The sequence below is a fragment of the Patiria miniata genome, unplaced genomic scaffold, assembly GCF_015706575.1.
Source record: "Patiria miniata isolate m_02_andy unplaced genomic scaffold, ASM1570657v1 HiC_scaffold_1, whole genome shotgun sequence".
In the NCBI taxonomy this organism is placed as follows: Eukaryota; Metazoa; Echinodermata; class Asteroidea; order Valvatida; family Asterinidae; genus Patiria; species Patiria miniata.
This window is the reverse complement of record NW_024037047.1, coordinates 20544582-20688760: the sequence shown is the minus strand read 5'-3', so window position 1 is coordinate 20688760 and position 144179 is coordinate 20544582. Positions and strand designations below refer to the sequence as shown.

Here is a 144179-nt window from a genome sequence, read left to right as displayed (position 1 = left end):
TCATGGTCTCAAGACGTATCCTCGTCGTTTGGAATGCATTGCGCAACCAATGTGTCTATGTCGTTTGGAAAATTGCACAACGAACAAAATGTCCAGCCTTCGCAAAACGTCGCAATAAAGGCAGGCAATGAGTACACCACCATCTTTTCCTAAAAAAAAACATTGGTTAAAGTGGTCAGAAATTGCCTCAGATCGCACCACAGAGCATCTAGAATCCAAAAAATTTCGGGGCCCTTAAGCGGGCCCCGAACCCTACGCCGTAATTTTTTTGACCCACTTTTTTGGGGGACCAAATTTTTTTTTCCCCCCCCAAAAAAGTTGTCTTTTGGATCCGCCCTTGCCTTCGTTTCAGGTAGATTGCAAAATCAGAAAACGTTTCTTTTCTTTTGATTAAATTGCGCAGGAAAAAGAGGGGAAACAAAATAATTCCTTACCATATAAGGCTATATGTGGTTGATATTAAAACAAAAATGGTTCTATGAGTGTTGAACGAAGCTTCTCCTACTTTCTAAGGAATGTTTGCATTAATTGTTTTGTAGTTATTTTTCTGGCCTAATTGAATTTTAAAAAAATAAGGCTTTACCCCTTGTATTTTTTTTTATTGAGGATAAAACACAAAATCTAAATTGCTTCAAAGTTGCTGGAAAGCGGCTGCAGGCAAAGGGATCCCGGAATACATTCTAATTTAATGCAACATATATTTCTTCAGTTATCTTTTGGAAACCGAGTGTGTTGTTTTTGTCTCGTGAAAGTTAACTAAAAATTGCCAGTTATTTTTGGCGTTAAACACACTACGTTTTCTGGATGGGTATATTAATTTTATTGTTTGATGCTTCCTGATTCCTCTTCACATTCGAAAGGGTTGTGTTATCTATCACGACCTATCAAGAGAGATAATTTAAATATTTCTTGAGTTATTTTCTCCACAAACAGGGTATTGTTTATGATTTATGAACATTGACTTAAATTTGTCTGGTATTTTTCGTGCTTAACACATAAATTTGTTTTGTTGTTATATTATTTCTATTGGCAAGCAATACCTCTTCATATTCAACAGATTGTTGTTATCTTTCTTATTTATTTAATATACGACATTTCAATTCAATGCAACAGTTATTTCTTGAGTTTTCGTTTGGAAACCGAGTGCGATTTTTTTTTGTGTCATGAAAGTTGACTTCAGTAAATTCTTCACCATCATGTTATCGTGTAACATTATGTGTGATTGTGTTTCTGTTTAATAGTAAGGACGATTTAAGGACACCGTGACTTCAATTGGGAATGCAGTTTTGTCGGTGTTACAAAAAACTATATTGGCGCCTATAATCTCTATTTTGTCTGTCAGTATTTAACAGGCTTGCGGTGCCAGTCATGCTTAACGTACAACTATATAGTATTGAGTAAAAAGTGATTTGTACAAAATTCATAGAACAAGAAAGAAAATGAGATCGAAACAATTTAATGTTTTAAAGGTGAAAAATATTATCCAAATTAAGCAACGTTCATGGCAAAAAAGTCACAACTCCTTTTCGAGAAGAAAAGAAATTCCCAAGAGGTTCCGTTGTTTCCTCTTTTTCAAGGGCATTATCCAAACTCTTTCCAACTACTCTTCGCTTTCTGATTGTCTCGCACAGAGACAGCTGTACCCAGCGGTTTAATCTTTCAATAGAGGGCGCACCACATGCACAGTGGTCGCGACTGCTAACACGCACAGTCAACACGAACTGGTACTGAGTAAAAAGAAGACACTTATGGTTCGGGCAATATCTCATGTAATACTAAACGTATCAACTCAGTATTTCTTTGAGTAATTGTTCATAATGTGTTACGATCGCCAATACAATTTCAAGTGAATTCGTCAAAGAACAAAAATAATGTGAGCGAAACAACTTAGTGTGTTAAACCTGAAAAATACATTCGAATGAACATCATCGTAAATGACAGAAAATACTATATGGTTCGGTTGATAAGTCACAATTTACAAATTGTTTCTAGTGAAATTCCGACCAATAATTCGTCATAATGTATCACATTCAGGAGTTTTTTTATGGGAATTCGTTGAACCAGATCGAAACAAGATAGTGGGCTGAAGTCGGTGCGCGGTGAGCGGTGTTTGATTAGCGCGCCCTCTTTTGGAAGAAATTGATGCATGACGATAAAAAAAAACACGAAGTGTCCACAATGCAATTTCCTTCAATTGTTTTACATTCATTCGTTGGAGGTTCCTCTTCTGACTTGATTCTCACTTGATTTTTGTCTTCTAACTTGATTTTGCTCTTCTGACTTGATTCGTACTTGATTTTCCTCTTTTAAAACGGCCTCCTTTTTAAACTTAATGTTCCTCTTGGAAAGTGATTTTCCTCTTCTAACTTGATTTTCCTCTTCTGACTTGAGCTTCCTCTTCTCACTTGATTTTCCTCTTCTAACTTGATTTTCCTCTTCTGACTTAATTCGTGCTTGATTTTCCTCTTTTAAAACGGACTCCAATCTCCCCTTACAGCCGTTCCTTACCACCAATTGTTGTAACTTGATTTCATCTTAATACTTGATCTTCTTCTTGAAACTTAATCTTCCTCTTGGGGCTTGATTTTCCTCTTGTAACCTGATTTTCCTCGTCTGACTTGATTTTTTACTTGTAACTAAATGTTCCTCTTGGAAAGTGATTTTCCTCTTCCAACTTGATTTTCCTCTTCTGACTTGATCTTCCTCTTCTCACTTGATTTTCCTCTTCTAACTTGATTTTCCTCTTCTGACTTGATCTTCCTCTTCTCACTTGATTTTCCTCTTCTCACTCGATTTTCCTCTTCTCACTTGATTCGTGCTTAAATTTCCACTTTTAAAACGGCTTCTCATCTCCCATTACAGCCGTACCTTACCACCACTTGTTAACCCTAACCCTAACACTAACTTGATTTCCTCTTCTTACTCTGATGTGATTTTCCACTTCTTACTTGATCTTCCTCTTCTAACTTGATTTTACTCATCTAACTTGATTGTACTCTTCTGAGTTGATTCGTCCTTGACTTTCCTCTTCTGAAACGGCTTCCCATCTCCCCTTACAGCCGTCCCTTACCACCAGTTGTTGTAACTTGATTTCATCTTCTCACTTGATCTTCCTCTTGAAACTTAATTTTCCTCTTTGGGCTTGATCTTCCTCTTCTAACTTGATTTTTCTCTTCTAACTTGATTGTACTCTTCTGACTTGATTCGTGCTTGACTTTCCTCTTCTGAAACGGTCTCCCATCTCCCCTTACAGCCGTCCCTTACCACCAATTGTTGTAACTTGATTTCATCTTCTTACTTGATCTTCCTCTTGAAACTTAAACTTACTCTTGGGGCTTGATTTTCCTCTTGTAACTTGATTTTCCTCGTTCTGACTTGATTCGTGCTTGATTTAACTAGTCTGAAACGGCCTCCCATCTCCCCTAACAGCCGTCCCTTACCACCAATAGTTGCAACTTGATTTCATCTTCTTACTTGATCTTCCTCTTGAAACATAATCATTCTCTTTGGGCTTGATCTTCCTCTTCTAACTTGATTTTTCTCTTCTAACTTGATTGCAGTCTTCTGACTTGATTTGTGCTTGGTTTTCCTCTTTTAAAACGGCCTCCCATCTCCCCTTACAGCCGTCCCTTACCACCAATTGTTGTAACTTAATTTCATCTTCTTACTTGATCTTCCTCTTGAAACGGAATCTTCCTCTTGGGGCTTGATTTTCCTCTTGTAACTTGATTTTCCTCGTCTGACTTGATTTTTCACTTGTAACTTAATGTTCCTCTTGGAAAGTGATTGTCCTCTTCTCACTTGATTTTCCTCTTCTGTCTTCTTCTTCCTCTTTTCACTTGATTTTCTTCTTCTAACTTGATTTTCCTCTTCTGACTTGATTCGTGCTTGATTTTCCTTTTCTAAAACGGCGTCCCCTCTCCCCTGACAGCCGTACATTACCACCACTTGTTTTAACTTGATTTCCTCTTCTTACTCTGACGTGATTTTCCACTTCTTACTTGATCTTCCACTTCTCACTTGATTTTTCTCTTTTAACTTGATTGTACTCTTCTGACTTGATTCGTGCTTGACTTTCCTCTTCTGAAACGGCCTCCCAACTCCCTTTACAGCGGTCCCTTACCACCAATTGTTGCAACTTGATTTCATCTTCTTACTTGATCTTCCTCTTGAAACTTAATCTTCCTCTTGGGACTTGAACTTCCTCTTGTAACTTGATTTTTCTCTTATAACTCGATTGCACTCTTCTGACTTGGTTCGTGCCTGACTTTCCTCCTCTGAAACGGCCTCCCATATCCGCTTACAGCAGTCCATTACCACCAGTTGTTGTAACTTGATTTCATCTTCTTACTTGATCTTCCTCTTGAAACTTAAACTTACTCTTGGGGCTTGATTTTCCTCTTGTAACTTGATTTTCCTCGTTCTGACTTGATTCGTGCTTGATTTAACTAGTCTGAAACGGCCTCCCATCTCCCCTAACAGCCGTCCCTTACCACCAATAGTTGCAACTTGATTTCATCTTCTTACTTGATCTTCCTCTTGAAACATAATCATTCTCTTTGGGCTTGATCTTCCTCTTCTAACTTGATTTTTCTCTTCTAACTTGATTGCAGTCTTCTGACTTGATTTGTGCTTGGTTTTCCTCTTTTAAAACGGCCTCCCATCTCCCCTTACAGCCGTCCCTTACCACCAATTGTTGTAACTTAATTTCATCTTCTTACTTGATCTTCCTCTTGAAACGGAATCTTCCTCTTGGGGCTTGATTTTCCTCTTGTAACTTGATTTTCCTCGTCTGACTTGATTTTTCACTTGTAACTTAATGTTCCTCTTGGAAAGTGATTGTCCTCTTCTCACTTGATTTTCCTCTTCTGTCTTCTTCTTCCTCTTTTCACTTGATTTTCTTCTTCTAACTTGATTTTCCTCTTCTGACTTGATTCGTGCTTGATTTTCCTTTTCTAAAACGGCGTCCCCTCTCCCCTGACAGCCGTACATTACCACCACTTGTTTTAACTTGATTTCCTCTTCTTACTCTGACGTGATTTTCCACTTCTTACTTGATCTTCCACTTCTCACTTGATTTTTCTCTTTTAACTTGATTGTACTCTTCTGACTTGATTCGTGCTTGACTTTCCTCTTCTGAAACGGCCTCCCAACTCCCTTTACAGCGGTCCCTTACCACCAATTGTTGCAACTTGATTTCATCTTCTTACTTGATCTTCCTCTTGAAACTTAATCTTCCTCTTGGGACTTGAACTTCCTCTTGTAACTTGATTTTTCTCTTATAACTCGATTGCACTCTTCTGACTTGGTTCGTGCCTGACTTTCCTCCTCTGAAACGGCCTCCCATATCCGCTTACAGCAGTCCATTACCACCAGTTGTTGTAACTTGATTTCATCTTCTTACTTGATCTTCCTCTTGAAACTTAAACTTACTCTTGGGGCTTGATTTTCCTCTTGTAACTTGATTTTCCTCGTTCTGACTTGATTCGTGCTTGATTTAACTAGTCTGAAACGGCCTCCCATCTCCCCTAACAGCCGTCCCTTACCACCAATAGTTGCAACTTGATTTCATCTTCTTACTTGATCTTCCTCTTGAAACATAATCATTCTCTTTGGGCTTGATCTTCCTCTTCTAACTTGATTTTTCTCTTCTAACTTGATTGCAGTCTTCTGACTTGATTTGTGCTTGGTTTTCCTCTTTTAAAACGGCCTCCCATCTCCCCTTACAGCCGTCCCTTACCACCAATTGTTGTAACTTAATTTCATCTTCTTACTTGATCTTCCTCTTGAAACGGAATCTTCCTCTTGGGGCTTGATTTTCCTCTTGTAACTTGATTTTCCTCGTCTGACTTGATTTTTCACTTGTAACTTAATGTTCCTCTTGGAAAGTGATTGTCCTCTTCTCACTTGATTTTCCTCTTCTGTCTTCTTCTTCCTCTTTTCACTTGATTTTCTTCTTCTAACTTGATTTTCCTCTTCTGACTTGATTCGTGCTTGATTTTCCTTTTCTAAAACGGCGTCCCCTCTCCCCTGACAGCCGTACATTACCACCACTTGTTTTAACTTGATTTCCTCTTCTTACTCTGACGTGATTTTCCACTTCTTACTTGATCTTCCACTTCTCACTTGATTTTTCTCTTTTAACTAGATTGTACTCTTCTGACTTGATTCGTGCTTGACTTTCCTCTTCTGAAACGGCCTCCCAACTCCCTTTACAGCGGTCCCTTACCACCAATTGTTGCAACTTGATTTCATCTTCTTACTTGATCTTCCTCTTGAAACTTAATCTTCCTCTTGGGACTTGAACTTCCTCTTGTAACTTGATTTTTCTCTTATAACTCGATTGCACTCTTCTGACTTGGTTCGTGCCTGACTTTCCTCCTCTGAAACGGCCTCCCATATCCGCTTACAGCAGTCCATTACCACCAGTTGTTGTAACTTGATTTCATCTTCTTACTTGATCTTCCTCTTGAAACTTAAACTTACTCTTGGGGCTTGATTTTCCTCTTGTAACTTGATTTTCCTCGTTCTGACTTGATTCGTGCTTGATTTAACTAGTCTGAAACGGCCTCCCATCTCCCCTAACAGCCGTCCCTTACCACCAATAGTTGCAACTTGATTTCATCTTCTTACTTGATCTTCCTCTTGAAACATAATCATTCTCTTTGGGCTTGATCTTCCTCTTCTAACTTGATTTTTCTCTTCTAACTTGATTGCAGTCTTCTGACTTGATTTGTGCTTGGTTTTCCTCTTTTAAAACGGCCTCCCATCTCCCCTTACAGCCGTCCCTTACCACCAATTGTTGTAACTTAATTTCATCTTCTTACTTGATCTTCCTCTTGAAACGGAATCTTCCTCTTGGGGCTTGATTTTCCTCTTGTAACTTGATTTTCCTCGTCTGACTTGATTTTTCACTTGTAACTTAATGTTCCTCTTGGAAAGTGATTGTCCTCTTCTCACTTGATTTTCCTCTTCTGTCTTCTTCTTCCTCTTTTCACTTGATTTTCTTCTTCTAACTTGATTTTCCTCTTCTGACTTGATTCGTGCTTGATTTTCCTTTTCTAAAACGGCGTCCCCTCTCCCCTGACAGCCGTACATTACCACCACTTGTTTTAACTTGATTTCCTCTTCTTACTCTGACGTGATTTTCCACTTCTTACTTGATCTTCCACTTCTCACTTGATTTTTCTCTTTTAACTTGATTGTACTCTTCTGACTTGATTCGTGCTTGACTTTCCTCTTCTGAAACGGCCTCCCAACTCCCTTTACAGCGGTCCCTTACCACCAATTGTTGCAACTTGATTTCATCTTCTTACTTGATCTTCCTCTTGAAACTTAATCTTCCTCTTGGGACTTGAACTTCCTCTTGTAACTTGATTTTTCTCTTATAACTCGATTGCACTCTTCTGACTTGGTTCGTGCCTGACTTTCCTCCTCTGAAACGGCCTCCCATATCCGCTTACAGCAGTCCATTACCACCAGTTGTTGTAACTTGATTTCATCTTCTTACTTGATCTTCCTCTTGAAACTTAAACTTACTCTTGGGGCTTGATTTTCCTCTTGTAACTTGATTTTCCTCGTTCTGACTTGATTCGTGCTTGATTTAACTAGTCTGAAACGGCCTCCCATCTCCCCTAACAGCCGTCCCTTACCACCAATAGTTGCAACTTGATTTCATCTTCTTACTTGATCTTCCTCTTGAAACATAATCATTCTCTTTGGGCTTGATCTTCCTCTTCTAACTTGATTTTTCTCTTCTAACTTGATTGCAGTCTTCTGACTTGATTTGTGCTTGGTTTTCCTCTTTTAAAACGGCCTCCCATCTCCCCTTACAGCCGTCCCTTACCACCAATTGTTGTAACTTAATTTCATCTTCTTACTTGATCTTCCTCTTGAAACGGAATCTTCCTCTTGGGGCTTGATTTTCCTCTTGTAACTTGATTTTCCTCGTCTGACTTGATTTTTCACTTGTAACTTAATGTTCCTCTTGGAAAGTGATTGTCCTCTTCTCACTTGATTTTCCTCTTCTGTCTTCTTCTTCCTCTTTTCACTTGATTTTCTTCTTCTAACTTGATTTTCCTCTTCTGACTTGATTCGTGCTTGATTTTCCTTTTCTAAAACGGCGTCCCCTGTCCCCTGACAGCCGTACATTACCACCACTTGTTTTAACTTGATTTCCTCTTCTTACTCTGACGTGATTTTCCACTTCTTACTTGATCTTCCACTTCTCACTTGATTTTTCTCTTTTAACTTGATTGTACTCTTCTGACTTGATTCGTGCTTGACTTTCCTCTTCTGAAACGGCCTCCCAACTCCCTTTACAGCGGTCCCTTACCACCAATTGTTGCAACTTGATTTCATCTTCTTACTTGATCTTCCTCTTGAAACTTAATCTTCCTCTTGGGACTTGAACTTCCTCTTGTAACTTGATTTTTCTCTTATAACTCGATTGCACTCTTCTGACTTGGTTCGTGCCTGACTTTCCTCCTCTGAAACGGCCTCCCATATCCGCTTACAGCAGTCCATTACCACCAGTTGTTGTAACTTGATTTCATCTTCTTACTTGATCTTCCTCTTGAAACTTAAACTTACTCTTGGGGCTTGATTTTCCTCTTGTAACTTGATTTTCCTCGTTCTGACTTGATTCGTGCTTGATTTAACTAGTCTGAAACGGCCTCCCATCTCCCCTAACAGCCGTCCCTTACCACCAATAGTTGCAACTTGATTTCATCTTCTTACTTGATCTTCCTCTTGAAACATAATCATTCTCTTTGGGCTTGATCTTCCTCTTCTAACTTGATTTTTCTCTTCTAACTTGATTGCAGTCTTCTGACTTGATTTGTGCTTGGTTTTCCTCTTTTAAAACGGCCTCCCATCTCCCCTTACAGCCGTCCCTTACCACCAATTGTTGTAACTTAATTTCATCTTCTTACTTGATCTTCCTCTTGAAACGGAATCTTCCTCTTGGGGCTTGATTTTCCTCTTGTAACTTGATTTTCCTCGTCTGACTTGATTTTTCACTTGTAACTTAATGTTCCTCTTGGAAAGTGATTTTCCTCTTCTCACTTGATTTTCCTCTTCTGTCTTCTTCTTCCTCTTTTCACTTGATTTTCTTCTTCTAACTTGATTTTCCTCTTCTGACTTGATTCGTGCTTGATTTTCCTTTTCTAAAACGGCGTCCCCTCTCCCCTGACAGCCGTACATTACCACCACTTGTTTTAACTTGATTTCCTCTTCTTACTCTGACGTGATTTTCCACTTCTTACTTGATCTTCCACTTCTCACTTGATTTTTCTCTTTTAACTTGATTGTACTCTTCTGACTTGATTCGTGCTTGACTTTCCTCTTCTGAAACGGCCTCCCAACTCCCTTTACAGCGGTCCCTTACCACCAATTGTTGCAACTTGATTTCATCTTCTTACTTGATCTTCCTCTTGAAACTTAATCTTCCTCTTGGGACTTGAACTTCCTCTTGTAACTTGATTTTTCTCTTATAACTCGATTGCACTCTTCTGACTTGGTTCGTGCCTGACTTTCCTCCTCTGAAACGGCCTCCCATCTCCGCTTACAGCAGTCCATTACCACCAGTTGTTGTAACTTGATTTCATCTTCTTACTTGATCTTCCTCTTGAAACTTAAACTTACTCTTGGGGCTTGATTTTCCTCTTGTAACTTGATTTTCCTCGTTCTGACTTGATTCGTGCTTGATTTAACTAGTCTGAAACGGCCTCCCATCTCCCCTAACAGCCGTCCCTTACCACCAATAGTTGCAACTTGATTTCATCTTCTTACTTGATCTTCCTCTTGAAACATAATCATTCTCTTTGGGCTTGATCTTCCTCTTCTAACTTGATTTTTCTCTTCTAACTTGATTGCAGTCTTCTGACTTGATTTGTGCTTGGTTTTCCTCTTTTAAAACGGCCTCCCATCTCCCCTTACAGCCGTCCCTTACCACCAATTGTTGTAACTTAATTTCATCTTCTTACTTGATCTTCCTCTTGAAACGGAATCTTCCTCTTGGGGCTTGATTTTCCTCTTGTAACTTGATTTTCCTCGTCTGACTTGATTTTTCACTTGTAACTTAATGTTCCTCTTGGAAAGTGATTGTCCTCTTCTCACTTGATTTTCCTCTTCTGTCTTCTTCTTCCTCTTTTCACTTGATTTTCTTCTTCTAACTTGATTTTCCTCTTCTGACTTGATTCGTGCTTGATTTTCCTTTTCTAAAACGGCGTCCCCTCTCCCCTGACAGCCGTACATTACCACCACTTGTTTTAACTTGATTTCCTCTTCTTACTCTGACGTGATTTTCCACTTCTTACTTGATCTTCCACTTCTCACTTGATTTTTCTCTTTTAACTTGATTGTACTCTTCTGACTTGATTCGTGCTTGACTTTCCTCTTCTGAAACGGCCTCCCAACTCCCTTTACAGCGGTCCCTTACCACCAATTGTTGCAACTTGATTTCATCTTCTTACTTGATCTTCCTCTTGAAACTTAATCTTCCTCTTGGGACTTGAACTTCCTCTTGTAACTTGATTTTTCTCTTATAACTCGATTGCACTCTTCTGACTTGGTTCGTGCCTGACTTTCCTCCTCTGAAACGGCCTCCCATATCCGCTTACAGCAGTCCATTACCACCAGTTGTTGTAACTTGATTTCATCTTCTTACTTGATCTTCCTCTTGAAACTTAAACTTACTCTTGGGGCTTGATTTTCCTCTTGTAACTTGATTTTCCTCGTTCTGACTTGATTCGTGCTTGATTTAACTAGTCTGAAACGGCCTCCCATCTCCCCTAACAGCCGTCCCTTACCACCAATAGTTGCAACTTGATTTCATCTTCTTACTTGATCTTCCTCTTGAAACATAATCATTCTCTTTGGGCTTGATCTTCCTCTTCTAACTTGATTTTTCTCTTCTAACTTGATTGCAGTCTTCTGACTTGATTTGTGCTTGGTTTTCCTCTTTTAAAACGGCCTCCCATCTCCCCTTACAGCCGTCCCTTACCACCAATTGTTGTAACTTAATTTCATCTTCTTACTTGATCTTCCTCTTGAAACGGAATCTTCCTCTTGGGGCTTGATTTTCCTCTTGTAACTTGATTTTCCTCGTCTGACTTGATTTTTCACTTGTGACTTAATGTTCCTCTTGGAAAGTGATTGTCCTCTTCTCACTTGATTTTCCTCTTCTGTCTTCTTCTTCCTCTTTTCACTTGATTTTCTTCTTCTAACTTGATTTTCCTCTTCTGACTTGATTCGTGCTTGATTTTCCTTTTCTAAAACGGCGTCCCCTCTCCCCTGACAGCCGTACATTACCACCACTTGTTTTAACTTGATTTCCTCTTCTTACTCTGACGTGATTTTCCACTTCTTACTTGATCTTCCACTTCTCACTTGATTTTTCTCTTTTAACTTGATTGTACTCTTCTGACTTGATTCGTGCTTGACTTTCCTCTTCTGAAACGGCCTCCCAACTCCCTTTACAGCGGTCCCTTACCACCAATTGTTGCAACTTGATTTCATCTTCTTACTTGATCTTCCTCTTGAAACTTAATCTTCCTCTTGGGACTTGAACTTCCTCTTGTAACTTGATTTTTCTCTTATAACTCGATTGCACTCTTCTGACTTGGTTCGTGCCTGACTTTCCTCCTCTGAAACGGCCTCCCATATCCGCTTACAGCAGTCCATTACCACCAGTTGTTGTAACTTGATTTCATCTTCTTACTTGATCTTCCTCTTGAAACTTAAACTTACTCTTGGGGCTTGATTTTCCTCTTGTAACTTGATTTTCCTCGTTCTGACTTGATTCGTGCTTGATTTAACTAGTCTGAAACGGCCTCCCATCTCCCCTAACAGCCGTCCCTTACCACCAATAGTTGCAACTTGATTTCATCTTCTTACTTGATCTTCCTCTTGAAACATAATCATTCTCTTTGGGCTTGATCTTCCTCTTCTAACTTGATTTTTCTCTTCTAACTTGATTGCAGTCTTCTGACTTGATTTGTGCTTGGTTTTCCTCTTTTAAAACGGCCTCCCATCTCCCCTTACAGCCGTCCCTTACCACCAATTGTTGTAACTTAATTTCATCTTCTTACTTGATCTTCCTCTTGAAACGGAATCTTCCTCTTGGGGCTTGATTTTCCTCTTGTAACTTGATTTTCCTCGTCTGACTTGATTTTTCACTTGTAACTTAATGTTCCTCTTGGAAAGTGATTGTCCTCTTCTCACTTGATTTTCCTCTTCTGTCTTCTTCTTCCTCTTTTCACTTGATTTTCTTCTTCTAACTTGATTTTCCTCTTCTGACTTGATTCGTGCTTGATTTTCCTTTTCTAAAACGGCGTCCCCTCTCCCCTGACAGCCGTACATTACCACCACTTGTTTTAACTTGATTTCCTCTTCTTACTCTGACGTGATTTTCCACTTCTTACTTGATCTTCCACTTCTCACTTGATTTTTCTCTTTTAACTTGATTGTACTCTTCTGACTTGATTCGTGCTTGACTTTCCTCTTCTGAAACGGCCTCCCAACTCCCTTTACAGCGGTCCCTTACCACCAATTGTTGCAACTTGATTTCATCTTCTTACTTGATCTTCCTCTTGAAACTTAATCTTCCTCTTGGGACTTGAACTTCCTCTTGTAACTTGATTTTTCTCTTATAACTCGATTGCACTCTTCTGACTTGGTTCGTGCCTGACTTTCCTCCTCTGAAACGGCCTCCCATATCCGCTTACAGCAGTCCATTACCACCAGTTGTTGTAACTTGATTTCATCTTCTTACTTGATCTTCCTCTTGAAACTTAAACTTACTCTTGGGGCTTGATTTTCCTCTTGTAACTTGATTTTCCTCGTTCTGACTTGATTCGTGCTTGATTTAACTAGTCTGAAACGGCCTCCCATCTCCCCTAACAGCCGTCCCTTACCACCAATAGTTGCAACTTGATTTCATCTTCTTACTTGATCTTCCTCTTGAAACATAATCATTCTCTTTGGGCTTGATCTTCCTCTTCTAACTTGATTTTTCTCTTCTAACTTGATTGCAGTCTTCTGACTTGATTTGTGCTTGGTTTTCCTCTTTTAAAACGGCCTCCCATCTCCCCTTACAGCCGTCCCTTACCACCAATTGTTGTAACTTAATTTCATCTTCTTACTTGATCTTCCTCTTGAAACGGAATCTTCCTCTTGGGGCTTGATTTTCCTCTTGTAACTTGATTTTCCTCGTCTGACTTGATTTTTCACTTGTAACTTAATGTTCCTCTTGGAAAGTGATTGTCCTCTTCTCACTTGATTTTCCTCTTCTGTCTTCTTCTTCCTCTTTTCACTTGATTTTCTTCTTCTAACTTGATTTTCCTCTTCTGACTTGATTCGTGCTTGATTTTCCTTTTCTAAAACGGCGTCCCCTCTCCCCTGACAGCCGTACATTACCACCACTTGTTTTAACTTGATTTCCTCTTCTTACTCTGACGTGATTTTCCACTTCTTACTTGATCTTCCACTTCTCACTTGATTTTTCTCTTTTAACTTGATTGTACTCTTCTGACTTGATTCGTGCTTGACTTTCCTCTTCTGAAACGGCCTCCCAACTCCCTTTACAGCGGTCCCTTACCACCAATTGTTGCAACTTGATTTCATCTTCTTACTTGATCTTCCTCTTGAAACTTAATCTTCCTCTTGGGACTTGAACTTCCTCTTGTAACTTGATTTTTCTCTTATAACTCGATTGCACTCTTCTGACTTGGTTCGTGCCTGACTTTCCTCCTCTGAAACGGCCTCCCATATCCGCTTACAGCAGTCCATTACCACCAGTTGTTGTAACTTGATTTCATCTTCTTACTTGATCTTCCTCTTGAAACTTAAACTTACTCTTGGGGCTTGATTTTCCTCTTGTAACTTGATTTTCCTCGTTCTGACTTGATTCGTGCTTGATTTAACTAGTCTGAAACGGCCTCCCATCTCCCCTAACAGCCGTCCCTTACCACCAATAGTTGCAACTTGATTTCATCTTCTTACTTGATCTTCCTCTTGAAACATAATCATTCTCTTTGGGCTTGATCTTCCTCTTCTAACTTGATTTTTCTCTTCTAACTTGATTGCAGTCTTCTGACTTGATTTGTGCTTGGTTTTCCTCTTTTAAAACGGCCTCCCATCTCCCCTTACAGCCGTCCCTTACCACCAATTGTTGTAACTTAATTTCATCTTCTTACTTGATCTTCCTCTTGAAACGGAATCTTCCTCTTGGGGCTTGATTTTCCTCTTGTAACTTGATTTTCCTCGTCTGACTTGATTTTTCACTTGTAACTTAATGTTCCTCTTGGAAAGTGATTGTCCTCTTCTCACTTGATTTTCCTCTTCTGTCTTCTTCTTCCTCTTTTCACTTGATTTTCTTCTTCTAACTTGATTTTCCTCTTCTGACTTGATTCGTGCTTGATTTTCCTTTTCTAAAACGGCGTCCCCTCTCCCCTGACAGCCGTACATTACCACCACTTGTTTTAACTTGATTTCCTCTTCTTACTCTGACGTGATTTTCCACTTCTTACTTGATCTTCCACTTCTCACTTGATTTTTCTCTTTTAACTTGATTGTACTCTTCTGACTTGATTCGTGCTTGACTTTCCTCTTCTGAAACGGCCTCCCAACTCCCTTTACAGCGGTCCCTTACCACCAATTGTTGCAACTTGATTTCATCTTCTTACTTGATCTTCCTCTTGAAACTTAATCTTCCTCTTGGGACTTGAACTTCCTCTTGTAACTTGATTTTTCTCTTATAACTCGATTGCACTCTTCTGACTTGGTTCGTGCCTGACTTTCCTCCTCTGAAACGGCCTCCCATATCCGCTTACAGCAGTCCATTACCACCAGTTGTTGTAACTTGATTTCATCTTCTTACTTGATCTTCCTCTTGAAACTTAAACTTACTCTTGGGGCTTGATTTTCCTCTTGTAACTTGATTTTCCTCGTTCTGACTTGATTCGTGCTTGATTTAACTAGTCTGAAACGGCCTCCCATCTCCCCTAACAGCCGTCCCTTACCACCAATAGTTGCAACTTGATTTCATCTTCTTACTTGATCTTCCTCTTGAAACATAATCATTCTCTTTGGGCTTGATCTTCCTCTTCTAACTTGATTTTTCTCTTCTAACTTGATTGCAGTCTTCTGACTTGATTTGTGCTTGGTTTTCCTCTTTTAAAACGGCCTCCCATCTCCCCTTACAGCCGTCCCTTACCACCAATTGTTGTAACTTAATTTCATCTTCTTACTTGATCTTCCTCTTGAAACGGAATCTTCCTCTTGGGGCTTGATTTTCCTCTTGTAACTTGATTTTCCTCGTCTGACTTGATTTTTCACTTGTAACTTAATGTTCCTCTTGGAAAGTGATTGTCCTCTTCTCACTTGATTTTCCTCTTCTGTCTTCTTCTTCCTCTTTTCACTTGATTTTCTTCTTCTAACTTGATTTTCCTCTTCTGACTTGATTCGTGCTTGATTTTCCTTTTCTAAAACGGCGTCCCCTCTCCCCTGACAGCCGTACATTACCACCACTTGTTTTAACTTGATTTCCTCTTCTTACTCTGACGTGATTTTCCACTTCTTACTTGATCTTCCACTTCTCACTTGATTTTTCTCTTTTAACTTGATTGTACTCTTCTGACTTGATTCGTGCTTGACTTTCCTCTTCTGAAACGGCCTCCCAACTCCCTTTACAGCGGTCCCTTACCACCAATTGTTGCAACTTGATTTCATCTTCTTACTTGATCTTCCTCTTGAAACTTAATCTTCCTCTTGGGACTTGAACTTCCTCTTGTAACTTGATTTTTCTCTTATAACTCGATTGCACTCTTCTGACTTGGTTCGTGCCTGACTTTCCTCCTCTGAAACGGCCTCCCATATCCGCTTACAGCAGTCCATTACCACCAGTTGTTGTAACTTGATTTCATCTTCTTACTTGATCTTCCTCTTGAAACTTAAACTTACTCTTGGGGCTTGATTTTCCTCTTGTAACTTGATTTTCCTCGTTCTGACTTGATTCGTGCTTGATTTAACTAGTCTGAAACGGCCTCCCATCTCCCCTAACAGCCGTCCCTTACCACCAATAGTTGCAACTTGATTTCATCTTCTTACTTGATCTTCCTCTTGAAACATAATCATTCTCTTTGGGCTTGATCTTCCTCTTCTAACTTGATTTTTCTCTTCTAACTTGATTGCAGTCTTCTGACTTGATTTGTGCTTGGTTTTCCTCTTTTAAAACGGCCTCCCATCTCCCCTTACAGCCGTCCCTTACCACCAATTGTTGTAACTTAATTTCATCTTCTTACTTGATCTTCCTCTTGAAACGGAATCTTCCTCTTGGGGCTTGATTTTCCTCTTGTAACTTGATTTTCCTCGTCTGACTTGATTTTTCACTTGTAACTTAATGTTCCTCTTGGAAAGTGATTTTCCTCTTCTCACTTGATTTTCCTCTTCTGTCTTCTTCTTCCTCTTTTCACTTGATTTTCTTCTTCTAACTTGATTTTCCTCTTCTGACTTGATTCGTGCTTGATTTTCCTTTTCTAAAACGGCGTCCCCTCTCCCCTGACAGCCGTACATTACCACCACTTGTTTTAACTTGATTTCCTCTTCTTACTCTGACGTGATTTTCCACTTCTTACTTGATCTTCCACTTCTCACTTGATTTTTCTCTTTTAACTTGATTGTACTCTTCTGACTTGATTCGTGCTTGACTTTCCTCTTCTGAAACGGCCTCCCAACTCCCTTTACAGCGGTCCCTTACCACCAATTGTTGCAACTTGATTTCATCTTCTTACTTGATCTTCCTCTTGAAACTTAATCTTCCTCTTGGGACTTGAACTTCCTCTTGTAACTTGATTTTTCTCTTATAACTCGATTGCACTCTTCTGACTTGGTTCGTGCCTGACTTTCCTCCTCTGAAACGGCCTCCCATATCCGCTTACAGCAGTCCATTACCACCAGTTGTTGTAACTTGATTTCATCTTCTTACTTGATCTTCCTCTTGAAACTGAATCTTCCTCTTGGGCTTGATTTTCCTCTTGTAACTTGATTTTCCTCATCTGACTTGATTTTTCTCTTGTTACTTAATGTTCCTCTTGGAAAGTGATTTCCTCTTTTAACTTAATTTTCCTCTAAGTTTTGACTTGATCTTCCTCTTCTCACTTGATTTTCCTCTTCTAACTTGATTTTCCTCTTCTGACTTGATCTTCCTCTTCTCACTCGATTTTCTTCTTCTAACTTGATTTTCCTTTTCTGACTTGATTCGTGCTTGATTTTCCTCTTCTAGAACGGCGTCCCATCTCCCCTTACAGCTGTCCCTTACCACCAATTGTTGTAACTTGATTTCCTATTCTTACTTGATCTTCCTCTTATAACTTAATCTTCCTCTTGGGACTTGATCTTCCTCTTCTAACTTTATTTTTCTCTTTTAACTTGATTGTACTCTTCTGACTTGATTCGTGCTTGACTTTCCTCTCCTGAAACGGCCTCCCATCTCCCCTTACAGCCGTCCCTTACCACCAATTGTTGTAACTTGATTTCATCTTCTTACTTGATCTTCCTCTTGCAACTTAATCTTCTTCTTGGGGCTTGAGCTTCCTCTTGTAACTTGATTTTTCTCTTCTAACTTGATCGTCCTCTTCTTACTTGATTTTTCTCTTTTAACTTGATTTTCCTCGTTCTGACTTGATTCGTGCTTGACTTTCCTCTTCTGAAACGGCCTCCCATCTCCCCTTACAGCCGTCCCTTACCACCAATTGTTGCAACTTGATTTCATCGTCTTACTTGATCTTCCTCTTGAAACTGAATCTTTCTCTTTAGGCTTGATCTTCCTCTTCTAACTTGATTTTCCTCATCTGACTTGATTTTTCACTTGTTACTTAATGTTCCTCTTGGAAAGTGATTTTCCTCTTCTAACTTGATTTTCCTCTAAGTTCTGACTTGATCTTCCTCTTTTCACTTGATTTTCCTCTTCTAACTTGATTTTCCTCTTCTGACTTGATCTTCCTCTTTTCACTTATTTTCCTCTTCTAACTTGATTTTCCTCTTCTGATTTGATCTTCCTCTTTTCACCTGAATGTCCTCTTTTCACTTGATTGTCCTCTTCTGACTTGATTCGTGCTTGATTTTCCTCTCCTAAAACGCCGTCCCATCTCCCCGTATAGCCGTACCTTACCACCACTTGTTGTAATTTTAAAACCACTTCTTACTCTTTCGTGATTTTCACCTCTTACTTGATCTTCCTCTTCTAACTTGATTTTTCTCTTTTTACTTGATTGTACTCTTCTGACTTGATTCGTGCTTGACTTTCCTCTCCTGAAACGGCCTCCCATCTCCCCTTACAGCCGTCCCTTACCACCAATTGTTGTAACTTGATTTCATCTTCTTACTTGATCTTCCTCTTGAATTTTAATCTTCCTCTTGGGGCTTGATCTTCCTCTTCTAACTTGATTTTTCTCTTCTAACTTGATTGTACTCTTCTGACTTGATTCGTGCTTGACTTTCCTCCTCTGAAACGGCCTCCCATCTCCCCTTACAGCCGTCCCTTACCACCAATTGTTGCAACTTGATTTCCTCTTTTTACTCTTCGTGATTTTACCCTCTTACTTGATCTTCCTCTTCTAACTTGATTTTCCTCATCTGACTTGATTTTTCACTTGTTACTTAATGTTCCTCGTGGAAAGTGATTTTCCTCTTCTAACTTGATTTTCCTCTAAGTTCTGACTTGATCTTTCTCTTCTAACTTGATTTTCCTCTTCTGACTTGATCTTCCTCTTTTCACTTGATTTTCCTCTTCTAACTTGATTTTCCTCTTCTGATTTGATCTTGCTCTTTTCACCTGAATGTCCTCTTTTCAATTGATTTTCCTCGTTCTGACTTGTTTCGTGCTTGACTTTCCTCTTCTGAAACGGCCTCCCATCTCCCCTTACAGCCGTCCCTTACCACCAATTGTTGCAACTTGATTTCATCGTCTTACTTGATCTTCCTCTTGAAACTGAATCTTTCTCTTTGGGCTTGATCTTCCTCTTCTAACTTGATTTTCCTCATCTGACTTGATTTTTCACTTGTTACTTAATGTTCCTCTTTGAAAGTGATTTTCCTCTTCTAACTTGATTTTCCTCTAAGTTCTGACTTGATCTTCCTCTTTTCACTTGATTTTCCTCTTCTAACTTGATTTTCCTCTTCTGACTTGATCTTCCTCTTTTCACTTGATTTTCCTCTTCTAACTTGATTTTCCTCTTCTGATTTGATCTTCCTCTTTTCACCTGAATGTCCTCTTTTCACTTGATTGTCCTCTTCTGACTTGATTCGTGCTTGAATTTCCTCTCCTAAAACGCCGTCCCATCTCCCCGTATAGCCGTACCTTACCACCACTTGTTGTAATTTTAAAACCACTTCTTACTCTTTCGTGATTTTCACCTCTTACTTGATCTTCCTCTTCTAACTTGATTTTTCTCTTTTTACTTGATTGTACTCTTCTGACTTGATTCGTGCTTGACTTTCCTCTCCTGAAACGGCCTCCCATCTCCCCTTACAGCCGTCCCTTACCACCAATTGTTGTAACTTGATTTCATCTTCTTACTTGATCTTCCTCTTGAATTTTAATCTTCCTCTTGGGGCTTGATCTTCCTCTTCTAACTTGATTTTTCTCTTCTAACTTGATTGTACTCTTCTGACTTGATTCGTGCTTGACTTTCCTCCTCTGAAACGGCCTCCCATCTCCCCTTACAGCCGTCCCTTACCACCAATTGTTGCAACTTGATTTCCTCTTTTTACTCTTTCGTGATTTTAACCTCTTACTTGATCTTCCTCTTCTAACTTGATTTTCCTCATCTGACTTGATTTTTCACTTGTTACTTAATGTTCCTCGTGGAAAGTGATTTTCCTCTTCTAACTTGATTTTCCTCTTCTGACTTGATCTTCCTCTTTTCACTTGATTTTCCTCTTCTAACTTGATTTTCCTCTTCTGATTTGATCTTCCTCTTTTCACCTGAATGTCCTCTTTTCACTTGATTGTCCTCTTCTGACTTGATTCGTGCTTGATTTTCCTCTCCTAAAACGCCGTCCCATCTTCCCGTATAGCCGTACCTTACCACCACTTGTTGTAATTTTAAAACCACTTCTTACTCTTTCGTGATTTTCACCTCTTACTTGATCTTCCTCTTCTAACTTGATTTTTCTCTTTTTACTTGATTGTACTCTTCTGACTTGATTCGTGCTTGACTTTCCTCTCCTGAAACGGCCTCCCATCTCCCCTTACAGCCGTCCCTTACCACCAATTGTTGTAACTTGATTTCATCTTCTTACTTGATCTTCCTCTTGAATTTTAATCTTCCTCTTGGGGCTTGATCTTCCTCTTCTAACTTGATTTTTCTATTCTAACTTGATTTTCCTCGTTCTGACTTGATTCGTGCTTGACTTTCCTCTTCTGAAACGGTCTCCCATCTCCCCTTACAGCCGTACCTTACGACCACTTGTTGTAACTTGATTTCATCTTCTTACTCTAACGTGATTTTCCACTTCTTACTTTATCTTCCTCTTCTAACTTGATTTTTCTCTTCTAACTTGATTGTACTCTTCTGACTTGATTCGTGCTTGACTTTCCTCTTCTGAAACGGCCTCCCATCTCCCCTTACAGCAGTCCCTTACCACCAATTGTTGTAACTTGATTTCGTCTTCTTACTTGATCTTCCTCTTGCAACTTAATCTTCCTCTTGGGACTTGATCTTTCTCTTCTAACTTGATTTTTCTTTTTTAACTTGATTGCACTCTTCTGACTTGATTCGTGCTTGACTTTCCTCTTCTGAAACGGTCTCCCATCTCCCCTTACAGCCGTCCCTTACCACCAATTGTTGTAACTTGATTTCCTATTCTTACTTGATCTTCCTCTTGCAACTTAATCTTCGTCTTGGGGCTTGATCTTTCTCTTCTAACTTGATTTTTCTCTTTTAACTTGATTGTACTCTTCTGACTTGATTCGTGCTTGACTTTCCTCTTCTGAAACGGTCTCCCATCTCCCCTTACAGCCGTCCCTTACCACCAATTGTTGTAACTTGATTTCCTATTCTTACTTGATCTTCCTCTTGCAACTTAATCTTCGTCTTGGGGCTTGATCTTCCTCTTCTAACTTGATTTTTCTCTTCTAACTTGATTGTACTCTTCTGACTTGATTCGTGCTTGACTTTCCTCTTCTGAAACGGTCTCCAATCTCCCCTTACAGCCGTCCCTTACCACCAGTTGTTGTAACTTGATTTCATATTCTTACTTGATCTTCCTCTTGAAACTTAAACTTACTCTTCGGGCTTGATTTTCCTCTTGTAACTTGATTTTCCTAGTTCTGACTTGTTTCGTGCTTGACTTTCCTCGTCTGAAACGGCCTCCCATCTCCCCTTAAATCCGTCCCTTACCACCAATTGTTGCAACTTGATTTCATCTTCTTACTTGATCTTCCTCTTGAAACTTAATCTTCCTCTTTGGGCTTGATCTTCCTCTTCTAACTTGATTTTTTTTCTTCTAACTTGATTGCAGTCTTCTGACTTGATTCATGCTTGACTTTCCTCTTCTGAAACGGCCTCCATCTCCCCTTACATCCGTCCCTTACCACCAGTTGTTGTAACTTGATTTCATCTTCTAAATTGATCTTCCTCTTAAAACTGAATCTTCCTCTTGGGGCTTGATTTTCCTCTTGTAACTTGATTTTCCTCATCTGACTTGATTTTTCACTTGTAACTTAATGTTCCTCTTGGAAAGTGATTTTCCTCTTCTAACTTGATTTTCCTCTAAGTTCTGACTTGATCTTCCTCTTCTCACTTGAATTTCCTCTTCTGACTTGATCTTCCTCTTCTCACTTGATTTTCCTCTTCTCACTTGATTTTCCTCTTTTCACTTGATTTTCCTCTTCTGACTTGATTCGTGCTTGATTTTCCTCTTCTAAAACGGCCTCCCATCTCCCCTTACAGCCGTCCCTTACCACCAATTGTTTTAACTTGATTTCCTCTCCTTACTTGACCTTCCTCTTTGAACTTAAACTTCCTCTTGGGGCTTGATTTTCCTCTTCTGACTTGATTCGTGCTTGATTTTCCTCTTTTAAAACGGCCTCCCATCTCCCCTCACAGACTAACTTGATTGTACTCTTCTGACTTGATTCGTGCTTGACTTTCCTCTTGGAAAGTGATTTTCCTCTTCTAACTTGATTTTCCTCTAAGTTCTGACTTGCTCTTCCTCTTTTCACTTGATTTTCCTCTTCTAACTTGATTTTCCTCTTCTGACTTGATCTTCCTCTTTTCACTTGATTTTCCTCTTCTAACTTGATTTTCCTCTTCTGATTTGATCTTCCTCTTTTCACCTGAATGTCCTCTTTTCACTTGATTGTCCTCTTCTGACTTGATTCGTGCTTGAATTTCCTCTCCTAAAACGCCGTCCCATCTCCCCGTATAGCCGTACCTTACCACCACTTGTTGTAATTTTAAAACCACTTCTTACTCTTTCGTGATTTTCACCTCTTACTTGATCTTCCTCTTCTAACTTGATTTTTCTCTTTTTACTTGATTGTACTCTTCTGACTTGATTCGTGCTTGACTTTCCTCTCCTGAAACGGCCTCCCATCTCCCCTTACAGCCGTCCCTTACCACCAATTGTTGTAACTTGATTTCATCTTCTTACTTGATCTTCCTCTTGAATTTTAATCTTCCTCTTGGGGCTTGATCTTCCTCTTCTAACTTGATTTTTCTCTTCTAACTTGATTGTACTCTTCTGACTTGATTCGTGCTTGACTTTCCTCCTCTGAAACGGCCTCCCATCTCCCCTGACAGCCGTCCCTTACCACCAATTGTTGCAACTTGATTTCCTCTTTTTACTCTTTCGTGATTTTAACCTCTTACTTGATCTTCCTCTTCTAACTTGATTTTCCTCATCTGACTTGATTTTTCACTTGTTACTTAATGTTCCTCGTGGAAAGTGATTTTCCTCTTCTAACTTGATTTTCCTCTTCTGACTTGATCTTCCTCTTTTCACTTGATTTTCCTCTTCTAACTTGATTTTCCTCTTCTGATTTGATCTTCCTCTTTTCACCTGAATGTCCTCTTTTCACTTGATTGTCCTCTTCTGACTTGATTCGTGATTGATTTTCCTCTCCTAAAACGCCGTCCCATCTTCCCGTATAGCCGTACCTTACCACCACTTGTTGTAATTTTAAAACCACTTCTTACTCTTTCGTGATTTTCACCTCTTACTTGATCTTCCTCTTCTAACTTGATTTTTCTCTTTTAACTTGATTGTACTCTTCTGACTTGATTCGTGCTTGACTTTCCTCTCCTGAAACGGCCTCCCATCTCCCCTTACAGCCGTCCCTTACCACCAATTGTTGTAACTTGATTTCATCTTCTTACTTGATCTTCCTCTTGAATTTTAATCTTCCTCTTGGGGCTTGATCTTCCTCTTCTAACTTGATTTTTCTATTCTAACTTGATTTTCCTCGTTCTGACTTGATTCGTGCTTGACTTTCCTCTTCTGAAACGGTCTCCCATCTCCCCTTACAGCCGTACCTTACGACCACTTGTTGTAACTTGATTTCATCTTCTTACTCTAACGTGATTTTCCACTTCTTACTTTATCTTCCTCTTCTAACTTGATTTTTCTCTTTTAACTTGATTGTACTCTTCTGACTTGATTCGTGCTTGACTTTCCTCTTCTGAAACGGTCTCCCATCTCCCCTTACAGCCGTCCCTTACCACCAATTGTTGTAACTTGATTTCCTATTCTTACTTGATCTTCCTCTTGCAACTTAATCTTCGTCTTGGGGCTTGATCTTCCTCTTCTAACTTGATTTTTCTCTTCTAACTTGATTGTACTCTTCTGACTTGATTCGTGCTTGACTTTCCTCTTCTGAAACGGTCTCCCATCTCCCCTTACAGCCGTCCCTTACCACCAGTTGTTGTAACTTGATTTCATATTCTTACTTGATCTTCCTCTTGAAACTTAAACTTACTCTTCGGGCTTGATTTTCCTCTTGTAACTTGATTTTCCTAGTTCTGACTTGTTTCGTGCTTGACTTTCCTCGTCTGAAACGGCCTCCCATCTCCCCTTAAATCCGTCCCTTACCACCAATTGTTGCAACTTGATTTCATCTTCTTACTTGATCTTCCTCTTGAAACTTAATCTTCCTCTTTGGGCTTGATCTTCCTCTTCTAACTTGATTTTTTTTCTTCTAACTTGATTGCAGTCTTCTGACTTGATTCATGCTTGACTTTCCTCTTCTGAAACGGCCTCCCATCTCCCCTTACAGCCGTCCCTTACCACCAATTGTTGTAACTTGATTTCATCTTCTTACTTGATCTTCCTCTTGAAACTTAATCTTCCTCTTGGGGCTTGATCTTCCTCTTGTAACTTGATTTTTCTCTTCTAACTTGATCGTCCTCTTCTAACTTGATTTTTCTCTTTTAACTTGATTGTACTCTTCTGACTTGATTCGTGCTTGACTTTCCTCTTCTGAAACGGCCTCCCATCTCACCTTACAGCCGTCCCTTACCACCAATTGTTGTAACTTGATTTCATCTTCTTACTTGATCTTCCTCTTGAAACTTAATCTTCCTGAATTGGGTCTTGATCTTCCTCTTCTAACTTGATTTTTCTCTGCTAACTTGATTGTACTCTTCTGACTTGATTCGTGCTTGACTTTCCTCTTCTGAAACGGCCTCCCATCTCCCCTTACAGCCGTCCCTTACCACCAATTGTTGTAACTTAATTTCATCTTCTTACTTGATCTTCCTCTTGAAACTTAATCTTCCTCTTGGGGCTCGATTTTCCTCTTGTAACTTGATTTTCCCCGTCTGACTTGATTTTTCACTTGTAACTTAGTGATCCTCTAGGAAAATGATTTTCCTCTTCTAACTTGATTTTCATCTTCTGACTTGTTCTTCCTCTTCTCACTTCATTTTCTTCTTTTAACTTGATTGTCTTCTTCTGACTTGATTCGCGCTCGATTTTCCTCTTCAGGAACGGCGTCCCATCTCCCCTTACAGCCGTACCCTACCACCAATTGTTGTAACTTGATTTCCTCTTCTTACTTGATCTTCCTCTTGAAACTTAATCTTCCTCTTGGGACTTGATCTTCCTCTTCTAACTTGATTTTTCTCTTCTAAATTGATTGTACTCTTCTGACTGAAACAGCTTCCCATCTCCCCTTACAGCCGTCCCTTACCACCAATTGTTGCAACTTGATTTCATCTTCTTACTTGATCTTCCTCTTGAAACTTAATCTTCCTCTTTGGGCTTGCTCTTCCTCTTCTAACTTGATTTTCCTCTTCTGACTTGATTTTATGCTTGATTTTCCTCTTCTAAAACGGCCTCCCATCTCCCCTTACAGCCGTCCCTTACCACCAATTGTGGTAACTTGATTTCATCTTCTTACTTGATCTTCCTCTTGCAACTTAATCTTCCTCTTGGGGCTTGATCTTCCTCTTGTAACTTGATTTTTCTCTTCTAACTTGATCGTCCTCTTCTAACTTGATTTTTCTCTTTTAACTTGATTGTACTCTTCTGACTTGATTCGTGCTTGACTTTCCTCTTCTGAAACGGCTTCACATCTCCCCTTACAGCCATCCCTTACCACCAATTGTTGCAACTTGATTTCATCTTCTTACTTGATCTTCCTCTTGAAACTTAATCTTCCTCTTGGGACTTGATCTTCCTCTTCTAACTTGATTTTTCTCTTCTAACTTGATTGCATTCTTCTTACTTGGTTCGTGCTTGACTTTCCTCCTCTGAAACGGCCTCCCATCTCCCCTTACAGCCGTCCATTACCACCAGTTTTTGAAACTTGATTTCATCTTCTTACTTGATCTTCTTCTTGAAACTGAATCTTCCTCTTGGGGCTTGATTTTCCTCTGGTAACTTAATTTTCCTCATCTGACTTGATTTTTCACTTGTTACTTAATGTTCCTCTTGGAAAGTGATTTTCCTCTTCTAACTTGATTTTCCTCTTAGTTCTGACTTGATCTTCCTCTTCTCACTTGATTTTCCTCTTCTAACTTGATTTTCCTCTTCTGACTTGATTTTCCTCTTCTCACTTGATTTTCCTCTTTTCACTTGATTTTCCTCTTCTGACTTGATTCGTGCTTGATTTTCCTCTTCTGAAACGGCCTCACATCTCCCCTTACCGCCGTCCCTTACCACCAATTGTTGTAACTTGATTTCATCTTCTAACTTGATCTTCCTCTTGCAACTTAATCTTCGTCTTGGGGCTTGATCTTCCTCTTCTAACTTGATTTTTCTCTTTTAACTTGATTGTACTCTTCTGACTTGATTCGTGCTTGACTTTCCTCTTCTGAAACGGTCTCCCATCTCCCCTTACAGCCGTCCCTTACCACCAATTGTTGTAACTTGATTTCATATTCTTACTTGATCTTCCTCTTAAAACTTAAACTTACTATTAGGGCTTGATTTTCCTCTTGTAACTCGATTTTTCTCTTCTAACTTGATCGTCCTCTTCTTACTTGATTTTTCTCTTTTAACTTGATTTTCCTCGTTCTGACTTGTTTCGTGCTTGACTTTCCTCTTCTGAAACGGCCTCCCATCTCCCCTTACAGCCGTCCCTTACCACCAATTGTGGCAACTTGATTTCATCGTCTTACTTGATCTTCCTCTTGAAACTGAATCTTTCTCTTTGGGCTTGATCTTCCTCTTCTAACTTGATTTTCCTCATCTGACTTGATTTTTCACTTGTTACTTAATGTTCCTCTTGGAAAGTGATTTTCCTCTTCTAACTTGATTTTCCTCTAAGTTCTGACTTGATCTTCCTCTTTTCACTTGATTTTCCTCTTCTAACTTGATTTTCCTCTTCTGACTTGATCTTCCTCTTTTCACTTGATTTTCCTCTTCTAACTTGATTTTCCTCTTCTGATTTGATTTTATGCTTGACTTTCCTCCTCTAAAACGGCCTCCCATTTCCCCTTACAGCCGTCCATTACCACCAGTTGTTGCAACTTGATTTCATCTTCTTACTTGATCTTCCTCTTGAAACTGAATCTTCCTCTTGGGGCTTGATTTTCCTCTGGTAACTTGATTTTCCTCTTCTGACTTGATTTTTCACTTGTTACTTAATGTTCCTCTTGGAAAGTGATTTTCCTCTTCTAACTTGATTTTCCTCTAAGTTCTGACTTGATCTTCCTCTTCTCACTTGATTTTCCTCTTCTAACCTGATTTTCCTCTTCTGACTTGATCTTCCTCTGCTCACTTGATTTTCTTCTTCTAACTTGGTTTTCCTCTTCTGACTTGATTTTATGCTTGATTTTCCTCTTCTAAAACGGCCTCCCATCTCCCCTTACAGCCGTCCCTTACCACCAATTGTGGTAACTTGATTTCATCTTCTTACTTGATCTTCCTCTTGCAACTTAATCTTCCTCTTGGGGCTTGATCTTCCTCTTGTAACTTGATTTTTCTCTTCTAACTTGATCGTCCTCTTCTAACTTGATTTTTCTCTTTTAACTTGATTGTACTCTTCTGACTTGATTCGTGCTTGACTTTCCTCTTCTGAAACGGCTTCACATCTCCCCTTACAGCCATCCCTTACCACCAATTGTTGCAACTTGATTTCATCTTCTTACTTGATCTTCCTCTTGAAACTTAATCTTCCTCTTGGGACTTGATCTTCCTCTTCTAACTTGATTTTTCTCTTCTAACTTGATTGCATTCTTCTTACTTGGTTCGTGCTTGACTTTCCTCCTCTGAAACGGCCTCCCATCTCCCCTTACAGCCGTCCATTACCACCAGTTTTTGAAACTTGATTTCATCTTCTTACTTGATCTTCTTCTTGAAACTGAATCTTCCTCTTGGGGCTTGATTTTCCTCTGGTAACTTAATTTTCCTCATCTGACTTGATTTTTCACTTGTTACTTAATGTTCCTCTTGGAAAGTGATTTTCCTCTTCTAACTTGATTTTCCTCTAAGTTCTGACTTGATCTTCCTCTTCAAACTGAATCTTCCTCTTGGGTCTTGATTTTTCACTTGTAACTTAATGTTCCTCTTGGAAAGTGATTTTCCTCTTCTAACTTGATTTTCCTCTAAGTTCTGACTTGATCTTCCTCTTCTCACTTGATTTTCCTCTTCTCACTTGATTTTCCTCTTTTCACTTGATTTTCCTCTTCTGACTTGATTCGTGCTTGATTTTCCTCTTCTGAAACGGCCTCACATCTCCCCTTACCGCCGTCCCTTACCACCAATTGTTGTAACTTGATTTCATCTTCTAACTTGATCTTCCTCTTGGGGCTTGATCTTCCTCTTCTAACTTGATTTTTCTCTTTTAACTTGATTGTACTCTTCTGACTTGATTCGTGCTTGACTTTCCTCTTCTGAAACGGTCTCCCATCTCCCCTTACAGCCGTCCCTTACCACCAATTGTTGTAACTTGATTTCATATTCTTACTTGATCTTCCTCTTGAAACTTAAACTTACTCTTAGGGCTTGATTTTCCTCTTGTAACTTGATTTTCCTCGTTCTGACTTGTTTCGTGCTTGATTTTCCTCTTCTGAAACGGCCTCACATCTCCCCTTACCGCCGTCCCTTACCACCAATTGTTGTAACTTGATTTCATCTTCTTACTTGATCTTCCTCTTGCAACTTAATCTTCGTCTTGGGGCTTGATCTTCCTCTTCTAACTTGATTTTTCTCTTTTAACTTGATTGTACTCTTCTGACTTGATTCGTGCTTGACTTTCCTCTTCTGAAACGGCCTCCCATCTCCCCTTACAACCGTCCCTTACCACCAATTGTTGCAACTTGATTTCATCTTCTTACTTGATTTTCCTCTTGAAACTTAATCTTCCTCTTTGGGCTTGATCTTCCTCTTCTAACTTGATTTTTTTTCTTCTAACTTGATTGCAGTCTTCTGACTTGATTCATGCTTGACTTTCCTCTTCTGAAACGGCCTCCCATCTCCCCTTACAGCCGTCCCTTACCACCAGTTGTTGTAACTTGATTTCATCTTCTAAATTGATCTTCCTCTTAAAACTGAATCTTCCTCTTGGGGCTTGATTTTCCTCTTGTAACTTGATTTTCCTCATCTGACTTGATTTTTCACTTGTAACTTAATGTTCCTCTTGGAAAGTGATTTTCCTCTTCTAACTTGATTTTCCTCTAAGTTCTGACTTGATCTTCCTCTTCTCACTTGAATTTCCTCTTCTGACTTGATCTTCCTCTTCTCACTTGATTTTCCTCTTCTAACTTGATTTTCCTCTTCTGACTTGATTTTCCTCTTCTCACTTGATTTTCCTCTTTTCACTTGATTTTCCTCTTCTGACTTGATTCGTGCTTGATTTTCCTCTTCTAAAACGGCCTCCCATCTCCCCTTACAGCCGTACCTTACCACCACTTGTTGTAACTTGATTTCCTCTTCTTACTCTTACGTGATTTTCTACCTATAACTTGATCGTCCTCTTCTAACTTGATTTTTCTCTTTTAACTTTATTGTACTCTTCTGACTTGATTTTCCTCTTCTCACTTGATTTTCCTCTTCTCACTTGATTTTCCTCTTCTGACTTGATTCGTGCTTGATTTTCCTCTTCTGAAACGGCCTCACATCTCCCCTTACCGCCGTCCCTTACCACCAATTGTTGTAACTTGATTTCATCTTCTTACTTGATCTTCCTCTTGCAACTTAATCTTCGTCTTGGGGCTTGATCTTCCTCTTCTAACTTGATTTTTCTCTTTTAACTTGATTGTACTCTTCTGACTTGATTCGTGCTTGACTTTCCTCTTCTGAAACGGCCTCCCATCTCCCCTTACATCCGTCCCTTACCACCAATTGTTGCAACTTGATTTCATCTTCTTACTTGATCTTCCTCTTGAAACTTAATCTTCCTCTTTGGGCTTGATCTTCCTCTTCTAACTTGATTTTTTTTCTTCTAACTTGATTGCAGTCTTCTGACTTGATTCATGCTTGACTTTCCTCTTCTGAAACGGCCTCCCATCTCCCCTTACAGCCGTCCCTTACCACCAGTTGTTGTAACTTGATTTCATCTTCTAAATTGATCTTCCTCTTAAAACTGAATCTTCCTCTTGGGGCTTGATTTTCCTCTTGTAACTTGATTTTCCTCATCTGACTTGATTTTTCACTTGTAACTTAATGTTCCTCTTGGAAAGTGATTTTCCTCTTCTAACTTGAATTTCCTCTAAGTTCTGACTTGATCTTCCTCTTCTCACTTGAATTTCCTCTTCTCACTTGATTTTCCTCTTTTCACTTGATTTTCCTCTTCTGACTTGATTCGTGCTTGATTTTCCTCTTCTAAAACGGCCTCCCATTTCCCCTTACAGCCGTCCCTTACCACCAATTGTTTTAACATGATTCCCTCTCCTTACTTGACCTTCCTCTTTGAACTTAAACTTCCTCTTGGGGCTTGGTTTTCCTCTTCTGACTTGATTCGTGCTTGATTTTCCTCTTTTAAAACGGCCTCCCATCTCCCCTCACAGCCTAACTTGATTGTACTCTTCTGACTTGATTCGTGCTTGACTTTCCTCTTCTGAAACGGCCTCCCATCTCACCTTACAGCCGTCCCTTACCACAAATTGTTGTAACTTGATTTCATCTTCTTACTTGATCTTCCTCTTGAAACTTAATCTTCCTCATTTGGGTCTTGATCTTCCTCTTCTAACTTGATTTTTCTCTTCTAACTTGATTGTACTCTTCTGACTTGATTCGTGCTTGACTTTCCTCTTCTGAAACGGCCTCCCGTCTCCCCTTACAGCCGTCCCTTACCACCAATTGTTGTAACTTAATTTCATCTTCTTACTTGATCTTCCTCTTGAAACTTAATCTTCCTCTTGGGGCTTGATTTTCCTCTTGTAACTTGATTTTCCTCGTCTGACTTGATTTTTCACTTGTAACTTAGTGTTCCTCTTGGAAAGTGGTTTTCTTCTTCTAACTTGATTTTCATCTTCTGACTTGTTCTTCCTCTTCTCACTTGATTTTCTTCGTCTAACTTGATTTTCCTCTTCTGACTTGATTCGTGCTTGATTTTCCTCTTCTAAAACGGCGTCCCATCTCCCCTTACAGCCGTACCCTACCACCACTTGTAACTTGATTTCCTCTTCTTACTCTGACGTGATTTTTCACTTCTTACTTGATCTTCCTCTTCTAACTTGATTTTTCTCTTCTAACTTGATTGTACTCTTCTGACTTGATTCGTGCTTGACTTTCCTCTTCTGAAACGGCCTCCCATCTCACCTTACAGCCGTCCCTTACCACCAATTGTTGTAACTTGATTTCATCTTCTTACTTGATCTTCCTCTTGAAACTTAATCTTCCTCAATTGGGGCTTGATGGGAGGGGGGGCGCGACGGATTTTTTTATGGGGGGGCGTAAGGGGCTGCACGCAGCTGCAGACTGCCTAACACCTTATTTACCAAAGACAGTAAAAATACTAACAGAGACAACATCATACCATTGCCATTGCACTCTGTACTCTTATCATGATGTGACAATCTTGTAACTTAAGAACAAGCAGAAGCTGGAGTTTCATATCACTGATGCAATTAAAAATAGCTTGATAGAGCGTGTGAAGCCGCATTTCTGTCAGGATATTTAATGATCTACCGTCGGTAGCTGTGTAATGATTGGCTTGTTTCGTTGAAATAATTGCTTAATTCGTTGAAATAATTAATCTACTTTTGGCTATGTTAGAGAAAATAGACATAATTGTGGCTATGTTAGAGAAAATACACATAATTGTGGACCAAACATTTAGCAAATCGATCTAATATGTCAAAGAATAACTGCGTCATCTGTACTTCATTCCTATTGAAATTAAGGCCTATATGAGATGGAATCCGCACGACTCCTATCCCTTTGGTCTTGTGACCATGGAGTTTCAATTGGACTCACGTCTAATAGCTCCACGTTCCAATTAATGGCAACAGACCAAGGACAGACGTGTAGACGGTGCAGTCAATGACATTGATTTGTAACTAGTTCCAGTCAACTAAACTTCATTTCAATTACCAGCCTCAAACGTGCCTACAATTAATGGTAGGGAGTTAGGAAAATTGGACGCAATATTAAAATAATATATTTAGGGTATTTTATGGTGATGCTTGAACACGATTTTGAGCATGTGACCAGAAGCAACCAATCACTCGTTCCCACGTCCATTGGCAAGAGCGTACGATCGTGGTATCTACTCATCACTACAGTAATAAGAACACTTCAGTGTTGCGCATCAATTGGACTCCTAGACTACTGAAAATCAATCGCTTTTGCGGAAAAATCGCAGTCTTGACAGGGGCATCTTCAGCAATACTCTCTGTATACTCGCACACCATGTGGTTTTCTGCAAGGTGTTTAAATTTCCAGTAACCCACTACTACGCCTAGTTACATCTGTTGAACAGAAACATAATTTTGCGATGGAACCTTCATGTCTCTATGACCTTGGCAGAGAGATTCTCAAGATAAGTTTAGTAATCATGACAGTTCTAGTTCTGGTCAATGGATTCCAAGGAGATCACTGTGGAAACCGCAAACACATTTTTATTGCTGCAAAAAATCGTGCACTTCAGACTTCTACATTTAGAGAGGAACAGGTCAAGTCTGCTGTCCGTTGTGTTAGCTACTGTCATGCTGATAACAACTGCCGATCTGTGAATTATCTTGAAACAGATCAACTTTGTCAAATGAACAATCTGACAAGGATGCAAAATCCTGCTGATTTCTTTACACACTACGGCAGTGTGTACTTTGATGATGATGTAGACACATCTCTCTTCTCTGTGCCTCAGTTCAGAAGTTGTGATGAGGTCCTTCAAGCTGGTCATATTGTGAGTGGTATCTACACGATATTCCCAGCTGGATTCAATGATGGGCTACAGGTCTACTGTGACATGGAGACTGATGGAGGGGGATGGATCGTCATTCAGAGGCGTCTAGATGGCAACGTTGACTTTTACCGCAACTGGGCTGACTACCAGGTTGGATTTGGTAGCTTGTCTGGTGAGTTCTGGCTTGGGAATGACAACCTACGCAGACTGACTGAGACTGAAGGTAAGTGGCAACTACGAATTGACTTAGAGGACTGGGAGGATAACACGGACTGGGAGAATAACACGGCCTGGGCTGAATATGACGACTTTCAGATTCATGGAGATAACTACACACTCCAAGTCAACTCATACAATACCCGCAGCACTGCAGGAGACTCACTACAAACTCACAATGGAAGGATGTTTTCAACAAAAGACAAGGACAATGATATAATCGTAAAATCTTGTGCCATAACGCGCACAGGAGCGTGGTGGTATGACAATTGTTATCGATCTAATTTGAATGGAAGATTTGGGCAAGGAAATGGTGTGCGTGGTATAGTATGGAAATCTTGGAGACAGGATCACTATAATCTCAAACGCTGTTCTTTGAAAATTAAACATTAAGAACAACAGCCAAACTGTTGCTCAAAGGCGCGGAATTGGATTTAACTAATCACAACGTTTTCATCCAGATTTTCTTTGGAAAAGGGAAGAATGATATTTGGTGATTATTATGATGCCTTTTGGATTCATTTGATAAAAAGCAAATTTGGGGGATTTCGTTTAAAGGAAAGGGGCCAGGATTCCATTTTAAGATGGAAAATTACATAAAAGTAATGGCAGGAAAATGGCAGAAAAAGAATGGCCACTTTCGTTACATATAATTGGATCCGTTTATGAAATAGTATTTCAAGTATTAATTTTAACGTTTAGGAAAACATAAATATAATAATATGATAAATACGAATGATGTGTTGGCAAACACAAATGCCTTGCTGAGCCCATTTAAATCTTTTGACTTAGCTACACAACTTGATTTGGCAACTGTTTCTGAATTTATGATTGGAAATCATTTGAACCATCATGATCTTGACGTTTGACCTTAAGGTTCCGTTACAAAATTAATGGGCTACTTGGGACACTAAGATCAACCCACATACCAAATTTGAAGTTGACAATGCATGAAATTGTTGTAGACATATTCTGCAGAAACTTGTCTATAATTTTAACCATAATGACCTTGAACGTTTACCTATGGGTAAAAAACAATAGGCTTCTAGGGCACTACAAGACCAACCTACATACCAAGTCAACTCTTACAATAGACCATGTGCCCTGTGACGTCATACCAACAGGCAACTGAAGGGCAACCGACTGGTAACCCTAACATTTTCCCACATTAAACACTTGATGACAACACTTTTACACCAAGCACATTTCAAGGATCCAAATGCAGCGCAGAAGAGAACATTTTGCTGAAAGTCAAATCAAATCAAATCAATTCGACAGATATTTTCACATTGACATGATGATATACAAGAAAATGATGATATACAAAACCTTATTCGCAGAACACATGTTAAATTTCAGTCACAGTCCTACTGGACGTTTTCAACATCTTTTTTGGTCCAAGTAATCAGATTACTACCCAAAATCAAAAGTAAACGTACTTAGATCACAATATCATTTCTCAGAGAAGACTGCTCTATGCCGTTGTGCGGTGACAGTGTTTGCAATAATAAAAACAGTTAGTTTTGCAGCTGCATTAAATGATACCCTTATCACTACATCGGTATCAAAAAAAAAGGGTGAGCAGCAGCAGCCCACTATGTAAACATACCTGTATAAATTTAAATTAAAAATGTAGAGCTTTGTACAGGATACAAACAAATACAAAATGTAATTTGATTTTCTTTTGCAGTCACTTGTCAAACGTTTTCCTTTTTTGCAGGAATGACTTTTAGAAATTTGTGACAAATGATCTACATGCAAGGTGTTTAAATTAGTAAACGTTTTGTACATAGCTTGTTATATGTTATTTGTTTGCAGGTTGTTGTCATAACTGAAGTTTAAATAGGAAATTCACCTTAACTTTGCAGTTACTGAAGTGATTCTCTTTTCAAGTTAACCATTTCGAGGATAAAATTTTGTGTGAATTGTAGCAAATCCAATGTAGATTGACTGAATTATTAAAATGAGTGAACATGTACTGTTATACCAGACACTGTATATACTTGTATATAAACTAAACATCAATGATCGATCCAGGCTCTTGAAAGGAAATGTAGAATTATTTGTTTGTATAATCTAACTTTAAAAGTACTTTTTTTCAGTATAAATCATTTTAAAATATAGAAAGGTTTAAAAGACATATTACTTGAAGTGAATGACAAAGTATAGTAATGCATGTCTGGATCTATCAGTGGTTAGTGGATATACACAATTAATTAGAATCTGTAAGAGTTTAATAATTACACCCTTTTTTTACATGCACTGAAATATCTAAATAATGACAATAATTTTCACTGCACAAAATAAAATAAATTACCGGCCAGAATGTTATTTTGATCTGTGTTGCACCAAACGTTTGGTACTATGCTGCTAAAATTAGTGAGGCAAGCTATGTTAGGTGAAATATGGGGTACACTGTTGTTAAAATTGTTGTTTAAATTTGTTGCAAATAAAATATGGTATTGTGTTAGCAAAGTTAGTGAAAGCAGCGATCTTGGCTGAAATTACTGGTACCATGCTAGTAAAATTATAGTGTTAGATATATTAGATGAAAATGTTTGGAACTTAAAAATCAGTACGCATAGACCTTATGCGTTAGGGCGGAGTCAGAAGGCAAAGGTTTCGTATCGTGGGCATAGGCATGAGCAAACACTTTGTGCATTGTTGTAAATACATTAATATAACAATGAACAACCTCTGAAATACATGCAACGCAAAAGGTCTATTCTTCGTCTGACTTGATTTTTCACTTGTAACTTAATGTTCCTCTTGGAAAGTGATTTTCCTCTTCTAACTTGATTTTCCTCTTCGGACTGGATCTTCCTCTTTTGTAACTTGATTTTCCTCTTCTGACTTGATTCGTGCTTGATTTTCCTCTTCTGAAACGGCCTCCCATCACCCCTTACAGCCGTCCCTAACCACCTCTTGTAACTTGATTTTCCTCTTCTGACTTGATTTTGCACTTCTATTTTGATCTTCCTCTTGCGACTTGATTTTCCTCTTTTAACTTGATCTTCCAGTTCTGACTTGATCTTTCTCTTCTGACTGCATTTTCCTCTTCTAACTTGATCTTTCTCTTTGGGCTTGATTTTCCTCTTCTGAAACGGTCTCCCATCTTCCCTTACAGCCGTCCCTTACCACCAATTGTTGTAATTTGATTTTCCTCTTTTAACTTAATTTTCCTTGTCTAACTTGATTGATAACCTATTGATGTTTGATTTTACTCTTCGGATTTGATTTTCCTCTTCTAACTTTATTTTCCTCCCCTGGCTTGATTTTCCTTTTTTTAACCTAATCTTCCTATTGGGGCTTGATTTTCCCCTTCGTACTTAATTTTTCTCTTCTAACTTAATCTTTTTTGGGCTTGATTTTCCTCTTCTGTGACGGCCTCCCATCTCCCCTTACAGCCTCCCTTACCACCACTTGATGTAACTTGATTTTCCTCTTCTGACTTGATTTTCCCCTTCTAACTTGATATTTCTCTTGGGGCTTGATTTTCCTCTTCCGACTTGAGTAACCTTTTCTAACTTGATCTTTCTCTTGCAACTTGATATTCCTCTTCTGAAACGGCCTCATATCTCCCCTTACAGCCGTCCCTTACCACCACTTGTTGGAACTTGAATTTCCTCTTCTAACTTGATCTTTCCCTCCCAACTTAATCTTCATGTGAAAAACTTGATCTTCCTCTTCTGACAGGATTTTGCTCTTCTGATTTGATTTTCCTCTTCTAACTTGATCTTCCTCTTGGGGCTTGATTTTCCTCTTCTGACTTCATTTTCCTTCTGTAACTTGAACTTCCTCTCGGGGCTTGCTTTTCCTCTTCATTGACTAAACAACAGACAAGAGCAGGCAAGTGGTAGGCACAGCTGGTTTATCAATCACCCACAGTCAAAGCATAGCTGTATATAAATACATAAACAGTCACAGCCAACCAATCCCGTTTAATCCTGCGTGAACAACTTTGCACGGACTGCATGTTGGCAAAGGAGGGTTTTAATATAATCAACAATAATGTTATCCGATTACCATTACTTAACCAAATTACCCTTTCACCTTTTTATTCGCTATTTGTTACTGCAAAGCCTTGAACACAAATTCTACCGATTCAATTTGAGTAAGTTTCTGATACTAGGTCACTAAAGAGTGACAGGCATCTCAAAATATTGAGTACAAAAAAACAGTAATTTTTTCTGTGTTTATTTTAATCTATGATATGTTTAGGAAGCAACTTAAAAGTAAAGAGATAATTTCTCAACCCAAAGTACAGTTTTCATAGTTAATTATTTTCTGAAATTCAAATCTAACGTTCTAACATGGTGTCCTGTTTGTGCTATAAACAACATTTATGAGGTTAATAACTTGTGATATGTGGTATGTGTTGGCATTAGTCAGGGAGCCCAACACTTGAAATATCCACCTACATTGTATTTGGACCAGGACTTTGGATTATAGAGAAATGACCAATTGATTAATGGGGGTCCGCTCATAAGTCCGACGCCTCATAGGTCCGACGCCTCATAAGTCCGACGCCTCATAAGTCCGACGCCTCATAGCTCCGACGCCTCGTAAGTCCGACAAATTAAATGCCTCGTTTTTCCGTTGTCGGACAAAATCGCATCCCCTAACCAAATAAAGGCCCATAAGTCCGACGCCCCATAAGTCCGACGCCTCATAGGTCCGACGCCTCATAAGTCCGACGCCTCATAGCTCCGACGCCTCGTAAGTCCGACAAATTAAATGCCTCGTTTTTCCGTTGTCGGACTTTTGAGGCGTCGGACTTATGAGGCGTCGGACCTATGAGGCGGAATAAATAAATGTTATGCCTCACAAGTCCGACGCCTCATAAGTCCGAAATTTCGGACTTATGAGGCGTCGGACCTATGAGGCGTCGGACTTATGATACGGCCCCGATTAATGTACTGAAAGACGCCGTTACATACGTTATATAAAATGTACAGAAAACACTTCAAATTTTGCTGTTGGTTAATTTTAGTTACTAAATGTTATAGTTATTACAATCAATTTGTCATTTGAAGTACAAAAATGTGCTATAATATTGTACATACCATGTTGGGAGATCTTTATTAGACATTATCCCTCCTACTATTTAAGAGGTCACAAACGGTCAAAATTAACTTCCTCACCTCTTGGCATACTGTGTACAAACCAATGGGGGTCTTGACCAATATTGACCAAAGTAATAACAAGGCTCACAATGCATGTTTTCATAGGAGGGTTCTTAATGTCGAAATATCTAATGTATCAAACAAAAGACATCACCATCCACAAAAAATGTAAAATTCTCTTAAACCACAGTGACTTATGGAAAAGACTAACAATAAACCTAATCAAAATATGATGTAAAATGTAGCCTATTTGAATAATAGTAACATGTATCAATTGTGTGGACACCAAAGTTCTACCATGCACCAATTTTCTTCATTTAGCCTATATTTGAATGTTATGAATTGAGAATAGTATACAAATATTGAATGCTTCGAGTGGTGTAGTAAAACTAGCCTCCCGAGGTGCTCCATGGACCATTCTATTTTCCCAAGGCGAAGCCGAGGGAAAATAGAATGGTCCATGGATCACCGAGGGAGGCTAGTTTTACTTCACCACGAGATAAAGCATTCAATAATTGTTTTATAACACTTCACCCACAGATTCTGCGTGAGTTTAATATTTTAAATTATTTAAATCTGAACACAGTTGAAATGAACTTCAATTTCAATACAAAATTGGTGGAAAATGTATTTCTCTCTTAAAAACTACCCCTTCACGAAATGTTTTAACCCAAGTCTGCGGCGCGCTCTCTTTGGAATAATACGCGCTACGCACAACGCGCAACGCGCACACCAGCATGCATTTGTACACAAATACCGCGCCGTGGAAATAGTACTTTGGTTGCTAATGGTATAGTACTTTGGTTGCTATGCGCATAGTACTTTTGGCTGTGCACAGAAAGATAGCAAAATTAGAAAGTAACATGTGACTCGCTCTCGGCCAATCAAGACACAGAATCTGTGGGTGAGGTGTTTTAATACAAAATGTATGTATGCATGGGTGGCGTCATTTCAAATATAGTTTAAAGCGTATTGTTTCGCTTTGCTTCACTCTATGTAGGAGGAAAAATGAAATCTTTCGTATGTAACAGTTGGACACCAAAGTAATTTGTGTTCTTGGCATGATTTTTTTTGGACATGGAAAGCACATGGAGACAATAACAAGTTTTTACAATATCTCATAACTGCTGCTGGTTCACACTTACTCCACCTTCAATCAGGACGTGTCTGTTTTTAATTCTTGTCATGCCCATTTTATGTTGTAACATGTTGGACACCAAATGTTACATTCGTTAGTTTTCACATTTCCTCATTTTTTCCCAGAAATTTCAAGTATTTTCCGAAGGAACTTTTGGTATATATAAGAAGAACCTTTTATGGAAAAAAATCAGTTGTCAAAAAGAAATAAAATTAAAATAACAGTTTATCAGGAAATAGAAGAGTTCTAACCCCTTATGTTGCAAGTCACGTTTTGGTGTCCAATTTTGTGCCCTATTTTCACGCAAAATAACTGATAAAATTTAATGCCCATGTCCAGTGGTCATAAAGTTATCTCCTTTAAAAGCAAAATACAACATTTGCAAACATCAAAAATATAAAACTACCCAATCATTTTGAAATACCTTGCTGGACTGTTAGTGAATGACAGTGTCAAGCATCCTGTAAAAATCATGGCACCTGGTATACTGTCATTTTCAAGAAAAGTGCTATTTTTGTATCAATTTCCAACGCTGGTTGGCCGACCAGCGTTGGAAAACACTGGCTTTTTTTCAAATACTGGCCCCAATTGACCATCGCACTTGTTTGCAATCGATTACACACCTATGAACGGTACAAGCCAGCTAGACTGGTTCCCTGACCTTACAATTTTCCAATGTATGTAAACTGCTCTGTTTTTTTTGTTCTTATATAGAGTCAGGGAACCAGACTACAGGAAAATGATTGTTATTCTTGGTTTTTATAGCATTTTCGAACCCAAAACCTCAAAAAAGTCAGTGTAACTATATTTGCTATATATTTCCAACCCCCCAATTCCATCTTTTTCTGAAAATTACAGCAAAAGCAAATGATGTATATTCCCTTTAAATCTCTTACTATGTACACACATGAGAAAACAATAAAAAAATATATATATATAATAAAGGTAACAAGAAGGTTATTCAACCTGGATCCAATTTTCTGACCCCAAAATCTCTCCAGTTTTGTACATTTACACGACATTCATTTCCAGTGATATTCGTTATAAGCCAGTCATGACTGCTCACTCAATTACTTTATTGCTACAATAATGACATTCATAAAGATCGACCAGCAAACTCAACAATGTCTACAATTTAGTACTCTTGTAACATGTTGATTGCAACTCAGACTCAACCCAATACTTTCCTCTTGATACTGAACCATTCGATATCGGTAACTCATCGATAATTGTTTATTTGAATCCCTCGTAACGTATCGCTTTGCAACTCAACCATTAGTGATCGATCAGTGAAACCTTTACGGATACCTCGTCACCAATCGACAACCTGAATTGTTCTATAAGATTTGAGGCTTTGCATGGTGGGGTATCGGTATCGTTTCGGTTTGCGGTAACACCATGTGGTAATAACTACTGCTTAGAAGATATTAGTTCTGAACAGAACTTGTCCTGCTTATTATCAACTTTGCTAAGTAGGTTTTTTGTTCTGATAAGAACAGTCCTGCTGTAAGTTCTAAACGAACTTGTCTTTGGTCTCAACGTTTCGACTAGCCTGCTCTAGTCATCGTCAGGAGACTGTTCTTATCAGAACAAAAAAACTACTTAGCAAAGTTGATAACAAGCAGGACAAGTTCTTTTCAGAACTAATATCTTCTAAGCAGAAGTTATTACCACATGGTGTTACCGCAAACCGAAACGATACTGAATTGTTCTACATTGATCACTCCCATGAAACCCTTCCGATATTTTAGAGTTTCAAAAACTACACTGCACAAAAGGGGTGCTTACATTAACTTTTTAACACTTTTCTTGTGTCCACTTTTTTCCCACAAGTTTAGTTTGAAACATGTTTATTAGGATTTTGCACAGTATGAAAGCCTCATAGTTTCATAAATAACAACTGATAAAAAAAAAATCTAATTATATTTTAATGTTCGTTTTTCGTAGACAGATAATAATGAAAGTGTGATAAAAGTGTGCATTTAGCCTATCATTTGACTTCAATTTACTTTAACAATTTGTACTAGATGGTACTAATCGGCTTTCGTACATGCCTAAATATGTCACCGACATCTATGAACCTAAGCATGTCGTGTGTGTAACCATGTTTAAAGAGTGGGTACAAGAAACTGTTAAAAAATGTGTTTAAACACCAAACAATGTTTTTACTGTGTAACATTTCCATGAAACAATACTGCATATCATTCAGTTTACACGAAAACACATGGGCCCTCCTATAATCAGTTACATTGCAATAAAAAAAGAAGAAAATATAACATTACATGATTATCTTCAAGAAAGCTACGATTGTCTCCTATCATCAAGTAGATATACTTACAAATTTGTAGTTTTATAATGTACAACTTAAAACTCTTATTTTACTTTTTTTTTCATACGGCTCTATATTCCACAGTGCACTTCCTTTTGTACTATTTTTTTTCAAAATAAATTTAAAAATAATAAGAATATACATGGTCTGCTGGCTGATACAGTGTGCTTGACCATGTAGCAGATCATTTAGGGGGGACTTATGGGCTACAGTAAACAAACAGGGGACACACAACTAGGAAAGTGAAGGGCCGTCTTACTTCAACTAAACTCGTTTTCTTCTTCTAAGGGGAGCTACTCCTATTAAATACACTTGTAAAAATACATGAACATTTACAATGTAAACTTGTCTCTGCCACACTTGCACTTTTCACCTTCATCATCTATTCCACTCATTGTTTTTGCAATTTGTGGCTCCCGAGAATGAAGATTTTAGAGGTTCATTCGAAGAAGTAAAATCCCCATGTTGAATTACATTTCAGACAATTTTATTTCTGCTGCTGAGGGTCGACATCAAGAAAGGTACCGGTAAGATGTTTGCCAGTCCTGCGGTCAAGTCGCACTGACTTCAACATTCTCTTGCAAGATAAAATAAAGATCCCATTTTCTTGAGGAGAAACATAAAACACTGTCTCTAATATCACCTAACTTTTTGGGACATTTTTGGGTGTTGTTTTCTTTCACAGAAGGACGTAAAGGGAATCTCTACTAAAATACCGACTGGTTAATCAAATTAGGTTTTGCCCTTCACCGACGTATAAACACTGTATACTCAGTGTGTTACCTCCCGAGTGAAAGTTGGAAAAATCACTCGGGGGGGGGGGGGGGGGGGCTCCAACCCACGACCTCCAATTGTGCTTGCAGTATGGGCCCTATCTTGACAATAGCAGAAACAGCCTCCTATGAAGATTCAAAAAGTTTGCAAGCAAACTGAAAAAATATACAATATGTGCGATTCCATAAATGTGGGGGCCAATTAATTTGCTGTCCCTGTTTATATTGTGATATTTGTTTTGCTGGTATTACCAATATAGTGAACAATGATTTTAGTTGATCAAATAATAGTACTTGTAACTTAATATCTGGTAGTAAAGGACACGTAAAGTCACATCTAGCAAATTTCCTTGGAACAATTTCAGTATAATTGGAAATGGTATTTTATGATATTCGACTACATAATCACAAATTGTGGTAATTTGTTTACATGTTTACATTTAATCATAGAATAATTTTCTAGAATTCTGGTTTCGCGAGTAAATACAACCCCCCCCCCCCCCTTACGCAATCATGAAAAGAAATGTTTTCTTTTTAGTCTTAGCAAGTTATTTTCACAATACACATGGATGTGTTATTCAAGGTCATTTAAAAAAAACACATTTAAAAAATAAAAACCCCACATTGAGTATGAATTATCACCCCCCCCCCCAAAAAAAAATAGCTTAACATTTATTTGGAGTCCCCTTTACACGAGAAACTGTGAATGGGTTTTGACATGGTATTTTGGCATTTGGAGTAGCGTCAGATTATTGCTACAATTAATGAGAAATGTCAATATCTGTAAGTCCGACTGAGTTGGTACATGATGTAACCCACATACAGACCCACTTACTGACTACCATTAACAAGCTGTAGTAGAAATACTATGCCCTTTGACGAAACTATAACAATTATAACCTTTCAAACCAACCTCGTTTGGGGTCAAAGGGTCACACCATCTACCACCTACGCCGGGCTCAGGAGCCAATTAGACTACATTGTTCACTTTTCAAAGAAAAGAATGTATTATACAGGTGGTCTTTTGAATCACAACCTAACCCCGACGATTCATTATACAGACAATACCACAGGCCGAAAAAAATCAATACATTTTGGCACACATTACACATACAAAGTAGACTAATTATTAGGGCAATTAGACATAGTTATCCAGTTTAGAGAGTATAAATTTGAGGTGTATTTTTAACTAATTTATGGTCATATGTGGATACAATTATACAATAATAGTTATGCCCTAAAAATGTCCAGATATTGTTTTCAAATCTTGGCCGCCAAAAAAGGATATTAGCCTATGATAATAGGGGATGAAATATTATATCATGAATAAAAGAGCTGGCAGTGACAATAATACAAGTCTTCACCTATAAAATTGTTTCCTCTAAGATTACTTTTAAAGAAGTTATAGCCTACTCACCTCGGAACTTGTTTCCCATTTACCGGAGTTCACTCGTGTCAAAGCACAACCTGAAGATGGCCCCTCGGCTGATTCAGCAAAGACATCAGCCAAACTTCAACACAGGTAGTTCATTAAATCCACGGCACAACAGTTGAGGTCCGAGATGTTTCAGTTCACAATTCCCTTCGTGTATATTCCACAGTAAATGTCAATTCAGTTCAAGTATCCATTGATCTTCTCCAGAGCAGATCTAACTAGGCTAATGTATTATGTTCAGAGTTCCTTTGAGTTTTTGACAGCGCCACAAAATGTGGCTCAAATACCGGACTTCCTCCGTATAGTGCAGTGAGCCACACAGCGATATGTACACTATTTTGTGGGCAAAAGTTAATTTTGAAGAAATCTTCTTCTTTTTTGGACAAACTCACTGCAATTTTTGCATGACAATTACAGGATAACCAACCACCTAACGAGACAGAGTTACATTTTTCCTGGCAACTAAACAGGTAAGTATCCTCCATGGGGAATATCAAGTGAAACAAAAAACAGTTCCCGGATGTCGATTTCCTCAAAAATCAACTTTTCCCCACAAATAGTGCACACCGCTGTGTGGCTCACTATACGGAGATAGTCCAGTATTTGAGCCATATTTGAATCGAAAATACTTCACGGCAGGCTGGTTTATATTGCACAAAGTTTGGGAAAAGTTCAATTTATAGTTTCGATTCCATAACTTTATTTCACTCACGACAATTCTACAAACCGAAGGCGGCGAACTGAGAAGTCGGTCAGGGAAGACCTCGGATGGAAGCTCGGAGTAAAATGGAGTCCAAGTTGCATTCCAAGGGTCGCCCGTAGTCGAAGTTTTGCTTGTGGCCGTTCGTCCAGTTGAACGATATTGAGGCACCCATTTTGTGGCCCGCTTATCTCAAATAAAACTCCTCAGCAGTGCGACTAGGTCTAATTCATGTACTGAAATGAAAGTCGTATTGTCCTTATCCAGTTGGGGTACATATCATTTCTGAAGAGTAAAACAATCCGCTGAAAATATGCCCATTTTTGTGGGGAATAAGTTATGGCACATTTTCACAGAAAGCTGCCAACACGTGAGTATCACGGCCTGGCATATGCCTTTTTACGCTGAGGTCACGGGCTTTGTTGATGTGCCCCTACGCGGTCAGATTACACTATCCAGTTCAACCAAAACTAAATGCGGGACGTCTGACTATACATTCGCTAGCCTTTTATAACATTTGTCAAAAAAGTCAACTTTTTTTCCTTTGACAACGATATTTGATTTGTATTTCGACAAAAAAGCGCACCCTATTTTCTTCAGCGCGGAGAGATATCAACAATCGAGTGGCCGAGTTGGCTGTGCGCGCTTAAGAGTGGCTGGCTGGCTGCCTATTGGTTGGAAGTGGAAAGACAGGTGTGGAACCATTATGTGCTTGTTTACGTAGTTTAGGTGTTTCCAAACTGCAGCTTCGCCTTAGGATTCGGCTGAAGGAAATTTCAGGTTTCTTTTAATCAAGCTGTGAATGGGGATGTAAGAGTTGTCGGAATCCAATATTCCAGTATTTTATTTATACACTTTTTTTTAAGATAGGTGAATAATATTAGCAACATGGAACAATGGCGACATTAATTTTTGTAGGTCAGATTAAACAGTGGATTGTTTTCAAATCGTATTTCAGAAACTGGTTTTGAGTTTCTTTGTGAATACATTCAGGGACCCCGATTGTCATGGTATTTGTAAGGCTATTCCAGAAATCGATGCGGCGTTGTAATGTTCCATTTTTATACAAAGTGGTTCGATTTATGGGTTTGATACAGATTACTTCGAGATGAATTTCTCGTCGAAGAATGTACACTCTTTGTAGATCATGGAAACTCATTGGACTAAAAGGGACAATGCAATCAATGCTTGTTTACTTTCAATTTTTTGGTTTGAAGAAAAAATCTACAGAGCACTAATTTTCATAGACAGGGCTCACAAAAGGGCCAGATTCTGGCATTTTTTGTTGTAGGGCGCCCTCTCCAACAAATGCTCGCCTGTAATTTCGTTTTCGTGAGTGCTTGTCTGGTTCCCTGACCTAATGATTCTGACTACATGGACTATAGACGCTGTTGAATCGGGCTGATGTCAGACAGGTAACTGCGATCTTCTATATCAACAAGAATCACGCCATACCCCACAAAAGACCGAATAATGAGTGGGTCGAATCTGCTCAGAATATAACAACAAAGCCCTTATCTCTGAGCGTCATTCATGATTTGATTACATGGGACTGTAGTAATCTATTTTGGGTATTGCAGTCGCCAAGTCCAAGGCTGACGATTTGTATTTTTTTTGCGGATCAGTGTTGATGACTTGATGAGCGAGTGTTGAGCCGAACTTGTGTAACTTTTCTGTCATTCACTTCAAGACAACGTCGTCAGCATGAGCAGTAACTGAATCTGAAATAGTCAGGACTCGTGTGGTTTTGGTTATGTAGCTTTGGAAGCGTTTCAGAAAAAAAAGTCATCTGAACGGATGGTAAGTATTGACTATTGTTTGTTGATCGGACATGTTGCATTCGGATAATTTATCAAATAAAAAGATTAGATTTTGGGTAATTCTTTTCAGTTTTAGACGTAGACCCATGCCCATGAACGTGGCTTGTGTATACTCCTAGAACTATGAGGCTTCACGTAGTGGAGCCTCATAGGTTCAGAAGCCCGCAAAATTGTTGTCAGCACAAAACACTAATTAAGTACAAAAACGTCCATCCCAAGCAGGCCGTTTTCCACAGAACCGCTGCACAGTTTGCCCCTAAACTCCATACAATACCTCATGACATACTCACGTTATGTGCACCCAACAAACATCGGTGGATTCTGTCTGTTTTTCGGCAAAAATGATGAAAAATATGCCCTTTCCGCACTGAGCCAACCTAACACTTGAAACGAGCACGCGTGCAGAATGATCGCAGTCATTTTCGGTTCGATCGCTCGGAGCGCGCCGCGGGGGGTACGTACTTGCACTTGTACGCATGTGCATACTATCGTTCCGCTCTACACCATACCCCCCGCGGCGCGCTCCGAGCGATCGAACCGAAAATGACTGCGATCATTCTGCACGCGTGCTCGTTTCAAGTGTTAGGTTGGCTCAGTGCGGAAAGGGCATATTTTTCATCATTTTTGCCGAAAAACAGACAGAATCCACCGATGTTTGTTGGGTGCACATAACGTGAGTATGTCATGAGGTATTGTATGGAGTTTAGGGGCAAACTGTGCAGCGGTTCTGTGGAAAACGGCCTGCTTGGGATGGACGTTTTTGTACTTAATTAGTGTTTTGTGCTGACAACAATTTTGCGGGCTTCTGAACCTATGAGGCTCCACTACGTGGAGCCTCATAGTTCTAGGAGTAGCTTGTGTAAACTACACCACGCTCTTGTTCATCATGTACATGTTCGAACCAAGCGAAATCGTCTTTCCGTGACAAAGACTGAACATTGCCTTACTAGTTACTGTGTGATAAGTATTCACATATCAATAATCAAGCTTTTTTGAACATGTTGAAATCTGCTTTTACGCCAAATCTGGCATTTAAACGATATTCGAGGTAAAATCTGGCAAGATCTTGACGTCCTGCAACCTCCTCCGATCATGCATGTGATTTACCACGTGATAAATGCTGCAGATAATTTGGTATCGCACTGACGCTCCGGGCACTCCTGATGTCCGGATCATAAGTGCGATTCCAAATTATTAGCTGCGTTTATCACGAGGTCTCGTTATTGGCCAATCAGACGCCGCCTATCATATGCGCCACATGAAGCAGACGGGTAGCTCGGAGGGCTCCGATAATTTTGCACGCAAATGACCCTGGGTACTCGTCCAGGGTCATTTGTCAGGGTCACTTGTCAGGTTAAAATCTAATTTCTACACATTCGTATGGGTCTTCATTGATGGCAAATTTCGTCGAAATGACACATCCTGAACACGCGGACAGGCAAATTTAGATTTCTAGGTGAGTACTCAACATCCATACGAAATTATGTATGGCGGATCAATTTCGCTAGGTTCGAAAGTACACAACAGCGTGGCGTTGTATACAATGCCACGTTCACGGGTCTAGTAATCCTTATGATTATCTTTAGGACACCTCTATTTTTTACGAGTTCTGTTCAAAACTGACTTTAGCAGATGACTGTCCCGTACCAAAGTGACTTTTGCAGGCTAAAGCAGTCTTTTTTCTTCATATAAACTCATGTTAGCTGTAATTTTGAAAGCGCTTTCAAAGGAAATGTGACTTTCCTACCTTTTTTTGCAGTCAGGTGCATGTTGTAGTTCTCACAACACGAGTGAAAGCCCTACATAATGAAAGCTTGATGCTGATTGGCTGCTAAAAAAATTAATAAGATGTTTATTTTTTTATCAGCCAATCAGCATCGAGCTTTCATTGCGTCAAGCTTTCATGTTTGCCATCTTGGTTTTTGAGTCCGTTTTCTGGTTGTCATCGTTGTCTTTTACCCCTGAATTTCCCTCATAAATCAAAGCCCTGCCCTCTTTTCACAAAATTAAACCTGCTGATATTCAAGAAGGTGTCACTGCCAATTGTTCAGATGTGCCAAGAAATATCAGAATGTCAATTTTGAGTGTCATTTAGTCAACTGTTTTGGTGAGTCTTTCCCTTTCTTTAAATAAAGGAACGGGGTCCTAAAAGTAAGGATTACCAGATTTTGTCCAAATAACTTGGACCCAACCATGCCAACAAGCATGTCGAACTTGTTATCGCCTTTTAAAGTTACATTCGGACTAGGCCTAGTCAGATATGGAAATCTTACTTGAATTCATGCCAATCAGGGAAGATTATCAAGCATCAATGAATGCACCTGAGCCTGGCATTACCCACTGGCAAACCCAACACTTCCAGGTCAAAGTAATGAATATCATTAACAGTTATGGATAACAATCATACAGATGAGGCAGTACAAAACAATACACGAGTACATGTAGGTCAGTCAGTGCAGTGAATAAGAATCTGATGTTTACACGATTAAAATTTTAAACGAAAAAGAAGCTTAAAGGGAATATATATACGACATTTGCAAACATCGAAAAATAAAACTACCAAGTTTTTACGAAATACCTTACTAGGATGTTGGTAAATGACAGTCTAAAGCATCCTGTAAAAATTATGGCACCTGGTGTGAAGTAATTTTCAATAAAATGGTGTTTTTGTATACATTTCCAACAATGGTCGGCCGACCACCGTTGGAAAAACCTAACTATTTTTCAACTACTGCTCCAAATTTACAATTTTTGTCAGTCCCAATTTTGTTTGCTATTGGTTACATGTTCATGAACGGGTGCAGGCCAGCTACAACTGGTTCCCTTATCTTACAATTTTCCGGCATCGATAAATTGATCCATTTCATCTTTAGAGGAGTCAGGGAACCAGACTACTTGAACATTTTTGTTTTTCTTGGTTTTTCCAGCATTTTCAAACACAAAACTTCCGGCTCGGGTAATTATCAGCACCCAGACTCTAAGCGGTCTTAAACAGAGTGATAAAAACCTCCGGAGCACACATTTATTCCCTTATTCGAAATTTTCACTGCTCACAATTGGTTTTGTTTGAAAAATATTGTGTACTGTATGATACCGGATACACCTTCATGTCTTTAACCCTTACTCTCTGAGGGTAGTTTACTGCATGTCAGTTGGTTATGCCAATGCCCTCCAGCTGCAGTTTATCGGAGGATACTTTGATGTAGCAGTGAAGGCTCCAATTGGCAGGAGTTGGAGGCCCTGGAGGGTGCCTGATACTGACCAGCTGGGGGCACTTGATTGTTATCAGAGGACTCTCATTGTTCTCTGTGGCATGTATTGGAATGCCTGTCCAGTTACCCTTGAAATGACATGGCAGATATTGGAGGGCCATGCAAAAAACATAGGAGATTTTCTTGAGGCACAATTGGCATGCGTTGGAGGGTCTAGTAGGGTAAGGGTTAAGGGATGTCAATACATGAACCTGGATTAACCCTTACCCTACTAGACCCTCCAACGCATGCCAATTGTGCCTCAAGAAAATCTCCTATGTTTTTTGCATGGCCCTCCAATATCTGCCATATCATTTCAAGGGTAACTGGACAGGCATTCCAATACATGCCACAGAGAACAATGAGAGTCCTCTGATAACAATCAAGTGCCCCCAGCTGGTCAGTATCAGGCACCCTCCAGGGCCTCCAACTCCTGCCAATTGGAGCCTTCACTGCTACATCAAAGTATCCTCCGATAAACTGCAGCTGGAGGGCATTGGCATAACCAACTGACATGCAGTAAACTACCCTCAGAGAGTAAGGGTTAATGCCTCAATGCCATAAAAATCCAATTGACCTGCCATAACTGTACAAGTTTGTCTATGTATGGCTTTACATGTTAAATTTCCGTGAAATGAATACAATGGAATTTGAAGGCCATGGTATCATGTGCACCTGTGTACATGTACCACACCTGTTGCAAGGGCCCCTCGGCCAATCACAGTGGCCGGTTTGCCTCTCTAATTGGATCACACCCGAGAATGGGATATTAATGTGTTGATGAAATTACATGTACAGTGGGCTCAGCCTAATCCGGTGTGCTAATGAATGGACAATGAAGACTTTTGTTCCGTTATCTTGTGAGTGTGATGAGAACCACTTTTTGGATTAATTAATTTAGCTAAAGTGAGAACAATGCTTTTAAAGGGAAGATCACATTTGCAAACATCAAAAAACGAACTGATCAAATTATCACAAAATACCTCACTGGATTGTAAGGGAATGACAGTCTAAAGCATCCTGTAAAATTGTGGCTCCTTGTGTGCTTACATTTTCAAGAAAAACAGTATTTTTCCAACGCTGGTCGGCCGACCAGCGTTGGAAAGAACTGACTTTTTTTCAAAAACTGCTCCTACTTGTTCATATTTAGTTATTCCACATTTTCTTTGCAATTGATTACACACCTGTGAAGGGGTCAAGCCTGCTACATACAGAGTGATTCTCTGACCTTACAATTCCAAAAAGTCTTTACATTTCTCTGTTTCATCTTTAGTGGGGTCGGAGAACCAGACTACAAGAACATGATTGGTTTTCTTGGTTTTTCCAACATATACCGAACAAGCCCAAAACGTGACACAAGTCAGTTTAACAATATATGCTATATAACAAACATGTAATAATCCTCCAAATCCATTTATTTCTGAAAATTGCAGCAAAAGCATTTATGTTGTATGCCTTTAATGTATGTGGGGATATGAGCATCCTACCCATACGTACCGGGGTATGCCTTATGTGTACATCTATAGTGTACGTAAATTTACTCATGATGATTAGAGCTTTCTTGCGTATTGTGTGACAACTAATGAATTCAGGAAATCTTCAGTCTTGCCTTGGTCAGAGTACAGGGTGTGTCCTCACTTCTTGGCCTGCATACACGCAGGGAAAACAAGACAAGGGGAAATGATTAATCTTGCTGGGTTAATATTTACAAATTATCCAATCAATTATTTCCAGCAGGTGGAATAAAATTGGCAGTTGGCCGTGAGGGATAATCTTAAGGAGTGGTTGGCATTAAACACAAGGGATCAATTGATCAGTCAGTGACAGACCTGTGATTAAGAATTTTATGAATCGTGCAGTCTTTTAATCGTGTTTGTTTACTGGAACTGGTTTAGAATTGGTTGCTGGTAGTGTGATGAGTGGTGCCTTAATGCAGGAAAGGTGATATGATGCCCCTTCAAATGCATAACGTCTATTGCACCACAGACAATTTACAGTGACACATTGCACTTATTTACAACTATGAACGTGTATTGTGGGATCATTCAGATGGTTGCAGACCAGTAAATCGGTCCGAAATTGCCCACGCCGGCCAAATCACGATTTGCATGCCCTCAAAATCTTCAGTATTTGAGCATGCTGTGGGCCATGAACTTTAGGGTTTGTAAAAAATATGGGTGGAAGCCGTGCACAGAACTGTGAGCTTGTAGTTCCGTTCAATTTGGATGAAATTGGGGCCCTTAAAGCGCTCTATTTTGCAATGGAGTGTAGGCATCGTTTTTCAAAATGGCGATGGGCTTCAGGACCATTTTCAGGGGTGATCATCTTCGGATGGAAATATCTCCTAAAAGTCACCAGTTGACCCCCCAAAAATTGAAAAGAAAATGAAAGATGATGGAATAAGCTTTAGTTTGATGTGTGTCTCGAACACCTTGGAGAGTTTGTGAGTATTTTTCCCGAATTTCTGAAGTGGGAGCATTTACCATTGGGGTCTATGGATGTTTATTTACTGGTCTGCTACCAGATGGGGGCCATCTCCGGAGATAGCTCCATAGCTATGTGACCAGCTAGCTACATCCAAAATGGTTGTCATTTAGACGCAACTTATAATTCCGCCTCTGGAGATAGCTCTGGAGCTACAAATGTATTCTAGCCGCAAAAATTTGTGGGGCTAAGGGCTTCATTTCCAGCTCAGCGGGGCTTCTTTTTACGACCTACGTGTAGGCAGCTCCACCATCATTACATGTATTTGTTGTTTGGAAGCAATTGACCTACATGTAGCTCTCCATTTGGTCCTTGTTTGTCTGACCATTAGGTAACTTGCATAAAAAAATTATATTTGGTGACCTTTTAGCTCCATGCACTGCGTTTGTTTATGGTGTAAATCGAGGACACACGTGTGCAACACCATCGGTCAATCAAGGACAAGAACCAAATCGAGGACGACCTCGATTAGAAAACATGTACAAAATCATTTGACAGCTGAATTGCAAAAAAGTTAAAAGTACCGGTACAAACACAGGAAAAGGGAAATGGAACAAAAGAAAATTCTTGATTTACACCTTAAATAATTATATAAACAAACGTGCCAGTACATGTAACTCCAGCTCTGGATTTAACCATCATTACTTGAAGGCAAGCAGATTTTACATTAATTTTATCACTAGATCCACAGAATCCCTGTTGAAGTCATTAAATTGGAAAAGAGCTACATTGTACATGTACTGTACATGTAGCTCCAGAATTGCCCTCCACTGAATTCTGAACGTACCCTGTAAAAAGTATGTTTCTGTCACGGTTTCCTTTGTAACTTCATGAAGGTAGAATTTTCGGAGCATGCAGATACTTAGCCCCATAAATGTGGCCAATTTACTGGACTACCTCCGTAAACATAGGCCACACATCCACATGTACAAAAACGTGTCGCACTTTGTCAAATTTTGATTTTCACATTTAGGCTTAGTTCATATTTTTTTTTGCTTTAGAAGCATACATGTACTCACCCTCTTTATAGGCTAATCAGAAAGTGCTGCCTTTTTCAGATGTCTATTTTTTGTGAAATTTCATGTTGAAATATTGATACGCAAACGTATACAAATGAATCTGGAAATTTCACGAAAATAGACATCTGAAAAAGGCAGCACTTTCTGATTAGCCTATAAAGAGGGTGAGTATGCTTCTAAAGCAAAAAAACCCTACAAACTAAGCCTAAATGTGAAAATCAAAATTTGACAAAGTGCAACACGTTTTTGTACATGTGGATGTGTGGCCTATGTTTACGGAGGTAGTCCAGTAAATTGGCCACATTTATGGGGCTAGCAGATACTCTACAAAATGGTCAGAGCATTTTCTTTGTTTCGACCGTCATCATTTGTGGCATTTTATAGTTCCATGGTAAATATCAGGCATGTTTGCACTGTAGTAGCTAGGTGTGGCAGTGCACTGAACTGTCAACATTTTACAATGTTTTTGTATGTAGGTCTATGTACAATATGCATTATGTAGGTATATATGTACGCTATGTTCATATTATCAAAAGTAGTAGAGCCTAGAGGGTTGTTAAAGGGAATGTACAATATTTGCAAACATCGAAAAATAAAACTACCAAGTTTTTAAGATATACCTTACTAGGATGTTGGTAAATGACAGTCTCAAGCATCTTGTAAAATTATGGCACCTGGTGTGAAGTCATTTTCAAGAAAACGATATTTTTTGTATACATTTCCAACGCTGGTCGGCCGACCACCGTTGGAAAAACGTAACTTTTTTTCAACTCCTGCTCCAAATTAACCATTTTGTTCAGTCAAAATTTTGTTTGCTATTGGTTACATGTTCATGAACGGGTGCAGGCCAGCTAGACTGGTTCCCTGACCTAACAATTTTCCGGCATCTATAAATTGATCCATTTCATCTTTAGTGGAGTCAGGGAACCAGACTACTTGAACGTTTTTGTTTTTCTTGGCTTTTTCAGCATTTTCGAACACAAAACTTCAAACATGTCAGTGTAACAATATTTTATCTATTACAAACTAACCCCTCAAATAGTTCATTTTTAAAAATAATAGCAAAAGCCAATGATGTACATTCCCTTTAAAGGGAAGATACAACATTTGTAAACATCAAAAAACGAAATGATCAAATTATCACGAAATATCTTTCTGGATTGTTAGGGAATGACAGTCTAAAGCAGCATGTAAAATCGTGGCTCCTGGTGTACTCACATTTTAAAAGAAAAATTTTTCCAAAGCTGGTTGGCTTTTTTTCAAAAGTGCTTCTAAAATTTTATATTTAGTTCTTTCGCATTTTCTTTGCAATTGATTAATTACCTGTAAAAAGGGTACAAGCCTGCAAGAATGATTCTCTGATCTTACAATTTCCCAAAGTATTTGAATGGCTCCGTTTCATCGTAAGTGGGGTCATGGAACCAGACTACAAGAACATGATTTGGTTTTCTTGTTTTTTTTTCCAGCATCTACAAGCCCAAAACGTACAAAAAAAAATCATTTTAACAATATTTGCTATAACATACCGATCCCCCAAATTAATTTATTTCTGAAAATTGCAGCAAAAGCAAATGTTGTACATTCCCTTTAACATAAAACTTTACAGTTTTAGAAAATGTCCTGACTACTGACATGACCCCACATTAACAGTGTACTGGGTAAATACAGCATGCAAATGATGTCTGATACTCTTGTTTACATTAGGCATCTATGTACATACACTGAACTATTAAAAGGTTTTCAAAAAGAAAAAAAATAGGCACTTAGTGGAGATACGGTACAATTCCATTTAAAGATATAGGCCCTAGTCCATCATTTGTAATTTGTGCATTTTGTTCGTTTGAAGCAACAAAAGTGTTCACAATCTAATGAAGGATACTGAACAACTATCCTGATGAAGTTTCAGCTCAGCTTCAGCTGTATTGTGAGAAAAACAGCATTCTAGGATCTCAAATTTCAAATCAAAAGTTGCTGAATCATGTTTTGAATTGCAGCTACATGTATACCTGATGTCGCGCACTGATCCGACGAATTATAGCAACCGCGCGCGCCTGTGCGTCGTGCCAATGCTTGCGCGCGCTGCGTCAAATAACAAAATGAACTACTATTTTAAATTTTCCTACAGTGCGTCTTAAGACGCACCGTTGGAAAGGCCTTATTTTGTTGATTACTTCAAAATGACAGCTTGCCAGAAAGATTAATTTCACAGGGAGTTTAGTCCACTTACTATCTTTCAACCAAGTATGTTTTTCAACAATAATACACCAGTTACTTTTTCGGATGGCTGCAAATGATGGACTATATAGCTTTAACTTTTCCATTGGATTATAACGTTCATGTACCAGTACCTGTACATAGTGTGTAATTTAACCAGATACATGTACCGGTAGATATCTAATTGCAAATGCATGCAGGCGGGCAAGAAAGCTACGATGTGTTAGACTAATTACAGATGAAAGTGACTTTGATTAATCCTGCCCACTTACATGTTTTCCTGGTTTTGTTTGCTTACTGAGCTGCATGTCATGTAGAGAAAATTCCTTCATGGTCAGTCAGCCGGCCTGTTGTTAATTTCACTTCCTGTTTATTGATTGGAAAAGTGCATTCAGTGAGTTCACTGGCCGTGCTGATAATGTTTTTATCTTTTATCCATGGCAACTGAAACTGTTCCTGTATGTTTTGAAAATCAGTGTCTGACATAAGCTGAGCACAGGCGTGGCCAAACAAATTTGAGGGGGAGGGTGGGTACAGTGGAATCCGGCGGCCAGAATTAGAAGCTTTTACTGCAGTGGTGTCACGCTCAAGTGCATGGATACCCTTCGACTACTGGTTACACTGTTCAAAGGAACGATTTTGGACACGGACAATATGCTTTACATTGCAGCATATTTTGCCAACGGATGAACATGTACATGCACATGTACTTTCATCACATCGATTTCGCAATGTTTTCGCGTCCCCTTTGGCACGATTTTCGCACATTTTTCGCACAATGCTTTTGTACTCACCAATTTTTCCCTCGGCGTTCACAATTTTTTTGGACCGCGTTCGCAGTTTTTTTCGCAACGTGTTTGCAGTTTTTTCGCAACGCGTTCGCAAAATATTCGCACCGTTTTCGCAAAACGTCCGCATTCACAAATTTTTCGCACCGCGTTCGCGCCGTTTTCACACTGCATTCGCACATTCTCACTGCGAATTCGCAAGGGGTAAAAGTCACGCTCAAAATGCGAAATCATACTGCGAATGCGAATCCGAATTTTTTTCACAAATTTTCCCATTCCATTTCGCAGTGTTATGTTTCCATTGCACTGCACTGTATGTACATGTACAGTATGTATTTACACAATTTCAGCGACGCCCCTAGATCTGAGTCATTTGTGATCATTAACCCAATATGTACAGTTGACTTGGCCGGATGTTAACAATTGATTTTTATCTCTTGTCTTCACAACTGTAGTTTTAACTTTCATTTCGCAAAGGACTTGTACAGTAAATGCCACGCTAAAGCATACAAATCATATTGCACCACCAACATCCCAAAGTGCAAAGTACATGCATTGAAATTGTGAATTGGCAATGGACGTCAGTCTGTTTAATTCTTGATAGGCTCATGTTTTCGTATGCTTGTACTATAATATGGGATTTGATGCTTGTATGCAAGCTACACAATGTATGTAATGTTCTCGATGAAGTACATGTAGTCCAGGTCAAAGGTCATTCAGGAAAAAAATGCTTACGCGACTCAAGCGTCTTGTACGTGAACCCCCAGTCTGCTCGCAATTAACGCGCGAGCGTCATGTGACCATCTCCTGGGGCGTTCATGCACCTTCGATGAGCGTTTGAATATATCCTGAATGACCTGTGACCCATATCATTGTGCGCATGCGCAGTTGAAATACAGTAGTAGGGAGATAGGGAACCAGACAGTGCCCTGTTTACTGTAAATAAGGTGCCAGTGACAAGGAAAATACATGTAGCAAAGTGCATTCTGATTCTCTTCAAATACCAATGTACCGTACGTGTCATAACCATGTACAATGTAGGCCTATAATTGTATGTATTCTGTGGACCGTGGAATTTACAATAAATATGTTTTTTTTAAGTGTGCATACAGTACTTCTTTCCCAAAAAATTATCTACAACACTTAATTGAATCAAACACAAACACAAGATATTTGATACAGGACATGTTATTTGAAATGTACATGTACATGTACATGAAATTTGTCTTTGGTCTGCCTCCACACTAAATGCATTTAGTAAATGCTGTTTTCTCACTTGTGATACATGTCTCCTTATGGTAACAGTTTCGAGTTCCAGCAAGTCTGAACAGGCATTTAGGGTGATACATGTAAACATCCCACTTCCCTTGTTTTTCCCAAAAAAACAAACAGACAAAAAGATGACAAATTTCCTTAGCCCACCCCTTTCCTGTTATGCCCAACGTTCACAGATAAAAACCCGCTTACATTCAGACAACGTAATCAACAGATCAACAGACTCTGGTCACTGTAAAAGTTCTGTAAGTTGTGTCTGAGTGCAGTTGCAGGCAGATGAATTCACAGCTGTCGTTTCAACCAAAATATTGTACTGTTGGTCCGAGACCAGATTTGTTTTGTCTCCCTATTTGCAGCTGGTCCCCAACAAGTGTACATGTAGTTAAAGGTAGAGTTGACCATTTGCAGCTATCCAAAAAGTAACTGACATTCGTTTTTTAATTCGGCGAAGCCGTGAATAGGTGCGGGAGTATTGACACGACGCACGCGCGCGGTTGCTACATGTACATGTAAAGTTTTGGTAGATATTGAAGATGAATGGTGTTTGAAGAGGAGGATGAGTTTAGAGGATTCAGGATGAATGCAATTCTGAGAGGCAGGACTGTCTGACGATTTTGAAGGATTGAGGCACTGGGTATCCTTCATTTGAGGATTTTGGAGGATTGAGGATGGTTCCTAGCAAAAAGGGCCTAGGGGGTTGGAGTAAAATAATGGCTGTTTGTATCGTCCACCATCAGCTGACTCACACTACATGTTGGAAGAGATTGTCAGTTGCACCACGAACCAACGTATCGCATTTTTTTTTGTTTCGAGAAAAAACGATTTAAAGTTGGTCATTATTTTGTAGGCTCATTCCATATACTCCCTGTGTAAGAATTAAAATTGTTTCGTTTTTGCTATTAAATTATAGATTTAACTTTATTGTATGCAATTCGTGTGCATCTGAGTTGCTTAGTTTTTGAGAAATTCAGTTCAAAAGTTATTCGTCACTTCGTGAAACAGATTTTTATCATGTTTATCCTATGTTATACAACGCGCGTAATAGTGGCCGTGTGCCAGATACGGAGATACATGTACGTCGGTTCGTGAAACGCTAAATTCAAATTGTTCATGTCGACGCTCCTTTGTGACGTCATAGCACTATGGGAATTAGCGTGTAAAGTGGCGTATCGGGATACGCCACTTCATGGTGCAGCATTTTTCATTTTTTAGAGATACGCCACACAGTCTAATTAGCGTTCTTAGTTAATTAGAACTCCGATCGGAACAAAAATTCCTGAGAATGAGCACTTTGATGAAATAATGACGCTAATGGCAAAAACTCAATTTGGCAAAAAATCAAGATACGCCGGTTCGTGGTGCGACCGACGAGATGATCCAGCAACGGAGTTCTAAAAGTGGTTTCCTGACACCGGTACTACGCCGTAATCCAAACCCAGTCTCTAACAAGGACTAAACCAACATGCAACATTAACTCCCAGCTCGTTCTTTTTTTCATTCACAGATTTTCTCTCTGACATTGCATAAAGCACAACCCCCATCATCGTAGCTTCATGTGTACGTCTGCGCTCCGCTGATGTGATGATCACTTCCAGCAACATGGCGACGACCCCGGGCGGGGTACGCTTCTCGCCCCACACCTACGACAAGGTCACCAAGGCCAAGGTCACGCTAGAGAACTTCTACCACAACCTGTGGTTCCAGAAAGAGGAACGACTTAACAGGTACGGTGTAGGAACTAGTGGGTGAATTAAACTTCGGATTTTTAAAAAGAGGGGCCTCGTAGCCGCAGAGGGGCCTTGTAGCCGAGCGCTTAGAGCGTGGAGCTTACGGAGTGGAAGGTTGGGGGGTTTGGGGCATGGCCCATATTTGGATTTTGGAGGATTGAGGATGAATGCAGTTCTGAGCGGCAGGACTGTCTGACGATTTTGAAGGATTGAGGAACTGGGTATCCTTATTTGAACAGAAGTGCAAAATGTTGGAGGATTTTGGAGGATATGGTTCCTAGCAAAAAGGGCCTAGGGGGTTGGAGTGAAATAATGGCTGTTTATTATTATTAATACTTGGCCCCCTTGGCCTGTGTGTGGTGCCAAGGTACATCAATACTTTTATGGAAAAAAAATCATCGTTGTTTTGTGACTGACATTACATTATTTATTGTTATTGTAACGGAACATCCTGGGTATCTAACATTAATTTCATGTACATAAAAGTAATTTTTCCAAAACAATAGACTCTGAGAGTGGTTATTTTCACACATAAATAACTTCAAGATTATTTGATTACTGAAAATACCAAAAGATATTTGTGTTCTTACCAAGGTTTTTGGCATAAATAGAGCGCCAACTTGAAAAGTGCTGTAACTTACAAAATAATTGGCTTAGAACAATGGCTTATTTATTAGACACTTCAGAATATGCCTTATCAATTTTGGAAAAGATGTTTGAGAAAAAAATCATTTTGAAATTTTGACCCTCATGTCGCACTTAACTGTGGAATTGCCCATTGTATAATTTCCCCCCTTCATACACTACAGACCACCAGTGTAATGTGTGCCAATAGACAAGTTTACAAACATAGATTATGGTAGATTTTCACAGTGAAAAGATGAATGTAACATGGATGAATGGTGGGATTGGCCTGCTTTATTGCAAGTACACATGTAGATCAATGAGAACAAAACTCAATTCCATGTGGCGTGCTTGGTTGCACAAACTGAATGATTATTTGTATCGTGTGGTTCAGTCAGTTTTGACTCTTTTGTGATCTGTGATTATGTGCACAAAGTATGTATTTGAACTTGGTCCTTGGATACTGTCCAGATACACAACATTGCGTACGTCACATCTATAGGTATTGTACTGTGTATGATACATGAACTAGCACGATTGTTTATGGTGTAAATCAAGGATTTTTTTTGTTGTTCCTCTTCCCTTTTCCTTTGTTTGTACCGGTACTTTAACTTTTTCGCAACAGCTGTCATTGGTTCTGTAAACGTTTTCCAACTGAGGAGTCCTCGATTCGGTTTCTGTCCTCGATTCATCGATGATGTTGCATGTGTGTGTCCTCGATTTACACCATAAACACGCACTGTACCTGCACACGTACCTTGCACACTTTATGTACATATGCGGTACATAGGGCAATGACTTCGGGGTTTTTTTATGAAATGCTGGGCGGTTCATTAAGCAAATATTGATTGAGCACAGTATGATAGTAGAGCAACTGTTTTACAAAATGTATTTCAAGGATGTTCTATTTGTATAATGTTTTATTTATTATCCTTAGTGCATGCTCAACTTTTAGCATTGATTTTATGAATAAACATTTTGTAAATTATGTAGTACACTGTGTACCGTTATGTACGTTAAGGCGAATACACGAGAAAGTGTGGATTCGTAATTTAAGAATTCACGAGGCGCGAAGCCCCGAGTGAATTCGTAAATTAAGAATCCACACTTGCGAGTGTATTATTCGACTTAAACATGATTGCGTCAACAGAAGTATTGAAAAGAATGTTGCAACCTGACGCCACTTTTTCCTTCATATCATCTCAATGAAGGTCATTCGTTGCAAAAATGATGATAAGACATGAATCTGGGACTGAGAAATGTTTCCAATTTTGTTAGGAAATACTTGAAATGACTCTCCATAGACTTTGTACACAAGCGCGGAAGTGGCGTCAGGTTGCAACATTTTTTCCTGGCGTGTTTAGCATGCGTATATGCCACACGTACACATACATGTACAACCAAGTCATTTTGTGTGTGTAGGCTCCTTACGTCAAAATGGATAGTTCAGACGACGATTTCTTTCTGACTAGATTTTGCAGTGACGGCGGAGAATCTGACAGTGAAGATGCAATGGTAATTTTCGGAAAGCAAATTTTCACGCAGACGGTCCTATTCATGCTCATTATGGAGAACAATTGTCCGACGTGGATTCGTAATTCCGAATCCACACTTTACTAAAGATTCGTCGTTCCGAATCCACACTTTGTGACCAGTGTAAGAGATTCGTAGATCCGAATCCACACTTTTAACAATAGTGTGACGTCATAGCAATGGTTTAAACACTGTGAATGCACACCTTTTTTAACCCTTCAAAATTGATTTAACAGTGACAACTACATGTAGAACCGTAATATCTGAAAATGAAGCTTTATTTGTTGTGGTTGAAGTGTTAGTCCTTGGAAGCATATCCATGTACAGATGTACGTACCGTACATGTACCGTACATGTACCACGTGTACAGAAAATGTACATGACTGTACATGTACATGTACATGTACACGTATACATGTACGTGTATGATGAAACTAAAAAACGTATGCACAGCACACTGGTCTGTTGCAGTGTACGTCAGACTTGTAAGTAATACAACTTATGTATGCAAAAGGTGCACAAAATTATCAATTTAAAACAAAACCATAGTATGTGCATTCTCCCTTAAAATGTTTTTTTAGGTGAATATGTTTTTGTTACTTGAATTAAATATTTGTTAACCTGGGAACATTTTCCAAATTATACATGTATGCCAAAAATGGCAGCACATGGAAACATTTTGCTATTCAAAACACACCCGTACATCGTGTGTATATAACCAGCCTAAAAATAATCTGATGATGTGTCTTGTTTTTGAAGTTTGCTTTAGACTGTAGAACTGTTAGCAAGTTTTCTGCTTCTAAAGCAACTCCAGTAAATAAACATGTAGCCAAGTGCTGGAGTACAATTTTCTCTTTGATTAAATTTAAGCATACATGTAGTTTGATAAATTTATAACATTCAGAGTACAGTTTGAACGATGCTTACATGTAGCACTTGTAATTTAAAAATCTCAGCGTAAAATGTTTAATCAGAAAATAATCTGGCAAGACAGATTTACCGCTAATACAGTTTGCCCAAGTGAATGAACGGCAATGGAATGCACTGGTACTCCATTGGAATTTACCCTTTTGCAACTCAATGTCATTAAGTGTTAATCCTGACCACAAAAATAATGCCTGGATGATGTACATTGCTGTCAATGGGTTTACATGTACATGTAGTCAATCAATTTAAAGGGAATATACAACATTTGCAAACATTGGAAAACAAAACTACCAAATTTTTACGAAATAGCTTACTCAGTTACTGGGATGTTGGTAAATGAAAGTCTAAAGCATCCTGTAAAATTATGGCACCTGGTGTGAAGTCATTTTAAAGAAAAGTGGTATTTTTTATAAATTTCCAACGGTGGTCGGCCGACTACCGTTGGAAAAACCTAACTATTTTTCAACTACTGCTCCAAATTTACCATTTTTTTTCAATCCAAACTTTTTGTTTGCTATGTATTACATGTTCATGAATGGATGCAGGCCAGTTAGACTGGTTTCCTTACCTTACAATTTTCCGGCATCTATAAATTGATTCATTTCATCTTTAGTGGAGTCAGGGAACCAGACTACTTGGAAATTTTTGTTTTTCTTGGTTTTTCCAGCATTTTCGAACACAAAACTTCAAACTTGTCAGTGTAACAATATTTGATCTATTATAGTTACCCCTCAAATACATGTAGTTCATTTCTGAAAATTAAAGCAAAATCCAATGATGTACATTCCCTTTAAGTCAACAACAACAAAAAGGGAAAAAGAAATATTGTGAAAAAAAGTCAAACCAGATGGAAAGATTTGATAGCAAAACTGATTCATCCTCTGATAAAATGACCAAGCGCTAAATTTAGATCACTGCTGTTTGTTTTTTTCTCGGCCACTTAAAGGGGCATTCCGGCCTGAAATCCCCGAAACTTTTACGTTTTGGATTGTTGACTTATCCTGTTTCAAAGGTATGGTTAAAAGGAAACTCTAATGTCGCACTGTTCCTGAGAGAAGATGAAAAATCCCGGTTGTTTACTTCTGATGCGGCGGCCATTTTGTGCCATACGCATACCTATTTCCAGCAGTGTCAATTCAATGTACATGTATGTCAGTTCTGGTACACCATACCCTCTGGAGACGCGTGTACAATAGGGAACAAAAGATGTGACCTGTTCTGTCAAAATCAGACTTTTCTGGGCATAAGGTTGAAAATGATATTTTTACATATCGTTAAATATGTTCTTTTTCCTTTTAATAGGTGGTTTAATTTTTGAAACCGGTCATTCCTGGGCAGAGTTATGCTATTTTGAAGTTCATTATGTCGAAAAGTAGAAAACAGAGAAAATGGCCACGAACGTCACAAAACAGTTATTTCTTTAACTGATATACCTTATCAAAATCATCAAAAATAGTATATGTAGAGTTCAAATTAGGGTTTCAAACTTTTATAATATATTTTAGACATGTTCAGGATTACAAATATGCAAAAATTTGAAAATCGATAAAAATCACCCCCCACAGCGTTTTTTGGCCCTATCTCAATTTCAACCTCTGCCCAGAAGCGTCTGCTTTTGACAGAACAGGTCACATATTGTATACGTCTCCACAGGACAATTTCTATAGATGAATACGTCTCCACAAGAATTTCACAAAATAGATATATGGATTTTACTCAAAAACTAGGAATTTCCAAGGTTGGTTGATCTGTCGCAAATGGAAGAGTTTTAGAAAAGGGATATTTAGTCCGAATTTCAGCCAAGGAAATTAATTCTGGTTAAAATAAGAGCATTTTGAAACTTCACTTTCAAACTCGAAAACTGTACTACACGAGAACAAAGAAATGTCTCCACAAGAATACAAATTCCAGTATGCGTGTACCTGACACTGTGAACCATGACATAATAAACACAGCACAAATACACAAATGTTGTTTGTCGCACGTCCGCAGAATGCGATGCACTGAGTGGAACATGTGTGGCTTGAATCAAGACTAGTACCCCAACATGTTCTCGCATGGTTCTTGCAAGAATTACACAAAAAGGCCCACTTTTTAAAGGATAGTCAATGTGGACGTTCATATCCTACTTTTACATGTTCTTTCCTATTAACATGATTTCGTTAAAAATGCATTTTTAGCCCAATTGGGTGCATTCCAGGATGTCCCTTTAAAGGGAATGTACAACATTTGCTTTTGCTGTAATTTTCAGAAATAAATGGATTTGGAGGATTAGTATGTTATAGAAAATATTGTTAAACTGACTTGTTTCACGTTTTGGGCTTGTAGACGCCGGAAAAACCAAGAAAACCTATCATGTCCTTGTAGTCTGGTTCCCTGACCCCACTTAAAATGAAACAGAGCAATTAATACACGTGGGGAATTGTAGGCTCAGAGAATCAGTCTAGCAGGCTTGTACCCCTTCACAGGTGTGTAATCAATTGCAAAGAAAAGTCAGAATAACTAAATATGAAAACTTAGGGACAGTTTTTGAAAAAAAAGCCAGTTTTCTCCAACGCTGGTCGGCCGACCAGCGTTGGAAAAATACAGTTTTTCTTGAAAATGTCAGCACACCAGGAGCCACGATTTTAAAGGATGATTTGGACTGTCAGTCCTCAACAATTCAGTAAGGTATTTCGTGATAATTTGATCATTTTGTTTTTTGATGTTTGCAAATGTTGTATCTTCCCTTTAAAATGACATCGATCATGAGTCACCAGTTTTTGTTTCAGATTGGAGGGGCGGGGCATGAAAAGAAAAGGAGGGGGCCGGAGAGACATACTGTAAACAAAAGTCGGATGTTTATTTTGCCCGCACATATGGAATGGCTTGACCCATGCTGGGGCTTGGGAATTTACTTGTGTGCACAGCGGTGGGAGATTGATTCGTTTTGGCTTTGTGTACTATCTGGTATTCATTAAAAATCAGTTCCCCAACTGTGTGTGGTCGAACAAAGTTTACTTTCAAATGTTGAGGTGGATTTCATGAACAAACCCAGAGAAATTGGATCCTATAGTGAACAGGTACAGGTACGGTACAAGTGTTATGTTAGAATTCTAGATTTAAACTTGTTTGGCATGTAAATGCAGTTCTGTAAAAGAGACAAAAGCAAATTTGTAAATCAAAAAGCGGCCTTGGTACTGCACAATTTACTTAGGTCAAGGTTTAAAGGGAATGTACATGTACATCATTGGCTTTTGCTGTCATTTTCAGAAATGAACTATTTGAGGGGTTAGTATACATGTAATAGATCAAATGTTGTTACACTGACATGTTTGAAGTTTTGTGTTCGAAAATGCTGGAAAAACCAAGAAAAACAAAAAGATTCAAGTAGTCTGGTTCCCTGACTCCACTAAAGATGAAATGAATCAATTAATAGATGCCGGAAAATTGTAAGATAAGGAAACCAGTCTAGCCGGCCTGCACCCGTTCATGAACATGTAACCAATAGCAAACAAAATTTGGACTGAATAAAATGGTAAATTTGGAGCAGTAGTTGAAAAAATAGTTAGCTTTTTCCAACGGTGGTCGGCCGACCACCGTTCGAAATTTACACAAAATACCACTTTTCTTGAAAATGACTTGACACCAGGTGCCATAATTTTACAGGATGCTTGAGACTTTCATTTACCAACATCCTAGTAAGCTATTTCGAAAAAATTTGGTAGTTTTGTTTTCCAATGTTTGCAGATGTTGTATATTCCCTTTAATACGTACATATGCATACATACATGTATATTCATGTTATTAGACTCTTCGTTAATACGTACGGTAAAGTCACAATAAACAAGTTTGGAAAAGAATTCTGAAAGTATTACTCGTAAATATGTACATCACATGATGGACCGGTACCGGAAACATAAGCAAATAAATAAAACTCGTGAGATAAAAATCACGCACAAGCTTCTGTTTGACATGAATGAATATGACAATATCAGTTGAGCTCATTCATTGTGTGTACTAGTTTCATAACTACAGCATTATACATGTCATGTACAGTGAATGGTACACGTATGCAAGTGACCTTTTCTGCCGTGAACCACTAGGTGTGCACTGAAACCATACTACATGTATATAATGAGCGTGATATGTCTAAATTTATCCCTGGGCACAAACAGGTAAACGTAATACGTTTGACCTGCCTGTGGTCCAAGCATACCAAGTCAGTGACTTAAATGTGTGGAAGTTATTAATGCCTCAAGCAGTTTTTGAATAAATGACCGTGCTTGAGGAATGCGTCAAATTAGTGAATATGACTCTGCGCCCAATCCCCCTCCCCTTAAGGGAATGTACATGTACATCATTGGCTTTTGCTGTAATTTTCAGGTATGAACTATTTGAGGGGTTAGTATAATAGATCAAATATTGTTACACCGACATGTTTGAAGTTTTGTGTTCAAAAATGCTGGAAAAACCAAGAAAAACAAAACAGTTCAAGTAGTCTGGTTCCCTGACTCCACTAAAGATGAAATGGATCAATTTATAGGTGCCAGAAAAATGTAAGGTAAGGGAACCAGTCTAGCTGTTCTGCACCCGTTCATGAACTTGTAACCAATAGCAAACAAAATTTGGATTAAAAAAATGGTAAATTTGGAGCAGTAGTTGAAAATAGTTGGGTTTTTCCAACGGTGGTCGGCCGACCACCGTTGGAAATGCATACAAAAATACCATTTTCTTGAAAATGACTTCACACCTGGTGCCATACTTTTACAGGATGCTTTAGACTGTCATTTACCAACATCCTAGTAAGGTATTTCGTAAAAATTTGGTAGTTTTGTTTTGCGATGTTTGCAAATGTTGTATATTCCCTTTAACGGTTACAAAGGGAGAGTTGGGGGAGACCACTGGAACGGACATTTGAATTAACGTAATATCGTCGGCCCCTGACGCTCAAGTGAAAACGCTACAAGTTAAAGCACATTTAGAATACAAGAAGTTGTGGGTACTTCGTGCCATATAGTGCATCGTCAGGGGTGTGGGGGGGGGATTTTCCCCCCCCCCCCCCAATATTTTGTACAGGTTGCCCTTTTCCATGCGAGTGCCCTTTTTTCACCAGCAGTTTACCCCCCCCCCCTATTGTGAATAGTGCCCTTTTATTGTTTTAAACAAGTGCCCGTTTTGTTTTAACAAGTGCCTTTAAAAAAAACCAAAAACCAAGTGCCCTTTTTTACCAGCGGCCTTTTACGAGTGCCCTTTCTGTCATTTGGTGCGACCGTCGGCAATGGACCGATCCAGTAAGCACCGCCCCATGGTGTTCTGACCAATCACAGCCGTGATTTATGTCCGACGTGCGTGCACTAAAGTCCGACATGTGTGCACACGCGTATGATGCGCGCGGAAGGAAAATGCAGTGTGGCATTGGAGAGGAGCACGTGTTAATTTGCCCACGTGCGCACTGGACGGAGCTTACTGGATCGGTCCATTGTGCCGCCCTGAAAAGCGCAATCTATCCGATGGCGTGCACGATCGACGATTTGAACAGCGCCCCCATTGGAAGATGGTACCTGCCTCCCCCCCCCCCCCCCCTCCCCTAGCATGTGCCATGGAATTCTTGCACGGCCAAGGCAGCAATGGATTTGGGAGAATTGAAGAGAATCCTGGGAAAAACAGTAAGGGTGCATGAGTTCTGACATGCATTAGAAGTTCGTGTACACATGTATATATGTAAACAGTGCACCTATCAGCAAAGTAATTTTCTCTGACAAATTTGAAAAGAATTTGACATTATTTCCTTGTACGAAAATCTGGACTGTTTTCATTTGACAAACTGATTTGTTGATATAATGTTGCGTCCTTTGTTCATTTTGTTCATTTTACAGACAAAAGAAGTTGGAGGAATCAATCTCAGGGCTTTCAGAAGAAGAGGTATGCGGAAGTTGAGGCTTGTTTTTTTAAAGGGAGTGTACCGTACATCATTGGCTTTTGCTGTAATTTTCAGAAATGAACTATTTGAGGGGTTAGTATAATAGATCAAATATTGCTACACTGACATGTTTGAAGTTTTGTGTTTGAAAAGGTTGGAAAAACCAAGAAAAACAAAAATGTTCAAGCAGTCTGGTTCCCTGACTCCACTAAAGATAAAATGGATCAATTTATAGATGATGGAATATTGTAAGGCAAGGGAACCAGTCTAGCTGGCCTGCACCCGTTCATGAACATGTAACCAATAGCAAACAGAATTTGGACTGAAATAATGTTAAATTTGGAGCAGTAGTTGAACAATAGTTAGGTTTTTCCAACGCTGGTCGGCTGACCACCATTGGAAATGCATACAAAAATACCATTTTCTTGAAAATGACTTCACACCAGGTGCCATAATTTTGCAAGATGCTTGAGACTGTCATTTTCCAACATCCTAGTAAGGTATTTCGTAAAAACTTGGAAGTTTTATTTTTCGATGTTTGCAAATGTTGTATATTCCCTTTAAGCTGTTTTGGTATATATTTTAAAAAAAATGTTTAGATTAAAACATACAGAAATCAGTACATTTATTATGCAAAGTTTCTGGAATTCTAAACTATGATGTGTGTCAAATTGACAAATTTTAAGGCAATTGTATTGGTTTTTTTTTTTTTGTCCCAACTCCCAAAAGGGGAAATTGTAACAAGAAGCTTCATCTAAGGCCAAAAAAAAAATAAGTCGGTCTCTGGTCAGCGCGCGCGTCGATTTTAATCATGCGCGTCAATCTTTTTTTTCCCCAAAATGTTCCGCGGTAGCTCCAACAGCGCCCTCTATTTCCGCACCTCAATTTTTTTTACCAAAGAGCACCAAGGAATGGCTAATTGCACCAAGGTAAATGATCGAAAGCACCAAGGCAAATTATGGAGGACACCAGTGTACATGAGGACACCAAAAAAAAACAAAATAGTACCCCACCTTGTCTGTACAATCCAAGCTTGAAGAATAAAAAAAACTAAAAGCAAAAAAAAAAAAAGCCGCGTGGCCGCGTCAATTCCGGAACTTTGGTCTGACCAAAGACCGAATATTATTTTTTTTTTGGCCTAACATGGAAAATAGCCTTACTTTTAGTCTTTACTGAGATTTTTGTGTACACATAAAAAGTGCAGTTATCGGCATGTGCATGTAGACTTCATGAATATGTACATTACATCAGTGCATATACGGTATGTCCATTATGTTTGTGAACTTTATACTATTTGTTTTTTGATATCATCCCGGATACATTATTTGATGTGGGTCACACATGCATGTGTGCTGGCTGCACTTTATTGTGTCGTTGCTAAGGTGATGACAAGATAAGGCTGCTACTGGATGTTAATATTCTTCCTCGAAAAAGAAAAATGACAAGGCTTCACGCACACTGCTTGAGCATGACAAGTAAACAGCTAACTAAACATTACAAGTCACATGTTGCACATTGTTTGCACTGAGTGTAAAAAAGTGCAGAAATCAAATTGTGTGTTTTTCCTTTTTAAAGGGAATATACATGTACATCATTGGCTTTTGCTGTAATTTTCAGAAATGAAGTATTTGAGGGGTTAGTATATTAGATCAAATATTGTTACACTGACATGTTTGAAGTTTTGTATTCGCAAATGCTGGAAAAACCAAGAAAAACAAAACTGTTCAAGTAGTCTGGTTCCCTGACTCCACTAAATATAAAATGGATCAATTTACAGATGCCGGAAAATTGTAACGCAAGGGTACCAATGTAGCTGGCCTGCACCCGTTCATGAACATGTTACCAATAGCAAACAAAATTTGGACTGAATTAATGGTAAATTTGGAGCAGTAGTTGAAAAATAGTTAGGTTTTTCCAACGGTGGTCGGCCGACCACCGCTGGAAATTTTACAAAAATTCCATTTTCTTGAAAATGACTTCACACCAGGTGCCATAATTTTACAGGATGCTTTAGACTGTCATTTACCAACATCCTATTAATGTATTTCGCAAAACCTTGGTAGTTTTATTTTTCGATGTTTGCAAATGTTGTATATTCCCTTTAAATTACATGTGTACACTTACTGTCTTATTGTTTATTAATTTTCTTAGTGTTAATTAATTTCCAATTTGTTCCACCTTTCCCAATTAGTTCTTTAGCACATCCAAAGAGTCAATGGGAAGAATTTCAGTCATGGAGATCACTTATTTTTCCCTTCAGTAACATATCAGCCATCAGAAAGCGATAACATGCTCTAAAAAGTCAAATTTAGCAGGGAAATTATATCGAAGCATTTATGGAGAAAACACTTGGAATTTTACAGACCAGTCTCATAGGGTTTGTGCACAGGGTGACAAGTGATGTCCAGGGCCCAATTTCATAGAGCTGCTTAAGCAGATAATTTGCTTAAGCACGAAAAAACATTGCTAAGTAAAATTAGGTTACCGGCCAAAACTCCATGTGATGTACATTGCTTGTGACTGGTATTTAGCTGTTGTTTACTTAGCATAACAATTGCATGGAGTTTTGGCCGGTCACCTGATTTTATTAAGCAAGACGTTTTTGTGCTTAAGCAAATTTTGTGCTTAAGCAGCTCTATGAAATTGGCCCCAGGGCCTAATTTCATGGCGCTGCTAAGCACACGGTTTTCTGCTAACAGAGCCTCCGTCTATTTCATGGAGACCGTAAGCATAAGCACAGCAAAAGGCACGCTAACTTAAGAGGAAACAGTTGCTTAACTTTGTGACGTACATGTAACAATAGAAATCTCCATGCACGCGCGACCATTAAGCACATTCACGCCGTGAAATAGTGCTGAATGTTAGCAAATTTTTCTGCTATGCTAAGCACAACCTTTCCGCTAACTGTTAAGCAGCGCCGTGAAATTGGGCCCAGGTATGGAACTCTTTCCGAGTTAATTTTGGAAATTGTAAACTAGTCCTTGAAGGCAGATTTGTACTCAAAGCAAAATAGAAAAAGCAAGTCACACGACAAAACTGAAGCAGTTGATGTAATGGTATTGCTTTTCTTTTGCATTCACATACATGTAGTATTTACAAAGCCTAGCCCACATTAATTCAAGTACAAAGTCTACTGACTGCAGAAGTACATATAAACAATGTATTTACAATCTATACAGGGTGAGTACAAAAAAACAAAACCTAACTGTCGGGACTATTGTTTTATTGAAGTTCTGCACGTAGCACTTTCAAAATCTGGGACATGAGAGCCCAATTCATAACTTTCTTTCAGTACAAGAATCATTCAAATCACTCATGTACTTTTCAAGTTACGGAATTTTAGACACAACCACCGTTTTGAAGTTCTGTCCATGGATCACCCAAAAAGGTTTGCGTTCTTTCAGCAAAACGAAAACAATTCACACACATCCCTATGTGATTTTTTTTCGTTTTCTGAAAGAACACTGAACTTTTTTGTGATCCGTGGACAGAACCTCAAAACGGTGGTTGTGTTTAAAATTCCGTAACTTAAAAAATACATGAGTGATTTAAATGATTCTTGTAAAAAAAGAAAGCTTATGAATTGGGCTTTCATATCCTAGATTTTCAAAGTGCTACATGAAGAACTTCACTAAAACAATGGTCCTAACATTTGGGTTTCGTTTTTTTTTACTCACCCTGTATTGTTATTTACTGATTGGTTTCTGCTTAAACTGAAAGTCCAATGTATAGATTTCTGTAAATACTTCTGCACTATTTAGTTCCTCATTTTTTCATTTCTGATAGAAACGGGAGAAGCGAAACCAGCATGCGCTGAAGGAAACCGAGTTCCTTCGCCTCAAGAGGTCGCGGCTCGGGGTCGACGACTTTGACTCCATCAAGGTCATAGGTCGCGGGGCCTTCGGCGAGGTGCGGCTGGTCCAGAAGAAGGACACGGGTCACATCTACGCCATGAAGATTCTCCGCAAGGCCGACATGCACGAGAAGGAGCAGGTGAGGGGCTGGTGGAAGTCTAGCGTTGCCCAAATACCACAGTACTGTGTGGGTTATTTTCTTGGAGCGCTGTAAAGCACACAAAGTGCTGAGCAGACTTGTTGCCTGTCTAAATGCCATGTGATGTACACACGGCACAAAAAGAAACTAAGCAGTTTTTTATAATCATCCTTGTTTGGGCATTTCTCTATGAACAAAAAAAATCTGAAATGTACGTTTTGTCATGAAAATTTCCGGTGCAATTTGATACCTCACTTGGGAACACTGTGTAAGAAATAATGAGAGCGCAAGCGCTGAAGCTCCTGAAACCCCAAAACTAAACGTTGTACTTCCCAAATTTAAATATTACGCGAGGAGAAATTGCTAAGCATATACCACACATGCCTGTAATTGGGCCCTATCAACTAAACAGTGGCAGTGTAGCGTGAATATCCGACTCCATGAAATGTGGACTCATTGGTAGTACTGCGCACGCGTGAGTACAATACTATGCTATTTTTAGGATCGTTTCGGGAGAGTGACCTGTCACGTGCGAGGGATCAACCAATAATAGGGAAATAGGGGTCCGATTTTCATAGGAGTCGGATTTTCATGTGACACCGGTACAAAGTGCGGGTAATTAAATTAGCGTGCTATGCTCCCATGCATGCAAGCACTGTGCAATCGGTATTCCCTGCTGTTTGTTTCGGGCAGTGTAACATTGTCACGCAGCAATTTCCACTTGCGTACTCTTTCAATTTGCAACCGTTCAAACTGCATAATTTTTCATAAACCGTTGTTAATCTTGGATGATTTAAAAACAGTCTTTGGTAGCAAACTGGGTATCAAAATGTAGCTAGTATAAGATTTGAGGCTTTGCATGGTGGGGTATCGGTATCGTTTTGGTTTGCGGTAATGCCATGTGGCAATAACTACTGCTTAGAAGATATTAGTTCTGAAAAGTACTTGTCCTGCTTGTTATCAACTTTGCTAAGTAGTTTCTTTTTGTTCTGTTGAGAACAGTCCTGCTGTAAGTTCTAAACGAACTATGCTGTAAGTTCTAAACAAACTAAATGTTGTAGCTAACAACATCCAAAAAGGTCTGTATAAATGACATTACCATAAGACGATCAGATTCAAAATTCTGACCCGTCCAATGAGTGTGGACTTAATTATTTTGCGATGTTAAGATGCTTTGTCACTGTTGAAGGGTTACATATACATTGAGCTTTAAGTCCATGCACCAATGATTAAGAAACTCTGCTTATGGCTCTACAATTTTCTCCTCCAGGTTGCACACGTGAGGGCAGAGAGGGACATACTAGTAGAAGCAGACAACCCCTGGGTGGTCAAGATGTATTACTCCTTCCAGGACCCTCACAATCTCTACTTAATCATGGAGTTTCTGCCAGGAGGTAAGGCCATCCACAAGAAATGATCAAATTTTCCACAGCTTTATTTACTGTTTGAGTAGTGGCATGCATTTACAGGTAGTACTGGAACCTCGTACCCTATTGAAGTAAAATTATGAGTACCCGGGTACCCACGCCCAGGGGGTGCCCGGGTAGTTTACAGGTAGTACTGGAACCTGGTACCCTATTGAAGTAAATTATGAGTACCCGGGTACCCACGCCCAGAGGGTACCCGGGTAGTTTACAGGTAGTACTGGAACCTGGTACCCTATTGAAGTAAAATTATGAGTACCCGGGTACCCACGCCCAGGGGGTACCCGGGTAGTTTACAGGTAGTACTGGAACCTGGCACCCTATTGAAGTAAAATTATGAGTACCCGGGTACCCACGCCCAGGGGGTACCCGGGTAGTTTACAGGTAGTACTGGAACCTGGTACCCTATTGAAGTAAAATTATTACTACCCGGGTACCCACGCCCAGGGGGTACCAGGGTAGTTTACAGGTAGTACTGGAACCTGGTACCCTATTGAAGTAAATTATGAGAACCCGGGTACCCACGCCCAATGTCCCGATGCTAGCAACATCAGCAATGCTGCAAACCTTGGAAATAGCAAACGGGATCTCTTGGAAAGGATTAGGTAAAGGGGGACGAACCTGTGTTCACAGCAACGGGGTGCCATCTGTCTTTCAAAGCGATTGGGTCAGACTCGAGTCCATGAAATGCTGCTGTGGGGGGATCGCCACACCTCCTCCACAGTCAGTCTGTTACCGTACCTCCCCAGCATGGAATAATGCCAGTTCCCTGGGTTGAGAGGAGTAATTGAGGTAAAGTGCCTTACTCAAGGGCACAGCATGCATGGCCGGTGGGGCTTGAACCCACAATCTCATGATCATGAATCCTGTGCCCTACCGCTAGACCACACGTGAGGATACAGAGTTGGAATGTGTTCAACTTAAGTAAATTTTGCAGCCAAACAACTAAACAACTTGTGACGTCGCGTTTGCTTTTGCGTTGAGTACAAACCAGCTTGGGAGAACTTCTGACCCATTTCAATGTTTTAAATTTTCAGGGGATATGATGACGCTACTTATGAACAAGGAAACCCTCTCGGAGGAAGCCACTCAGTTCTACGTAGCCGAAACGGTCCTTGCCATTCATTCCATCCACAAATTGGGCTTCATCCATCGCGACATCAAGCCTGATAACTTATTACTGGACCCCAAGGTAAGCAGGAACTGGAAAAGAAAAAAAATTACCACTGAAATTAATTACAGGTTGGCTTTCAACAGACCTCAAGGTCAGGGCCCAATTTCATAGCGCTGCTTAACAGCCGACTTTGTGCTTACCGAGTGTCCGTCTATTTCATAGGGACCGTTAAGCAGTAAGCACAGCAAAAGCACGCTTAACCCCAGAAGAAAACTTTGCTTAAATCAGTGGCGTAACAATAGAAATCTCCATCCGCGCGCAACCGTTAGCATGAAATAGTGCTTAAGCAGCAGCATGATTTTCTGCTATAGTAAGCACAACTTTTCTGCTTACTGTTAAGCAGTGCTATGAAATTGGGCCCAGTTAAATTTATAAAGAAATCACTTCCTTTTCAACAGGAGCAAAAACAGTGGAACAGCATATATTTATGATATAAAGTCTATCAAAATACATAAATAGTGTTGTTACATCGTGTGCTTGGATACTGTCATTTCATTGGTTTATAAAAACGCAGACTTTGGGTGACTTTGCCCTGCGTTCGTTGTGCGCGTTGCATGCGCATGTGGAATCAGCCGGCGTGCTAGCTTTGCGCAAATGAGAACGTCAAACGCTCAGCCTCATGCCCGGCAGGACATCAAAACCTTCAGTTATCAAAGGATAACCTTCAGTTCTCCCAATTAACAATTGTTGACTGCTGTGATGTGGGATATGCCGTTTTTAACCCCCTCGGGGCGCAAATACATGTATGCGCCCCACCGGTGTTAAAAACGTCATTTCCCTCATCACAGCAGTCAACAATTGTTAAAGGGAAAATACAACATTTGCAAACATCAAAAAATAAAACTACCAAATCATTTTGAAATACCTTGCTGGACTGTTAGTGAATGACAGTGTAAAGCATCCTGTAAAATCATGACACCTGGTATACTGTCATTTTCAAGAAAAGTGCTATTTTTGTATCAATTTCCAACGCTGATCGGCCGATCAGCGTTAGAAAAAACTGGCTTTTTTCCAAATACTGGCCCCAATTGACCATCGCACTTGTTTGTAATCGATTACACACCTATGAACGGGTACAAGCCAGCTAGACTGGTTCCCTGATCTTACAATTCCCCAATGTATGTAAACTGCTCTGTTTCTTCTTATATGGAAGTCAGGGAACCAGACTACAGGAAAATGATTGTTTTTCTTGGTTTTTATAGCATTTTCGAACCCAAAACCTCAAAAAAGTCGTGTAACTATATTTGCTATATATTTCCAACCCCCCAATCGATCCATTTCTGAAAATTACAGCAAAAGCAAATGATGTATATTCCCTTTAATTGAGATACATGTACATAATTTCTAATGTAATGACCTCTGTTTTTCTCACTGGTTTTTCCCTGTAGGGTCACATTAAACTGTCAGATTTTGGTCTCTGCACTGGCCTTAAGAAGGCTCATCGGACCGACTTCTACAGAGATCTATCCAGAGCACATCCCAGGGACTTCTGTAAGTCATCCGCCCAATACCCCACCTTTAACCCCACCCCGAGTTGCAAAGCTGCGAGCGAAAGGAGCGAAGTCTAATTCAGTGCGCACGAGTGGCAAAGCCACGAGGCTTTTTTCTAACTTGATTTTGTTGAATTATTCATTTTCTTATGCAAATACGCGGTAAGTAGATTGCTGTAAGGTTAACCAATCACAGCACGGATTTTGCCTAGTTGCATCCATTTGTGAAATTCATGTTCATGAATGGGTGCAGGCCAGCTAGACTGGTTCCCTTACCTTACAATTTTCCGGCATCTATAAATTGATCCATTTCATCTTTAGTGGAGTCAGGGAACCAGACTACTTGAACAGTTTTGTTTTTCTTGGTTTTTTCGAGCATTTTCGGACACAAAACTTCAAACATGTCAGTGTAACAATATTTTGATCTATTATACTAACCCCTCAACTAGTTCATTTCTGAAAAATACAGTGAAAGCCAATGATGTATATTCCCTTTAATCAAATTAACTGTGACAAAGGAATTCCTTTGTTATTGCTCATTCCTTGTTACTTTGTGACTGGCCTTCTGAATTGACTGGTGATTTACTTGTGACTAAGGGTTTGTTGTACTTGACATACAGCACTGACTCTCACTGTACCGACATTTTACCATTTGTTTCCGGCAGCGAGCATCAAACCCATGGATTCCAAAGACTCCAAACGGAAGATGGAAAGCTGGAAGAAAAACAGAAGAGCCTTGGTAAGTGACGGAATACTGTCGTCATAACCAGAAATAAGTGTTTTACTCATTGTTGGGTGAGGATTTTCACGTCTTTACTGTGCTTAAATAACATCAATGTTTGGAACAGATGAGAACCTATGATTCGTATTAGCTCATCGCGTTTAGCAATGACGGATAGGCAAAATTTCAGTTAAGAGTTTTAGAAAATTGCCAAAAGAGCTTCATTAATTACACTCTTCAACAATGGAAAAAAGTTGCCGTAACCTTAACCCCCTAGGCCCTATGGGCTAGGAACTTCATCCTCAATCCTGCAAAATTATATTTTCAAATCCAGGAGATGCTATTTTGATCTGGTACATGGTACCCAGTGGAGACATGCGCACAATAGGGAACAAAGATTGTATACGTCTCCACAGGGCAATTTCTATAGATGAATACGTCTCCACAAGGTTATCACGAAATAGATATATATGGATTTTACTCAAAAACTGAGAATTTCCAAGGTGTGTCTGTCGCAAATTGAAGTATTTTACAATGTATGTAAGGCCAAAAAAAAAAGTCTCCGGTGTATGGTATGCGCGCGCGTCGCCGTAGCCATGCGCGTCGGCAAAATGAAAAAGTTTTTTTTTCAATACAAGATGATGTTTAAAAACCGCCAAACTCACTGGTTTGACTGGAATTCTGCTGCTGCACAATTTTAACGTGTTTTTAGATGGGGTTATGATCGAGAATAAGATTTATGTGGCCTCTCTGGACTCCCATATATTTGCACTAAGTTTAGTCGGGCACCAGTTGCAGTCATCAGCCGACATTTGAAGCCAAAAAAAAAAAAAAAAACAGGTCAAAAAAAAAAAAAAAAGCCGCGTCGCCGCACCACTTTTGGGGCAAGCTCCATACCAGAAACCGGAGACTTTTTTGGGGGGGCCTAAGGGATATTAAGTCCAGATTTCAGTCCAGGAAATTTATTCTGGTTAAAATAGGAGCATTTTGAAAGTACACTTTCAAAGTTCAAACTCGGTAACTTTAGTACACAAGAACAAAGAAATGACTCCACAAGGATACAAATTCCGGTATGGGTGAGCTGATATACTTATATACACAGAAAAAAATTGTCTTCACATTTCGGTTTCAGTGGCCGAAATCAGATGCAGATTGATAAAAATTGAGTGCTGTTGAACAAATAAGTTTGAAAGATGTGAAGAACATTTTTTTTATTGGCCATCAGGCGTATTCTACCGTGGGCACGCCGGACTACATCGCACCAGAGGTCTTCGTCCAAACTGGCTACACCCACGTCTGCGATTGGTGGTCACTAGGTGTCATCATGTACGAGATGCTGATTGGCTATCCGCCGTTCTGCTCCGAGACCCCCCAGGAGACCTACCGTAAGGTCATGACCTGGAGAGAGACGCTGCAGTTTCCCGAGGAGGTGCCGATATCGACCGAATCAAGGGATATGATTCAGAGGTACAAAGCATAGCACAGATACCCCTTAAAGGGAATGTACATCATTGGCTTTTGCTGTCATTTTCAGAAATGAACTATTTGAGGGGTTAGTATAATAGATCAAATTTTGTTACACTGACATGTTTGAAGTTTTTTGTTCGACAATGCTTGAAAAACCAAGAAAAAACAAAAAAAAGTAGTCTGGTTCCCTGACTCCACTAAAGATAAAATGGATCAATTTCCAGATGCCGGAAAATTGTAAGGTAAGGGAACAACTGAAGTACACAATATCTTTATTAACAACCCTGCTTTGGCTAACAAATAGGATTTATAAAGTGAACCTTTTTTTTTTAAGACGGGCCTTCAAAAGGACTTTGTTGAATATTTTTAACTTTGAAACTGAGGTTTTCTTACTGGTGATGTTTAAAGACTATTGCAACGACAAATCTTGAAATCACATTTTTGGACGGAACATATTTTAAGGTCTATTCGTTAAATGGTGATTGATTTGAACAAATTGAGCAATCGAAGTAATTGTTTTCATCTAAAAGTAGTTTATTAAATTGGCTTACCAGTCATAATTATTTTTGGTGCTTCGTATTTTTTCAAATATGAAATATATTTCTGTGGGTTTGGGTTCCGCTTTTTTGGACTCGCCCTGTAGGAAGAGAAATCTCTTATTATTCTGGAGATACCACATATCAGTACTTTTTTTACACCCTCCTCAAAAAGTTTTATCTGCTATCCCCCCTCTGTCACTGGAATAGGTTCTGCTGTGACAGCGAGCATCGAATCGGGCGCAACGATGTGGAGGAGATCAAGGCGCATCCATTCTTCAAAGGGGTGGACTGGGAGCACATCCGGGAGCGGCCGGCAGCCATCCCCATCAACGTCAAGAGCTTCGACGACACGTCCAATTTTGACGAGTTTCCCGACATTGAGCTCAAACCGAGTGAGTTGCCTTTTCAGATACGTGAAAAAGAAAAGTCTGTCACACAAGCCAGTATGGCCTATCAGGCCGGCGTTTATCGTCAGTTTCAGTGGCATAAAAGAACTGAGAATATTTCTACTCCCCCTGGATTGGATGCCAGTTCATCGCAGATTCCTCAATTATACTCCTGGGCAGAGAGAGGCAAGTAAGGGTGAAGTGGCTTGCCCAAGGACACAACATATGGCCAGCAGCTGGATTTGAACCCTTGATCTTCTGTTGATGAGTCACGAATCCTAAGTGCTAGGCCACACTCCCCCACTTTCAGATATGTACAGGGCCCAATTGCATGCTGCAGCTGAGAACACAGTTAGTTTTCTGCTAACAGAGCCTTCTTCTATTTCACGGAGACTGTAAGCAAACCAGTGTTGTCAAGACCATCACAAGTCCAGTCACAAGTAAATCACAAGTTAATACACATGAATCATTATGGCGTCGCGGTTTGTCTACATGTGCGCTTTCCTATGGGTGCCACGTGGGGGGTATAGCCACTACGTTCCCCTAAGAAAGCACTCTTGTAAACAAAGCGTGACGTCATTATGATTTTAGTCTATTCTCAACTCCGGTCACAAGTAACTGGGAATGAACGAACAACAAAGGAATGCCTTTGTCATTGGAATATAAACTCGAGACTGGACAATTTATGGTTGACTTGCAAGGACTTGTGAACTTCAAAACTGGTGCACAGAATGTATGTTCTACATAACCCCTGAGGACAGACACACAAAGGGAGAACAACAGATCCTTTCAGTCCTCAGGAGTTGGGTCTTTTGTTCGAAACGGTACTCTGTAGTAGGTTTGAGTGCTTAGTCTATGGGAGAGTGTTATATTACATTTACAAAGGTAAACACAAAGCATTGTCCTCTGGAGTATAGTAAAACAAGAATGTATGCACTGATTGTGCTTCTGTTTGCTCTTCCAACAGTTGCACCTCCTCCCCAGGAAGGCGAAGAAAACTACAAAGACTGGGTTTTCATCAACTACACCTTCAAGCGTTTTGAGGGCCTGACCCAGAGGGGGGTGCCTCAGAGAATTCCAGCCCACGTGATCACGAGGCAACTCATCCAGGACAAAGGGATGTAGGCTTGACCGTGGGGGTCATAAAATCTAACCTATGTTGTCCCCTTTCAACAGGTTTTAAACTGCAGTGACTTGGGCAATGTGTGTAACCTCTTAACCCCTTAAAGGGAATATACAACATTTGCAAACATCCAAAAACAAAACTACCAAATTATTATGAAATACTTTGTTGGACTGTTAGTGAATGACAGTCTAAAGCATCCTGTAAAAGGATGGCACCTGTGTGCTGACATGTTCAAGAAAGGTGGTATTTTTGTATCAACTTCCTGACTTTTTTCCAACTACTACCCCCAATGTACCAAATGTATTCAGTCCACAAAGTTGTTTGCAATTGGTTACACGTCCGTGAACGGGTGCAAGCCAGCTAGGACTGGTTCCCCGACCTTACAATTCTTTAAAACTGCTCTGTTTCATCTTAAGTGGAGTCTGGGAACCAGACTACAAGAACATGATTGTTTTTGATTGGTTTTCCAGCATCTACGAACACAAAACTTCAAAAAAAATCAGTGAAACAATATTTGCTATAAAATACCAACAACCCAAAACCATCCATTTCTGAAAATTACGGCAAAAGCAAATGTTGTATATTCCCTTTAACCAGTTAATGCCAAAGGACGTGTAAACACAATCTGGCAATGTAGATTCGCAGGGGTGGGTGGCGGGTTAAAGCTATAGTCCATCATTTGCAGCCATCCGAAAAGTAACTGGCGTAATTATTGTTGAAAAACAAACTTGGTTGAAAGATAGTAAGGGAACTAAACTCCCTGTGAAATTATTCCTTCTGGGAAGCTGTCATTTTGAAGTAATCAACGAAAGAAGGCATTTCCAACGGTGATTCTTAAGACGCACCGTAGGAAATTTAAATTAGTAGTTCGTTTTGTTTTGCAGCGAAGCGCGCGCAAGCATTGGCACGACGCACATGCGCGCGCGGTTGCTATAATTCGTCGGATCAGTGCGCGACATCGCGTAGCTGCAATCGGCTCATTGAGAACGTGTCACGGACGCTGCATTCAGGCCCAATTCAAAACATGATTCAGCAACTTTCGATTTGAAATCGAGATCCTAGAATGGTGTTTTTCTCGGAAAATACAGCTGAAGCTGAGCTGAAACTTCATCACGTTAGTTGTTCAATACCCTTCTTTAGATTTTGAGCACGTTTGTTGCTTCAAACGAACAAAATGCACAAATTACAAATGATGGACTATACCTTTAAATTGTCAAGCTTTCCACGAGTCTCCGGCGGTGGACGTTTACATGTTTCCCATTGGTTTTGTGCACACCGTGTTTTAAACTTGAACTTGGCCATTGTACACGGCCTGTCGTCGTAGGAAATATCGCTCCGTGGGAGGGCCTCGGAGTGTTGCAAAATACGAGGTTACAGTGATACGTATCGTACAAATAACTCTCAGGAGTCAGCATTTCTGGTGTTCGCATGAATAACAAATTTGGCAGGTATTTCTTGTCTTTTTAAAAAAAATAGTGTTTTTTGGCTAAAAATAATCCCGGCGGCATGTGGTCAAGTACGTGCGAAAGCTAGTTAATCACATAAACTTCGGTGACTGCATGTTATTTCTACTGCATTTCAGCTAGCTGTAAAATGGGATTTAGGCCAGTTTTACCAAATTAGAGACTTACATGCTCGACTAAAGTTGCACTTGCCCCAACTCTGACATATTTCGGGAAATAAAAAAATTTATAGCAGTTGACCCTTTTATCCCACATACTTAGAGGTATAGACCAATTGAATTCATATCTAAACGTAAACAAAATCAATGTTGATGTTAAACACCAACCTGATCACACTATCAATTAACCTATCGCGGTAGAATCGCGTGAACGCAGCTTATGAAATATTGTCCAATTACATGATATACAAATGGACGCGGCTCGTGCAAAATCTGAGACAAACAAAACTGAACGCACAAAATTCCATAGGGTTGTCTAAGGGGCGTGGCTAACTCGCAAACGGCGATAGGTCAATTCTATCAAGAAGGCCCCCTTTAATGGCGAAAGCATTGTGCTAGCTATTGTTCAGATAATGCGTTACAGGGCAGTTGCTTTGTACAATAGCATGCACAATGGTTTCTCCATTGGAGGGGGCCACGTGAGTGTACAGTGATCGTGTGTCCGGATTCTACTATAGGTGATCCTTTTTTGCAGTTATATCCAAGTCCATTCCTTGAGTGACCCCCTCAATTCCACGAATGGAATAACTCGTGCCTAACTTATTTATTTACTTAATGGAACAGCTCACTGCCCAAAGAGGGAGTATAGATGTGTAGCCTGCTTGTGTGTGCATTGAAGAAATGTTATATTAAACAAAAATGATATTTTACATATAAAGCTTTCCCTTGTTTTTTGCTAGTAGACTTTAAAATGCTTGGCTTCCAAACCGAGATTTTTTTGTTAACATTTAGGAAGAGTTTTCTGGCTAGGACATGCCCTTATTTGGGTGTAGAGAGTCAGCAGTTTTTATAGAGCTTTCTTGATGTATTCAGTGTAAATATGAATATTCAAATAATCTGAAAGTGAAACTACACTTTCCCTTTCCCATTTTCACAGAGGGAGTGAGGCACTCTGAAATAAGTTTGGTTGATGAGGTTCAGTGTAGAACCTCAAGTAATAATGTTATATTGTGGAAATTGATGTCAGCATGCACAAAGTACCGGTATAAACACAAACACATGTAGTAGCAATGAATCCAATGTACATGAGGTTTTTAGCCTGATATGTGAGGCACTGATGTTTAAAAACGTGTAACAAACTTGAGGTTCCATGCACAGATGTGTTAGGCTAACGACAGGGATATCTGTGTCGTGCATTTGGCAGAGGTACAGACTGTACGTGAGGTTTTTAGTCAGGTGTGTGAGGCACCGATGTGTAAAACATGTAACAAACTTGAGGTTCTGTGCACAGATGTGTTAGTAAGGCTAACGACAGGGATATCTGTGTCGTGCATTTGGCAGAGGTACACACTGTACGTGAGGTTTTTAGTCAGGTGTGTGAGGCACCGATGTGTAAAAACATGTAACAAACTTGTGCACAGATGTATTGGTAAGGCTAACGACAGGGATATCTGTGTGGTGCATTTGGCAGAGGTACACACTGTACGTGAGGTTTTTAGTCAGGTGTGTGAGGCACCGATGTATAAAACATGTAACAAACTTGAGGTTCTGTGCACAGATGTGTTAGTAAGGCTAACGACAGGGATATCTGTGTCGTGCATTTGGCAGAGGTACACACTGTACGTGAGGTTTTTAGTCAGGTGTGTGAGGCACCGATGTGTAAAAACATGTAACAAACTTGTGCACAGATGTATTGGTAAGGCTAACGACAGGGATATCTGTGTGGTGCATTTGGCAGAGGTACACACTGTACGTGAGGTTTTTAGTCAGGTGTGTGAGGCACCGATGTATAAAACATGTAACAAACTTGAGGTTCTGTGCACAGATGTGTTAGTAAGGCTAACGACAGGGATATCTGTGTCGTGCATTTGGCAGAGGTACACACTGTACGTGAGGTTTTTAGTCAGTTGTGTGAGGCACTGATGTGTTAGGCTAACGACAGGGATATCTGTGTGGTGCATTTGGCAGAGGTACACACTGTACGTGAGGTTTTTAGTCAGGTGTGTGAGGCACCGATGTATAAAACATGTAACAAACTTGAGGTTCTGTGCACAGATGTGTTAGTAAGGCTAACGACAGGGATATCTGTGTCGTGCATTTGGCAGAGGTACACACTGTACGTGAGGTTTTTAGTCAGTTGTGTGAGGCACTGATGTGTAAAACATGTGACAAACTTGAGGTTCTTTACACAGATTAGGTTAATGAGAAGAGGTTCTGGTACATGTGGTCTTGGGCCTAAATGTATATTTGCACAAATGTGTGAGGCCAGAAACATGAATATATCTTAAGTGTAGACAAATTGTGCCTGGCCAGGAAGTGGCCCACAATCTTTACCTCAAAGTAGATAACAAATTAAAAGCAGAACGGTCTCAGCTTGAAACTACATGTAAATTGACGTGTACAAAGTTGGAGAGGTTAAAATTACATAGGCCTCGGCTTTAATTTCACTTTCTTTTCGCTGTTTCTTTCGCATATGTGGACAATGTGGTGTTAAGAAGATGCAGTGCGTAGACAGTCTGCTTGTTGACTGGGTGTGCGATAAAACCAATCACAACTGTGAATAACTTTGCATCGAACCTCACTTAAAGTCAAATCTGGTACACTTACATTTCAACTCTTTAAACACGGCCTTGACATTTGCTGTTGCTGTTGCTGTGAATCTGTATAGGCATATAAACAAGCTTTTTAAAAAAAAATCTTGCAAAATTTCCGCCAGTAGTAAAAACTGCTGTCAGAAATGCATGCCCTGCCCCAGCTTTAGACTGATTCATCTGCCTTAAACTGCATGACATGTTCAAGATGTTCAACTCAATATAGGCGGCTATTTTATCAAATTATGGCGTTGCAGGGACACCATTTTGGGGGATGAGAAGGTGTTAACGTAAATTTTACATGTTGGGATGATTCGAAGGCAACATTTTTACAATCTTGTATTTAAAGTTCCATTCCCCATCCTCTTGAACAATTTCATTTTTTTTTTCTATTAATACATTTTCAGCTGGTATGTTTTATCTCCATCCCCCCCAAAAAATCCCCCCCCCCCCCGCCCTTTTTGGAGGTCTGCAACCCTCTGAAAAAAAAAAAGTTTTCGTTTTGGGCACAAACAGATCTGGTTTGGCTCCCAGTCCGCACAAGTTATCGATACTGATTGAGGGGCGGGAACCAGCCTACCCTGCGAGAAGGGAATTAATGTTTGGCAGCCAATAAGTTGAAACCAATAAAGTAACAATTCAATAACTAGACATGGGCCATTTTTTTTTCCGGTGGATGTCTCATTCAAAAGTGAACTACTTTTGTATTACTAGAAAAAATAGCAATTTGAAAAAGGAATCTATTTTTTTCGGAATGAAACTCGAAAAGAGCACGGGAATGCAATTTGAAAGTAAAGTTACCAATTTGCATCAGTTAAACTATTTCAACCGATTGTACTCGGAAAATTATCACACACCCTCAATCCCTAAAAATTGATAGCCTGTTACATGTACATTGTACGCACAAATTTAATCCAGTAGATACCAGTCAGATCAAGAATCCAGTCCTATAGTCTGACTGGTTCCGCTAGCTTCAAGGAAATGAGTCAAAATTTCCCACTTCCCTTTGGAGAGTTGACCCGATAAGTGTTGTCATCATTCACTATTGCCAATAGATACTATAATCATTGTTTGTGAGATGATTGATATAAGAAAGAAACATTTATATTGTTGTGATGATTGCTGATTTTTGCATTTCTTCCCAAAGAACCTCTACCCAACTCATCAGCCTTATCTTTTCTCGGGGCCGTATCGTAAGTCCGACGCCTCATAGGTCCGACGCCTCATAAGTCCGGACTTATGAGGCGTCGGACTTATGAGGCATAACATTTATTTATTCCCCCTCATAGGTAGACGCCTCATAAGTCCGACGCCTCATAAGTCCGACGTCGGAAAAACGAGGCGTTTAATTTGTCAGACCTACAAGGCGTCGGAGCTATGAGGCGTCGGACTTATGGGCCTTTATTTGGTTAGGGGATGTGATTTTGTCAGACTTATGAGGCGTCGGACCTATTATGAGGCGTCGGACTTATGAGCGGACCCCCTTTTCTCACCCATTCTTAACTTTAAAAATAATCATGAAATAACCCCCAAAAAATGTTTTTGAATTTTAACAATTGAACTGGTTGATGTTTTTATGTAACTGTTTAAAAATGACTGTAGTGTTGCATGTAGGCTGAGCTCGGTTACGACTTTCGACCTAGTTTAGAGAGGTCACATTTCAGACTGACCTTTGACCCAGGTCAGCTCAGAGTGGCATTTGACCTAGATTGGGAAGAGTCTTTTGGCTTTGAAGCCTTGATTTCTTGAACTACTGTGATTTTTTACTATGGTAATTCTGTCAGCCTTTTATTTTGCAATTTTGTTTTTTGTGTTGTTTTTTTTTTTGTTTATTTTTTTTTTGGCAATTTTGTTTTTTGGTGTTTTTGTTTTTGTTTATTTGTTTGTTTTGTTTCTTTTTGTTACTCTGTCAAACTTGTAAGATATATACTTACAATATGTCACTTTTTTCGTGGGGTGTATCTGTGATTGTCTTGGTTGGTTTGTTTGAGTGCTGATAAAAAATAATGTTTGTGCATGAAACATTAGAAAAAAAATTATTTTAGCTGCGCTAGAGCGTTGATCATTGGTTCCTCTTGTCACAGAGACTGAAACTGGTGCAAGAAAAGATGGTGCGTTTTGCTTCCCAAATTTCATCTGCTATGAAAAGAATTGAGAAAGCTGCTGAGCACATTTTTGCCTTGAGCGAAATCATTCAGGGTACCAGTATAATGGAATATGTAACATATTTTGGTTACCTGTTTTGGCGTGAGCGATGTGTGCTTAAAAAAATTGCGTAAAGGTGTTAAACTGAATGCTTTAGTTTGGCTACATTTATTTTTCCATAGAGCCAAGAGCAAAATCACAAGTCTAGTACTTACTAATAGCGTCAACACTTCGGGATAATGGACCGATCAAGTAAGCACCGCCCCATGGTGCTCTGACCAATCACAGCCGTGATTTATGTCCGACGTGCGTGCACTAAAGTCCGACATTCGTGCGCGTGCACGCGCGTATGATGCGCGCGGAAGGAAAATGCAGCGTGGCGTTGGAGAGGAGCACGTGTTAATTTGCCCACGTGCGCACGCGCACTAGGCGGAGCTTACTGGATCGGTCCATTTTAAGTAGCATGTTCTAATAGGTAATCCGCAAGTGTGACGTCATTTCAACTTAAACCACGCCCACTGCACACGGTATAGCTTTGGAACCATTGGAACCGGATATAGCGCACAGTGGCGTGTTTTAGCCAATGGGTGTTAGTAATCAGTGGGGCATGCGCGTGTATGACGCAGTGCATAAGAACCGGGATTGACTGATCCATTAAGCCTTGCCCCTAAATGGTGTTTGAACCAATCACAGCCGTGATTGAAGTCCCACGTGCGTGCGTATGACGCACTTGGCTGTAACACGCAGTGTGACATTGGAGAGGTGCACGTACGTGCAAGGGCGGATCCAGAACACAATTTTTGGAGGGCCCAACAAAAATTTGGTCCACCAAAAAGTGGGTTCACAAAATTACGGCGAGGGGTTCCGGCCCGAATTCTGAGGCAATTTCTGACAACTTTAACCTTTTTTTTTTTAGGAAATTGGTGGTGTACGCAGTACCTGCCTTTATTGCGACGTTATTAAAAAAAAATTAAAAATTGGGTTCGTTTTGGGGAGCCATGGCCGACCCCCGGTAGCCCCCCCCCCCCCTGGATCCGCCCTTGTGCACGTGTTTTTTGCCCACGGGCGCGCAATGGGCGTGGCTTACTGGATCGGTCCACTGCACCCTCCCATGCACCCAGCATGAACAGTGACCTTTGAATTTTCAGTAGACACCTTTTGTCTTTTTCAATACCTGACAGATGGTTAAGTTTCGAGCTTAAATTTATGTCTTTTGTTTTCCTTGAGGTTTGAGCGTTTTTTCTTTTCAAGGTTTGACTTTGTGTTCGTTTCTGCTGCTTATTTATTTGCCAGAGTTTAAAAATAATAGTGTAAGATTATCATGATTTTTATGTAATGTATAGGATTGTTGAATAGAGGTAAAAATTAACAAATTGTGAAATATTGTATGAAAGTAATCAAAGAATGCTTATTGTTTACACACTCATGTACATGTGAGGTCTAGAGCATGAAATATATTAAAACAAAGAAAGTGACTCCATTATTATATTATGCAACATAAACCAAATGAGTCTTTTGTCTGGTCATTTCAGTTGAGTTTTGTGTTGACTTGGTTCAAGTCTGAATCTGCTTTCTGAGGCGCTTCAGTCGTACAGCAGATGTGCATTCTTGGTCATTGCGATGCAGTGCTGGACTAGAGTCAAGTCTACATAAGTGATTTGTGTGGCTTGAATGCATGGTTTATTTCATTTCAAGTCAGTGTAACATTCTGTAAGTTTACTTGAAAACAAAAAGCAGTTTACGAAGGCGAATCATGAAGGCATTGTGCAGAAAACTTAGCTTTCTGGAGTTGATGCTTTAAAAAATCGGAAAGAAACTTCGACAATTTATAGACAATTATAAAATGGAAATTTGCGTCGGGGTTATATAAATCAAATTAGGTTTTGCCCATAATAGTTTATGCGATACCCGCTGCTGTGTACATCAGATTCGAACCGGCCAACCGATCCCGTTAGCTCGGTGGTCGAGTGGTAAGACATCTGCACTAGAAAGTAGGAGGTCGTGGGTTCGAGTCCCACCCGAGTGATTTTTTTCCAACTTTCACTCGGGAGGTAACACACTGGGTATACAGTGTTTAAAAAACGTCGGCGAAGGGCAAAACCTAAGTTAATTTATAGACAAAGCAAAGTGCACATGTACACAATTTTTTTTAAACTCGATATACAATCAGCATACCTACATGCATATTTTAAATATCCATTGTTTTTAAATCCTCAAAGAGGCAGAAATTGTCATTTTCCAGAAAAGTCAGGTAAGAACTGTATTTTCCTGTACTTTATTTTTGTAATGTGTCAAAAACCCGGGAACCAACACAGATGGCCCGAGACAATCTGCAAAATTACAAATGGCTCGGCGGGTGGGCGAATAAGCCTTTTCGGAGTTCCAACTGCGCGCATTCGTAACCTGTAACAACGCACATTATTTGTCTCAAATGCCCTTTGACAGTACACACAATGCACAAACAGCCTTTTTGTAAAGTCAGTGGCGCCATGTTGTCAAAGGCCATTTGAGACAAATAATGCGCGTTGTCACAGGTTATGAATGCGCAGTTGGAACTCCGAAAAGGCTTATTAGTTAATTGTCAAAGTGACGGCCGGTTGCCAGGGGAACAGTGTAACAGCGCTCTCCATTGTGTATCGATGCAAATTAGCTTCATGGATATCAGCCATTGCAAATTCACAGTAAAGTTGATGTTAGAATGTCTGTTTGTTTTTGGTTTGGGGAAAATCCCAGATCTAAAGGAAATTGTTGAATTTCCAATGAGCGTTTGGTTCAAATTTCCCAACCTATGTCAGTTTCCGTCTAAAATGGTTTTGTTTTAGAGCTTTTCATGTCACTCTGTGGTCGGTCGCTCGGTCGCAATTAGTCGGTCGCTCGGTCCCCGAAAAATTGACCAAAAACGAACCCCCTAAGGGCCCCATAAAATGTAACTATCAAAATTGTATTCTTTACAAAAAAGCAAACCAAATAAATAAATTATTAAACAAAAAATGTTTGTAACAATTCGTTAACTTGTTAATGAAAATTGTGTAAATGGAGGCAAGAGTTTATGTGTAGTAATGTTATAGTCGCGTAGCGCGCTATAAACTTGTTTCTTCAACTCGTCTGCCTCAGGCCCTGTGTCTTTTTAAATGCATGGGTCTCCCAGAAACAGTGAGGACAGAGTTGCATTATTAAGGTCACTAAGTTTGCATCTTTTATTAATCACGACCAAGGGAATAATTGTATCATTTCATGCAAGACTGTCATGCAAGACGGCCAGAGCTTATTGTGCACTTGCAGTTGTACTTGTTTTATGGGGAGGGGCGAACCTCAATATTTACGTACAACAGTCAGGACCTTCGTGAACCAAATATTATTCAGCAAATTATTCAGAAAATAATTCCGTACTTCGTGGTTGACTTACTTTCAGTGTTTAGGAAAATACAACAGCTGTTGGCTAGGCCTACGGTTCTCCGAAAGCAATTGACAGTGAGTGGTACGAGTAATTACAAAAAAACGAAATCAATTTAGGCGTTGGCCTTAATATAAAAAAAAGCAGCCAGATAAACCAAATTGCAATTTAAATACACGGGTACTATTATATGGCCGGTCACGCATGGAGTAAACTCTGTACTACAAATGTAAGCACAAAAAGTTGGAAAAATTATGGCATTTGTTCACATGGACATATTTCGGCCGATACTCGGCACGGGCGTTCTTTTACCCAAGCATCCCACTTTTTTCACCAAAATTAGGACTTTCCCGTGGTTCCTTTTTGATGAAATTTGTCTCTTAATTTGCCCCTCTTACTTGCATTGTCAAATTTTGCGCATTCCTTCCTTCCACTTCGGTTGGCAAATAAAGAGGCAAATTTCACCTGAAGGAACAAATCCTAATTTTGGTGAAAAGGTGGGCCGCTTGGGGCGAAAGGACCCCCATGCCGAGTATCAGGCCGAAATATTTCCGTGAAGTGCCATTTCACCAACTTTTTGTGCTCACATTTGCATGGCCCTTAGTACAGAGTTTTACTCCAGTGCGTGGCCATAGAATACGGCTAGAAATTAAATAAGTATTGAAAACTCCTGCATGCCGCGTACGCGTTCGACTAAGCCGCAGTTTTTGGCAGATTGTCTCACCGATTTTTTTTCCTGGCGACTGGCGCACGAAGTAAACAGACCGACCAAAGAAAAGACACTAAAAACTTCTTGTTCATACACGTAATTTATTTCTGTGCTATATCATACATAATGTTTGCATTGCGTCTGCGGCTTTATTTGGAAACAGTCGATAGTGTGAATACTGTTTAATTCCCACAGTACCTTTTAAAATGCTGGTGAAAGCCCCAAAATGGTCAGTTCTCTTTCAAATTTGGAAAGAAAAATCTGATGTACATGTACATCCCTCTTACTTTTGGAATATCTGTTGTTCTTGGTGATGGTATATTAAAAATCCGATTCATAAAAGTATCCCCACTGCCTAAATTATATGCTGAAAAGAAATGTGTTGTTTATCAAATGTTTCTGAACATGTTTGATGTACTTGTCTAAAAAATTACCGATTTTTTTTCCATTTCATTTCACTGTTTTGTTAATCACCTTACAAAATCCTTTTTTTTTTAAATACTTGGAAATGGTTCAGAATTTCTTCCCCACACCAACTTATCTACAACAAAAATAACATAAAATTCTTACTTTAATGTTACTTTTACCAAAAAGAACCCTAAACTCTTCGCCCGAAGTAAAGTCTATAAAAGCCTCTTTTTCATTTGTTAACATCATTTTACTACTTATTTACACAATGGTTGCATTGCCTGTTTGCTATAAATGCAAAACAGAAATAAAACTTCAACCTCAAACTTACGAAAAAATTTGATCAATTCTAAAACAACACCAAAACAAAACTAAGCTAAAACCAAAGACTGTCATTTGTGCAATGTTTAAATATGGAATCTGTCACAAATAAATACAATATATTTATGTAGTAATACTTTGATATTTTGTATATCGCTTGCATTGCTGATGCAATTGTAATAAATCCATTTAATTTTTTTTTCTCAAAATAATCCACTCATATACATGTATCTCTACTGCATGAACAAGCCCATAAATTTGTGTAATGTACAATTAATATACATGGCATTAAAATAAATCTTACTTCAACGTTAAATTTACGTTAACTCATGCTTATAATACTCCTTGACTCGACCGCCACTAAAATAAACAGATGTTTTAATTGTGCTGGGGAAAAAAAATATTTACATGTAAGGCCGAATTAAAAAAATTAATGTTTCTCGTCCGGGTTTTTGAAAAAAAAGGAGGAAGAGGGGCTTTTTATTTTTATTTTTTTTTCAAGATGGCCGCCATTTTAAAATTTCCTGCAACCGTTGGTGTTTCCACTGTTCAAAGACACTTTTAAAATGAAAGATAAGTTGGACAAGAGAACTGAACATATTTACAGTGTGATTTACAATGTAGAGTTGTATTGGTCTACAATGAACAGTTTTAGATGCATTTGCTTTAACCTTGGACTTTTTCCGATGGTTTTTTACTGCATTTTTCAAAAACAAAAAATAATTTAAAAAAATCCAGGCGGCCTCCAAAAGGAAGCGTGTGGGGACGAGAAACATGTTTTTTTTTTACTCCGCCTAATACATTATTTAAACTGATGTAGTTTAACAGATTATAATTAATACATAAATACATGTACAATTAAAACTCTCAAATTTTGAAGAGAAACAAAAGTGAAAAGAAACACCGATTTCTTTCATCACAAAATCGAAAAGGATGGAAAAGCTTTGGCAAAAAATAACAACATTTCTGCAACAAACCCCCCAGAAAGTACCAAACACTCCAACTTCTTGAGACTTCTATAGCTTCCTTTATAGAAAAGAGAGCTGTTGAAGAACTGAAAATAAGAAAACAGAAATCCCATTGATGTCAACTTAAATTTCAATCTTCAATGCCAAAAAAACCTTAAAGGGAATGTACAACATTTGCGTTTGCTTCAATTTTCAGAAATAAATGGATTTGAAGGGTTAGTATGTTATAGCAAATACTGTTAAAATGACTTGTTTCACGATTTGGGCTTGTAGAAACAACCATTCATTTTCTTGTAGTCTGGTTCCCCTGAACCCACTTAAGATGAAACAGAGAATGTATAGACTTTGGGGAATTGTAAGATCAGAGAGTCAGTCTAGTAGGCTTGCACCCCTTCACAGGTGTGTAATCAATTGCAAAGAGTTTTTGCAGGAAATCGAGTTTGCAAGCAGTTTTTGAAAAAAGCCAGTTTTCTCCAACGCTGGTCGGCCAACCGTTGGAAAAATACCATTTTTGTTGCAAATGTCAGCACACCAGGAGCCACGATTTTACAGGATGCTTTAGACTGTCATTCCCTAACAATCCAGTAAGGTATTTTGTGATAATTTGATCATTTCGTTTTGTGATGTTTGCAAATGTTGTATCTTCCCTTTAAATTTTAAATGTTTGATAGGTGAATATGAATGAGGTTTAGTGATACAATGTATAAAATAGAAGAGATTTTAAGCATTGACAAGTTTAAAGGGAACACAATGACAAGTTAAAGGAAAAAAACCAGTATTACAATGTACATTTGCTCATCATATTAATAATACTGAATTTAATACTGACCACAGCTTTACTGAAGCAGGGTTGACTAACTAAACTGTACATTAGTTCTATGTCTACATGTACATGTACATGTACATGTATGTGGAAATTGTCTCAACCTCCAAAAATTGTGCTTCATAAGTTGACCACAAACAGCCTGCAACTGTTGTATAATTTCTGGTTAAAGGGAATGTACATCATTGGTTTATGCTGAAATTTTCAGAAATAAACTATTTGAGGAGTAAGTATAATAGATCACATATTTATGAAGCCCGGGAAGGGACAGGGTGGATTTTTTTTTTGGAATTTCCTAATTCGTTCGCACGAATTACTAATTCGTTCGCACGAATTGTTAATTCGTTCGCACGATTTGCTAATTCGTTCGCACGAATTACTAATTCGTGCGAACGAATTACTAATTCGTGCGAACGAATTACTAATTCGTGCGAACGAATTACTAATTCGTGCGAACGAATTACTAATTCGTGCGAACGAATTAGCAAACTCCAAAAAAAAATTCCACCCTGTCCCTTCCCGGGCTTCATACATATTGTTACACTGACATGTTTGAAGTTTTGTGTTTGAAAAAGCTGGAAAAACCAAGAAAAACAAAAATGTTCAAGTAATCTGGTTCCCTAACTCCACTAAAGATGAAATGGATCAATTTATAAATGGCAGGAAATTGTACGGTAAGGGAACCAGTCTTGCTGGCCTGCACCCATTCATGAACATGTAACCAAAAGCAAACAGAATTTGGATGGTACTTGAATGGTAAATATTGAGCAGTGGTTGAAAATAGTTAGGTTTTTCCAACGGTGGTCAGCCGACCACCGTTGGGAATTTATTCAAAAAATACCACTTTTCTTGAAAATGATTTTACACCAGGTGCCACAATTTTACAGGATGCTTTAGACTGTCATTTACCAACATCCTTGTAAGGTGTTTCGTAAAAAAATGATAGTCTTGTTTTTCGAAGTTTGCAAATGTTGTATATTCCCTTTAAATATGGTGGTTCTCTCAAAGCTTGTTCTCTGATTAGTATATTCAAGCTTAAAAAGATCTTAGGTACAGTTAAGTCAAGCCCGCTAAAAAGTAATGGAAATGAATGATGATGTTTTAATACATGTACATGTGTTTAAAAACAAACTTCAATGGTAAATCTGGTTTCCTGAATAAATGGCAAGCACACGACACACTTTAGAAGTCCTTTTTTTCCCTCTCGAAATTCATGAATTTAAGATGACTTGATTTTATTCTGGTTGTTCTTTGGTGATGTCTTGGGCTGGATGCAAGGCTTCTGAGTCTCCTCGTCGGCCATTTTCTCTAGTTCGGGGACGACGGAGAGTGCGATGCCAAGTTGAGCTGTGTAATATGTGGTCATGATGATGTGGTGTCCATAAGGGATGGGCACGGTGAACTTGTTGATGGCCAGGACTGTGTCCGAGATGACAAAGAGAAGAGCGCCCAGGCAAGCGAAGTTCTTGGTCCAGCAGAGAACGGAGAAATTGATCCGGGCGATAGCCCGCCACAACATCGTGATGATGAGCAGGCCGTAGATGACGCAGAGATAGATCAGAGGGCCTTTAAGTCCCGGGTACAGGATCTTGTAGACGACAGCGAAGACGGGTAGGATGGGCAGGAGGAAGCCCCAGCGGTAGGGCCTTCCGTGGAAGGCCACGCTGTAGAGAAAATGAGAGACTGCGAAGAAGAGCAAACCGTGGATGAAGAAGTCTTTGTTGTAGACTAGACATGCATCACCGATGCCGGAGAAGATCAAACCGGTCAGGATGCAGACGGAGTAGCGCTGCTTACGGCTGAAGCCGCTGCTGTAGAGGTAGCTCCCCACGAAGAAGCAGAGGAAGATGATGGGGAGGCATTTGAGGAGGATGCCCCAGGGGGAAGGGTCGTTGCGCTGGGGGAGCCAGTGGACCAAGTAGATCAGGCTGGAGTTGATGAAGGGGAGCAGACGCAGACCTGTAGATTGTAGCTAGGTAGAAAATAAAACAAGAACAGGTACGTTAGAACTTGTCAAGAGATTGTTGGGTGCTTGGCTTTTGGTTGAGATACTTGCTAAGCACTTTTTGAGAAAACCAAAGGGATGTCATCACAGCTTGTGCATACTAAAATATGATTATTACTAAAAGCTGGTAGTGTTTGAATCCTGCCTTCCGTAAAGGTAAGCATTTATTGAAACCAAGTTTAACGTTCATGATACGTGAGGATGTCACGTTGGTAGTTTGGAAACTGTGCCTTTCGGTTAGTTGTCCAAAAACGCCATTCAGAGATTGTGTGTTATTTTGAAAAATAGAATTAGCTGTTGCAAACTGCTTACCAACCAAAAGGAACTATGGTATAAATGCAAAAAAATAGTTAGTGGCCTGACGTTTCGACCCTAGCAGAGTCTTTCTCGAAGGCTGAATGACAAGACTATAAACATAAACAGGTACATGTATACATTACTGATGTAACAAAAGCAGTCAAGTGGAGATAGATGATGCAGAGGAAAATTTGAAGAAGCCTTGGTCTGAAAAGTTTCAGAGACCTTGAAGTTGCAAGTTAAATTTTATTTTACGGGATTTAATTGGATAGAAGTTCCCACGTGCAATACTTTGTGTGAGCACATTGCAGCTTACATATCATGCATACTTTCTTATGCATTTCTTTTTTCAATCGGACCAGGTTTTATAGGATGTAAAAGGTCAAATTATTAGTTCAAAGCCTTGGAACAAGCAGGGGAACCGCAGAGTACAGGCCAAATATAGCTAATCTACAGACATACAGTGACTCACTGCCATAATCTCCTCCAATTGTGCTTGGGCAAGGTACAAAGTACATGTACACTTGAAAGACTAGACTATTTTGTAAGCCTTAAAGGGAAGATACAACATTTGCAAACATCGAAAAATAAAACTACCAAGTTTTTACGAAATACCTTACTAGGATGTTGGTAAATGACAGTGACAAGCATCCTGTAAAATTATGGCACCTGGTGTGAAGTCATTTTCAAGAAAATGGTATTTTTGTATACATTTCCAACGGTGGTCGGCCGACCACCGTTGGAAAAACCTAACTATTTGTCAACTACTGCTCCAACTTTACACTTTTTCCAGTCCAAATTGTGTTTACTATTGGTTACATGTTCATGAACGGGTGCAGGCCAGCTACAACTGGTTCCCTTACCTTACTATTTTCCGGCATCTACAAATTGATACATTTCGTCTTTAGTGAGTCAGAGAACCAGACTACTTGAACATTTTTGTTTTTCTTGGTTTTTCTAGCATTTTCGAACACAAAACTGCAAACATGTCAGTGTATCAATATTTGATCCATTATACTAACCCCTCAAATAGTTAATTTCTGAAAATTACAGCAAAAGCCAATGATGTACATTCCCTTTAATACATTGTGAAATAGGGGTATATTATGAAATACTCGTCAGGGCAAATTGTGAAATAAGGGTCACATCTGAATGCATGCTATTTTAGGCTCACTCCAAAAAACCTGTATCAGACCACACAATGAGTTCAGGAAACACACGCTAGTCCAGTGATTATTGGGTAAACATTTTTGTAGCTAGGGGTGCTCACGGACCCCACCGTTCGGCCTCAAAATTTGTCTTAACGATAGAAATTCTTACTGGAGGTCCCTGCATGGGAGTGCAGGAACACAAAATGGATTAATTTTGATGATGGTTTGAACAGCATGCGTCTCGTTTTATTTTTCAGCCTGCAGCTAAACTGGAATACTATTTTCCTTAACCCTAACCCCCTAGGCCCTTTTTGCTAAGAACCATCCTCAATCCTCCAAAATCCTCCAAAATTTTGCAACTCCGCCTAAATTTTTCAAATTGTCAGACAGTCCTGCCTCAAAATGCATTCATCGTCAATCCTCCAAAATCCTCCTCATCCCAAAATTTTGCACGATTTCGTGTTTAAATGAAGCATAACCAACGCCAAATCCTTCAAAATCATCAGACAGTCCTGCCTCAAAATGCATTCATCCTCAATCCTTCAAAATCCTCTTGTGCTTCAATCACCATTCATCCTCAATCCTCCAGAATCCTCATTTGATTCCATCACCATTCATCCTCAATCCTCCAGAATCCTCATGTGCTTCAATCACCATTCATCCTCAATCCTCTAGAATCCTCCAAAACCGCCAGGAGGATTTTGGAGGAGTGAGGTGGGTTTAATACACAAAATAATTACAGTTCATTGTATTTCAGCCAAATTTGACAAGGAAAAAAAACACCAAAAAGATAGCAATCCAAACCCTGAAGTAAAGTATCGAAAGGGGAAAGAAAACAGACACAGACATGACAGAGAGAGAAAAAAAGTAGAAAAGCCCATCCTTCAGGTCACATGTTCACAGATCTTCACTGATATTACTTTTTATTAGTGATAAATCTCAAACTTATTTTATTTCTCTTAACAATAAAACATATTAACTGCATGTTAACAATATTTTTGAGCACTACCACACACATTTCAACTAAATTTCAGGAGTAGGTTTATGGTGTAATTCGAGGACACACACGTGCAACATCATCGGTGTATTGAGGACGGGAACCAAATCGAGGACGACCTCGATTAAAAAACGTGTACAAAACCAACGTGAGCTGATAAACAAAGGAAAAGGAAAGAGGAACAATAGAAAATCCTTGATTTACACCATAAACAAATGAGTGTGTACATGTACATACATGTGCAAGTACATTCTACCACACTATCAAAGAAAAGTTCTGCTTTCTCTGTCCTATAAAACTGAAAATGTAAATGACATAAATACTGTTTGATACCCTCCCTACATCTTAATGTTTGCATTATCTATTCTTATTGAAGCCTAAAACTAGCACTCCATTCTTTGTACCAAAGAATTTGAATTTCATACTCCACATAACTATGCACACACATACATGTACACAGTTGGTGCGTTTGTTTAGCTCGCCCGGATCGACTCGGGTAAAGGCAGACGGATTAGCCACGACAGCCGGGCTAATCGAACGCTAAACCGCGGGCCGTGCACGATCCTCACGTGATGCGCGTAGCAACGGCAGTCATGGCCGTAGCCACAGACAAAATGCCCATTTCGGATTGGGTTTTAGTTGGAGATTTACTGCTTTTCAGTCAGTTGCAAAACTTAAAAAAAATTGGGCTGGAATTATAGCCTTTAAAGGGAATGTACATCATTGGCTTTTGCTGTAATTTTCAGAAATTAACTATTTGAGGGGTTAGTATAATAGGCCTAGATCAAATATTGTTTAACTGACATGTTTTGAAGTTTTGTGTTTCGAAAATGCTTGAAAAACCAAGAAAAACAAAAAATGTTTAAGTAGTCTGGTTCCCTGACTCCACTAAAGATAAAATGGATCAATTTATAGTTGTCGGAAAATTGTAAGGTAAGGGAACCAGTCTAGCTGGCCTGCACCCGTTCATGAACATGTAACCAATAGCAAACAAAATTTGGACTGAAAATTGTAAATTTGGAGCAGTAGTTGAAAAATAGTTAGGTTTTTCCAACGGTGATCGGCCGACCACCGTTGGAAATGTATACAAAAATACAAGTTTCTTGAAAATGACTTGACACCAGGTGCCATAATTTTACAGGATGCCTTAGACTGTCATTTACCAACATCCTAGTAAGGTATTTCGTGAAAACTTGGTAGTTTTATTTTTCGATGTTTGCAAATGTTTGTATATTCCCTTTCAGTTGCCATGCACTCAATAAATGATTACCTTTAGACTTCACAAGAAAGATATTTTTTTAAGTCCACTTGACATTTCCGCTGTCCGGCCGCCATATTTGTCCGTTTTATGGAATGAACAACGTATGCGTGTGACGTACATGTATTTCCACCAGTGACTCTGCTCCACAAGCAGGGTCTGTGGTGGCTGACCCAGGTGAGCCCCGAGAATGACGTCAGAGCTAATCCGGCTGACCCGTGTTGACCCGGGTGAGCTAAACGAACGCACCCTACAGTATGTACATACATGTACTACAATCTTCCTACAGAAAAAAAGAATTCACCTCTTTCTTATATCTATTCTGAAAATTACTTTTAATAGCCATCGAAAATGCTGCTTTTCATCCCCTCCTTGTCCTTGCATTGTTGAATTAAATTTGAAGGTCTGCAGAAGTAAATTTGGCCCTTATTTTGATATTTCAGTGTCTAGCAAAGCTCAAATATTATAATTTGCATTGCATGGCTACCGGTACATACGTGCATGCATCAGGATGTTTTTTATAAATTACGGACCGCATTGGACACAACTCCTCACTGCACTCACTGCACTTAATAATGCCCACATAAAAACACAAAGCTTCATTCTGTGGTCCTATTAGGCCTGATGAAATGAATGTTCAGGTTATTGTCTCTGAAGTCTGATCTTCCCACAGTGATCGCATTCATTTTAAAGCCAGAGTCCATCATTTGCAGCTATCCAAAAAGTGACTGCCATCATTATTGTTGGAAAACATTCTTGGTTGAAAGATAGTAAGGGGACTAAACTCCCTGTGAAATTATTCTTTCTGGCAAGCTGTCATTTTGAAGAAATCAACAAAAGAAGGCCTTTCCAACAGTGCTTCTTAAGACGCACCGTAGGAAATTTTCAATTAGTAGTTTGTTTTGTTATTCGGCAAAGCGCGCGCAAGCATTGGCACGACGCACATGCGCGCGGTTGCTATGCGCTGCACATACGCGCGGTTTCTATGCGCGCGCGGTTGCTATGCGCACGGTTGCTATGCGCGCGCAGTTGCTATAATTCGTCGGATCAGTGTGCGACATCGCGTAGCTGCAATCGGCTCAGTGAGAACGTGTATTGGACCTGAATTCAGGCCCAATTAAAAATGTGATTCAGCAACTTTTGATTTGAAATACAGATCCTAGAGTGTTATTTTTCTCAGAATATACAGCTGAAGCTGAGCTGAAACTTCATCAGGTTTAGTTGTTCTGTACCCTTCTTTAGATTTTGAGCACTTTTGTTGCTTCAGACGAACAAAATGTACAAATTACAAATGATGGACTATACCTTTAAAGCAATATTAAATCATTTACTGGCAGTGAATTTGGTCCCTCTGTAGAACTTTAAAGCTATAAACCATCATTTGCAGCCATCCGAAAAGTAACTGGCGTAATTACTGTTGAAAAACAAACTTGGTTGAAAGATAGTAAGGGAACTAAACTCCCTGTGAAATTATTCTTTCTGGGAAGCTGTCATTTTGAAGTAATCAACGAAAGAAGGCATTTCCAACGGTGATTCTTAAGAAGCACCATAGGAAAATTAAAATTAGTAGTTCGTTTTGTTATTCAGCGCAGCGCGCACAAGTATTAGAACGACGCACACGCGCGCGCGGTTGTTATAATTCGTCGGATCAGTGCGCGACGCCGCGTATAGCTGCAATTACAAAACAATTCAAAACATGATTCAGTAACTTATGATTTGAAATTGAGATCTTAGAATGCTGTTTTTCTCGGAATGTACAGCTGAAGCTTAGCTGAAACTTCATCAGGTTAGTTGCTCAGTATCCTTTATTAGATTTTGAACACTTTTGTTGCTTCAAACGAACAAAATGCACTAATTACAAATGATGGACTATAGCTTTAATTAGAATTGTCAAAGCAAAATCAATTCAATAGCAGACAAAAACATCTACATCTAGCAGTCTTTATTTTTGTAAATCTTTCGTCTGCCATTTTGCAAGTCCTTTGTTAATTTTCCTTCTTGAGTCCATTGGCGCACACAGAATTTGCGTCTTGCTTTTCAACATCTTTATGTATGGAGAGTGTGATGAGAATTTGTGAGGCGTAATACGTCGGCATGATGAGGTACTGTGCGTAGGGCAGCGGCATCGCAAACTTGTTCAGCGACAACACCGTGTCCGAGACTAAGAACAGGAACGCCCCCCAAAATGCGCAGAGCTTGGAGACGGAGGGGTTGCGGAAGTCCAAACGTGCCGCGGCCCGCCACAGCATCACCGTGATCAGCTGGCCGTACACGACGCCGGCCCAGAAAACCTTGAAGCTGACCCTCGGCGCCAGAATGGCGAACATGCTGACGTAGAACGGCATGTAGTAGGCCATGAACTTCCACCACATGGGCCGCTCGTGGAACGCGATGCTGTAAAAGAGGTGCGCCACGGCAAACGCCAGCATGCCTTGGATGAAGTAGTCCTTTTGGTAGACCAGGTAGGCGTCACCGGTCCCCGAGAACAGCAAGCCTATGAGGACGCAAGCGGTGTACCGGGTGAGGCCGTCCTGGAGAATATGCGTCCCGACGTACAGGCAGAGGAAAACGATCGGGAGGCACTTGTAGAGGACTCCCATAGGGCAGGGAGGTTCACCATGGGGGACCCAGTACAGGAGAAAGAACAAGGATGAGACTATGCAGGGGAAGAGCAGCAAGACTGAAGATTTGGTCTGGAAAGTAAACAAATTGGAAGCAAAAATTCAGAAAAATACAGGGTTTTTTTCTTCTGGTCAAATAAAAATATGTAATCATCAGTAAACTTCGGCCAAGTCGACATCGTACAACTCGTCAAAGTGCTCAAATCGGCGCTCTGTCCATTTTGGGGGTCGTCTAATTGAATGATGCAGTCGATATCTGCAATGATGCAGTCAATGCGTGCGTGGTATACACACTGTGCACGTATGTATTACTACTTTGCACCGAGGTCTCCACAATCAATACCCCAAACGTGATGATAAAATTCGAGGATTAATTTGCTGGATTCAACTCGAGCATTAAAGAGATAAACCAGGGTAAATCGAAGCCAATTAGTGCAATGAATCATGTGTGCAAAGGCCATTCATGTAAGTCAGCAAAATGACGACTTAATTACAGCAGATGTCGGCATTCGCGTAAGTCGTCACAAATCCTCGGGTCCCGAGAGTGCCGACTTAGCTGGAGTTTACTGTATTTATATGAAATGCTAAGTACTTGAATATGATCGGATATTCAAATATTCGGCTTAGTCGGCACAGCCTTACAAAACATCATTTTTCCAACAAAAACTGAACCACAAAAAAGTGTACAAAGTGGATTATGTGATGTGTAAAAAAGGCCTTGAAAAATACAGACGTGTGCATGAGAAAATGGAAAAATACTCACCATGAAATGTGACATCTCGTCGATGAATCGTGAATTTAAAGCAGATGGGCAATGAAGCATTGACAGCATGAACGGCGAAAATGTGCGCTCAGAAAGATAACAATTCAGTGCTCCAGATGATCTTATCACAAGCGATTGATAGGGTTTGTAGCTATTTTTATGAATTTCAACTGCCCTAGGATGTACACAACATGTATTAGTAATTCCACGAGCGTGCGTGGAACACGGAATAATGTAGTGCGTCTGTGTCCCACATGCCAAGAGGCCGAAGGCAGACGAACTTCATTTTCCATGTTCCACAAGCGCGAGTGGGGAAACAAACTGATCTTCAAGCAAATTTGACACACAGTTAGTTAAGATGGAATACGCACCATGCGCTTAACAGTGGTTTATTACATGTGCACACATGTACATGTGCGTGCAGCGGAAATGGCGCAGGCATATATTAGAAAAGCGCGATTAACGGCGTGTCACTGTTTGTTGCCATGGAGTTTGCTTGAAGATAAAAAGCTGTGTAAAGCTTAGGCCAAGTTCGGGCAAGGACCATAGTCGACTAGTGGTTGATTTGTGACGTACATGTACCTTACGCCTGCGCACTGATAGCAACGTGCGAACGCCTCTAGTCAAACGCTGGTCAAAATGTCATCGCAAAACTTCTAGATCCTGGCTCTCTGCTAGCGTTATGAATGCGCACGGCTATTGGTTACCAGCGAAGCAACCAACCCCAGTAGGCTGGTTCCAAATAGTCGACTAGCGTAGTCAACCACCGTCGACTAGACAGAGTTCGGGCAAACGTTAGTTAACCATTGGTCAACTATAGTCCTTGCGCGAACTTGGCCAAAAATGCGTTCAACACTTCATCAAACTAAACTGTACATTATTAATTAATTAAACTTGTGTAGCCAAATGAATGTGTCTCAAATACCGGACTTCTTCCGTATTTTATAGAGCTACATGTACTCTGTTTACTCAGCAATGAAATGTATTTTCTGAGAAGTTGCATTTCCTACATTTGAATTCCTTTTCACTTGTTTTTACATGTATACACGAAAGTTACTTACCTGGTTATAACCAGGGGGAAAAAAATGAATTCTGTACTTCTAGGGGAAATTATTTGGCAATTCAGGAAAAACGACTCCAGAGGAAATTTAGCATCGCTGTGCAGCTTGAATTACGGAAGAAACCCAGTAGTACACAATTTTAAAGGGGTTAAAACCCATGAACAGTTTGAAGAATACCAGATGTGGACAGCAAAGATGGGCCACTTAGACTTGTTTCAACACAAACATGCAGGTACGTTCCTGTAGAGTGCAGTGTAGGATTTGGGCACAAACTTCTTCAGGAAAAAAATAATCCGAGTCACTTACTATGGGTAGGGCTCTACATATCGCCTTTTTAACATCTGGTCATGATCTGGCAATAGTAGATCAAGACCTGATGTTAAAAAGGCGATTTGGATTATACTTCATTGTACTCTGATACCTGTAAATTCACCGATGTTGGTAATCACAATAAATGAATAAATTTGTAGAGTCCTGGTTAGCACTTCTGGGGAAAAAATAGACCCAGTAACTGGGGCGCTTAGAACTTCCTTTTTTTGAATTTTGACTTTGGTTGGTCGTCAAAATTCTGGAAAAAAAAGAGTTCTAGCACCCCCGTTTTACAGTCATGTTAGTTTGAAACTTTGCATGGGGCTAGTGTATATTACTATACCTCATGAATATTCATCAGGCAACCACAGCATTTCATTGGTCCACTCCAGCAACTCCACCATGTGAAAGTTTTTACTAGATCACCTCGTGTCTTCGTACGCGCTCGTGATGCGCAAAAACCAGGGAGGTACTGTCACACACCTGGATCGCAGCCTTAGATTTGTTCCAGTACTGTGTTATCTCTTTACCAATGACGCATGCACTTTACGTGCGTACCGTGGAGAACACCAGTGAGGACAGTTGCATGTGCCAGTCTCACGGCATACATGTACATCAAAATGGCGACCGGTGGTGTTTGCTTTGCGATTTTAACCGATGAGGAAATGGGTGAAATTTTTCACAATATAAATTTACTTTCTACGGTCTCCTTAAATTAAAATACTGCATGATCAAGACATGGTGGAATGGATGAATGAAATACCACAGCTGCCTGATGAATATGAGGTATTGTAAAACAATTAAAACATGTTTTTGCGGGGAAATAGTGAATACAAATGACCCCTCGGTGTTGGATGACTGGGACTATCTCCCTCAGCTTTGCCTGGGGAGATACATGTAGTCCCAATCTTCCAACACCTCAGGGTCATAAGTTTTCACTATTTCCCAACAAACCATGTTGTATTACATGCAATACTAGTACTAGCATGACTAGTGAAGTTTGCGGCAACTAATTCTGAAACTGAAAGTGAAACAAGCAAAATAGGTTAAATTTTGTAAGAACATACTAGAAAAATGTAAGCCAGTTCCTCAACACCATATGCATCACTGCATGTATAAATATAACATACATTGAGGGTTAGTAGGGCAGACCATGGGCAAGCGAAGGAAGTCTATTTATCTTGCATTTTGCAATCATAATCCCGTTCATGTTCAGCGCGATCGGGCGATCAGACTTCAGAGGCGCTGTACCGTTCACTTCCTCAAGTTTCTGTCGCACTAGGCCTAGTCGAGATTTGTGAAATCCTCACGAATTTCTGCCTTAACAAATAACATTGTTAGCGAAAAATACAAACACAAACGGTCTTGAAGTACTTACTATTTTAATGATGCCCATCTTGATTCAAAATATTTCGAGTAAAATGGTTAAAATGTGGTCAACAATTTGATACAATTTCCATGAATTCAGAACCGGCCTCGTGAGTGTTGTAATCTGAATGTACTTTGTCCATGCAAATCGATGTGGCCGCGCCGGCCCGGGCACTGCAGTGTGTGTGCGTCACATATGCTGAGCACGTGACATTGTTGATAAACGACAGTGCACGTGACTTATTTACGTGACGTCAACCAGTACACCTGTTTCATTGGTTATGTGTTATCTCATTTAAATAATAATCGCAGATGTGTAAAATGACGTAGGCGTATCCAATAATCTTTCTGGGAACCAAAACCTAACCCACGAAGAAATGATTTCTTTGCCGATAGCGTTATTGTGTAGCGGGTTACTGACTGAAGTGAATTCCGAAGATGAACACTTTGTAAAACGTCGGGGTATTTATCATGCATATTAATAAGAATTTATTTTTTCGCTGTTTTTTAGTTCTATAAATGCATATATTTTTGGGAGGCGACTTGACACAATTGTCTTATCACTCTTATGCAAAAAGGAACCGCCTTGGTAGCTTGCCCAAGTTAATTTTGGTCGATAACCCGTCACGTTGCTTTCCCCGTGGCCGTGAAATTTCAAGGCTTCGTTCCAAAAAGTACGGTTTTTAAATTGCAAATTAGTAATAATATTAATAATAATTAACTCTTAATATAGCGCTTTACACAAAATATCTCAAAAGCGCTTTTTTAGCAGCAGTACAAAAGTTCTGCACTCTCCAAGAAGAATTCACATATTTAGTTGAAAATTTATTTCCGGCCGGCCTGACAGAATTTCGGCTCGGGTCATTATCAGCATCAATTAGACTCCAAACCGGTCTTAAACATACTGTTTAATTAAAACCGGCCAAGCACAAGTCATGTTTATTCCCATAATATTCAATAATACCTTTTCGCCGGTCAAATATTTAGTAAACTATTTCCAACGATTTTGTACACCAAGTTTTCTTCACGTTTTTTTCTTAAACATCCCTCTAGATAGCTAGCTGGCTAAGTTATGGCATGTGCCTCTTGCAAGTAGTAAACAACTCTATATGAAGATTGTATGGCGCGTCAGGTGCCGGTTGCGCGTACTGCGCGATATGTGGCGCAGAACGCCCTGCCAGGTGCCGTTGTTGGTGCACATTGCTCCATCCACAACCTATAACCACCCCAACCTATAACCATTTTCGGAAGTTTTAGAAAGTTGATTTTGTTTTTAGCTCAACTTTGATTCTTTTGTCATTGAGCGGCCCTTCCATATGTGCTTACACCCCAAAACAGATGTGCTTTTTGAATTGCCGCTAGTAATGCAAAAGTTTATTCACTTTTGTATAAGAAACCAAAGAAGAAATCGACCATCGTTTTAAATCTATTATTGAATTTTATTTTACAAAATGGATTATTTTGCGGCCTGACAAAATTCCTTCCTCCATGACAAAATTAATCACGGCTCTCGCAGGCCGGGCGGATTGCTTTTTTTCCCCCAAATGAAAGCCCTTTTTTTTGAGAGGATTGCAAACGTCCAAAATCGGAGAAAGATTTTTTGTATTTTGTCTTTCTTTAAAACAAAACATATAAATTGAAAATTCGTGAGAGAGAAAAATTTAAGTTTGAAGACCACGGAAAACACAAGGAGCACTTCCTGTTCATGATGCCAACACTTGAGGTCTCACTTCAACTCCAGTGAATGCCGCTGGTTCACGTGCGAAGAGTACCATCATCAAGCCATTGCATGCACACATGAAATGCATATTGCTCGGCCTTTTGCATTGAAGGCGATCGGCCCGCTGAAACGAAGTAAGGGAAACAGAAATAATATCGCCTAAAATCATCGAAATCCCTCAATCATTGAAACGATTGAATCGCAATATATCAAGTTTATATAGATATGAAAGCTAAGCGTATATTTTTTTTAATTATTGATGTAGTAGAGGCACGTAAAATAAACGTCATTATAGAGGAGTAGTTGAATGTCGAAATTTGTGAACTATTGCATCGAAGTTATGATAAATAATTCATTGATTCACTAAAGGCCTACAACGTTCATTCCTGAATATCTTAATTTTACATACATAGGCCTGTAGGCTAGTTCGAGTAACTAGGACTCTGCATATCGCCTTTTTTAAAACATAGTCAATAGGCCAGCGCCAGTCGATTTGATCATGATGATTTGGCGAATGGCATCATCAACAATGTCAACATGGTCATGGATTACTCCTAGAACTATGAGGCTCCGGGTGAGCGGAGCCTCATAGATGTAGAAGCCTGCAAAATTGTCTGCAGCACAAAATACTAATAAAGTACAAAAACGTCCATCAAAATGCAGACATTTCACACAGAACCGCTGCACAGTTTGCCCCTATTCTCCATATTTTACCTCTTGACATACTCACGTATCTTGGGCACAACTAACATAGGTGGATTCTGTCGGTTTTTAGGCCAAAATGATGAAAAATATGCCCTTTCCGCACTGAGCCAACCGAACACTTGAAACGTGCACGCATATGATCGAGCAATGATTTTCGGTTCGCTCGGAGCGCGCCGCGGGGGGTACGGTACATGCACTTGTACGCATGCACATACTATCATTTCGCCTTGTACCGTACCCCCCGCAGCGCGCTCCGAGCGAACTGAAAATCATCGCTCGATCATATGCGTGCACGTTTCAAGTGTTCGGTTGGCTCAGTGCGGAAAGGGCATATTTTTCATCATTTTGGCCTAAAAACCGACAGAATCCACCTATGTTAGTTGTGCCCAAGATACGTGAGTATGTCAAGAGGTAAAATACGGAGAATAGGGGCAAACTGTGCGGCGGTTCAGTGTGAAATGTCTCCATTTTGATGGACGTTTTTGTACTTTATTAGTGTTTTGTGCTGCAGACAATTTTGCGGGCTTCTACATCTATGAGGCTCCGCTCACGCGGAGCCTCATAGTTCTAGGAGTAGTCATGGATGACATGCATGACATGGGACAATCTATCCACCTCGTAGCCGGCTACGGAGTCACGGTTGATTGCCCTCAATAAACCTTCTCAGCGCTACTTGTATGTAGGGCCTACTATGCATCATGCTCCACTGCACTCCCACTCCGTATCCGCGTAGCCGCCAACCATGCCAACAGGGTGGTTGGTTTGGACTTACAATTTTTTCAGCAACTCCCATTCCTTTTGTGTTCCTTCGTTCTCAAATAATGGACCCCCACTCAGTATCCGCGTAGCTGGCATGGACTTGAATTGTTTCTTTTCCAGTGATTCCAACCTCATCGTAGCCAGAGATTTTAGGGGTGTATTTCCGAGTGGTGGGGTATTCTGCAATTACTCCGCGGATACTGAGTGGGAACTGAGTGAGAACGAAGCAACACAAAAGGAATGGGCGTTGCTGAAAATACTCGAAGTCCAAACCAACTATCTTGTTTCCCACTATGTAGCTATGGAGTGGGAGTCGCCTTGATAATGCTTGAGAACGAAGCAACACAAAAGGAATGGGAGTTGCTGACAAAATTCTAAGTCCAAACCAACTACATGTACCCTGTTGCCGTCTACGCAGATACAGAGTGGGAGTGTAGTGGAGCATGACGTGTGTAGGCTTACATGTAGTACGTCCAGGTAGTGCTGAGAAGGTTTGTTGAGGGCAATCAACTGTGACTCCGTAGCCGGCTACGACTAGTACGAGGTGCATAGATCGAGGGGCGGGGTATTCTGCAATTGTGCCCCAACATGTCCAACTCCAAGTCTGAAGCATTCATGATTTTGACTTTTTGTCATATGTTCATCATGTTCATGGAACTCCAAACACCGCCAACCAAACCCATCAGATTTTACCCCAAAAACAAACCACAAAGTGATATGCCACCTCATGTGTCCGGATCCACTAGAGATCGAGAATCAATCTGTAAGGTTAACCCAGAACTCAGCCGTTCGGAAAAGAAAAGAAAGTTCCCATTCAATTTCCGAGACTGCTGTTCAAGGCTTAACACCAACCTTAACACCAACAGTAAGGCCTTAGTTCTGATTGATTTGAATGGCGCCAAAGCATTTGCTTGTACCACCCTCCCGTCCTGCAAACAGGACGCTGGAATGGGCTGATGAATGCACTCTCAGATTGGATAGGATGTAGGATATCTAGTAAGCTGGAATTCCGACAGGTTACCTTTAAGAATGGCTTTTTAATTTTTTAATTTTTTTTTGATCACACAGGATGTTGATGCCCAAGAGAAACCGTGTGGCCATCTACGAGAACCTCTTCAAGGAAGGGGTGCTGGTGGCCAAGAAAGACTGGTACGCGCCCAAGCACGGAGAACTGGAAGTGCCCAACCTCCAGGTCATCATGGCCATGAAGGTCAGTAGGATTCGGTACCGATTCCCGATTTCGCCTGGCTACGGAATAATGCTGTGCAAACCCGACCCGAAACTGACCTAAATCCGACTTCGGGTCGGGTCGGGTCGGGTCGGTTTTTCCATCATTTCAGTCGGGTTGGGTCGGTTTCGGTTTTGTGTTTGCGATTTTGTGGTCGGGTCGGTTCGGGAAAGCCATCTTATGGAAAAGCCGAAATTAACCCAAAAAACCCTGAAACATTTCTGAAATTCACGCGATGCAATATTATTAAAGAGTTACTGTGCCTGTTATGACCAATGGCAACTCATCGCGTGATTGTGCATGTGTTGTGGTCTATTACGCACAGTCTAAAACGCGTAGAACCACCAATAGATAACGTTAGTCTTCACCGTACGCATACGGTATGATTCTTTAACCCTAACCGAACTCAACCCATCAAAGTTCAACCCCAGGTTTTGTTTATATCTGTTGGGATAGGTACAGTACCCCTAAACTGATGGTCTTTTACACTGGGTTTGGCATACCTCCAGAAACTGAGTCCAACAGTATGTGTGTACTGTTGTGGGTGTTGGAATTTGCCAGAATGGGTATAGTTCCTAGTAAATTAGGCTGGGGAGTTGGGGTTAATGAGAGACAACGATTTTAACGTGTTGCAGGCAAAGCCCAAGTCACACATTCAAGGTTTGGAGCTACGGATCTCCACGGTTTGAAATTCCTGATAAACCGTGGGAATACTGTATTCATCCTTAGTACATCCGTGGTTATCCGTCATCTTCCTTGGGCATTCGTGGAGGGGCTATGGAAGTTTTAAACTGTTCATAACTTCCGTGGTGAACCGTCATGAAAATTAATCCGTAGTGCAACCGTCATGAAAATTAATCCGTAGTGCAACCTTGGGACATCCGTAGGACAACCATATTTATTTGTAGTGTTATTCGTGCATATTCTTGGAGATTCGTAGCTCATTCGTGGTAGAAATCTCTACGAATTCGCTGCGAATGTCCTACGAATATGCCCGGATGTGCTAGGGTTCTGCTAAGGTTGTACTACGAATATGCATGCTTTAATCGTAGGAGAACCTTGGTCATCCGTGGCCCAATCGCAGAAAACCGTGGCGTCAACGTCATTATTCTTATCGTCGATATTCTTCAACAATCCGTCCATATTCTTGACAAACTGTGGTGTATTCATAGAGAAACCTTACGACAGTCGTAGCTATCCGTCCTGAAACCGCAATGCATTCTTAGAAAGTCAATTTCTCCACGAATCTAGACGGTTCATCGTGATCGATTGATTCTTGGTAAACCGTGGATATTCGTAGCTCCAACCTCGACTGTGTGACTTGGGCTTAAGTTCAGGCACCGATTAATACGAAACGCCTGTAACTCAAAAATGAGCACTGATAACTACAGTCTCATTTTCTTGAGTTGGGTAAAAAAAAGCCCGCACTTTTTTCTCATGCAGATTTTGTGTTCCCCCCTTTTTTTTTTCTGTCTAGTCCCTGAGGTCCCGCAACTATGTCAGGGAGCAGTTTTCCTGGCGGCACTACTACTGGTACCTGACTAATGAGGGGATCCAGTACTTGAGGGAGTACCTCCACCTGCCACCTGAGATTGTCCCGGCTACGCTGAAGAGACAGGCTAGAGCTGAGACGGCCAGGCCAAGACCCACAAAGGGTAAGGGGGGGAACCCTTGAGGCCTTATAGGAGTGTGCATTGAAACCGGGTTCCCAAGTACCTGACCGCTGATGCCAGGAACAGGTTCCAGATTATGGGATCGGGTACCCATATTGCCAGCTTTACAAATTACGTAGTAATTCTTCTTAGACAATGGAAAAGAAAGGTTTTTGAATGCCATTTGTGGGAATTTTCAAAATGAAAACCAAGCTACATTGAAAATCAAAACAGGTTTCATGTTTATGTGCATTTTGTTTGTGCAACAGATGACGCTCGCAAAAGTTGCAGTTTACAGGCATGCAACTTTTCCTCGGATCAGCTGATTTCCTCTTTTTTCATTTCCCATGTTGTGCCATTGAAAATAGAAAAACACTGTACAAAGTCTTGGAAAGATTAGAATTTCCTCTTTTTTTGTGATTTCCCAGTTGCATGCCTGAGTTTACACTCTAAAGGCTATAAAGCCCTTCGGACAACTTGCGATTTGATTTTGGGTTGGGTTTCTTTTACGGGTACCTGGGTACCCGTGTTTTACTTCACTAGGGTACCCCGTTCCTGAATTTCCACCTGAATGCACTCCACTAAGGCCTTTTCACGCAAGAAGTGGCAACCCCATTGAAATCTGTTTCAAGAGTCGTGCGTGGCGTAAATATTCACTGAAAACAAAGTTTGTTGTTTTCATTCAAACAATTTTGTTATTTATAAATAACCCAAACTGCCCAAAGCTGTACATAATGCAAACGTCTTCAAAACCTACTTTCGTCCCGTTTTATTAGTTGACTGTTCGTTCACTGTACACACAACTGCCGGATTGTTAAATGACATTTTCTTGAGAATCAGTTTTACAACTTCAAGTAAGTTGGTGGTCTGTATCTCTGTTACTAAACTCAGTACCCTAAAAGTTATATACCATTGGAAAGCTACAGTTCTGCAGAATCCAAGTAAATAAATATCTCAATTCTTAAAAAGTTCAACTTTAAGCTCATTTTGTGATGACAGGTCACATATCCCTAACCCCCATCGGGTATTCTTTAGGTACCATGCTAAATGCAACAAATCCAACTCAACTCAAATGAGAACCCTGCTAAATGCAACAAACTGCAACAGTGGATTCTGTTGCATTGTGCAGTGAACCCAGTGTACACCAGCCTTGGCACCAAGCAGTCACCCTGCTAAATGCAACAAACTGCAACAGTGGATACTCTTGTATCGCCTTGGCACTATGAGCAGTTACCCTGCTAAATGCAACAAGATGCAACAGTGGATTCTGTTGCATAGTGCACTGAACCCAGTACACACCAACCTTGGCACCAATTAGTTACCGTGCTAAATGCAACAAACCTGCAACAGTGGATACTCTTGTATCGCCTTGGCACTATGAGCAGTTACCCTGCTAAATGCAACCAAATGCAACAGTGGATTCTGTTGTATCGCCTTGGCACTAGGGGCAGTTACCCTGCTAAATGCAACCAAATGCAACAGTGGATTCTGTTGTATCGCCTTGGCACTAGGGGCAGTTACCCTGCTAAATGCAACCAAATGCAACAGTGGATTCTGTTGTATCGCCTTGGCACTATGAGCAGTTACCCTGCTAAATGCAACAAACTGCAACAGTGGATACTCTTGTATCGCCTTGGCACTATGAGCAGTTTACCCTGCTAAGTGCAACCAAATGCAACAGTGGATTCTGTTGTATCGCCTTGGCACTGTAAGCAGTTACCCTGCTAAATGCAACAAGATGCAACAGAGCACGGGGACTTGAGTTGCCTGCCAAATGCAACTGTATGCAACAACTTTTTTACCTTTGTTGCTTTCTGTTGCATTTGGCAGGGTTAGGGATATGGGTTTCCTAACTTCTGACTGATGCCCCTGGAATGAAGACATAGACAAACTGGGCTACAGAGCTCAGTTGGTAGAGCTCCAGTACCTTGCTTCTGAGGTGGCAGGTCCAAACCCTGCTCCAGTCAGTTCTCTGATCAGCTTTATGAACCCAGTCTGTGGTTCGTTCAACTAAAAGGTCCCTTTTCAAGAAAGGTTTGTTATTTTGTAAGATGATTTTATTCAACTCGTATTTTCTTGGTCGGTTTCAGATATGGCGCCTAGGGGCCCTGCTGCCGGCGACACCCAACGTGATGCCTACAGACGCGGACCTCGTAAGTAGAAATTATTTTTAAAATTTTACTTTGCCCTTCTAAACCTCCAAAGACATTTGAAGAAAATTCACGGAGATGTCTTTAGGGATGAGCTGCAGTGCAACTCAGAGAAATTCAAAGATAACTGAAGCACTCCTAAAACCCTAACCCTCCAGGATTTTTTGGCTAGAGACCCTGCCAAATGCAGCAGCATGCAACACTTGTCTAAAACAAGCCAGCCCAGTGCAGCAAGATCCAGCAGGTCAAAAGCTTCAAAGCCAAACTGCATCAGAGTCTGTGGTCACTGAATGCAGCAGGATATACTGTGGTGTTGTTCTCGTCGTTTCAGAACTGGCTGTTCATGTAGTGGTGTTGGTAGCTGAATTCATCAAAGTGCACCAGACTTTTCCACCTGATGCACTGTGCTGCGTCTGGCAGGGTTAGGGTTAAAAGAACTGCAGAGCTTTAAATTGCATTAGTTTTTATTGCAAACTGTGACATCAGAACAAATTTCAAACAGTCAGAGAGGGAGTACGCATCTTCACCTAACTTAGTGATTTAGTAGAATGTGGGTTTTTGCCAGAAAAAAAACATGTTGATCCAATTCTGGCACAGTTCATGGGGCTACTATGGACAAAAACGTTGCTTAAACCAAAAAAAAACCCAATTCTCAGCAAATACAGGTTACTAGCTGAAACGCCGTTATGTTGTACATTTCTTGTGCCTAGTCCTCACCTGATGTTTGCTTTACAAAGGCATTGGTCAGGTTACCAGAACGACGGAAACCAAGATGCCGGCTCTGACAATGACGGCCAACCACTGGCCACCAAGAGTGCCTGCGTGAGTGGTGCGAACAATCCATTGGTTGACAATGGAGGGCGCTACATTCAAAAGCAGTGTTTTACGCCTAGCAGCTTCTTCATATAGGGCTCTGGTCGTCAAATTGATTATGTTGGTATGCATGCAAATTTCCATTGCGTTCAATTCCCTACTTATTTCCCCCCCCCCAAACCTTGTAGCTGGAGCTGGAGGCCAAGACAAGAAGGGTGACGTGGGTGCTGGACCCTCTCCTCAATTTGAATTTGTAAGTGGAATCCTGTATTTAACGTTTTTTTTTTTTGCCCCTCAACTTAATGTTAAAGAGGTTGTGGATTGCTTGAAGACATTTCCGTCATTTTTCGGGTATATGTATCCTAAGGTGTGATGAAATAAAAACGACTATTGTTTCTGTCATGAAATGAGTACAAAGGGTACTTTTGAGAGCTATTTTTCAGGTCCTGTTTCGACCCGAACGTGCAATTTGTGTAAAAGTCGTCGTTGCGGGCAGCAAACAAAACACAGTAAATCGTGACGTAATAAACAGGACTCGTTTATGCTACTCTGCATCGGGAGTCCTGTTTATTACGTCACGATTTACTGTGTTTTGTTTGCTGCCCGCAACGACGACTTTTACACAAATTGCACGTTCGGGTCGAAACAGGCATGACAGGACTTGAAAAACAGCTCTCAAAAGTACCTTTTGTACTCATTTTATGACAGAAACAATAGTCGTTTTTATTTCATCACACCTTAGGCTACATATACCTGAAAAATGACGGAAATGTCTTCGAGCATTCCACAACCTCTTTAACCAGTTCGCGTTGGACGACGTGTTAACACGATCTGGCTGTTTCTATACACAGGCACAGCTGACGGGTTAATACGTCAAGCGAGCCTCGACTTGCCTCCGGATGACGTCTAAACGTGCTTATCCCCCATTTGTTTTGTACACACACACAAAGTCCAAGAACTCTGTGGAGGCGGACCGCGTGTTGTACTTGAACTTGGCCGCTGTGCACGGCCTGTTGTGGTACAATTTATGCTCCGTGGGCACATCCCGGAGTGTTGAAAAATATGAGGTTGTGTTGAGAATTATCATACAAATACTGTTGAAACGACTCTTGTGAATCAGTATTTGTGGCGTTTGGCTGTATATCAGAAGTTGGCTGCTATATTTTGCCTTTTTTGAAAATCCAAATTTATGGCTAAAATAACCCTGGCACAAATGTTAACGGAACTTATCGAGACCAGGCTTGTCCAAATTGAGCTGGACACCAGAAGTTCTGAGTTAAGGATAATATTTATACTTGGCTTTCCTCGAGTTTGTGAGAAAAAAGGCTTCACAAACTTGCTCAGGTAGGACTCGAACCCACAACACATCTGTGTACTAGTGCAGATGTCTTGCCATTCGACCCCCAAGCTTGCTGGCTTTCAATCGGTCACTTTCAGTCAGTACTCACAAGCATTTTTTTAGCCCCTAACCCTTAAAACGGTCTATTATGATCTAGACCTCCCAAAGATTTCTAAATGTTACCAGGAGAATGCTTACAGGGCCCATGCAATTTTTGTTTTGAATGCAATCCTTGAAAATGCAGCTTTGTCTCCAATTTAGCCTTATTTGCAATTTTTGTGTTGCCATTTTTAAGAGTATTTTGGTGCCTTTTTGTCTTTATGCTAATACAAATGTCCATATTCATGAGCCAAACTGTGATATCATTCCGGTTAGAAACCTCATGGTACAGCTGGTTCAGCACATAAAGTTGCTAGAATTTTTGATATTTTGCTGTCTTAAATTTTTCTTTTGTTTGGTGATTGGTTGTTGTGTCAGTACATGGCATTAAACCAATGAGCAAACCTTCCTCACAAATTTGTTCAATGAGCAACTTTGGGGCTCACAATTTGATCAGAAATCCCTAAACTGAACAGTCTCTGCCTGAAATGACATCACAGCAACAGTGCCCTCAGCTGTTCGGAAAAGCATGGAATATTTAAATATATAAAAGAGGTTCATTTTCAATAAAATTAACCAAAAAAGGGTTGTCAAATAGTTTTCATACATTTAAGAGGAGTAGAAAGTTGTACAAAATGTGTTCCTCGGAACAATTCATTGCATGTACCCTTTAAATGTCTCATGAAGTGCTCAGTGTTGAGTGCATATGTTGGACACTTGAATTTTCTTTTCTAATGGCTCCATGCATTACCTAAAGAGGGCGCTGTTTACCCATACTTTGAAAAGTAAGTGGGCACTTAAAATAAGGGACAAGACACTTAAACTGACATTGACTTGTTTTATAATCTCGCATGGCATTACTAATCTATATTTGTTTGGTCTTTTTATCCACCCCCCTCTTTTTCTCAATTCCTGTCTTTTCCTGTCTTATTCTATTTCTTCTTACTTTGTTTCCTCCTCCCTCCTCTGCTTATGCCCCACCCACAGAGAGGCGGATTCGGCCGTGGAAATCCACCACCACAGTAGTGTACTATCGGAGCATCATTCATCCACAGTGGGGGGCAATCGTATTGTTACACCAGGCTGTGGCCATTTTTGGCTTCATGCACGAAGCCGTCATGTTTGTGGCTGCGGCTTTTGATATTCTTCCATTATATGCTTCACCAATCCATAGCCTTCATGACAATGTGGGCAAGGCCTGTGGCTAACATCTCAAATCAAAACAGACGGGTGCCTTGATGTTGATGGCTTAACAAACCATGGTGGTGACTCAGACAACTAGACAAAGATGGCTGCCGCCCAGTTATTATCATTTCCTTGTGCATAATATTCAAATAAAAGTGGGTCGTTAACTAGGCCCAGATCACGGATCAGAAATAATGTGTGGTGTGTTCCTTTTGTTTTGTAGTTTGTGGGTAACAGACTAGTATTAGTTATAAAAGGAGTTGTTCTTCCAAAGGAAGCTTTTTACTTAATAATGCATACTTCATGCTTTTCCTCAACTTTGGTTTTGAGAACCATAGTTAACAAAAAATGCACCAATTTGGGGAACCTTGCTCAACATTATATATGTACTTGAGGGAAGGGGGGTGGGGCTAAGATTTGTTGGCCAATTAGATTCATGGTACCTTAAAATCTGTTCATGTGAATGTGATACCTGTTATTTTATACTGGTAATTGGTACACGAGACATTTCAAATTGAAATACAGTCGATTCTCGTCAGTACAAACTCTGTTGATACAAAATTCTGGTTATAACAAACGTAAAGCCTTGGACCCGACTGCATTTATGTGCACAATGAATGGGACTGATGTTTCTCTTAATACAAAATTCTGATATAACAAACAATTTGGCTAGGTCTGAACGAGTTTGTGTTAACGAGACTCGACTGTACAAAATTTTAACATGTCCACTTCAGATAAGGGCGAGTGCACAATAAGCTCTGGCCGTGTTGCAAGGAGTCTTGCATGAAAATGCTCAAAATGATCCCTGCCAGAGGTTAAAAATGCGACTCCGATGCCACATATGGAACACCATAATTTGGTCAATATTCGGGGACCGACAGCAAGACAGTCGGATGGACCGACCAACCACCAAGTGACATATAAAAGCTCTTCAGTGCTTAAAAAATGCAGACGGCTTCGAATGTTGCATGCCATTTCAAAGAATATTTTAAGCCAAAGCTGATGGTACATAGTCTATGTAATAGACCCATGGCATTTGCCATGGGTCTATGATATGTGAGCAGATTTGCTGATTAATTAGGCAAGACCCGCCTCTTGACCTCCTAGATTTTGACCAATCAGCGGGCGCTTTCTATATCGGGTCTTCGGTCATTCACCTGTTGCGCGTCATAGACAATGGATTAAAAAGCCCTGCCATATGCGCTCTGTATATCATGTTCATAGGATCATTTTACACGATAACGTGCCCGGCTGTTGTTGCATTACAAAACACTGCATTCGAATTGACCAATCAAACATTTAGTCCTGATTTGGGAATGAAATGACGTCACGATTTTAGTAAAGTCGACTCCGATTGGCTGAGGCATGAGATGGCATAAATCTGCATGCGTTGATATATCAGACGTTAGGAGTCTGGGCTCCGTGGATAATGGGTGATATACTCAGACTAATGGTACACTCCTGTTTGAAAAGAAGTTTTGAGACGCCGCCCCTTTAATCCCCTAGGAAAAAGGATTGGATACCCACCACATTAAAAACATCTAGACCCCTCCGCTCCCCAATTACATGTATTGTCCATTAACCCCTCCCTTCGGAAACCACACCCCCAAAAAGTCCCCGTGGAAAACAAATTCACCCTGAAGGACCGTAGAAAAACAAATAATGTGGTCACTGGTATCCCGTACGCGGGAAGTGATTTATGAACGTAGTAAATGAACACCAGATGAGGGAAATTAGACTGGCTCCAGTAATTACGCGACAACATGCCATTTAAGGACAGGGTACGTGACTTGGAGCCGTGCACTTATTTTCATGCGCTACTTCCGTATTTTCCAATGCGCAATTGAGAGGAGAAATTCGACACGCAAGAGCGAGTTCTTCATTCGAAAACTTCATGATTGAAGACCTGAATTGCAATTTTTGAGAAGTTTCTTCCGTGACAGACACGCACAGTCAAACATGAGTAGGTTACAGTGGGCCTGTCAGAATGGCGACATGGAACAACTGACGAAATTAATCGAAGAAGATGTGAGTGTTTTGAATTGGAAAGAAATTACAGACAGTCATTTTTGGTCATTGCATTTACATGTAGGCCCTAGGCCCTAATAAATGTTGGTGTTGTGCCCATTCTTGAAAATCACGCATTCTCGAGAATGGGCATGCACATTCTCGAGAATGGGCATGCACATTCTCGAGAATGGGCGCACATTCTTAAGAATGAGCGCCCATTCTTAAGAACGAGCACGCGTTCTTAAGAATGAGCGCTCATTCTTAAGATTGGGTGGGAATATCACGTGCACAATTTATGAATTTTGCCCAATCTTAACAAACATTGCACGACATAATTATGTTAAATGAATTGTATAGCGGTTAAAAGGGAAACAATTCATATAAAGAGGAAAGAAAATGTGCTATGCTTCTGTACTCGTATAACTACGATAATTTGAATCAAATTAAACCTGTTATTATTGCTTTTTTCTGCCCACTATGGGAAGTTTTGTAATAACGGAGGACTGGGAACTAGTCTGGGAAGTGCTTTGTTTAGGCTAGACAAGTTACAAGTCCCTGCATGTATCATATGCGTGCCACGAAAAAAAAACGATGTCCAGAAGCTGCCAAAATTGCTCTTTTGACTAGATAGAATCCAGCTCTGCGACGTTATGGTGGGATGTGAACAATAAATTGGTGGCAATTTAAATGGGAAATAGCATTAGCACTATGGGATGTCGCAGTATTCATTCTCATTCTTCACATTCTTCATTCTTACGTTAAAGTGTTCTGCCTCAGGGATTGAGTTGTGAACATGTGTTCAAAAAATAGTGTAAAAATACAACGGAAAGAATGTAGGCGATCGTGAAGTGTAGGGCCCCTGTTTTGTTTTGATCAAATAAGAGTCAAAAATGTTTTTTTTTGGGCTCAAAAATCTTCTTTACAATCAAAAGCAGATTTTATCAATTCTATTGACACCTGTTTTGCAATTTTGAACAGATTCTTGGGGTAGAAATCATGATTTTCCTGCGCGGTTTGTGCCTTGCCCGTGTGATTCAGCGCGCTGTGCGTGCTCACAGTACATCGCGCGGTGATCACCATCTTTATTTTCGGGTTGCGTGTTGTCTCCGCACTGTCATTGTCATTTTACCCCCAAATTTCCCTAAAAAATCAAAACCCTACCCTCTAATCTATGACATACCTGTTCATTGAGAATGTCGCCAACTAGTTTGGTAGGTCCAATAATTTGAAAGTGGATTTTGTTCCCTATAGGAACCGGGCCCTACACTACACGATCACCAGAATGTAGGCCTACAGATGTAGTCAAGAAGTACACCTGTAAACGTGGCGTCAATTACAACGCCACGGTTCAACCTAAAAGCACTCGAAATAGTCACGCGGCACATCATTTTGCCAGTATTATAACATAAGTACTTGCATACAAAGCTTTCTGTAATTTACGGGAGCATACTGCATAGGATCTTGCATTGCCAAGAAATTTGAGGGGAAAAAAACGACCTCGACACAAACGTACGAGCAAAACTTTGGATTTTCTGAGGTCACGCACGGTACGCTGGTACTCCGAGTCATGCACGTGTGAAATGGTAGGAGCCATCCAGGTACATGTACCAGTACAATCTTGTGCGTCGAGTGTTACTACGCAACCCTGGAGCGTGGTTATATATAGCCACATTCACGGGTCTAGTCAAGAAATGGTCCGAGTATGAGTAACTTGGACCCTACAAAACATTGACCAGAACTTTCCCAAGGCTAACCAACTACTGTCCGTCTTTGGTTCATGACAGGGCGAGGATGTGAATCAGGTTCTTTCACAAGGCAGGAGGCCGCTGCACATCGCGGCCGACTACGGACAGACGGAGGTCATCAGGAAATTAACCGAAAATGGTGCAGATGTCAATGTAAGTGACTTTGAAGTTCAGCTTCAATCAATCACCCAGAAGTGCATTTGTGCGATTGGTTGAACCTGTCAGAAATCTCTGCCTCCCTTTTCAGAACGGTTGTACAGAGCAATAAATTAGAAAGATACATGTAGGTGATCGATCGAATGCAGCATGATCGACCAATAGCATACATCTATTGATCATTTCCAAGCTATATATTTCTAACAATTTTTAATACTGCAATCCCCCCCCCCCCAACACTGAAAAAAAACCCAATGATTGGAAAAAGTCCGTTATTTTTTTTTAAAATGAACCCTTCCTTTCTTGTAAACAGATTGGCCACCATGGCAGTTGCCTAAGTTTCCACAAGCTTTTATTACCAATATTTGTTCCCTTTTTCCAACTTAAAGTGGCTTCCTGTGTTTCATACATTTCCCTCATTTTATGAACATGCAGTATTTTATTTAATCTCTTACACTGTGAAGAATACAGAGTTGGCCTATAATATTTATTAAATGCCTCTGAAAGAGAAGCAGGCTGGCATGCTTAACAAACAAATATGTTTGTTATTACTCAAGCTAAATAAATAATACTCCTACATTTATACAGTTGAACGTCGCTATACCGAACACCTCTTTACTGAACATTTGGCTATACCGAACATCGTCCTTGGTTCCTGATTTTTATGTACAAAATGTACCAAACATTGTCGTTGAAAAATGTCAACAGAGGAGCGACAAATGGCTATTATTTCCCCAAGGAATAGAAGGGGAAATCCACCCATTGCTGTAGGTAGTATGCTAAAAAACTGTGTAATTACATTATTCAATAGTTGGCACGTGATCAAAGTCATCTTTCCGTAACTAGAAATACCAGGGCGTGCAGGGTGAAGTTCTGAAGGGCACTATCTATTGCAAAGTGAATTCTGGAGCACCAGCAGCTTAAAATGGCTAAACCGAATGATCGCTATTAGGAGCAATTTCTGTGGATCCCGCGATGTTCGTTATAGCGGCGTTCCACTGTAATTGTAACTCTGAACATGCTGAGTGCTGGTACACCAACATGGTGTACTTTTCTTGCCAAATCTACAAATATTTTATGGGTACTTTTGAAATTAATTTGATTTGAAAATAAGGTAATTGTATGTTAGGCCAAAAAAAAAATAATATTCAGTCTCTGGTCAGACCAAAGTTCCGGAATTGACGCGGCCGCGCGGCTTTTTTGTTCTTTTTTTTTGCTTTTTTGTACAGGATTGTACAGACAAGGTGGGGTACTATTTTGCTTTTTTTGTGTCCTCATGTACATTGGTGTCCTCCATAATTTGCCTTGGTGCTTTCGATCATTTGCCTTGGTGCAATTTCCCATTTCTTGGTGCTCTTTGGTAAAAAAAAATTGAGGAGGTGCGGTAATAGAGGGCGCTGTTGGAGCTACCGCGGAACATTTTGGAAAAAAAGAAGAAAAAAAAAGATCGACGCTCATGATTAAAATCGACGCGCGCGCTGACCAGAGACCGACTTATTTTTTTTTGGGGCCTTAACTTCTGTTCTTATTTTTCCAAATTTTGTTCCCACAGGCAGTTGACAAAAACAATATAAGTGTCTTACTGGCTGCAATTTTCGAGGGGCATACGCAGTGTGTTGACTATCTACTTCAGAAGGTGCGTATTTCTCTTTCGATTTTCAGGTTCATTGTATCTGATATTTAGTAACAGTTGTGATAAATACTGATCCAACATGCCTTGCATGTTGTAGTGTTCTTTTGGCTTTTGCTGTGTACTGTGCACACAATTCATTTTTAGATGTGGGAGGAAAACAATTAAAGAACATTCTGAGGAAAACCCACGGAATCGGGCAGGGACTGAAAACCCAATCCACATATTGGCCCATCAGGCAGGAATCAAACCCGGGTCACAGCGGTGGAAGGCAAGGGAAGTACCGCTACGCCAACCTGACTCCCCTATAGACAAATCCGGCAGCAGCCAATTTCTGCAGTGGCAGCTGGCTCGCACGAGTCGCACTCAACGCGCTCCTCCAACCAATAGGCATACCAAAATGCGCACGCGCCTCTTCTTTGAGAACACAAACAGCATGCGCGTGGGCGTGACACCACCACAGTAATGGCTTCAAATTCTGGTCGCCGGATTCCACTGTTGTCCAGTTGTGTCCATCTGCTTTGGACACTGCTCCAATAATCAGATGGCGACCAGCCCCTCCCCCAACTGTCTGTCCCCCTGGCTTTAAAGCCAAGAAAGTGGCTTTAAAACCAATAAAAGTGGCTTTTAAGCCAAAGGGCTCCGTGCGCCAACGAAAGAGGGCGCCCTTTTACCTAGCAACGACATCCCATGGGCGGGACATTTAGCTGGTTGACGCGCACCGTTCCTTGTGTGTGACGCACGTACACCAGGGGATTTGTGCTACGTCAAAGGTCATCTAGGCTTCGCGGCAAAATTGCAGTCAGGCAAGATGGTGTCGGTTGGTCACCCCCAACTGTACTTTCTTTGCCGGTGAGGGGGTGCTTGTGAATGGAGCGGATAGGGATATTGCGATAGTGTATTCCTTCTGTGTGTCCGTGTGTTGCATTTTGGTTAGGGTGAACTGTTTAGTGATGTCGTATGAAAAATCAGACTTCAATCTCAACCAAACTTGGTGACAATAATCTTTGGGTTGGGGGACTTAAGATGACTTGAGACATTTGAGGTCAAAGGTCATCTAGGGGTCAAATGAGGTCATTGTTGATGTGGTTAGGTCAACTGAAAAGTGCCGTCATATGAAAAGTCAGACTTCACTCTCAACCATAGTTGGTGACAATAATCTTTGGGCTGGGGACTTAAGATTACTTGAGACATTTGAGGTCAAAGGTCATCTAGGGGTCAAATGAGGTCATTGTTGATGTGGTTAGGTCAACTGAAAAGTGCCGTCATATGAAAAGTCAGACTTCACTCTCAACCAAACTTGGCGACAATAATCTTTGGGCTGGGGGACTTAAGATGACTTGAGACGCCTGATGTCAAAGGTCAAATGAGGTCATTGTTTTTTTGGTTAGGTCAACTCAAAAGTGCTGTCATATAAGAGGGCACTATTTACAGTGGATAAACTATTTTGTAAGCTGTAACGATGACAGCATTTTCTTCTTCACATTGTGTCTTTCCCAGGGTGCTAAGAAAGACGGAAAGTTTAACGGCGAGAGCTACATCGAGTTGGCAGAGAAGAACGAAATCAAAGAACTTCTGAAGTAACACTCTTTTGTTTTTTGTACTGGTAATTTTTTTTTCTGAGTTTATATTATGCACTTGTACAAAATGAGGCGAAAAGTGGCAGTCTATGCATTCTGGAGACTATATCATTGTAGGGCCCAAAGCCTTAAAGCTAGAGTACATGTAGATCTTCTTTTTTTTTGAAGCAACAAAAGGGCTCAAAATCTAAAGAAGGGTGCTTATTACAACTGATCTGATGAAGTTTTAGCTCAGTGAATGCTGTATATTCCAAGAAAACAATATTATAGGATCCCGATTTCAATTCAAAAGTTGCCGAGTCACATTTTGAATTGCGCCCGAAATCAGCATCCGGAACACGATCTCATTCAGCTAATTTCAGCTATAAGCTGTCACGCACTGAACCGACAAATAATAGCAACTGCGCGCTGTGTGTCGTGACAACGCTTGCGCACACCCGTTCACAGATTCACCAAATTACAAATCAACTATTAACTGAGATTTCCAAATACTTGGAAATTTGGAAATTGCCTTCTTTTATTGTTTTCTTCAAAATAACAGCATGCCAGAAGGAATAATTTCACAGGGAGTTTAGCACCATTTACTATCTTGGAACCAAGTAAGCCTTTAAACAATAATTAGGTCAGTTGCTTTTTGGATAGCTGCAAATGGAATACTCTACCTTTAAAGTACATACATTTTTTTGTATTTGTGCAATTTTAGGTCAACTCTAAAAATGTGTAATTTCCTTGGGTTTGTCATTTTCTTTGCATTTTTTTTCTAAAAAAAAAGGAACAGAAGTGGTGAATTTAGAGATTTAAAAGTGTTTTGGACTAAAATCGGCAACAGTTTGAGTTATCAATCTACGTACGTATGTTTAGTTTTAAAAAAACCTGTTAAAGCCAGATTTTGTACCAAAAAGTTCTGTGCGTGTTAATCGAATTATGTCTCAAAGTGCTGTTGCGAGAATTTTGCTATCATAGTTTTAGTAAATCTGTGCAAAATTTCACATTTGCCTGCTCAAGTATGAGTCTTATCATGTAACTATGAAATACTCATATTTTTATGACATTTTTCTGATTCTAGAACAGAATTACACAAGAGCTTAGATCCTTCTAAAAAGAACAGGCAGATTTAATCAAATTAATCTGGAGATAAAAACAAGATGTTTACTTTTTTCAACTGAGCAAACAGCTTCTTTTTTTTTTAACTAAAAGTTACCTCGAGTAAGCTTCTACCTTTCTGCTTTGACAGCAATTTTGTATCACAACTCAGTGTTGGGATTGCCCCCTCTTTCTCTGGTAAGTGACTGGTATTGATTATTAACCCTAACTCCCTGGGCATTTTTGCTAGGATGCAACCTCAATCCTGCAAAATCCTCCAACTACCTCCATGTAAAAATTGCATACAGCCTCAATCCTCCGTTATTTCTTGAATGTGGTCCTTGGGGGGGGGGGGGGGGGGGGGGTTGACCACTGCCTCAATCCTGCAAAATCCTCCAGCAATCACTGTCAATATGTTGAGGCAGAGCCAGTGACATCCTGGAGCAGTGCGGAGGATTTCAAGTGTAGTCTAGGCCTAAATTTATGCACGGATGAGCATAAACAACACAAGGTCTTGCCCAAGACCTTGACACAGTGCATCCTCCTAAATCAGCCACACTTTTTTGCCATGTAGCCTCAATCCTGCAAAATCCTCGATTTCGCAAAGAGAAGCTGGGAAAATTAGGGTTAAGAATTCACTTGTTAATTTGATATAGCTTTGACTGGAGGTGATTGTTAAGCCAGCTGTACGTACCAGTTACCTCTTTTTATATTACTAGTCGGTATACAGCTCCATGACAAGGGAAGTGGAAGAATTTTTTGACTGTGAAGGATCAAACAATAGAAGGGTTACTAGTTAGTACTTGACATTTTAACTTCGACTCTGACAAGAAAACGAAAAAAGTAAATTTCATTGTAAATAAGATCTGCCGTACGTGATTGCATTAGTGTTACACATGTAGGCCTATACTTGATTCTTTCTGGGAGCTTATTAGAGCAAAATTGAATTTTTGTCACCCGTTTTAAATATTGTCAAAATCTGAAAAGTATTCATAAAAAAAAATCATCCCCAAAAAGAAATTCCTTTCGAAATTTTCAATATTTAACTTGGCAGAATTGTTCAGATTCGTACATAAATAGGACGCACTGTATATGATGGCTTTTGGGTAATGAAATGTGAAGTACTCTCCTTAACCAGTTTGCGCCGGGATTATTTTGACAAGAATGGAACTAGGCACGGGATTACTTTTCACTCGACCTCATGTCAGTCGGGTTGAACTGAAGCCGTCACCCTCGGGCAGCACACTCATATTTCCAGCCTCGCTTGCTGCGAGCGGGTCACTGACAGATATTTCCAGCCTCGCTCCCTGCAAGTTTAATTGTCATCCGTTCCGAATACCGCAAAACGTTTGCGTGTATACACAGCTTCTGGCACGAACTGGTTTAAGAAGTATGATCCTAACTCGTGCAAAAGTTGCGATTCTTTTCTTCTAACACTTTGTATATATATTCACGCATCCAATATTTCTCCCACTGACCAAAAACAATTAAATGTATTGTCGTATAATAGTATTTGTGCTAGGATCATATGTTCTCTGTCCATATTTGCAGTAAAATTTTGCAGAAAAAAATTTAAAATTTATAGTAATATAAAGGGAATTAGGTTAAGTATGTGACTTGTAAGATCACACAGGCCGGTGATTTTGAGCCAAAAAGTTCTTTTTTTACCCCCGGGTGACTGATCATGTGGTTTGATATCCTTGTGTATTTTTTTTTTTTAAAAGACATATATAGAGCTATAATTTGCATATTGATTTAACCATGAATGCTGATTGGCTATATTTATCCTATGGTGGACGTCAATAAAGATATTGTAATCTTCAAATGGGAACTGAAAAAATGATCGGTGATTGATGTGTTTTTTTAATCGTTAACCCAACAGCTCTAGTCTGAGGACAACCTGTTTTCCAATGGAGCCTCTCCTTAACCAATGTCTGATAAAATGTGAGCAATGCAACTTTTATGCGACCTCGCGCACCAGCCAATAGAAATTGTGATGTTATTTCGATCAGAAACATGGACCAAACTGTTGATTGGTCAATTTGGCCACCATGTTTTTTTTGTACTGCATGTAAAACGGGTTGCTAATAGAAGGCGCCCACTGATCGGTCAGAATCGCGAGGTCATGACGCAGTCTTGTTTTGCATAATTATCGCCGAATCTGCTCGCATGCCATAGACCCTTGCTGTTCAAGGGGATATTCCATAGACTAGTCTAATGGCTAATATTTGACAGATTTTAAACAGAAAATTTATATTCCCCCTGGAAGCTTTCAAATGAAGCGTGCAAAGTGTCTTTCGACAAAAGTGTGGAACTTGACCAAAAAAACAAAACGAACCACTCAACTTTATACGAGTAAAATAACATTGTAGATTATTTTTAAACGTCTCCTCAATACGGCTCACATTTTCTGAACATCTGAATTGAAAAAAATACTATTTTGATATTTGGTGATCAATTATTTGAGTGTTCGGCATTCCCATTCATAAATACCTTTCGGTAAACAAGTGAAAACAAGTCCAAACTTCACAAATTTTGCTTCAGGTTTTGTAAAAACACCCCTCTGGCCATATCTATGGTATGTGCCTGACGCGCAGTGCAAAAAACCTTCTTTTATGGAAATTGGCGGAACAGTGTTGTAGGCTCTCGACCAATAGGAATGTGTAAACTGTCTCAGGTATATATGAATGTTTTAACCTTTTTTAGTGGGAGATATATGCTCCATATAAAGCATTGAGGCTTGTCTGGTTTGTGTTTTGTACAAGTATTTGCCATTGGGTTACAACACAGTAAAGGAAATACAGCCAGCAGCCAAATACGTTCACAGCGTTTCACAGCTTTTATTACAGATGCTATTGAAATAACTGACAAAAAGTAATGTCAACAATAAGGCCCCCCAAAAAAGAAGTCTCCGGTTTCTGGTATGGACCTTGCTCCAAAAGTGGTGCGGCGACGCGTTTTTTTATTAAAACTTTTTTTGGGTCAAATGTCGGCTGATGACTGCAAATGGTGCCCGACTAAATTTAGTGCAAAATGTATGGGAGCCCAGAGAGGCCACATAAAGCTTATACTCGATTGTAACCCCATCTAAAAACACGTTAAAATTATGCAGCAGCAGGATTCCAAGTCAAACCAGTGAGTTTGGCGATTTTGAGACCTCATCTTACATTGAAATTTTTTTAAAAAATTTTGCCGATGCGCAGGGCTACGGCGACGCGCGCGCAGACCAGAAACCGGAACTTTTTTTTTTTTGGCCTAAGCTTCACACTTGCCATTTGTGTCTCACGATTACTACAAGTCAGTAATAACAAACAAAATGTGGACTAACTAAATTGAGTAAATTGGGGCAGTATTTAAAAAAAAGAGGTTTTTTCCCCCAATAACAGTCGACTAACCACTGTTGGAAATTAATAAAAAAATTCACTTTTCTTAAAGTGACACCACACCAGGTGCCATGATTTCACAGGATGCTTGAGACTATTATTCACTTACAGTCAGTAAACATTATCATAATAAGTTGGTAGTTGTGCTTTTTGATGTTTGCAAATGTTGTATATTGACTCAATGCACTGTCTTTGAAACATGCTTTGCCAGGTACAGCACGCATGCAGATGTTGCAAAAATGGCAAAACAAACGTACATGTTTTTCTTTCTTGCCACAATGACCTCGAGTTGATAATGCTCAATGCATCGTTGACATTATCTAAAGATAAAAGCGTTTCAAAAGAAAGTACGAAACTGAAACTTCTGAGCAAGACTGTTTATGGAATGGTGGTGCATAAGTTTCTGGTAAACAAATCATGACGCTTGTTATTGTTGGCAGGCCTGAAGCATGTAGCCCATGCCTAGCAAGCAGGAGGTTTTGGGTTCAAGTACTAAGACAATACCCAAGCACTTATCATAATAATTGAAAGACAGAAGTTCACAAATTCAGTTAATAATAATAATAATAACTGCATTTATATAGCGCTTTTTGCCAGAGGAGAATGCTGGGGAGAGAATGCAACCAAAGACAGGTAAATGAAGTATATGAACATATGAGACCCATTATGTAGTACCTTTTTGCTAGGTGCTGCGGCGCATAATTGCTGCCACTGCCAGAAACACCGGGGCAAACCCCTCCTCTTAGCGACAAGTGTTACTGGGTTCTTTAACGTGCATTACACAACACACGGGACCTACGGCTTTACGTCCCATCCTAAGGACGAAGCAATAATGGTAAAGTGCCTTGCTCAAGAGCACAAGCACCATGTTCCCACGGTCAGGATTTGAACCCATGCACCACGGCACACGAGTCGAACACCGTAACCATTGGACCACAGCGCCCCAGTTATGATACAATGAGGATTTTTTTTTGAGAAAATATTCCTTGAACACCACGCAGTGCAAAACTGACCTTTTTTCCCCCAAATATTTGACAACACATTCCTCTTCAAATTATAAAGAAAAAACAAAACTTACAAGATCAAAACTGGGTTCAAACATGTTTTGTTTTTGCTTGAAAACCTGTCTTAGTTTATAATGAAATCCACTGCCTCACAGACGTAAACTGTACTAAATGTATTACATTAATACGCAGTATACCATTCACCAATCATAATCAAATTGAAAACCACTCAATATTGGTGTTATGTTCATGTTTAAACTAGAAGTACAATTAGACACATGTCGGATGGCTTCAGAAGAAAGATCCCATAAAAGCTATGCTGACGTCGTCGCCGTAAGAGAAAGCGTTCATCTGCCAGTATCGTGGAGCATAGAACACTGGGGAAACAAAAAGCAAACAAATCAAAACAAATACAACACAAGAAGAAAGTTGTTTTTGTATATCTAGAAGCACAGGGGATATGTTCCTCTCTTGGGGCGTGTAGATGTTTTGTTTAAATACAAGAGTTGGAGTTGTTTTTGAAACCCGGGCCTCGACTCCAGCTTCGGATTCACCTCTGGCTTCAGAGTCATTCAAAGCGAACCAAATACTCTAATTTTTTTTTTAAAGGATTTTATGTTCCTAACGCAGAACATGCAATTACACTGAGCCAAAGGCTGTTCAATGAGGCACCTTTAATTGCCTGAAGTCAAAGCTGAAGACAACACCAAGTTTTCGTAAAAGCCTTTACGGAGTCAGCTGGTGTAGCATGAAGTACTGCATGGGTATGAGTCCCACAAGATCAAACTTTGGAAATGTTTCTCCCAACCTCGTTCCCCGTGGGTACGATCTTGCTGCGCCATGTTGTTTCCCATCATGCCTTGCGCGATCTCAACCCCTGGAATTGTGTAATTTAAATGTGTCAAAATATGGCACATTATAATTAGGCTGCAGGTTATCCATTTTACGTGCCGACGCCATCTTAAAATGTTAAAAGTTGTGATTTTGAAGAATCAATCCCTTCAAACATAACGTTTGGACGTTGCGTTATTTAGCAAAGATTTGTATCAAATGTACGCACCCCTTTCGTCCCTGTACAACCGAAGATACAGGTTTTTTAAGCGAAAAACGAGGCTGCCATAATCCATATCGTACAGGCATCGCGACTTTTGAATAACAATTTTTTTCGTACGTGACGTTTACGTGCAAAGCACGCGAGCGCATTATGGGCGCGCCCGGCGTGCAATCTTCGAAATGCGTGCGCAGTACGCTGTGAATAGCCAATCAGTATCATTTACGTCATCATCACGGCCAGGGGTTAGTGTAAGGAACGTGCACGCGCCCATGGAGCCGAGGCTGTGTTTCTCCATCAAAAGCTAAAACGCAGTACTGTATACAAGTATACATGTATAGATGAATCTAAGCACGTGATGACAAGGCCCCCTTCAATGGAGAAACCATTGTGCATGTTACTGTACAAAGCAACTGCCCCATGATGGATAATCTGAACAATAGCTAGCACAATGCTTTCGCCATTGAAGGGGGCCTTCATGATAGAATTCCTAGTGTGCTCTGTATGGTCTATACAGTGAAGGCGAATCCAAGTATTAAAACTGACTCGTTCAAAATTGACAAACAATTTATATAACAACTTGTAGTTTAATACTCCAGACTGTTCAACTTACACACGTCGGACTGTTCAAGGACTATGCGGAGTTCAGTGCAGTTCTCCTTACAGGCTGATATAGGATCCAAGGTTACCTCCTGCGACCCATAGGCCTGGGTTATCCAGGCGTTAGGTTGCTCAGGCCAAGGCTGTAAGAGACAAGGATGTAACATAAATTGTAAGTCCTTTTGTTCTGTATGTAGTTATGTGGTATAGTTTTCAGTCTGTGAGTATGACAGTTGTTTACAGGGTGAGTAAAAAAAAAACGAAACCCAAATGTCGGGACCATTGTTTTAGTGAAGTTCTGCATGTAGCACTTTCAAAATCTAGGATATGAAAGCCCAATTCATCAGCTTTCTTTTAGTACAAGAATCATTCAAATCACTCATGTACTTTTCAAGTTACGGTGTTTTAAACACAACCACCGTTTTAAAGTTCTGTTCACGGATCGCAAAAAAGGTGTGGACAGTGCGCTCTTTCAGCAAAACGAAACAATTCACATACATTCCTGTGTGATTTGTTTTCGTTTTGCTGAAAGTACACTGAACTTTTTGCGATCCGTGGACAGAACCTTAAAACGGCGGTTGTGTTTAAAACTCTGTAACTTGAAAAGTACATGAGTGTTTCGAATGATTCTTGTATTAAAAGATTATAAAAATTGGGCTTTCATATCCTAGATTTTGAAAGTGCTACATGCAGAACTTCACTAAAACAATGGTCCCTACATTTGGGTTTCGTTTTTTTTTTAAACACCCTGTACAATTTAATGGAGCCAGTTTCGGGTGACTGAGGAAAATTAGTCGACTTGTAGTTGATTTGTGACGTAACTTACGCCAGCACACCGATAGCAACGCATGAACGCCTCTAGTCAAACGATGGTCAAAAGTCCTGGCTCCCCGTTGTGCTTCATGATGCACGCAGATATTGGTTACCAGTGATGCAACCGTGCCCCATGCTCTGGTACTCTCTGATCGTAAGTCACAAACCCTAACCACAAGGCCACACTCCCCCCAACTAATACCGGTACCCATTTATACTCCTGGGTGGAGAGAGGCAAGTTGGAGTGAAGTGGCTTGCCCAAAGACATAATAAATGACTAGCAGCTGGATTTGAACCCCTGACCATCTGATCGTGAGTCACGAACCCTAACCACTAGGCCACACTCCCCCCAACTAATACTGGTACCCACTTATACTCCTGGATGGAGAGAGGCAAGTTGGGGTGAAGTGGCTTACCCAAGGACACAATAAATGACCAGCAGCTGGATTTGAACCCCTGACCCTCTGATCATGAGTCACAGACCCTAACCACAAGGCCACACTCCCCCCAACTATTACCGGTACCCATTTACTCCTTGGTGGAGAGAGGCAAGTTGGGGTGAAGTGGCTTGCCCAAGGACGCAATAAATGCCCAGCAGCTGGATTTGAACCCCTGACCATCTGATCGTGAGTCACGAACCCTAACCACTAGGCCACACTCCCCCCAACTAATACTGGTACCCATTTATACTCCTGGGTGGAGAGAAGCAAGTTGGGGTGAAGTTGCTTGCCCAAGGACACAATAAATGACCAGCAGTTGGATTTGAACCCCTGACCCTCTGATCATGAGTCACAAACCCTAACCACTAGGCCACACTCCCCCCAACTTATACCGGTACCCATTAATACTCCTGGGTGGAGAGAGGCAAGTTGGAGTGAAGTGGCTTGCCCAAGGACACAATAAATGACCAGCAGCTGCATTCGAACCCCTGACCATCTGATCATGAGTCACAAACTCTAACCCTCTCCCCAATTGACAACAAAGCATAGACATTATTCTCTGTCAGCCACTAACAGACAGATGTTACTCACCAATGGGTGTGCCTCGGCGCTAGGGGTGTGTATCAACATGAACATTTCGGATGCAACCTCCGCCTTCTGGGGCACAAAGTACGGCTTGGGTGACATGCTCCGGATCAGCCTGACCCCGCCCGCTCTCTGGACACGCCTACATATGCAAAACAGAGGCTCATCATTATGTGCATAAATGAATACCAAATACAAAGTCTCAGGAACTCACAGCAGGCTTGAAACTAGAGTTTAGTTGGGTCATTTTAAGGAAGAAGAAGAAGTCTAAGTAGAAATCCCAAGTATCTCAGATGGGGTTGTTTGATATTTAAACCTAGTAACAATGAATGGTCGGTCTAGCATCATCTGCCATGAATTAGCCTATGCAGGGTCTGGAGGCTGAAGAGGCTGAAGCTGACCACCAAATGGAGCATCTACTGGACGTATCGTCACCGTTTTGATGAAGTGACGCATCTGTACACACAGATGCAAAACCAAGTTTTGAGAAAATTGTGTTTGAAATTGGTAGGTTTTTCAATTTGCATTTTTGTGTACATTTCTCCCCCAGAATTAAAAAATATATAACTTAGACAATAGCCCAGGAGTGAAATAGCCAAAAACAATTCTCTCTGTTCATAAAATCATGTTAAATTAGAAGATATTAATTACTAAAGATATATATCGTTTATAAAATGTATACATTTTAGAACGCAGATGCGTCACTTCGTCAAAACGCAAATCGTGGAGGCTTCATATCTCTAAATATACATGTGTAGCACACGTGTAAAATCAATGAGACTAAGTGACACATAGATATCCGTCACTTCGTCAAAACGAAAAACTTAGTGTGTAGCACTTTCAACACTTTGTGTAATTAGCGTAATTAACAAATGATGGAATGTTGTGTCTCGAAACTTGCTAATCATGTAGAGGACATCATAAAATGACTACCAAAAATCTCAGATTTCAGAAAATCTCGTTTTTGGATGGATGCATCACTTCCTCAAAACGGTGACGGTATGTCATCCCTGTCCTACTCTACGGATCAGAGACCTGGACCCTTCTCAAAGCGATTTAAGTCGGCTCGAATCATTCCATCTAAGGTGTCAGAGATCCATCCTAGGCATTTGCTGCTTCATCAGCAACAAAGATGTCACCCGCAGTGCTCAACTGCCTGCAATGGCCTCCCTAATCCTTCGCCGGCATCGTGCCCTCTTCAGCCACGCCGTAGGCCTTGATGATAACACCCCAGCCAAGAAGGCACTCGGCATCACTTTTGACTCCTGGAAAGGTCAACCCCTGGCTTTTGGCTGGACAAGGCCCAGAGGTCGCCCAGAAAGACCCTGGATAGATCAACTGAATTGATCAGCAGGAGATCAGCACAACTGACCAAAGCTGTCTCTGCGGCTAAGTGAGTGAGTGAACAATAAATGCACAAAAGGTTTATTCATGCCTATCCTAGCGATACAAAACCATTGCTCTCCAACTCCGACTTAATGCATAATATAACGTCTATATTTTAACATCTTTTTTTGATTTACTTCAATTTTGAGTCTTGTAATTTCCTCTTCACCTACCAATAGAATGACTTAGACCAAGTAAAAAAATAAACCAGCCCCCCCCCCCTTCCTTTTTCCTGCCTGACTGCTTTTTTGGGGGGATTTTTTTTTCATTTCATACATTTGCAATATTTTGCAAATTCGGCAATACATGTCTTTCTATTTGTTTACTACAAATTTGTACCCATGTAGAAAGGGTGACAGCTCGTTTGGACCAAATTTTGTATCAGCAAAAGAATCAAGAAAATGGAAGAACACACCCGCCAACTTGGAAAATCTGCCATCTTGAATAAAACAAAATGGGGGCTGCCTCCTTTATTTTTTCCAAAAGCCTGGATGAGAAATAGTCCGAGTAACTTGGACCCAACTTATCGCCTTTTTTAACATTTGGACATGGTCTGGCGATAGTAGGGTCCAAGCCCATTCCGAGACCTAGACAACACAGTCACTGACAGTCCCAAAAACCAACATTTTCCAACAAAAAACATCAGATTTCACCTTCAAAATGGCCTCCAAATTACTAGATATGCCACCTGAGGTACAAGTAGACATCGATAATTAAGATGGTTGTACTGAAGTTTACTTACGATCCGGAAAAAAGTGAAATTTTCCGTTCATTTCGGAGAGCTCCCCTCGCGATCTTGAACACGTTAAATTTCCGATCATGTTTAATGTTTGAACGACGCGATTTCTTCTACATGCCCAGCGTACATTTGATGGTCCCCGTATCCCGAGTGCGATTCCGTTACCGAGCGCGCGCGATGCATCGATTATGATAATGAGTAGACTGGATCACGTTTGTAAACACATGTGCATTTCAAACGATAATAGGGAGTCGGGAACTAGCGCAGCTTTTATGGCGGATACTAGTTCAACCTGGTTCCCGATTCTCTTTTACAGTTCGAAATGCACATGTATGTGTTTACAAACGTGACTCATTATCATAATCGATGCATCGCGCGCGCTCGGTAACGGAATCGCACTCATGATATGGGACCATCGAATTTACGCTGGGCATGTAGAAGAAATCGCGTCGTTCAAACATTAAACACGATCGGAAATTTAACGTGTTCAAGATCGCGAGGGGAGCTCTCCAAAATGGAAGGAAAATTTCACTTTTTTTCCGGATCGTAAGTAAACTTCAGTACAACCATCTTAATTATCGATGTCTACTTGTACCTCAGGTGGCATGTCTAGTAATTTGGAGGCCGTTTTGAAGGTGAAATCTGATGTTTTTTGTTGGGAAAATGTTGGTTTTTGGGACAGTGACAGGATGATGTTGTCCAGGTCGCGGTATTAGCTTGGACCTTACTATCGCCAGACCATGTCCAAATGTTAAAAAAGGCGATAAGTTGGGTCCAAGTTACTCGGACTAGATGAGAAAGTATTATTTTATTCGGCCTTATGTGCTCACCACTCTAAATGAAAATCGGTGCCCAGGAGATCCCCCATGTTCCTGGTAGGGGTCAAGAGGTCATCGATGCTGCGGATGTAGGCGTTGTTGCTCTTGACATTGAGGGCGCTGTAGCTGAGCTGGTCGGCGTTGTCCAGGTAGAGCGACTTGAGATCGTTGAATGTCACCTGGCTGATGTTGGCATCCTGGGTAGGGACGGGGAGGGGCAAGTCATGGGGAAGGGGGAGGGGAGGGAAGACAGTCAAACAGTTGATTATTTCAGTACAACTGGACAGTTGTACTAAATGCCGGAATTGCAGCAATTGTGGCTTGCTTAACTTTCCATTTAGCTAGCAAAGATCTACTTAATCTTCACTAACTTTTCGATAATCCTTACTTTTACGACCCCGTTCCTATATAGAAAGGGAAAAACTCACCAAAACAGTTGACTAAATGACACTCAAAATTGACATTCTGATATTTCTTGGCACATCTGAACAATTGGCAGTGACACCTTCTTGAATATCAGCAGGTTTAATTTTGTGAAAAGAGGGCAGGGCTTTGATTTATGAGGGAAATTAAGGAGTAAAAGACGACGGTGACAACCAGAAAACGGACTCAAAAACCAAGATGGCAAACATGAAAGCTTGAGGCAATGAAAGCTTGATGCTGATTGACTGATACAAAAATAAACATCTTATTAATTTTTTTAGCAGCCAATCAGCATTGAGCTTTCATTATGTAGGGCTTTCACTCATGTTTTGAGAACTACAACATGCACCTGACTGCAAAAAAAAAAAGGTAGGAAAGTCACATTTTCGTTGAAAGCGCTTTCAAAATTACAACTAACATGAGTTTATATGAAGAAAAAAGACTGCTTTAGCCTGCAAAAGTCACTTTGGTACTGGACAGTCATCTGCAAAAGTCAGTTTTGAACAGAACTCGTAAAAAATAGAGGTATCCTAAAGATAAGGATTACCAACTTTTCATTACTGCCTGCCTAACTTTTAATTTAGCTAGTGGCAAGCGAGCTGCTATGAGTGGCACTAGTAACTAATAACACGCTAAGCAGGAAAAGCCTGCCTGATTTCTTGAGTGGCTTGCTTAACTTGCTTAACTAGACACTTAGTAAATTTCCTTACTGTTCAATGAGTCAGCCAGCCACTCAGTGAGAAGCTTGCTTATCTTTTCACAAAGCTAGCAAAGCCTGTAAGTAGCTTGCCTAACTTTCCATTTAATAGCTTCCATTCATCTACATGTTTATCCTGAAAAGCTTGCCTAACCTTTTATTCAGCTCCTAAGTCAAAACTTGCCTTTTTTTTCATTGAGTCAACAAGTAACTTTGCGTAGCTTGCCTGTATTTACATGAAACCACAAAGCCAAAGTTTGTACCTAATTTACTCTTTTTCCAGTGTGTCATCACGCCACTGTGAGACACTCGCCTATAGATCTCTTCATGAAGTTACAGGCAAACTTTCGCTTTACTGAGCAAGCAATCAACAGGAAATACACTTTACCTTTCATTTCACTGAACAGACACTTCAAACTCATACAAAATATGCTGCTAAAATGTGCGGTAAAAATTACCTTGACGACAAATGGTATCGCAGAGTGATAGTAGTATCGTGTGAAATTGCGCAGATTCCGGAAAGTATGGACTTTAGGGATCTCCTCACATGGCCAGCAGTCCACTTGATCATAACTGCCGAAGAAAGGATTGGCAACCAGACATTCCTGCTCATGGAGGCCTGAAAATATCAAGAATGAATATGGATGTTGTAACCATTGTGCGAATTCATTAGAAGCGGTGTCAGAATTAAGTGGGATCCGACATGATATTGCTTTAAAAGCACAAGAAAAACCGGGAAAGAATGTCCTACCCTGACCCTACACTTCTAAATTCTAGTCGTGTACACAGTTTCAGGAGAGTCTTAAACTTTTTAAAAGTATTTTTGAACACTGTTGTAGAATTTGTAAATGTTTCTTAGTCCAAAATATAATAATAGATACTAATAATGGCATTTATTAAGCACACTTTTGTTCAACATACAGACATTTGCAATGTTGCCAATTAATGTTGTTATTGATCGGGTCTGAGTGACGTCATCCGATGAAAATATTCATTTGCACATCAGTTTGCACCGGTTGCTATGTGTTACCATTCAGCACTCCAGACTCAAGAACCATTGAGTTTCAAGAACATAGGTCTGGGAGCTAGATAAGCCGATGTAACAATTTCCTGAATGTCCACACCCACCACGCCTACCTATATTATGATGAAATATGTAACGTCAGGATTTTGCTTTAACATGTTTTTAAAAAAACAACTTTAACTTAAGTTAATCCGCCTCCTCTAACGTGAGGACGTTGTAAATTTTTTTTATAAATAATTTAACAAACCTAATGTTAGGCCAATAAAAAAAAAACATGTTTAGTGTCTGGGTTTTTTTTTTAAAAGGAGGGGGCGGGCTTTTTACAAATTTTTTATTTTCAAGATAGCCAACAACCGTTGGTTTTTACACAGTTCAAAGAAACAAAAAATGAAACAGACATGCTGGACAAGAGAATTAAACATATTTTAAGTGTTTTTTTAACTTTTACAAGTACAAGAATTAAAAAACACTGCTGCGCGGGCATTCTTGTCCATGTCGAGGCTGGTTTGGAGATCGCAGGGTCGACTGCATGAAAATTAGAAGTTCCGACTTGCAAGCATTTGATTCTATAATGGATCAGTCGACATTTTTGCTTTTTTCAAAAAAAAAAAACCCAAAAAAGAAAATCCAAGCGGCCGCCAAAAAGGAAGCGGACGGGGACGCTAAACATTTTTTTTTTTTTTTAATTTTTACTTGATAGTGGATATTTTGCCGGAGGTAATGACAGCAAACTAACGTTTACTAAAGGTTTGCCGGCGGCAATCCATATCAACAGAGGGCGCTGTACTCTTTAAGATAGGGCTGAATTATAACATGTATTAAATTCCCACCAAAACTTGCAAAAGTGCCTTTTTACTTCGCCTTACTCTTTTTTTCAGCTTGTCATCAATAATATATTTGACATTATTAGCAAGAACTGCCTTACCAGATAAATCAATAACCGCCCTCAACGGCAGGGACGCAATCCTAATCGCCCTCATCATCGGGTACAGGAAATCCTGCGTGTGCCGCATAGCGAACATCTTCGTGGGTTTGTGATAAGCCACCAACCCGTACACCGCCAACAACACCACGAAAACACCGAAGATGGACAGCCCAAAACACCGGCATGCTCGGCCTCTACGGGGCTTTGGTGGCCTTTTATCGGCCGCTAAGGCCTGCTGGAAACACGAATCTATGTCCGTGTCGTCCAATCCCCAGGATTTGCCGAGTTCGCGGAGTTTTCTCGCGTCTTCGGCGAGGGAGTCGTACAATCTATCTTGTTGAGCGGCCATTTTTCGTTTCCTGTGTTTGGTACTTCCGCATATATTATGCAATCATTAATATTAGACTAGCAAACCAGTCGCCGATTGGCCGCTAATCAAGCTTTGAAAAGGAGTGTGTTTCGTTAACCCCATATTTAGAGATCAATTCCCCTCCAAAATCTAAACCTGGCAGTTGACTTGGAATTTCCTCAGTCTTAGCAAAACTATCCATCGATTCTCATCTGAAAAATAACTTTCTGAGCGCCTTGGATAACACAACAAGAATGATTTTTTCCCGGTCCATGAATGAACCATGAATGAACAAAGTTCCAACTTAGCTCGGAGAACAGTTTTAATAATTACAACTGCACTGCTTTCAAAACCCATTTGAGAACAAATACGACACATTTTAAGGGCATGCAAAGTTGTAATTTGTTTCATTTTCCTTATTTACTAGGGCCTAGGAGAAAAAATAATTGCTCCTGCCGACCCCGCCCCCTAAATTTGCCGTATTTTTTTTGATAGACATGTTGAAGTGCGCCCTCTGTATATACTCAGTAAATCCATACAACTGACACCAACTCATGTAACGAGTTAATTGTATTTTGATTGGTCAATCTGAAAGTTTCTAAATCTCAATTATGACCAAATTTTAACATAAACTTTTCTCTTTGTAATGCTATTTAAGAACATTGAATTAATTTACATTTGTTTAATCATCCAGAAGTATTTAATGAAAAAGGTAAAGAAAAAAAGTGAGTTAAATGTTATGAAATCCTACTTCGATATTAGCCAATGAACACACGTGTCACAAATTAAATCTGATTTAGATAGCCCCGCCCGGCGCACGTACATGAATTTCTGAATTTTAACACCAGGCTGATCTTGGCACGAAAATTGGGCCGGATTTTCGGCTGGCCGGATTTTCGGATAGGTACTATTTTTACGGCGGCGCGCCGCCGTGAAGATTACCACTACGGTGGCCCTAGACAGCCATTGCAAATAAACCTTAGGAGAAAACGAATTATAAAGAAAGTTCAACTTCTTATCACAGTAAGTTACCTTAAATAACTGAAACTGTTGTTTATTCGACTCTAAAGTAAATCGTAATGAAAACTGTGGCAATTTATTTTCAGAATTGGGAATGTTAATGTTATGAATTTTAACGTTACTGAATAAAGGTTCTGCCTTATAGCCTATGAGAGGGCGCTATATCCGCCAGACTGCCACTCAAGTAGTGGTGCGTTGCGGGAAAGACCGGGTCTCAGGCATGAGAATCCTGTTTAAACAGGAATTCCTATTTGTTTTTTGCCAAAATGTCCCGGGGATGCCTCATTTCACATTTTTCTTTCTTTCTTTTTCATAAAAATTAATGTTCAAACGGCCCTGCCGCAATTTCTTTTCCCAGACTACAGGGTTGTTTAGCGCCCTCTACGATACTTTTATGACACGTACGTACGCAGGTAAAGAAAATACGGATATCCCATTTTGAAATGATTTTGTACCATCCTAAATGTCCGAAATGTCCCATTTCCAGTTGTATACACGGGTTCAGGGACTCTCAAAGTGTATTCTATTCCCGCCCCGAATAAATCAGTATTGAAATAGAGCCAGCCCAATTAAATTAATCCAACGATTGATCATTACGATACAAAAGACCGGTTTTTGCAAAGAAAATGCGGATATCCCATTTTGAAATGATTTTGTACCATCCTAAATGTCCGAAATGTCCCATTCCACTTGTATACACGGGTTCAGGGACTCTCAAACTGTATTCTATTCGCGCCCCGAATAAATCAGTATTGAAACAGAGTCAGCCTAATTAAATTAATCCAACGATTGTTAATTACGATACAAAAGACCGGTTTTTGCAAAGAAAATACGGATATCCCATTTTGAAATGATTTTGTACCATCCTAAATGTCCGAAATGTCCCGATCCAATTGCATACACGGGTTCAGGGACTCTCAAAGTGTATTCTATTCGCGCCCCGAATCAATCGGTATTGAAACAGAGTCAGCCTAATTAAATTAATCCAACGATTGTTAATTACGATACAAAAGACCGGTTTTTGCAAAGAAAATACGGATATCCCATTTTGAAATGATTTTGTACCATCCTAAATGTCCGAAATGTCCCAATCCAATTGCATACACGGGTTCAGGGACTCTCAAAGTGTATTCTATTCGCGCCCCGAATAAATCGGTATTGAAACAGAGTCAGCCCAATTAAATTAATCCAACGATTGATAATTAACGTACAAAACAGCCGTTTTACAACGAAAATACGGATATCCCATTTTGAAATGATTTTGTACCATCCTAAATGTCCGAAATGTCCCGATCCAATTGCATACACGGGTTCAGGGACTCTCAAAGTGTATTCTATTCGCGCCCCGAATAAATCGGTATTGAAACAGAGTCAGCCCAATTAAATTAATCCAACGATTGTTAATTACGATACAAAAGACCGGTTTTTGCAAAGAAAATACGGATATCCCATTTTGAAATGATTTTGTACCATCCTAAATGTCCGAAATGTCCCATTCCACTTGTATACAAGGGTTCAGGGACTCTCAAAGTGTATTCTATTCGCGCCCCGATTAAATCGGTATTGAAACAGAGTCAGCGTAATTAAATTAATCCAACGATTGATAATTAACGTACAAAACAGCCGTTTTACATAGAAAATACGGATATCCCATTTTGCTATGATTTTGTACCATCCTAAATGTCCGAAATGTCCCGTTCCAATTGCATACACGGGTTGAGGGACATCCAAAGTGTATTCTATTCGCGCCCCGAATCAATCGGTATTGAAACAGAGTCAGCCCAATTAAATTAATCCAACGATTGTTAATTACGATACAAAAGACCGGTTTTTGCAAAGAAAATGCGGATATCCCATTTTGAAATGATTTTGTACCATCCTAAATGTCCAAAATGTCCCGATCCAATTGCATACACGGGTTCAGGGACTCTCAAAGTGTATTCTATTCGCGCCCCGAATAAATCGGTATTGAAACAGAGTCAGCCTAATTAAATTAATCCAACGATTGATAATTAACGTACAGAACAGCCGTTTACGACGAAAATACGGATATCCCATTTTGATATGATTTTGTACCATCCTAAATGTCCGAAATGTTCCGTTCCAATTGCATACACGGGTTGGGGGACATCCAAAGTGTATTCTATTCGCGCCCCGAATAAATCGGTATTGAAACAGAGCCAGCCTAATTAAATTAATCCAACGATTGTTAATTACGATACAAAAGACCGGTTTTTGCAAAGAAATTACGGATATCCCATTTTGAATTGATTTTGTACCATCCTAAATGTCCGAAATGTCCCATTCCACTTGTATACACGGGTTCAGGGACTCTCAAACTGCATTCTATTCGCGCCCCGAATAAATCAGTTTTGAAACAGAGTCAGCCTAATTAAATTAATCCAACGATTGATAATTACGATACAAAAGACCGGTTTTTGCAAAGAAAATACGGATGTTCCATTTTGAAATGATTTTGTACCATCCTAAATGTCCGAAATGTCCCGTTCCACTTGTATACACGGGTTTAGGGACTCTCAAAATGTAATCTATTCGCGCCCCGAATAAATCGGTATTGAAACAGAGTCAGCCCAATTAAATTAATCCAACGATTGTTAATTACGATACAAAAGACCGGTTTTTGCAAAGAAAATACGGATGTTCCATTTTGAAATGATTTTGTACCATCCTAAATGTCCGAAATGTCCCGTTCCACTTGTATACACGGGTTTAGGGACTCTCAAAGTGTATTCTATTCGCGCCCCGAATAAATCGGTATTGAAACAGAGTCAGCCTAATTAAATTAATCCAACGATTGATCATCACGATACAAAAGACCGGTTTTTGCAAAGAAAATACGGATATCCCATTTTGAAATGATTTTGTACCATCCTAAATGTCCGAAATGTCCCATTCCAGTTGTATACACGGGTTCAAGGACTCTCAAAGTGTATTCTATTCCCGCCCCGAATAAATCAGTATTGAAATAGAGCCAGCCCAATTAAATTAATCCAACGATTGATCATTACGATACAAAAGACCGGTTTTTGCAAAGAAAATGCGGATATCCCATTTTGAAATGATTTTGTACCATCCTAAATGTCCGAAATGTCCCATTCCACTTGTATACACGGGTTCAGGGACTCTAAAACTGTATTCTATTCGCGCCCCGAATAAATCAGTATTGAAACAGAGTCAGCCTAATTAAATTAATCCAACGATTGATAATTACGATACAAAAGACCGGTTTTTGCAAAGAAAATACGGATGTTCCATTTTGAAATGATTTTGTACCATCCTAAATGACCGAAATGTCCCGTTCCAATTGCATACACGGGTTCAGGGACTCTCAAAGTGTTTTCTATTCGCGCCCCGAATAAATCGGTAATGAAACAGAGTCAGCCTAATTAAATTAATCCAACGATTGATAATTAACGTACAAAACAGCCGTTTTACAACGAAAATACGGATATCCCATTTTGAAATGATTTTTTACCATCCTAAATGTCCGAAATGTCCCGATCCAATTGCATACACGGGTTCAGGGACTCTCAAAGTGTATTCTATTCGCGCCCCGAATAAATCGGTATTGAAACAGAGTCAGCCTAATTAAATTAATCCAACGATTGATAATTAACGTACAAAACAGCCGTTTAACAACGAAAATACGGATATCCCATTTTGATATGATTTTGTACCATCCTAAATGTCCGGAATGTCCCGTTCCAATTGCATACACGGGTTGAGGGACTCTCAAAGTGTATTCTATTTGCGCCCCGAATAAATCGGTATTGAAACAGAGCCAGCCCAATTAAATTAATCCGACGATTGATCATCACGATACAAAAGACCGGTTT

At 40.0% G+C, this 144179-nt stretch overlaps 6 protein-coding genes and 1 long non-coding RNA gene across 9 annotated transcripts; 5 read left to right on the top strand and 2 right to left on the bottom strand.

Moving 5' to 3' along the window:
• Positions 1–32674: 32674 nt before the first annotated feature.
• On the top strand, positions 32675–34858 carry LOC119731572 (ficolin-2-like). The gene is made up of 2 exons (XM_038204757.1): positions 32675–33238; positions 34835–34858. Exons 1-2 carry the CDS (start codon positions 32675–32677, stop codon positions 34856–34858), a joined length of 588 nt encoding a protein of 195 aa, XP_038060685.1.
• Positions 34859–45905: 11047 nt separating this feature from the next.
• LOC119725318 (serine/threonine-protein kinase 38-like) lies at positions 45906–80827 on the top strand. Its single transcript, XM_038196703.1, has 11 exons — positions 45906–46317; positions 58873–59092; positions 68038–68083; positions 71868–72074; positions 73345–73468; positions 74536–74690; positions 76061–76163; positions 76828–76901; positions 78109–78350; positions 79097–79281; positions 80243–80827. The coding sequence occupies exons 2-11, from the start codon at positions 58950–58952 to the stop codon at positions 80398–80400; spliced, it is 1437 nt and encodes a 478-aa protein (XP_038052631.1). The 5' UTR covers positions 45906–46317; positions 58873–58949; the 3' UTR covers positions 80401–80827.
• Positions 80828–83695: 2868 nt separating this feature from the next.
• On the top strand, positions 83696–84211 carry LOC119725312. Its single transcript, XR_005270706.1, has 2 exons — positions 83696–83917; positions 84011–84211. It is a non-coding gene; the product is annotated as an uncharacterized LOC119725312 (long non-coding RNA).
• Positions 84212–94583: 10372 nt separating this feature from the next.
• LOC119725291 (lysoplasmalogenase-like protein TMEM86A) lies at positions 94584–105426 on the bottom strand. 3 transcript variants are annotated; one of them, XM_038196677.1, is made up of 2 exons: positions 105222–105409; positions 94584–95353 (listed from the first exon to the last, which is right to left on the bottom strand). In XM_038196677.1, exons 1-2 carry the CDS (start codon positions 105237–105239, stop codon positions 94601–94603), a joined length of 771 nt encoding a protein of 256 aa, XP_038052605.1. In that variant the 5' UTR covers positions 105240–105409; the 3' UTR covers positions 94584–94600. The 3 variants fall into 3 exon arrangements, with proteins under 3 accessions (XP_038052605.1, XP_038052612.1, XP_038052597.1); XM_038196684.1 differs by lacking the exon at positions 94584–95353 and adding an exon at positions 100971–101782 and having other exon boundaries at positions 105222–105426; XM_038196669.1 differs by lacking the exons at positions 94584–95353; positions 105222–105409 and adding exons at positions 100971–101782; positions 102474–102997.
• Positions 105427–106921: 1495 nt separating this feature from the next.
• On the top strand, positions 106922–117053 carry LOC119725285 (40S ribosomal protein S10-like). Its single transcript, XM_038196656.1, has 6 exons — positions 106922–107065; positions 109464–109605; positions 111101–111278; positions 113366–113428; positions 114427–114491; positions 116664–117053. The coding sequence occupies exons 2-6, from the start codon at positions 109465–109467 to the stop codon at positions 116700–116702; spliced, it is 486 nt and encodes a 161-aa protein (XP_038052584.1). The 5' UTR covers positions 106922–107065; position 109464; the 3' UTR covers positions 116703–117053.
• Positions 117054–118628: 1575 nt separating this feature from the next.
• On the top strand, positions 118629–125117 carry LOC119725277 (myotrophin-like). Its single transcript, XM_038196643.1, has 4 exons — positions 118629–118889; positions 120656–120769; positions 122325–122408; positions 123903–125117. Exons 1-4 carry the CDS (start codon positions 118821–118823, stop codon positions 123984–123986), a joined length of 351 nt encoding a protein of 116 aa, XP_038052571.1. The 5' UTR covers positions 118629–118820; the 3' UTR covers positions 123987–125117.
• Positions 125118–129586: 4469 nt separating this feature from the next.
• Positions 129587–139374, bottom strand: LOC119725271. Its single transcript, XM_038196630.1, has 6 exons — positions 138954–139374; positions 137463–137623; positions 135897–136081; positions 132948–133083; positions 131117–131246; positions 129587–129829 (listed from the first exon to the last, which is right to left on the bottom strand). Exons 1-6 carry the CDS (start codon positions 139300–139302, stop codon positions 129744–129746), a joined length of 1047 nt encoding a protein of 348 aa, XP_038052558.1. The 5' UTR covers positions 139303–139374; the 3' UTR covers positions 129587–129743.
• Positions 139375–144179: the final 4805 nt, after the last annotated feature.

What these genes read in the sequence shown, in the direction of transcription:
- LOC119725271 (XM_038196630.1), bottom strand. Translation starts at nt 139,302, where the DNA reads ATGGCCGCTCAACAAGATAGATTGTACGACTCCCTCGCCGAAGACGCG. An exon ending in CGATACCATTTGTCGTCAAG is followed by an intron (nt 136,082 to 137,462) that starts GTAATTTTTACC and finishes GTCCCTACCCAG; the next exon opens with GATGCCAACATCAGCCAGGT. An exon ending in GCGCCGAGGCACACCCATTG is followed by an intron (nt 131,247 to 132,947) that starts GTGAGTAACATC and finishes TGTCTCTTACAG; the next exon opens with CCTTGGCCTGAGCAACCTAA.
- LOC119731572 (XM_038204757.1), top strand. Translation starts at nt 32,675, where the DNA reads ATGCAAAATCCTGCTGATTTCTTTACACACTACGGCAGTGTGTACTTT. An exon ending in ACAAGGACAATGATATAATC is followed by an intron (nt 33,239 to 34,834) that starts GTAAAATCTTGT and finishes ATTTGTTTGCAG; the next exon opens with GTTGTTGTCATAACTGAAGT.
- LOC119725285 (XM_038196656.1), top strand. Translation starts at nt 109,465, where the DNA reads ATGTTGATGCCCAAGAGAAACCGTGTGGCCATCTACGAGAACCTCTTC. An exon ending in CAGGCCAAGACCCACAAAGG is followed by an intron (nt 111,279 to 113,365) that starts GTAAGGGGGGGA and finishes GGTCGGTTTCAG; the next exon opens with ATATGGCGCCTAGGGGCCCT. An exon ending in TGCCTACAGACGCGGACCTC is followed by an intron (nt 113,429 to 114,426) that starts GTAAGTAGAAAT and finishes CAAACCTTGTAG; the next exon opens with CTGGAGCTGGAGGCCAAGAC.
- LOC119725277 (XM_038196643.1), top strand. Translation starts at nt 118,821, where the DNA reads ATGAGTAGGTTACAGTGGGCCTGTCAGAATGGCGACATGGAACAACTG. An exon ending in AAAATGGTGCAGATGTCAAT is followed by an intron (nt 120,770 to 122,324) that starts GTAAGTGACTTT and finishes TTGTTCCCACAG; the next exon opens with GCAGTTGACAAAAACAATAT. An exon ending in TTGACTATCTACTTCAGAAG is followed by an intron (nt 122,409 to 123,902) that starts GTGCGTATTTCT and finishes TGTCTTTCCCAG; the next exon opens with GGTGCTAAGAAAGACGGAAA.
- LOC119725318 (XM_038196703.1), top strand. Translation starts at nt 58,950, where the DNA reads ATGATCACTTCCAGCAACATGGCGACGACCCCGGGCGGGGTACGCTTC. An exon ending in ACATGCACGAGAAGGAGCAG is followed by an intron (nt 72,075 to 73,344) that starts GTGAGGGGCTGG and finishes TTTCTCCTCCAG; the next exon opens with GTTGCACACGTGAGGGCAGA. An exon ending in CGACATTGAGCTCAAACCGA is followed by an intron (nt 79,282 to 80,242) that starts GTGAGTTGCCTT and finishes CTCTTCCAACAG; the next exon opens with TTGCACCTCCTCCCCAGGAA.
- LOC119725291 (XM_038196669.1), bottom strand. Translation starts at nt 102,542, where the DNA reads ATGCTGTCAATGCTTCATTGCCCATCTGCTTTAAATTCACGATTCATC. An exon ending in ACGAGATGTCACATTTCATG is followed by an intron (nt 101,783 to 102,473) that starts GTGAGTATTTTT and finishes TTTACTTTCCAG; the next exon opens with ACCAAATCTTCAGTCTTGCT.